At 37.7% G+C, this 144,179-nt stretch overlaps 6 protein-coding genes, 3 long non-coding RNA genes, 3 other non-coding genes and 2 pseudogenes across 21 annotated transcripts; 9 read left to right on the forward strand and 5 right to left on the reverse strand.

The window, feature by feature from the left end:
- Positions 1-14,467: 14,467 nt before the first annotated feature.
- LOC135637858 (uncharacterized) lies at positions 14,468-25,345 on the reverse strand. 2 transcript variants are annotated; one of them, XR_010496402.1, is made up of 5 exons: positions 23,516-25,345; positions 23,307-23,447; positions 15,199-15,542; positions 14,781-15,115; positions 14,468-14,695 (listed from the first exon to the last, which is right to left on the reverse strand). It is a non-coding gene; the product is annotated as an uncharacterized LOC135637858 (long non-coding RNA). The 2 variants fall into 2 exon arrangements; XR_010496401.1 differs by having other exon boundaries at positions 23,307-25,345.
- Positions 25,346-25,741: 396 nt separating this feature from the next.
- Positions 25,742-48,982, forward strand: LOC135638196 (callose synthase 5-like). Its single transcript, XM_065151212.1, has 42 exons — positions 25,742-25,970; positions 26,144-26,244; positions 27,150-27,271; positions 27,364-27,460; positions 27,552-27,662; positions 27,812-27,940; positions 28,034-28,126; positions 30,132-30,223; positions 30,300-30,432; positions 30,541-30,678; positions 30,760-30,836; positions 30,933-31,020; positions 31,102-31,230; positions 31,304-31,418; positions 33,290-33,624; positions 36,652-36,704; positions 36,793-36,853; positions 36,956-37,037; positions 37,121-37,170; positions 37,304-37,390; positions 39,299-39,421; positions 39,505-39,611; positions 39,696-39,780; positions 39,867-40,027; positions 40,987-41,110; positions 41,211-41,305; positions 41,413-41,536; positions 41,611-41,762; positions 42,731-42,840; positions 42,969-43,094; positions 43,176-43,244; positions 43,331-43,520; positions 44,537-44,648; positions 44,728-44,847; positions 44,927-45,042; positions 45,135-45,218; positions 46,438-46,550; positions 46,633-46,862; positions 47,137-47,934; positions 48,099-48,149; positions 48,226-48,411; positions 48,606-48,982. The coding sequence occupies exons 1-42, from the start codon at positions 25,742-25,744 to the stop codon at positions 48,834-48,836; spliced, it is 5,829 nt and encodes a 1,942-aa protein (XP_065007284.1). The 3' UTR covers positions 48,837-48,982.
- Positions 48,983-49,991: 1,009 nt separating this feature from the next.
- Positions 49,992-66,749, forward strand: LOC135638723 (aspartate aminotransferase P2, mitochondrial-like; annotated as a pseudogene).
- LOC135638678 (transmembrane 9 superfamily member 11-like) lies at positions 55,821-62,882 on the reverse strand (annotated as a pseudogene).
- Positions 66,750-67,376: 627 nt separating the features above from the next.
- Positions 67,377-68,598, forward strand: LOC103985167 (probable E3 ubiquitin-protein ligase RHY1A). Of its 2 annotated transcripts, none has more exons than XM_009402796.3 (3): positions 67,377-67,749; positions 67,823-67,920; positions 67,997-68,598. In XM_009402796.3, the coding sequence occupies exons 1-3, from the start codon at positions 67,591-67,593 to the stop codon at positions 68,295-68,297; spliced, it is 558 nt and encodes a 185-aa protein (XP_009401071.2). In that variant the 5' UTR covers positions 67,377-67,590; the 3' UTR covers positions 68,298-68,598. The 2 variants fall into 2 exon arrangements, with proteins under 2 accessions (XP_009401071.2, XP_009401072.2); XM_009402797.3 differs by having other exon boundaries at positions 67,387-67,749; positions 67,826-67,920.
- A 2,433-nt stretch (positions 68,599-71,031) lies between these two features.
- On the reverse strand, positions 71,032-76,279 carry LOC135638186 (uncharacterized). Of its 3 annotated transcripts, XM_065151183.1 has the most exons (7): positions 76,034-76,279; positions 74,132-74,678; positions 73,806-73,948; positions 73,249-73,419; positions 72,213-72,355; positions 71,351-71,461; positions 71,032-71,218 (listed from the first exon to the last, which is right to left on the reverse strand). In XM_065151183.1, exons 1-7 carry the CDS (start codon positions 76,175-76,177, stop codon positions 71,152-71,154), a joined length of 1,326 nt encoding a protein of 441 aa, XP_065007255.1. In that variant the 5' UTR covers positions 76,178-76,279; the 3' UTR covers positions 71,032-71,151. The 3 variants fall into 3 exon arrangements, with proteins under 3 accessions (XP_065007255.1, XP_065007253.1, XP_065007254.1); XM_065151181.1 differs by having other exon boundaries at positions 73,806-74,678; XM_065151182.1 differs by having other exon boundaries at positions 73,806-74,715; positions 76,034-76,172.
- An 8,331-nt stretch (positions 76,280-84,610) lies between these two features.
- On the forward strand, positions 84,611-84,682 carry TRNAW-CCA (transfer RNA tryptophan (anticodon CCA)). Its single transcript has one exon. It is a non-coding gene; the product is annotated as a tRNA-Trp (tRNA).
- Positions 84,683-84,788: 106 nt separating this feature from the next.
- Positions 84,789-84,860, forward strand: TRNAW-CCA (transfer RNA tryptophan (anticodon CCA)). The gene has a single exon. It is a non-coding gene; the product is annotated as a tRNA-Trp (tRNA).
- A 268-nt stretch (positions 84,861-85,128) lies between these two features.
- Positions 85,129-85,200, forward strand: TRNAW-CCA (transfer RNA tryptophan (anticodon CCA)). The gene has a single exon. It is a non-coding gene; the product is annotated as a tRNA-Trp (tRNA).
- Positions 85,201-85,351: 151 nt separating this feature from the next.
- LOC103985169 (uncharacterized) lies at positions 85,352-88,338 on the forward strand. 4 transcript variants are annotated; one of them, XR_010496589.1, is made up of 4 exons: positions 85,352-86,964; positions 87,516-87,607; positions 87,745-87,852; positions 87,961-88,338. It is a non-coding gene; the product is annotated as an uncharacterized LOC103985169 (long non-coding RNA). The 4 variants fall into 4 exon arrangements; XR_010496590.1 differs by having other exon boundaries at positions 85,352-86,003; positions 86,839-86,964; positions 87,516-87,852; XR_010496591.1 differs by having other exon boundaries at positions 85,352-85,796; positions 85,888-86,964; positions 87,516-87,852.
- Positions 88,339-97,746: 9,408 nt separating this feature from the next.
- On the forward strand, positions 97,747-111,084 carry LOC103985170 (glutathione hydrolase 1). The gene is made up of 7 exons (XM_009402799.3): positions 97,747-97,841; positions 97,914-98,245; positions 98,820-99,341; positions 100,340-100,575; positions 109,388-109,652; positions 110,187-110,324; positions 110,684-111,084. The coding sequence occupies exons 1-7, from the start codon at positions 97,835-97,837 to the stop codon at positions 110,921-110,923; spliced, it is 1,740 nt and encodes a 579-aa protein (XP_009401074.2). The 5' UTR covers positions 97,747-97,834; the 3' UTR covers positions 110,924-111,084.
- A 563-nt stretch (positions 111,085-111,647) lies between these two features.
- On the reverse strand, positions 111,648-117,886 carry LOC135638906 (transcription factor TGA1-like). Of its 2 annotated transcripts, XM_065152472.1 has the most exons (10): positions 117,670-117,886; positions 116,777-116,893; positions 115,334-115,502; positions 115,169-115,243; positions 114,450-114,509; positions 114,295-114,372; positions 114,156-114,219; positions 113,215-113,486; positions 112,757-112,993; positions 111,648-112,092 (listed from the first exon to the last, which is right to left on the reverse strand). In XM_065152472.1, exons 3-10 carry the CDS (start codon positions 115,490-115,492, stop codon positions 111,940-111,942), a joined length of 1,098 nt encoding a protein of 365 aa, XP_065008544.1. In that variant the 5' UTR covers positions 115,493-115,502; positions 116,777-116,893; positions 117,670-117,886; the 3' UTR covers positions 111,648-111,939. The 2 variants fall into 2 exon arrangements, with proteins under 2 accessions (XP_065008544.1, XP_065008543.1); XM_065152471.1 differs by lacking the exon at positions 116,777-116,893 and having other exon boundaries at positions 117,670-117,878.
- An 18,492-nt stretch (positions 117,887-136,378) lies between these two features.
- LOC135638148 (uncharacterized) lies at positions 136,379-139,022 on the forward strand. The gene is made up of 3 exons (XR_010496525.1): positions 136,379-136,581; positions 137,312-137,629; positions 138,885-139,022. It is a non-coding gene; the product is annotated as an uncharacterized LOC135638148 (long non-coding RNA).
- LOC135638147 (pentatricopeptide repeat-containing protein At2g22070-like) lies at positions 138,553-143,111 on the reverse strand. 2 transcript variants are annotated; one of them, XM_065151122.1, is made up of 3 exons: positions 140,444-143,111; positions 140,281-140,330; positions 138,553-139,434 (listed from the first exon to the last, which is right to left on the reverse strand). In XM_065151122.1, the coding sequence occupies exon 1, from the start codon at positions 143,101-143,103 to the stop codon at positions 140,737-140,739; it is 2,367 nt and encodes a 788-aa protein (XP_065007194.1). In that variant the 5' UTR covers positions 143,104-143,111; the 3' UTR covers positions 138,553-139,434; positions 140,281-140,330; positions 140,444-140,736. The 2 variants fall into 2 exon arrangements, with proteins under 2 accessions (XP_065007194.1, XP_065007193.1); XM_065151121.1 differs by having other exon boundaries at positions 140,271-140,330.
- Between the last annotated feature and the right edge of the window lie 1,068 nt (positions 143,112-144,179).

Below are 144,179 nucleotides of genomic sequence, written 5' to 3' on the forward strand. Positions count from 1 at the left end.
AGTACATGGTAACTAAGGATTGATAGGTCCAAAGGATTGGATTCCCTTGTATCGTTTGAGACTGCAGCGTAGTGGCCTAGTACGTCAATAGTCGATGATTCGAGTGAATTATTATAAAGATAATAATTCATTGAGTCAGAAGGAGTTTTGATAGACTTGACTCATGGTTAGCTCAATATTGAGTCTAGAGGGTCATATACATATGGTAGGTGTTATGACGAGTAGAGGTTCGAATATGAGATATCCATTAAGCCCATAAATTATTGGATGCCACAGATAAAATCCAATAAGAGTTAATAAGAGATTATTGGGTAGAGACCCACTAATCTAAGATACTTGGGTAATTAGATGGAGATCCAATACCCAATAGGGTATGATCTATTAAGGTTAAGTTGATAGGGGACCTTTATAAATAGGAGGGAACCAAAGGGCCATAGGTTAGGCTTTTTGGTTGCCACCTCTTATTCTCCTCTCCCCCTCTCCTTCTCAGCCAGCAACCCTTGTTTGGAGCGTGTGGACAACAAGAAGCGCCGACCTCTTCTTGATTACATGGTGCGTGCAACGAGGAGTTTTGAACATCGATTTGAGGAGCGTCTTTGTAGCCCTTGCCATGTGGATCATCGCTAGAGAGGAGAGCACTTGACCTCCTTCATCCTCTCCCATAGATATATAAAAATTCATGGATATACAATCTCCTTAGTGCTAGTCATAGGTGCCCAGCAAGCCAATCACGTGAGTGATGGCACGTGTGACTTGATACAGAATCTTTTTGCTTATTATATTTTGGCGTATATCACTTTATAACTATTGCATAAATGCATATATATATTGTGATGTCCTTGGATTTGTGCAATGGGAATCGGATCGTGATGAGATCACGATAATGAGATCGATTCACCTTTAAACACATATCCTAAATAATCCCGGTCATAGGTTACTCGAGAGGGACATCGTGATAACCGGATAGACTGGTGTGCTGTATACCCGTCCATATGATGGATGCAGCTGGTCTCATAGCTGCTCGTGTAGGGACACTAGGGATACAGTACAGGTGCTCATTGGAGAATGAGTTCACTGATTGATCCGCTTACGGAATGCTGGATGGTTGATGATGCCTTATTGTCAGACAGCGATTCCGTAGTCCTAGTGGTGTATCTGGTCCTTAGACTTGAGACACAAAGGATGTCCTGTATGAGTGCTCCACTCTTTGATACCATACTTATAGGTTTGGCTGTCCCCAAATCTAGTACAGCTGGTCATTGGGAGTGGTAGTCGACCTTACGAGGGCTATTGAGTGTCGACAGAGGATCATCCACTCTCGGCGTCATGAGAGGAATATCTCATGTGTTCTTGCTCAGACAAATCCCTGGCCAGGGTCATTCGGGTTGAGAGAGAAAGAGTTCTCCGGGAGAATCCGATTAGAGCGAGACTGAGTAGAAATCGTATGGGTCTGACAACACCATGCTCGATATACGGTCTTTGGGATATTAGATGGATGAGGGACTATAGGTACATGGTAACTGAGGACAGACAAGTCCAATGGATTGGATTCCCCTGTATCGTCTAGGGACTACGGCGTAGTGGCCTAGTACGTCCTTAGTCGATGAGTCGAGTGAATTATTACAGAGATAATAATTCACTGAGTTAGAATGAGTTCTGACAGGTATGACTCACGGCCAGCTCGATATTGGGCCTAGAGGGTCACACACATATGGTAGGCATTGCGATGAGTAGAGGTTCGGATATGAGATATCCGACGGAGCCCTTGTCTTATTGGATGCAGATCCAATACCCACTAGGGAAGGACCCATTAGGGTTTGACACGGGATCTCTATAAATAGGAGGGATTCACAGCCTCATAGGCTAGAGTCTTTGCTTGCCTTTCCTATTCTCCTCTCCCTCTCCACCTCAGAGTAGGCCTGGAGTTTTAAGGAGCGTCGTCGCAACTCTACTGTGTGGATCACCGCTAGAGAGGAGGACGCTTGACCTCCTTCACCCTCTCCTAAGGATCTGCAAGGAAACGGGGATATACGATCTCCCTAGGTAACACAATCTCTATACGCAGTTTTGTGTTTTGCGGATTTTTGCGCACCAATCTTCGCACGACGACGAACATCTTTTTGGGAATCGGGGATTTTTGTTTTCTTGATCTTCCGCTGCGCATATGATGTCGCCCCCAATGATTTCCCAACAGTGGTATCAGAGCCAGGTTGTTCGTGCGAATGATTGGTTTTAAACTGCGTGTATTGTGTTTAGGAAGAATTTTGACGTCAAAATCGTTGACGCAAAAGCGAGAAAGGGCAGCAACAGTTGTTGCCCTCGATCTGCGTGCGTGCAGCGCAGGGGCTGCGTCTGCAGCAGCCGGCCGGCGGCCTGCTTGCAGCAGGCTTGCTGCCGGTGGGGCTGGCAACCCACGGGCAGAGGCGCCGCAGGGCAGCGGCGCCTGTCGCCGAAAGGAAGCGGCGCCTGCTGTCGCAGGGCAGCGACGCGCGACGCCTGCCGCCGCTGCTCCCGCGGGCGAAATCCCCCCCACAGGGGCGGCCGCCCGACGGGACAGCACCGCCTGCGGAGGCAGCGACAGTGCCGCCAGCGAGCGTGCCGCCTGCAGGCGAAGGCAGCGCCCTCGCCCCGCCGCACAGGCCGCCGCCGGCAAGGGTGGCGGCGGCGGCAGCAGCGAAAAGGGGAAAGGGTATTAGAGTTTTCTGGGCAAAAGATAATTTTACCCCTCGGAATTTGAGAAATTCCAGTTTCTGTCTTTTATCCAAATTATGAAAATACCCTTAGGAATTGAGAAATTCCCTACATGTCCCTGATTTCAGAAAAATATTAATTAATTAAAAGGTTTAGTTGATTATTATTTTTATTATTATCTAGTAGTCCTACATGATGATGATTATTTATACATGTGATGTATGATGTGTGGACGGATGATCATGGACCGTGTGATGTGTGTACTTGTGATTATTATTATTGAGGTCTGTGAACCTCCATTATATTTCTCGTTTATTGTCGGGCCTGCGTACCCATGATTAAGTTGTAATCACATGAGGAGGCGCAGCGGGAGCGTGGATGCGATAGCGGGACCCACGAGACGGACGATCGTGATGCATGGAGATGCATCAAGATGTCGACGGAACCGACGAGGACGAGATGGACGATCACAGGGCATGGAGATGCACCGTTGCACACATAGATCTTGATGTGAGTGATTAGGCCTACTGGCTCGGGCCTAATCATATTAGGTTGTGGTCCATGATCATCTGATGTGATTGCTTATACACATACTAGATATGTATATATATTTGCATGCGATGTAGATATATATTAAATATGTATATGTGTGACATGTCATATTAGGAGACCAAATTATAGAAACATCTCTCGATAATATTAAGTCGGTAAACGTGAGGCAATTAGATTGACCCACGTGGCCTTCCATCGTTATGAGTAGGAACCAATTCCCGGTGTAGGTTGAGTTGGTCAAGTCCCTCGAGACTCACCTATATCGCGATTCGCTATCTTGCTTACGACATAGAGATGTCACCGGTGACCTGAGGGCATGATATGCTTGGTCGAGTCCCTCGAGGGTATATCATCAAATCAGACTCATCTTGTAACGAAGGTGTTGACTTAACCGAGCATCATGGTTGGTCGAGTCCCTCGAGGCCATGGTGATTCGGAGGCCGAACAAGACGGGAATCACAAGGAGTTGTGATCGGCAAGAGTTGCCTACCTTTTAGGCTTAGTGTGATTGGTCGAGTCCCTCGAGGTTACACTAAGACGCTGATTGGATCCTGATCCCCACTAGAAGTCTGCCGGAGACTTCTGTTTCACGTGCTGAGGGTGTCGCGTGACTCGTTAGTAAAATAGTGGGAGCATATTAAGATAGAAGTCCATATCTTGATAGTTTATTTCTTGCAAAATCTGCATGTTATTCATTTCTGCTACATCTTTATTTTCAGAAAATGTCGCTTTCAAATCCCTTACGTGACATACTTGATGTCAACCGCCTCACTAGTCCAAATTATACGGATTGGCTCCGTAACTTGAGAATTGTTCTCACAGCAGAGAAAATCGTGTACGTCCTTGATACAGTGATGCCTACGCCCGAAGAAGGGGCAAGCGAGGATGAGATCGCTCGCTACGTGAAGTACATTGATGACTCCACTCTTGCTCAGTGCTATATGTTGGGCTCTATGACTCCAGAGTTACAGAGACAACATGAAAAGATGGATGTCAGATCCATTCTCCTACATGTCCGCAAATTGTTTGAGGAACAGGGAAGGACTCAACGATATGAGATATCCAAGAGCCTTTTCCGCGCTAGGATGACTGAGGGGACACCGGTTCAGAACCATGTCCTAAAGATGATTGAGTGGATAGAGAAACTCACAGGTCTAGGAATGGTCCTATAGGATAACTTGTGTGTGGACATTGTGCTTCAGTCCATACCAGATTCCTTTTTACAGTTCATAATGAATTTTAATATGACCAAGCTTGAGGTGACTCTCCCAGAGCTCCTCAATATGTTGAGGGAGGCAGAGAGTACTATTAAGAAAGAGAAGCCAGTTCTCTACACTGGTGAGACCAGAAAGAAAAGGAAAGCAAAAAGGTCCCTTAAGAAGGGAAAGGGCAAGGGCAAACAAGGTAAAGCAAAGGTTGCTAAGAAAGACCCAGCAAAGGACAAAGGCCAGTGCTTCCACTGTGGTAAAGATGGGCATTGGAAGAGAAACTGCAAAGAGTACCTTGCAGAAAGGGCGAAACAAAAGCTTGATGAAGCTTCAGGTACATTTTCTGAAAATTTGGACCAGTGAGGCGGTTGACATCAAGTATGCCACGTAAAGGATTTGAAAGCGACATTTTCTGAAAATAAAGATGTAGCAGAAATGAATAACATGCAGATTTTGCAAGAAATAAACTATCAAGATATGGACTTCTATCTTAATATGCTCCCACTATTTTACTAACGAGTCACGCGACACCCTCAGCACGCGAAACGGAAGTCTCCGGCAGACTTCTAGTGGGGATCAGGATCCAATCAGCGTCTTAGTATAACCTCGAGGGACTCGACTAATCACACTAAGCCTAAAAGGTAGGCAACTCTTGCTGATCACAACTCCTTGTGATTCCCGTCCTGTTCGGCCTCCGAATCACCATGGCCTCGAGGGACTCGACCAACCATGATGCTCGGTTAAGTCAACACCTTCGTTACAAGATGAGTCTGATTTGATGATATACCCTCGAGGGACTCGACCAAGCATACCATGCCCTCAGGTCACCGGTGACATCTCTATGTCGTAAGCAAGATAGCGAATCGCGATATAGGTGAGTCTCGAGGGACTCGACCAACTCAACCTACATCGGGAATCAGTTCCTACTCATAACGATGGAAGGCCACGTGGGTCAATCTAATTGCCTCACGTTTACCGACTTAATATTATCGAGAGATGTTTCTATAATTTGGTCTCCTAATATGACATGTCACACATATACATATTTAATATATATCTACATCGCATGCAAATATATATACATATCTAGTATGTGTATAAGCAATCACATCAGATGATCATGGACCACAACCTAATATGATTAGGCCCGAGCCAGTAGGCCTAATCACTCACATCAAGATCTATGTGTGCAACGGTGCATCTCCGTGCCCTGTGATTGTCCATCTCGTCCTCGTCGGTTCCGTCGACATCTTGATGCATCTCCATGCATCACGATCGTCCGTCTCGTGGGTCCCGCTATCGCATCCACGCTCCCGCTGTGCCTCCTCATGTGATTACAACTTAATCATAGGCACGCAGGCCCGACAATAAACGAGAAATATAATGGAGGTTCGCAGACCTCAATAATAATAATCACAAGTACACACATCACACGGTCCATGATCATCCGTCCATACATCATACATCACATGTATAAATAATCATCATCATGTAGGACTACTAGATAATAATAAAAATAATAATCAACTAAACCTTTTAATTAATTAATATTTTTCTAAAATCAGGGACATGTAGGGAATTTCTCAATTCCTAAGGGTATTTTTGTAATTTGGACAAAAGACAGAAACTGGAATTTCTCAAATTTCGATGGGCAAAACTGTCTTTTACCCATAAAACCCTAATACCCTTTACCCTTTTCGCTGTTGCCGCCGCCGCCACCCTGCCGGCGGCGGCCTGTGCGGCGGGGCGAGGGCACTGCCCTCGCCTGCAGGCGGCACGCCCGCTGGCGGCGATGCCGCTGCGGGTGGGTGCCCCCTTCGGGCGTCGCTGCCTCCGCAGACGGTGCTGTACCGCCGGGCGACCGCCCCTGTGGGGGGGTTTCGCCCGCGGGAGCAGCGGCGACAAGCGCCGCTGCCCGTGGGCTACCAGCCCCGCCAGCAGCAAGCAGACCGCCGGCCGGCTACCGCAGGCACAGCGCTTGCGCATGCGCCGGCGCTGTGCTGCCTGGCTGCGGCTGCGACCGCCGTTGCAGTGGCTGCAGGCATGCAGATCGAGGGCAGCAACTGTTGCTGCCCTTCCTCGCTTTTGCGTCAACGATTTTGACGTCAATATTCTTCCTAAACACAACACACACAGTTCAAAACTAATCATTCGCACGAACAACCTGGCTCTGATACCACTGTTGGGAAATCATGGGTGGCGACATCATATGCGCAGCGGAAGAACAAGAAAACAAAAATCCCCGATTCCCAAAAAGATGTTCGTCGTCGTGCGAAGATTAGTGCGCAAAAATTCGTAAAACACAAAACTGCGTATAGAGATTGTGTTACCTAGGGAGATCGTATATCCCTGTTTCCTTGCAGATCCTTAGGAGAGGGTGAAGGAGGTCAAGCGTCCTCCTCTCTAGCGGTGATCCACACAGCAGGGTTGCGACGACCCTCCTCAAAACTCCAGGCCTACTCTGAGGTGGAGAGGGAGAGGAGAATAGGAAGGGCAAGCAAAGACTCTAGCCTATGAGGCTGTGAATCCCTCCTATTTATAGAGATCCCGTGTCAAACCCTAATGGGTCCTTCCCTAGTGGGTATTGGATCTGCATCCAATAAGACAAGGGCTCCGTCAGATATCTCATATCCGAACCTCTACTCATCGCAATGCCTACCATATGTGTGTGACCCTCTAGGCCCAATATCGAGCTGGCCGTGAGTCATACCTGTCAGAACTCCTTCTAACTTAGTGAATTATTATCTCTATAATAATTCACTCGACTCATCGACTACGGACGTATTAGGCCACTACGCCGTAGTCCCCAAACGATACAGGGGAATCCAATCCATTGGACCTGTCTGTCCTCAGTTACCATGTACCTATAGTCCCTCATCTATCTAATATCTCAGAGATCATATATCGAGAATGGTGCTGTCAGACCCATACGGTTTCTACTCAAGTCTCGCTCTAATCGGATTCTCCCGGAGAACTCTTTCTCTCTCAACCCGAATGACCCTGGCCAGGGATTTGTCTGAGCAAGAACACATGGGATATTCCTCTCATGACGCCGAGAGTGGATGATCCTCTATCGACACTCAATAGCCCTCGTAAGGTCGACTACCACTCCCAATGACCAGCTGTACTAGATCTGGGACAGCCAAACCTATAAGTCTGGTATTAAAGAGTGGAGCACTCATACAGGACATCCTTGGTGTCTCAAGTCTAAGGACCAGATACACCACTAGGACTACAGAATCGTTGTCTGACAATAAGGCATCATCAACCATCCAGCATTCCGTAAGCGGATCAATCAGTGAACTCATTCTCCAATGAGCACTTGTACTGTATCCCTAGTGTCCCTACACGAGCAGCTATGAGACCAGTTGCATCCATCATATGGACGGGTATACAGCACACCTGTCTATCCGGTTATCACGATGTCCCTCTCGAGTAACCTATGACCGGGATTATTTAGGATATGTGTTTAAAGGCGAATCGATCTCATTATCGTGATCTCATCACGATCCGATTCCCATTGCACAAATCCAAGGACATCACAATATATATATATATATATATATATATATATATATATATATATATATATATATATATATATATATATATATATATATATATATATGCATTTATGCAATAGTTATAAAGTGATATACGCCAAAATATAATAAGCAAAAAGATTCTGTATCAAGTCACACGTGCCATCACTCACGTGATTGGCTTACTGGGCTCCTATGACTAGCAGGTCGTGCACGGGTAGAACCCGCATCCACGCGGCGGCCGCGCGCGGGCACAAGTTGCTCCCAAGCGACGACCGCGCCAGGCTGCACCCAAGCGATAGCCGAGAAGGTGTTATAGGGGGTTCGCACTGTCGGCAGCCACCCACAAGCAGCGGTCGCATAGGCGGCAAGCGCGCACGAGCACAAGCAGCGCATGCAGTAGGGTTTTTGGCAAAATTATAGTTTTGCCCTGGGGCTTCCTTTTGGTTAAATTATAACTTTGCTCTTCTATATTTTATTAATACTCTTTAGTATTTTGATAGTTTTATCCTTTAAAAATGTCATAATTACACCTGATCTCGTTTCAATAAAATTATAGTTTTACCCTTAAATTGAGAAATTTTAATTTATATCCTCAATTATAAAATTGATAAAATTATGATTAAATTTGATCATAATTATTTTTTGATTATTTGATTAGATTTAATTTTGATTAAAAAAATATAAATTACGGTTTATTTTTATAGTTTTCTTATATGACTTATTGATTATATTTTTATATGAGGTAAATAAAATCCAATTATTATTCTTTAATATTTATTTAGTTATTCACATATATATATTTGAAATTATGAAATAATATTTATCTTTCACATGAAGGCATAATTTATATGTTATCATGATCATCATATCAATTTTTTCTTTTGCTATTAATATTCAATAATTATTATGGTTGTTATTCTATTATTTAAATACTTAACATAAATTAAATTAAAAAAATGATGAATATTATTTGTAACTCATCTCCCTAAAATTTATCTGACTTGTCGCTACCAAAATGTTCTAGGATGGTAAACTTTTGGGATGTGAATTATAATAAAAGTTTCATCATTTATAGAATATTTTAAATTATATTTTGTATTATTGTATTTGGTCTTGTAGTCACCAAAATGACCTAGACCAATAACTTATAAAATAAATTAAAGAATTAGTCCTAAATGATATTAAGAAAATAATATTCATAATGACATACATAATTAGGAGATTTAAATAATCCCAAAAGAGAATCTATTTCAAATAATTATGTGATGGGGGTAGGATGATACTATTTTGGATATCCTTGTAGTTTACGATTGTATACCCAAATGTAATAATACTATTCCACAAGGATGGTATCAGTCCTCCATCGATAATCTTGAGCAAACACTAAATATGTTAATATTTCACCCTAGGGTAAAATATAGATGGTATCAATAGTTCATCATATTTTGAAAAAACTCAAAGGATTAATGTTATTTTATATTTTACAATGGTGCTTCTATCCCTACATTCTTATGCTTCTAATGTCCTTGTACTCCCTAGTTCAAATTATTCAGAATGGTTAGAGCCTGTACAATTCACACTATGCATATTAGATCTTGACTTAGCATTGCTTGTTAAAAAGCCTACAGACTTGACTGTTGAAAGTACTATAAAACAAGTTAATGAAATGAAAACTTATGAAAGATCTGATAGGCTTAGTTTAATGTTCATAATGATGATGATTGCAAATAATATAAAGATTTCATTACTGATTGTAACTAATATATAAGAATATTTAAATATTATTAAAAATATATTTAAATCTGCTGATAAGTCATTGGTTGACACACTAATAAAAGAACTGACTACGACTCAGTATGATGACACTTGAGGAATTCAGGATCACTTCTTCAATTTGCCTAATAAAGTTGTAAAACTTAAAGCATTAGGTATGAATGTTGATGAGTCTTTCCTTATGTAGTTTATTCTCAATTCTCTTCCTTCTCATTCAAGATTTACTATAATACAAATAAGGATGAGACTTGAATGAGGTAACTAGTATGTATTGAGAAAGAATTGGAATTAACATACGAAAGCTCATGTAATATCATGACTATTACTTAAAGAGTTGGTAATAAGAAAATAAAATTGAAGCATTATCCATTAAAGAAATTTGTTGGGTCTTGAAATGTTAAACAAACTAATGAAAAGAAAACTTTTACAGTAAGTATTTCTTTTGTGGCAAGAAAGGATATGTGAAGAAGGATTTCATTAAATACAAGACTTAGTTCGAAAAGAAATGTACAAACTTGATATTTGTATGTTTCAAATCAAACATTATAGAAGTTCCTTCTAATACTTGGTGGATTGATTCTTGTGCTTCAACTCATGTTACCAATAATATTTAAGGATTTCTTTCAATCTGGAAACTAAAAGAATATAAAAGATTCATCATTATGGGAAATCATCTCAAAGCAAAAGTGATAAGTGAGGACTTATCGTCTACACCTAGAGGTGGGTCATATGATTGATCTTGTTGACACATGTTATATTTCTACTATTTCTAGAAATTTAATTTTTCTATCTAAAATTTATGAGTTAGGATATTATCTTTCTTTTAGTAATGGTAAACTCAATATATTTTATGATTTAATAAAAGTTAGTTTTAGAATTGTATGTGATGGTTAATACATAATTAATTTGAATCTTGAGTTTGCAATGACATTATTGACCTTGCAATCAAGTATTGGATTAGAACATAGTTTCAATAATGAAAGATCTTCTATACTGTGATATAGACGATTGGGCCATATCTCCAAGGAAAGAATTGAAAGATTATTTAGGGATAACATTTTGAAATATTTAGACTTCATTGATTTTGATGTTTGTATAGATTGCATTAAGGGAAAATAAACTAAACATACAAAGAAAAATGCTACAATAAGTAAATAACTCCTTGAGATTATTTATACTGATATTTACGGACCACTCAATATTCCTTATTTTAGTGGAGAAATATATTTTATTACATTATAGATGACTTGTCCAGATATGGTTATATTTATCTAATACATAAAAAGTTTCAGACCGTTAACACTCTTGAAGTGTACATAAATGAGGTCGAGAGACAATTAGATAGAAAAGTTTAAATTGTAAGATCTGACAAGGGTGGTGAATTTTATGGTAGATATGATGAATCCGATCAAAATCTTGGTTCTTTTGCTAGATTCTTAGAATAACAGAGTATTTGTGTTCAATATACATTACTAAGTGTGCCATAGCAGAATGATGTTGTTGAAAGATGAAATAGTACTCTTATGGATATGGTTAGGAGCATGATGAGTTATTCCCCTATACTTGAGTCAACGTGGGGTAAAGCTCTTAGGACGGCTATGTACATCTTGAATATGGTTCCTAGTAATTCGATTCCGTCAACTCCATTTGAGTTATGGATTGGTATGAAGCTCATTCTAATATGTTTACATATTTAAGGGTGTCATGATATTCAATCCACATGAAAAGAAATTAGATCCAAGAAGTATTTTTGAATATTTTATTGATTATTCAAAAAAAATCCAAAGGATACAGATTTTATTGCCCTAATCATAATATGAGGATAATAAAATCCAGTAATACAAGATTATTAGAAAATGACGAAATCAGTGGAAGTGAAAAATCTCGAAGGATTTATTTTTTATATTGAGGAGATTCAAGTTAATTCTCTCATATCATATCCTATTTGAGAAATTATTGTTCCTCAAATCAATGAGAGAATTGACGAGAGTAAACAATAAAATAACATCGATAAACTCTCACATAATATTGATGTCGTCATTAATAATCTTGAAGAACTATCATAATTGACAGCTTTGAGAAGATCTTAAAGGAAAAGAAAACATGTTATTTCTGATGATTATATGGTATATATATATATATATATAAGAATCATATTATAATATAGGAATAAAAAGAGATCCCTTATCGTTTTCACAAGCCATAAAAAGTAACGATTCTAAAAAATGATATGATATAATGAAAGAAGAGTTAAAATCAATGTACTAGAATGGTGTTTGGGAACTCATTGAATTGCCCAATAATTATAAAAAAGTTGGTTGTAAATGAGTCTTTAAGACAAAACGTAACTTAGTGAGCAATATCGAACGATATAAAGTCAGAGTTATGGCCAAAAGTTTTTCTTATAAAGAATGCATCAACTACAACGAGACTTTTTCTCTACTTTCTAGAAATGATTCGTTGAGAATCATCATGGCATTACTAGCTCATTATGATCTTAAGTTTCACCAGATGGATGTGAAAATAATATTTCTGAACAGGGATCTGGGCGAGGAAATCTATATGGAACAACTCGAAGGATTTATAAAAAAGGAAAAAGAAAGTTGGGCTTATAAATTTAAGAAATCCATTTATGACCTTAAACAAGATTACAGATAATGGTATCTAAAGTTTCATGATACTATTAGTTTATTTGGATTTAAGGAAAATACTATTGATCATTGTATATATTTGAAGGTAAGTGGGAACAAGTTTATTATATTGATCTTATATGTTGATAGTATTTTACTTACCAGTAGTGATCTTGGTTTATTGCACGAAATCAAGATATTTCTCAACAAGAACTTTAAGATGATTGATATAAATGAGATAGTCTATGTTATTGGCATTGAGATATTCATGGATAAATCGTAAGGATGATTAGGATTGTCTAAAAAAGAATATATTAATCGTATCACAAAGAGATTTAATATGCATTTTTGTTCAGCCAATGATATACCTATTATTAGAGGTGAAAAATTCAGCCAAAACCTGTATTTGAAAAATGACTTAGAAAAAAATCAAATGAAGAATATTTCTTATGAGTACGTAGTTGGAAGTCTATTATATGCTCAAATATGTATAATATCATATATAAATTTTGTAGTTGTAATATTGGGAAGATATTAGAGCAACCTAGGAATGAAATATTAGAAAGTTACAAAAAAAATAATAAGATATCTATAGGGGATAAAATATTATATGCTCACACATAGAAGATCATATCAGCTTGAAGTGACAGGATATTCAGATGTTAATTTTGTAAATTGTCTCGAAGTCTACTTCAGTATTTGTATTCATGTTAGCTGGTAGGGCAATTTCTTAAAAAAGTGTAAAGGAATCACTTATTGCATCAGCAACAATGAAAGCTAAATTTGTGGTATACTTTGAGGCCACAAATCAAGTTTTATAGTTGTGAAATTTCATTTCAGGATTTAGTGTGCTCGACTCAATTATCAGGTCGCTGAAGATATTTTATGATAATATTGTAACAAATTTCTTCTCTAAAAATGATAAATACTCTAATGGTTCAAAGCACATCAAGATAAAGTACTTGAGAAAGAGTCTAGAAACAACAAATGTTAATTCAGAACCTGAGCACTACTATGATGATTGTCGATCTATTTATTAAAGCTTTACAGTGTAAAATATTTAAAGGACATATTCTTAAAATGAGGCTTGTGAGCAAGTCATAAAAGATATGGTGATGCATATTTAAGTGGATGCTATTATTGATATTTTTCTTACTTAATTAAAATTATTTGTTTCTGCTATCCTATTTATATTTATATTTATGTATATTATAGTTAAATGTAATAACGAGATTATCTTAACAAGATAAATTACAAGGGTCATTATGGACTATATTAAGAAAGACTAATAATATTATGGTAATAGAAGAGAGTATAATATTGATGATATACAATCGTTATGACTCGTATTTATAATTGGACTTAATATACTATTATTATGTTTATTAGATTTTTTTAGCTTATTTTTAAAAATTGATAGTCATATATAAAATATTTTTTCAATTTTTTTTAAATCCAATTAGATAAAATTGTTTTCAAATAAATTTTATTTTGTTTAATTTAATTTTGAATATATTTTATATTTTATCAATTATTGAGTTAAATGAGAGAATGTTAGATTATGAAGCCCTTTATAATTGGATAAGATATATAATAGAATTAATTGGATTATGATGACAGGTATTGACCAATAGAAAAGAAGTCTATATTATAATAAGATTCCTTACGATGTTTTTGATGGAAGGAACTCTCATAATAATTTATTCTAGATCATCTGCTTTCGCCTATAAATAGACAGAATTTCTAAGGACTAAATAACGTATCTCACAAAGGATAGAAAGATTTTAATTTCTCTCTCAACTTTTCTTAATCATAAATCTAAATGATCTGATATAAAGAGAGGAGAACGAGAGTCTAACTCTTGTTGCAGATTGACAACGGTTTTGGATCTAAAGACGATACGATCACATAGAGATCCTGGTATCAAAATGTTAGTATCGTAAAATCGATCTAATGTTTTTTTTATTTCAATGCTAACATAAATTTTTTTCTTATTATATATAGTATATAACAATTTTTATGCTTACACCAAAATCAAGCAATTGGAAACAACTTGCAGCACGCAAACGAAAAGGATCTGAGCTTATGAATGTTGATCTACTTGAAAAGCAATCGATGAATGTGTCTGCTGCTGCTGTGTTTATGATATAAGAGCATTGCTAGTCGAATTGACAAAAGAGCTGCTGGGTCTGCAAGAAAAATGTCCACTGCTAGAAGAACCACCAGGCGAATGACTGTTCCATTCCTGAATTCTTTTTGGTTGAAGTTGCTCAAGCTCTGATGATGTAGGAATCCCCTGCAACAAGCTCCCATGTCGAGTGTCAGGAAGGTTTCCCTGTTGGGGTCTAACAAGGATCATTGGTAAGGCTACGTTGACCTACCAAGCACTTCACTTGGCTGGAGTGATGTAATGGCAGGTCGCTGAATGCATAAAAGCTCCCAAATCCATCCAATGAACCCATATGCAGATGGGAAGGCTCCCTACCTCCAAAAGCAGCAACCGTGTTAGCCTGTTGGCTTGCCACAGCACTGAAGTCTTTTCATGTAAAGCCGATACTTCTGCAAACACAACATGAGGTACTTCAACTTCGTAGCAAGCAACTAAACACATTATGACTGTAAATAATTGAACAGCATGCCTGTAAATGACTCGCAGCATTTCCTCTTGTAAGCTTCTCGACATTGATGAGCTCTAGTATCCTCTGAGGGACAGCCTCTGCACCAGAAAATGTATGTATGCATCAGAAAAACACACAAGGATCCTTAAAAAGCGGAATATTTTCTGTTAAAATCTCTTACTGTCAATCCCTAATTGATTATCAGCAGCTACAAACTTCTGGTGTCGGTCGATAGACGAAACAGCCCTCGAGTGGTTGGATCTTCATCCTGATGCATGTTCTCCTCAGAATCATTATCTTCTTCCTCTTTTTGATCCTTCCTCTTCATACCGAACAGTTCATTCTGATGGAGATTCCTCCCAATTATCAAACTTGCTATAATCCCTGTGATGGAGCTTCTTTCTCCTAAAAACATGCTGCCATATATTCCTGAGCTCCTCGATCCGAACAGGCTTTAGCAGGTAGTCAAATGCGCCATGGGTTATGCCTTTCATCACATTTTGATCTCACTGTTCACTGACAACACTGCATTGAAAAATATCATTCTTTAATCATTTAGCAAAAAAACTGACAAATTAGATGCTTAAACAATCAGCTGGTATTGTCCAATAACTTTTACTTTTCACCTTGATTCATTGTGAGTTTTGAAACTACAATGTGGGTGCTTGCTCACATATGTTATGAAAATTGATGAAAAATAATACTTCAATGATTAAAATGTTTTACTCTAATCAGATTGAGAGAACCGACACTGCACAATCAAATATACAGGTCAAATGTTCCCTGATCATGAAAACAATGCTATCATGGACATAATGTCAGTATCAAAGACAACAAATGAGGTGCCAAATTAAGATAGCATCCAAAGCTTACTCGGAAGGTCTTTAAACATAAAAACGGTTATATGCTATATGTAATGCGAAATTTTTTTTTATATTAGGATTGAAATCAAATAACATTAGATTGGTTTTATGATACGTATCTTTTTGATGTCATTTGAAAAATGATCTCGGTGTGATCTGTAAAACCATCGTCTTTAGATCCAAAACCGCTGTCAATTTGCAACGAAAATTAGACTCTCATTCGCCTCTCTTTCTATCCTTTCACAAGATAACTTAGATTGATAGTTCAAGGAGGTTGAGAGATAAACTGTAATATCTTAATTGCATTCTCTATGAGATGCATAACATACCTCATCCATTCTATAAAGGTCATGTCTATTTATAGGCAAGAGTAGAGGGTCTAAGATAAGTTATTAGGAGAGTTTCTCCCATCAAGGGTATTCCCTAAGGAATCATACTATAATATGAACTTCTTTTCTATTGATCAATATCTGTTATCAGAATTCAACTAGTTATATTATATATCTTATCAAATTATAAAAAGCCACATAATCTAACATTCTCTCGGTTGGCCCAATAATTGGTAAGATATAAAAGATATTCAAAATCAAAATAAACAAAACAAAATTTGTTTGAAAATAATGTTACCTAATTGGATTCCAAAAGAATTTTGAAAAATATTTTATACACGATCATGAATTTTAAAAACAAGCCAATAAGTTCAATAAACACAATAATACTATATTAAGTCAAACTATCAATGCGAGTCATAGTGGTTATATATCATCAATGTCATACTCCTTTCTTTGTACCACAATATTATTAGCCCTTCCTAATATAGTCCATAATGATCATTGTAATTTATTATTACATTCAATTATAATATGCATAATCATAAATGTAAACAAGATAACAGAAATAAGTAAATTTAATTATACAAAAAAAATGTCAATAATAGCATCCATCTAAATATGAATTACCATATCTTTTATGGCTTGCTCATAAGCCTCGTTCTAATAACATATTATTTAAATATTTTACATTGTAAAGCTTTAGTAAATGGATCAATGATCATCGTAGTGGTGCTTAAGTTATCAATTCACACTTATTGTTTTTGTACTCTTTCTCTAACCATCAAGTATTTTATCTCGATATGCTTGGAACCACCAAAGTACTTGTCATTCTTAGAGAAAAAAACTACTGTAATATTGTCAGAAAATATCTTCAGCGGCTTGGCAATTGAGTCGACCACACCAAGTCCTAAGATAAAATTTCATAACCATAAAGCTTGATTTGTGGCCTCAAAGTATTTCATAAATTCAGCTTTCATTGTTGATGATGCGATAAGCAATTGTTTTGCACTTTTCCAAGAAATTGCCCCACCAACTAACATGAATATAGACCCTGAAGTAGACTTTCTACTATCGAGGCAATTTACAAAATTAGCATATGAATATCCCGTCACTTCAAGCTGATTTGATCTCTTGTATATAAGCATATAATCTTTCATCCTCTACATATATCTCATTACTTTCTTTGCAGCTTTTCAATGTTCTATTCTTGAGTTGCTTTGGTATCTACCCAGCATTATAACTGCAAAACTAATATATGATCTTGTATACGTTTGAGCATATAATAGACTTCCAACTACGCACCCATAAGGAATATTCTTCATTTGATTCTTTTCTAAGTCATTTTTTGGGTACTAGTTTTGGTTAAATTTTTCACATATAGTAATAGATGTATCATTGGTTAAGCAAAGCTGCATATTAAATCTCTTCAAGATGCGATTAATATATCCTTTCCGATACAGTCCTAATAATCCTTGAGATTTGTCCATGAATATCTCAGTGCTAATAATATAGATCGCCTCATTCATATCAATCATCTTAAAGTTATTGCTGAGAAATATCTTGGTTTCGTGCAACAAACCAAGATCACTACTGGCAAGTAAAAATTCATCCACATATAAGACCAATATAATAAACTTGCTCCCACTTACATTCAAATATATACACTTATCAATAGTGTTTTCCTTAAATCCGAAGGAAGTAATGGTATCATGAAACTTTATATATCATTGTATGGAAGCTTGTTTAAGGTTATAAATGAATATATTAATTTTACAAGCCCAACTTTCCTTTTTCTTTTCTATGAATCATTCAGGTTGTTCCATATAGATTTCCTCATCCAAATCTTCATTTCCTCATCCAAATCTTCATTCAGAAATATTATTTTCACATCCATCTGATGTAACTCAAGATCATAATGAGCTACTAATGTCATAACAATTCTCAACGAGTCCTTTCTAGAAACTGGAAAAAAGTCTCATTATAGTTGATGCATTTTTTCTGAGAAAAACCTTTGACTATAAGTCTGGCTTTATATCGTTCGATATTGCACGCTGAGTCATGTTTTATCTTAAAGACCTATTTACAACCGACTCTTTTATAATTATTGAGCAATTCAACGAGTTCCTAGACACCATTCTAGTCCATTGATTTTAACTCTTCTTTCATTGTATCATACTATTTTTTAGAATCGTTACTTTCTATGGTTTGTGAAAATGATAATGGGTTTCTTTTTATTTCTATATTATAATATGATTCTTGTAGATATACCATAAATCATCAGAAATGACATATTTTCTTTTCCTTTGAAAGCTTCTCAAAGCTGTCAATCGTGATAGTTCTATAAGATCATCAGCGGCGACATCAACATCATGTGAGAGTTTATTGATGTTATTTTGTTGTTCACCCTCGTCAATTGTCTCATTGATTTGAGGAACAATAATTTCTCAAATAAGAGATGATATAGGAGAATTAATCTGAATCTCCTCAATATCAAAATTAATCCTTCGATATTTTTCACTTATACTGATTTTATCATTTTTTAGAAATCTTACATTACCAGATTCTATTATCCTCGTACTATGATTAGGGCAATAAATTCTATATTCCTTGGATTTTTCTGGATAACTACTAAAATATCCAAAAATAGTTCTTGGATCTAATTTCTTTTCATGTGGATTAAATACTCTTATCTCTGCAAGACACTCCCAAATATATAAATGTGTTATACTAGGCTTCTTACCAGTCCATAACTTATATAGAGTTGATGAAACCGACTTACTAGGAACTATATTCAAGACATACATAGCTGTCCTAAGAGCTTCACCCCATATTGACTCATAGAGGAATACCTCATAATGCTCCTAACCATATCCATAAGAGTACGATTTTACCTTTCGGCAACACCATTCTGTAGTGGTATACTTGATAATACATATTGAACATAAATACCCCGTTGTTCTAGGAATCTAGCAAAATGATCAATATTCTAACCAGATTCATCATATTTATCATAAAATTCACCAATCCTATCAGATCTAACAATTTTAACTTTTGTATCTAATTGTCTCTCAACCTTATTTATATACACTTTAAGAGTGTCAACGGCCTAAGACTTTTCATGTATTAGATAAACATAACAATATATGGACAGGTCATATATAAATGTGATGAAATACCTTTCTCCACTAAAATAAGGAATATGGAGTGGTTCGTAGATATCAGTATGAATAATCTTAAGGAGTTCTTTACTTCTCATGACATTTTTCTTTGTATATTTAGTTTGATTTCCCTTAATGCAATCTATACAAACATCAAAATCAATAAAGTTTAAATGTTCCAAAATATTATCCTTCACTAATATTTCAATTCTTTCCTTGGAGATATGCCTCAATCATCTATGCCACAATATACAAGATCTTTCATTATTGAAATTACGTTTCAATTAAACACTTGATTACAGGGTCAATAATATCTTTACAAACTTAAGATTCAAATTAATTCTATACAAACCATCACACAAAATTCTAGAACTAATTTTTATTGAATTATAAAATATATTGAGTTTACCAATATGAAAAGAAAGATAATATTCTAACTCATCAATTCTAGATAGAGAAACTAAATTTCTAGAAATAGTAAGAACATAACATATGTTAACAAGATCCATCACATGACCCATCTCTAAAAGTATACGATAAGTCTCCACTGATATCGCTTTCGCTTTGAGACAATTTCCCATAATGATGAATCTTTCATATTCTTTTGATTTTCGGATTGAAAGAAATCCCTGTATATTATTGGTAACATGAGTTGAAGCACCAAAATCAATCCACCAAGTATTAGAAGGAACTTCTGTAATATTTGATTCGAAACATACAAAGGTCGAGTTTATATCTTTCTTTTCGAATCAAGTCTTGTGTTTAATGTAGTCTTTATTCATATATCCTTTCTTGCCATAAAAGAAGCATTTTACTATAGAAGCTCTCTTTTCATTATTCTATTTAACATTTTCAGAGCTAATAAATTTCTTTGATGAATGATACTTTAATTTTGTTTTTTTGTTACCAACTCCTTGAGTAGTAGTCATGATATTATAAAAGCTTTCCTATTTTAATCTCAATTCTTCTTGAACACACATACTAGTTAACTCATTTTGGTCTCACTTATCCTTATTTGTATTATAGTGAATTTTGAATTAGCCAAACTAAGAAGGAAAAGAATTAAGAATGAACTATATGAGGAAAAACTCATCAACATTCATACCTAATGCTTTAAGTTTTGTAGCCTTATCAACCATATTGAGGATGTGATCCTGAATTCTTCAAGTGCCATCATATTGAGCCGTAATTAGTTCTTTTATTAATATGCTAGCCAATGACTTATCAACAGATTTAAATTTATCTTCAATAACCTTTAATATTCTCGTGTGCTAGTTGCAATCGGTAATAAAGTCTTTATGTTATTTACAATTGTCATTCTTATGAACATTAAACTAAGCCTATCAGATCTTTCTCAAGTCTTCATTTCATTAATTTATTCCACAGTACTGTTATCAGTCAAGTCTACAAGCTTTTCAACAGGTAATGCTAAGTCAAAATCTAATACATCTAGTGTAAATTATACATGCTCTAACCATTCTGAATAATTTGATCCAAAAAGTACAATGACACTAGAAGCATAAGAATGTATTGACGGAAGTACCACTGCAAAATATAAAATAACATTAACATTAATGCTTTGAGTTTTTCAAAATATGATGAACTATTGATATCATCCAGATTTTATCTTTGGGTGAAATATTAACATATCTAGTGTTCATTCAAGATCATCTATAAAGGACTGATACCATTCTTGTTGAATAGTATTATTATATTTGGATATATAATCCTAAACTACAAGAATATCCAAAACAGTATCATCCTACCCCATCATATAATTATTTGAAATATATTTTCTTTTGGGATTATCTAAATCTCCTAACTATGTATGTCATTGTGAATATTATTTCCTTAATATCATTTAGGACTAATTCCTTAATATAATTTTATAAGTTATTAGTCTAGGTCACTTTGGTGGCTTCAAGACCAATATAATAATATAAAATATAATTTAAAATGTCTTATAAATAATAAAATTTTATTATAATTTACATCCCAAAAGCTTATATCCCAAGCCACTTTGGTAGCTACAAGTCAGATAAAAATTAAGGAGATGAGTTACAAATAATATTCATCAAATTTCTTTAATTTAATTTATGCTAAATAGTTTAATAATAGAATAATAATCATAATAATTATTGAACATTAATCAGTAAAAAAAAACTCATATGATAATCATCATAACATATAAATCATGTCTTCATGTAAAAGATAAACATTATTTCATAATTTCAAATATATACATGTGAATAACTAAATAAATATCTAAAAGTAATAATTAGATTTTATTTATCATATATAAAAATATAATCAATAAGTCATATAAGAAAATTAAAAAAGTAAACCGTAATTTATATTTTTTTAATCAAAATTAAATCTAATCAAATAATCAAAATATAATCATGACCAAATTCAATCATAATTATAATAAATCATATTTATCAATTTTATAATTAAGGACAAAAATTTAAAATTCTCAATTTTATAAGGGTAAAACTGTAAATATGTTAATAGGACATAAATTGGAATTACGAGATTTGTAAAGGGCATAGTTGTAATTTGATAAAATTAGTCTCGAGGGCAAAACTATAATTTTATCTAAAAACCCCTTGAGTCACCGTCGCTTGTGCGGTTGTTGTTGGTGTGGCTTGCCCATCGGCGCGATTGCTGCCCTCGCATGGCCGCCGCCTGGATGCAGGTTCTGCCCGTGCACAACCGTTGCGTGTGCGCATTGTTGCCCATGCAGTTGCCTGCATGATCAGCCCAGCGCTCAACTTGTGCTTGCAGGTGGCTTTCGCGTAGGAGCGGCCTATGCCCATGAGTGGTTGTTACCTATGCGGTTGTTGTCGCCTACACATGGCTGGCTGCAACTTGCTGTGTGTGTGTGGCTATCAACTGTGCGCATGGCTGTTGCGACACACACATTGCCCGGCGCAACTACTGTCACCAGCAGATCCGTTGGCCGTACGCAACAAGTTCGATAACCTATATAGCAACAATTACTGTTTCGCAATTATTGAAGATCACCTTACAAGGAATCTAACATCGCCCGCAAGTAAGCGATAAAATATAATATATAGGAATATAGATCGACAAAATATGAATCATTCAAACATCTTAAATAGGAAAACAATAGATTTAAAGTATTTGATTTCAAGAACCTAAGCTCCATTACAAATTGTAAAAACTATTATATACTATATGTAATGTGGAAAAACTTTTATGCCAGGATTGAAATCAAATAATATTAGATCGATTTTATGATGCGCATATTTTGATGTCATCTGAAAAAGGATTTCTTTGTGATCTACAAAGACACCACCTTTAGATCTAAAACCGCTATCAATCTACATGGAGAACTAGACTGTCTTTCTCTCTTCATATCCTTTCACAGGACCACTTAGATTGATGTTTCAGGGAGATTGAGAAAGAAATTATAATCTCTCAACTGTATCCTCTATGAGATGCATAACATACCTCATCTAGTCCTTAAAGATCCTATCTATCTATAGACAAGAGCAGATGGTATAGGATAAGTTGAGAGTTCATTCAATCAACGATATCCCCCAAGAAATTCTACTATAATATAAATTTCTTTTCTATTGACCTTATCAAAATTCAATTAATTCTATTATATATCTTACCCGATAAAAACCACATAATCTAATGGGACCAACTCCGGGCTCACAATTTCCAGAATCTTGAAACCATCGATGTCTAGCATATGCACATCACTGATAACCAATCAAGTTTGTCGCTGCTCTCCCTCGGCAACTGATAGTCACAGTAGCATGATTCGTCGTAGCCACCGGCACAATTCACAACTTCATTCGCATTACTACCACACCCATAGAACTCTCTCTCACTGGGAAGAAAAATCATCACTTTACAGTAAAGAAAGAATAAACGTCAAGGAAAGTTGACAGAAATCCAAACCATGGTATCGGCACCGAAGCAGCAGAGCCTCCAACACCTTCAGGCAAGTCAGATCATCGTCGACGGCGAGAACACGCATGCCAACGGGGAACTCATCGGTCTGCCCACCCTCCCTTCCCATCAAGCCCTCCTTCCCAGCTTCTACTGCCACACTCCAAGAGTTCATCGACCGAGTAAACAAGACAAGAAAATAAGGAAAGATCACCAACCTGATTCAGCTTTCAAAAGCAGCAACCTTTGCACAGCCTCCTTTCAGAGAGATGGGGAGGAGAGCGAAGGGCGTGGCTTGGGGAGGAACCAAAGGAAAGATAGGTCGGCAAAGAACAGAGATTAGAAAAAGGTTGATGGAAAGGAATGTTTTGTGGCGATTGGGAGGGGAGCCAAGTGGGGAAACCACAAGTGAAAGCTGAGGGTGGATGGTGGCACTCCATCCCCATTTGTATCCTTCGGATGAATGCGCAATTTCATGACATGTTTGATTCATCAATTATTATGATACCTAAACATTATATAGGAAAAAACAAAAAATTTTTTGGTAGAAAATGGGCAAGATTTTCTTTAGGTGCCATTTACAAGGTTTCTTGAGAACAATATAGCTTCCATTTTCTTTAGGCGACAATGAAAAATATACTATAGTGGATTTGGTAAGGGCTTATACTCTCCTTTGAAATTTTATGAGGATAGATTTGTGAAGCACACAAATATGAGGAAATGATTCTTAAAACAGCAAGATACTTGTAGCCTAAAATGCCAGTGGGCCAGAAGAAGCTAATGTGCCTAATAATGTGGGGCAATGGGTAGTAAGCCTTTGGGACAAATTGCTCAATTTGTATGCTAACAATGAGAAATAAAGATTATTAACAAGTGGGAGCCAAACTTCATTTACAATCAAATTGTCAGATTTAAGCAGAATCAAGATGGTGATAAGAACTCCAGTAGCAAGGATGTATAGATATTGATATGTTTTGATACGAAAGAGGAAGATGTTTGATTGATAATGTGATCATTTTACTTAGGGCATAAAATATAAATACCCTGTATCTCATTTTAATCAAATCTTATTCTAATCTATTCTTGTAAAAATATGTGTAGGAGGTATAAATTAATTTTGATTTATTGATTATAGGTGAAAATTTTTCACAAAATGAAGACTATAAACTATTTTTTAATACCATGTTGGTCTTATAATAAAAAAAAAATTCAAACATTGGTTTATCCAACAAATATTGATTAAACTCGATATGTAATCTTCCAATTAGATAAAAATAATGACGATGTAAGATTATCATATCATGCACCAATTGATAAAGAGGAGGAGAAAAGAAAAATAGAAGAGAAAGAGGAGGAGAAGAATACTAAGATGGAGGAGGAGGAGAACTGTGTTAGAGGTTTAGAAAAATTGATCCGAATGGGACCAATTAATCTATTAACCATATCATTAGATAGAATGAATAGGGGTCTATCAGTTCATTCCTAAAAAAATATTATGAGTGTTATTAGGTAAAAAGTGATTACTAGTGATTTTTTAAAATAAATTATTCTAGTTTAATTTAGGAATCGAATACACCAATTTTTCTGTCATCCAACAGAGAGATGAGTACAAGGAAAAACAATTAATAACATTCTAAGGACAATAATGATGATCCAATGATGAGACCAGGCAATAATAATGGAGATAGAGAAGGAAAGGACAAACTAAGGTAAAAATAGCAGGGGCAAATATGAAACATCACTTTATGTTTCAGGCCAAAAAAAGTATAAAAGAAAGGATTTAATGAGACGGTCGCTGTTATGGAAGTCGTTTGAAGGGCCCGCGAAGCGGCGTCCTTGAACAAGAAGCCCCAACTGGCGGCCGTCCTCGTACGTCGGGCGCATCGACGCAGGCCGACCGCACGCATGCCAACCCGATCAACTCAAGCGCCAGCTGCGTCCCGACACGAGTCCCGGGCAGCACCCGATCGTTCCACGTTTCCCGACGGACGGACGCGACCCGGTCTTCCTAATCCGTTGCGAACGAAGAAACCTACGACTTGGGTCGACCATGCTCTTCGTTCCCTCCCCCACCCCCCCCCCCCCCCCCCTCTCTCTCTCTCACTGCTACTATTTCTCCCCCCCCCCCCCCGCGTCGCTCCGCGCCCTCTGAGCTCCCCCTCCGCCTCTCGTTCTCCCCCAGCGAAAGGTGACTCTCTCTTTCTCCTATGTTCTGATCGAAAGAGGTATAGTGAATCGATCTCTTTGTCGATAACGACCCCCCTCGCCTTTGATCTTGGATGGGTTTCTGCAGGCGGGCGGTCGTTCGGCAGGTGGAGCTCCGGCCATAGTTACCTTAAAATCCTAGGGATTCAATATTCCTAGGATCCACTACTGCCCTCCGATCGGCTCATATAGATGAGGCACTGAATAGGAGTGCTCCTTGGGGAGAGAGGATCGCGGAAATGGCGGGCGGGGAGAAGGCGCCTACCTCGGGAATGCCGGCGGTGGCGGGGCCGGCTTCGGGGCCGCAGGGGCTGTCGCGGCGGCCTTCGATGAGGAGCTCCGTGATGGCGACCTTCTCGATGGAGGTATTCGACAACGAGGTGGTGCCGTCGTCGCTCGCCAGCATCGCGCCCGTCCTCCGCGTGGCCTCCGAGATCGAGGCCGAGCGCCCCCGCGTGGCTTACCTGTGTACGTTCTTCCTCTCTCGCCATTCCATCCCCCTCTCTCGATCGAACCGCCACGGGAGAAGAAACCACACGGAGGGAAATAAAGACCGTCGACGGCTCTTCTCTAATGCTTATTTATGGAAGGAATCTGATATTTTTGACGCTGCTTGTGTTTGGGTTTGTGGTGTCCTGCAGGTCGCTTCTATGCGTTCGAGAAGGCCCACAGAGTCGATCCCAGCTCCAGCGGACGTGGCGTTCGCCAATTCAAGACAGCCCTCCTCCAGCGCCTCGAGCGGGTAAGATCACCGCTCCCTTCTGCCCTAAGATTCGTAATAAGTAACTGTACGAATCTCAAGCATTGGTGTTCGTGAATCTTAAAGTGATTACTGCTGAAAACTCCTTCCCTAGTTTGATTTCAATTTGGTCCGATCAAAGTTGTGTCGTCTCCGTTCCCAATGTTTGGGAGACTGGCGTTTCCGGATGAACGATCTTGTTTCTTGCTGTTGATTTCTTGTTTCTTTCCCCAGATGTGAATGCTTTTCTAACGAGTTTTCGATGTCGTCGGTGATCCCGTCTGCCCTAAGATTCGTAATGAATAATTGTGCGAATCTCAAGCATTGGTGTCGGTGAACCTTAAAGCAACAGCTCCTGCTTGCGCAACTGATTTCTGCTGAAAACTCCCTCCCTAATTTGATTTCAATTTAGTCCGATTAAAGTTGTGTCGTTCCCATCCCAATGTTTGGGAGACTGACGTTTCTTGCTGTTGATTTCTTGTTTCTTAACCCAAATGTGAAGGCTTTTGCAACGAGTTTTCAATGTCGCCGGTCATCCGCGCTTTTTGCTTGTGTTCTCGTTGTCAAAGCTCGCAGTTCGGAACTACTAATGGGAACCCGGATACGTTTTTTTGGATTCAAACCTGGGAAATTAAGTGCCTTTTGCTCAATATTCATCCCTTATCCGACCATCTATGCGAATCTGAAGATTGCAATCCTGGTATTAAGATTGGATTATGGGGTGTCTCACACTGAACTCTGTTTGCCAAGTTTTGCATACAATACATTGTCTCTTGGGTAATCTCGTCCTGAGAGCATGTTCTGAATGATGCATTTTTTCTCGATGATTCTTCTGTTTCCGATGACATATGTGCATCATTGGCTGTCGTGATGTTTTCTGAGAGCATAATCTGAGTTCAAAATTACAGGACAATACACCGAGTCTTGCTAAAAGGGTGAAGAAGAGTGATGCCCGAGAAATCGAGAGTTTCTATCAGCAGTACTACGAGAACTACGTCCGTGCTCTGGACCAGGGCGAGCAAGCAGATAGGTAATCGTGGCTTGAGTCCCCCACTATCTGTTCCTGATGCTCGTGACGTCCTCGGATCTTTATATGTAGATTTGTGTTCCTCCTGTTGACAGAGCTCAACTTGGGAAAGCTTATCAAACCGCCGGTGTCCTTTTTGAAGTCCTCTGTGCTGTTAACAAGACTGAAAAAGTCGAAGAAGTTGCTCCAGAGGTTCGTTTCGTCGAGATAATTGTTTTGATTGTTTTATTCCTGTGCTAGTTGAACTGTTCTTCCATCCGCCTCCTTGGTGCTTTTTGAACAGATTATCGCTGCTGCCAAAGATGTCCAAGAAAAGACGGAAATTTATGTCCCGTACAACATCCTTCCCTTGGATGCTGCTGGTGCTTCGCAGTGCATCATGCAGCTTGAAGAGGTATATGGGACTGCAAGGACTTTGCCTCTTGCAACTGTCTCTATCAGTCGTAACCTTCTTAGCTGGGAGCAGTGTCAGCGGCAAAGGGATATTTTGATGTGCTAGCTTAAAAGAATCAGTAATTTTAACATATCATCTACTTTTGACAGATTAAAGCGGCTGTGACAGCCTTGAGGAACACACGAAGTTTGAACTGGCCTTCTTCTTTTGATCAGCAAAGACAGAAAACAGGAGACTTGGATCTACTTGACTGGTTAAGAGTCATGTTTGGGTTTCAGGTAAACATCCACAACATAAGCAACTATATATTGCCTTTTGTCCTTGACAAAACTTGGTGCCATTTACCACTGCTAATGCTTCTTCATCTCCAGAGAGACAATGTAAGGAATCAAAGAGAACATTTGATCTTGCTCCTTGCCAATGTTCACATAAGGCTATCACCCAAGCCTGAACCTCTTAACAAGGCATGTACACATTGCTTCCTTCTAAATTACAGTACATGAGCTAAATGAACTCATTTTTACAAGTTGTGAGAGGTATATGGCGCTTGGAAAAGGTGGAAGAACTGCCTGGTTTATCAATGAATTTTGAATGTGAAATATGTTGAGTTAGATACCAAAAGTTTTGATATATTGTTGGTTTTATTTGCTCTTTTAAATAGCATTTGGAATCATAAATTGCACCATCCACCTTATTGAACCCGTAAGAGTCTCATTTGCTTTCCATATCATGGTTTTCCTTTACTTTCTTCTATATTGCAGTTGTAGAGTCCAACATATCTTACAACATTAGGATACTTTTTCAAAGAGCAATATGCATTTATCTTTTTTTCCATACAAAATTCTTTCTGGCTGGATTAGGAGAAAGTGAAGGAGAGGAGGATAAGGAGGGTTGTTGGTAGCTGTCAACAACTATCCAGATTATAAAAATAAAAAAAATTTGGACTAGACTGGATGATATTGTATAGTCCAGTTCCGGTTCCTGGTTGGATCAGTAAATACCAAATGGTACATAACTGGTCTGACTGGTTTTTTTGAAACATGATGTTGACAACAATTTGCTATGTTTATCTTTGCTGGTGGCACAAGTATTGAATATGTTGAGCAGGTTAAGGTAAACAATGGTGGAGAGGAGGATGAGGAGGGCTGTTGACAATTGTCAACAGCTTTCCAGATTTAAAAAAAATTTAAATAACTAAAAAAGTTCTGAACTAGACTGGATAAAATTGCTCAGTCCAGGTTCTGGTTCCTGGTTAGATCCGTAAATACCAATCTGTATGTACCAGTCTGACGAGTTTTTTATGACTTGAGTCTCTGTGAGTTGTTTTAGGTCCATAGTTGGTTCTTATATATGAATTGGACTCTTCAACTGCTTCTTATGGGTTTCCTCCATTGTTTTGCCAATTAGTTTTAAAATTAAGAGTTTCCCTTGTGAGCTAAATGCATGGTATCCTCCTGAGATAAGCATGGTACTAGTACTTATTGGCCATCTACATCATTCTTTGGTGCATCTAGCAAGTCTTTCTTAAGTCAGCATCCCAAGGATATTAATCTACAGGCCATTTTGAACATGGTTCTACGTTTCGCTCAGGCATACATGTCAGTAAGATGGTCTATCGAGTCGGCAGTACGGATCACAACATATACCTCCCAACACTGTCTAAACTCTCAACTCTTAAAAGAAGATCGATGACATGTGCCAGCGTACCATGTGTTGGTGTGTTCGCATGCATCAGACCCATACCAGTTTGGCTAGGAATCGACTTGGGTCTAGTACCCAAAACATCAAACCATGGTTTTGAATATACATCATCCATTTAGATAGCCCACACAGAGTTTGTTCTAGATTAATGTGCTGCATCCTTTTTTCTTTTTATCTGACTATTTTGTTGTATTTGCCACACAAACCATGCAGTTGAATCTACTCACATGTGCAAGTTTCTGATTCTTATATACATTCACCAGATGCAGCACATGCTCATGCGATCTATTGATCTATGCTGCCATGATATGTACCAATCTATGCCTATCACCTCAATCCTTGTGTTATTCATAAAACTGTGTGATTTACAAAATTTGTCTATGAAATTAGTTAAAGTAGAAGGATAAAAAATGCATGCTAACATTTGTTTATCATTGAAATCACTTATATGTGTAGCCTCTCATTTTATGCAAATTGTAATATGTGTTATACCAAAATCAAACTTGTGACGAGGACTAGGACTTTCTTAAATGACTTGTAAGTCTTATGGTGAGGTTCTGAGTCAGTAATTCACCATGTGTCACATCTGGCTTCTACTTTAATTATTGCTCAACATGCGGGTTCATGCATCTATTAGTATTAGAAATTACCAAAGGATGTCTTAACTGCACAAGTTAGAAACCTTCTCTTCATTTACTGCACATTTGATACAATTATTTTGTTTCATATAAAATTCTAGCCTTTTGCTAAATCAATTCCATGGCACAGCTGGATGATCGAGCTGTTGATGCAGTTATGAATAAAATATTCAAGAACTACAAGACATGGTGTAAATTCTTAGGACGGAAACATAGTTTACGGTATTGTTGTGTAAATATTTTGGTTCCTTTTTCTCAAATGTTTCAATACAATAGTTAATATTGTAAATTTTTTCAGGATAGCACAAGGTTTACAACCCCAAGAAATCCAGCAGAGAAAGATCCTGTACATGGGCCTCTTTCTTCTTATCTGGGGTGAAGCTGCCAATGTTCGCTTCATGCCAGAATGCCTGTCCTATATATTCCATAATGTGAGACTTCCATTCTGAAGATGCTATTGTTTTTGACTTCGATTGACATAATCTTGTTGTTTCTTAATTCATGTGTTCCTTTCTTAAATGATTCCTGATGAGTTTCAGATGGCATATGAGCTACAAGGTCTTTTAACTGGGAATGTAAGTGTTGTGACGGGGGAGAACATTAGGCCTTCATATGGGGGAGATGATGAAGCATTCTTGAAGAAAGTAATTAGTCCAATTTATCATGTGATTGAAAAGGTATGTTTCCTTGAAAAGTTCATAATGAAAGATAAACAATTACGCACAGTTGAATAACTAAGTGATGATGTTATTTTCCAGGAAGCTAAAAAAAGCAATAATGGAAAAGCCCCACATTCAGCTTGGTGCAATTATGATGATCTAAATGAATACTTCTGGTTTGTGAAGAAATTATTTATAAGAATATATCAGCACAATAGTTCAATATATTTTTTATTTTCTTTTGTTTCTGGTGTTAATTGCATGGCCATCAGGTCTGTTGATTGCTTTTCCTTGGGCTGGCCTATGAGGGATGATGGAGATTTCTTCAAATATATACGGGAATCAAGGCCCATAGTCCAGGTAGATCTAGAACTCCTCATGATTTGAACTGTTGAATCAATTTCTCCAATGAGACTGTTACCTTGCTAAATCTATTTGCAGGCAAGACGTTCATCTCATAAAGTTTCTAATAAAAGCACGGGGAAATCAAATTTTGTTGAGACCAGAACATTTTGGAACATTTTCCGAAGTTTTGATCGCATGTGGACCTTTTATGTATTGGCACTACAGGTATTACAAAGGTCACATATAATATTGTACATTTTAATCTCTGGTAACTAATCCAGTATTGGAACATATTTAGGCAATGATTATTATGGCCTGGAGTGATTATTCACTGACAAAGATATTTCAGAAAGATACACTATACTCGTTATCTAGCATTTTCATCACAGCAGCACTTCTACGCTTCCTCCAAAGTATGAACTCTTTATACTATGTAGATAGTCCTCTTAATCTTAAGAAGCTATAAGTATTGTTATGCAATTAATCCTATTTGTATGTGTGATATATTCCTGACATGAATTTTTTAAAAAAAGAAAATTATCAACCTTCAATTAAGTGGAGGGACAGCAGAGGTCCCCAAAATTACAAGAACTCCTCGGAGCCTGGAGGAGTGCAAAAAAGCCTTGCATGTTTGGCAAGATTGTGGGCAATAACACTGTTTTCCCTGTTTACAGGCTCAAAACAAGACACATCCACAGCCTCAGACAGTTTAAATATGTCAAGACATAAACTACGCAGATACCACTGTACAGGACTGATTTTGTTACAAATTTTCACAGCTTCTATGGAGTCACTCTTAACCACAATGTTGTGAAGATTCAGGTGAGCGGCTTTGTTTAGTGCATCCCAAATCGGCCAGCACTCGGCCTGCAGAGGGGTTGATGCTTGGTGGACATTGCTGCCTTCAAAGATGGTAGTGCCTAGCTGGTCCATAAAGCAGAATCCCGATCCTGCAATAGTGTGTAAGTTAGAATAGGAACCATCACAGTAGACAGTATAGTAAGCTTAAGAACTGTTGGTTGGCAGGAGATTAGAGGGGGAAGAGGAGGTGTCCTCAGGTAGCTGGGAATGGTAATCATTGCTTTTAAGGGAAGACAAAACTCTAAACCAGATGGAAAGAGGGTGGGAGAGGCGGTTCCTGAACTTGTAGTAGGTTTTGTTCTTCCAAAGGAACCAAAGGGAGGAAGCAATAACAGTGCTGATTCTAACATAGACAGAACTAGCCCAATCATCCCTTTACCTTAACAGGTCCCTATTAGGCCAATCCTGCATATAAGAGAATCTGTATCCTAATTTGGATTGAAGCAAGTCCCAATATGATCTAGCAAGGTTGCAGGAAAAGAAGATATGTTCAGTAGAGTCCATTCCACAGTGGCATACAGGACAATGATCGATATAACAATGAATGACACTGGACAGACATGAGGAGGTAGGCAACCGTCCTCATAGGAGTCTCCAAAGGAATATTTTGATTCTAAGGAGAATATTAAGATTCCAGACTGACTTTTAGCCTTCCCAATCTCTACCATGGTCAGTCAGTCAGTCCCTTAAGAACCTACAGATGCTCTTAGAAGTTGCTAATCTATAAATGACAATAATAATTTGTTATCACTGTTCCAGAGATTTGAGATTCATTTTCTGGGTCTTTCACATTACGAATTTTCTTTGTGTGATGTTATCTAGAAACATTGTAGCTATGGATTCTACTTGCTTTAGAGTAGTGTGCTATGCAATGAAGAATTTGGCTTTGTATATAACCTCCTTAATGATCCAGTAGTCCTAATCATGGATATATTGCCAAATTTTTACTTAATAACAAATTCATCCATGTCATAGATCAACCAAATTTTCAATTAATCAAAATGATGAAAAGAATATCTAGTTGCTTTGCCAGACAGACACCAGAGAACCTAAACAAATATTTACCTATCACTCTAAGACTCAAAGTTAAGCAAGATTTTTGATATAAATGTTTGCATAAATAGCACAAGAAATAGTAAAACAAACTGTGTGACTTTTATGAGAAAGCTCGTGTACATTGTCTGCCAGTAGTTTATATCAAACAATTTTCACTAATCATTTTATACTCCTTGATTCTTCTGTAATTTTTAATAATATTGTCTAATAATGCAATATATTCCTCCTGAACTTACATTTTTTGTCAAACTTTCAGGCTATCCGAGATGCTTAGCAATAAAAAAAATGTTTCCATTGCTGTGTTATTCTTCATCTGCAGCAATGATAGTTCGTTTTGCTGACCTTACTGTTCTTTTTCTCATTTTAGGTGTTCTTGACCTTGTACTAAATTTTCCTGGGTATCACAGATGGAAATTCACTGATGTTTTGAGAAATTTTCTCAAAATATTAGTTAGTCTTGCATGGGTTATAGTTCTTCCTCTTTTCTATATTGATTCAACATCACAGATAAGTTTGCCTTGGAAAGATCTGACACAATGGCTTCATCAATTAAAAGGAGTACCACCTTTATATATCATGGCTGTGGCATTATATTTGCTGCCAAATTTACTAACAGGAGTTATATTCATATTTCCTATGCTCCGAAGATGGATAGAGAATTCAGATTGGCATATAATCCGGTTTTTCTTGTGGTGGTCTCAGGTACATAAATATATTTGTTTCATTTTCTTCTCTACATTTTTGGTTGTTGATTCTTTTTCTTTTACTTTTTTTAAATTAAAGAGCTTGATGTTGATTTACTTAGAATTAATAATAAAATTATTTTGATGTAACAAACGTGTGATAATTTGTGTCCATTTATTTCTTGACTACCATGAGCATATGCAATTTACTTAAAAAATAAGGACAATGTAACAAGCTCTAGCTGCTGCAATTTCTTGGGAGTCATGTAGTCAAGACTTCATGCTATTTCTTTGTTATAAAGGTTTTGCTTTAAATATAATATGAATTTTAAAAATTTTAAAGATGATAATGTAAACACTTTTAAAAATAGGATGGAAAAGGAGGTAACTTGGAACTTAGATGAGAATAATATTAGTATTATTTGGACTATGTGGCTAATAAGATTAGGAGCTTAATAAAGAAAAATCTTTGTGAAACTAAAGATAGAGGTGTAATTTTAAGAGAGAGTTGGTGGTGGTGCGAGGAAATTAAAAAATAATTTTTACTGAAAGATCATGTTGTCAAGATTAACAAGATTTTAAGAATAAAAAAATTAAAAGATATAAAAAATCTAAAAAAGAGGTTAAAAAACAATTAGTATGACAATATATAAAGCTTATGATAATGTTTATAATAAATTAGGTATTAAAGATGGTGAAAAAGATATATATTGAATTGCTACAACTATGGAAGGAAAGTATAAGGATTTAGATAATATTATATGTATTAAAGACAAAGATTAAAGAATATTTGTTAATGATAATAAGATTAAGGAAAGATGAAAAATTATTTTTAAAAATTATTTAATGAATATTCTATACAGAACTTAGATTTGATGATAAATAATAATGGTAGATTTAATACTCATTGATTTGTTCATAAAATTAGATTTAGTGAAGTAAAAGATGTATTAAAGAAGATGAAAATAACTAAGAGTATGGGGCCTGATAATATCCTTATTGAGGTCTTGAAAAGTTTAGGGGACAAGGGAATAGCTTCATTAAGTGACTTATTTAATAAAATCATGAGATTTAGAAGGATGCCTAATGAATGAAGAAAGAGCTTTCTAGTGCTAACTTATAAAAATAAGGGCGACATAAAAAATAATTCAAATTATAAAAGAATTAAAATCATGAGTCATACTATGAAACTTTGGGAAAGAGTTATCGAAGGTAGGATAAGACTTGAAATAAATATCTCTGAAAATTAATTTGATTTTAAGCCTAGAAGATCAATCATACAAACTATTTATTTATTAAGACAATTAATGAAAAATAAAGAGAAAGAAATATTTGCATATGATTTTTATTGATGTAAAGAAAAAAATAGGATTCCTAGAGATTTATTATGGTGGGTTTTAGAAAAGAAAGGTTTATCTACTAATTATATTGATGTTATTAAAAATATGTATGAAAATGTAGCTATAAGTGTTAGAAGTTGGAACTATAGGGAGTGTGTCTAGTGAGTTTCCTATAAATATAGGATTACATTAAGATTTAGAAACTAACGGTTTCTAAATATATAAAATATAAAAATAAAATATAGTAAATATAATTTTAGTGTTTTTAGGAATAGACAGGAGAATATAGTTAAATTGGATAGACAAGGAAACCCTTTTAAGTAAAAGGTTTAAGTATATTGAATCAATTATTCAATAAAATGAAGAGATCGAAGAAGATATTATTCATAGAGTAAAAATAAGATGGTTAAAATGATGATGAGCGTTAGGAGTCTTGTATGATCATTAGATACCCTTAAGATTAAAAGAAAAATTATAAGGCAATTGTGAGACCAATAATATTTTATGAATCTAAATGTTGCTCAATTAAGAAACAATATATACAAAAAGTTTGTGTTGTCGAGATGAGAATGTTAAGATGGATGTGTGGAGTTACTAGGAAAGATAGAAAAAATAATATTTTTATTCGTGACCAATTAGGTATCGGTTCAATATAGGATAAGATAAGATAAAATCATTTCATATAGTATGGGCATATGTTTAAGAGGCTTCCAGATGCAGCATTTAGAAGAGGTGAAATAATTAATGTTAGTGGTACGAGGAGAGATAGAGGAAGACCTAAAAGACTTTAATAAAAATTATAAATAAAGATTTAAGTACTTTGAACTAAACTAAATATATAACATTTTATAGATCTCAATGGTGGCAAAAGATCCATATAGTCGACCCCAAATAGTTGGAACTTACGCCTTTGTTGTTGTATAATATGAATTTTGAGCATTAACATGGTAGAACCCAATATGGATTTTATGTTGATCCATCCCTCACTCATGGGCAGTTCTAGTGTCCACCATGCCACTGGTTTTCTCGTGGTTGAGCTATACATTTTTTACTAAATTGTATGATTTGTATTACCTAACAAGTATAATGTTCTTTGGCCCTTAAATCTAGCTTTTATACGTAGATAGCCTCTAATTGTGTTGTAAGTTATTACTATATCAATCTCCTAATTGTTCATTTCTTCTTGTGAAATCAAAAGAAACTTTCTAGATTACATGACTTGAATAATCTAGAATATTTATACAGGCATGAATAAGAATTCAGTTTCACTGGCATGGCTTGGCCAGTAATCTACTACCATATAAAGATGTAGGACTTGTGCTGATTGGCAGAAGTTCCATGCCTGACAAAGTGCTAGGATTTGGCACGTGGAGCCCCATTTTGGTGCCATCTTGGCAGTATATGTGCCACATGGCATAGACCAGCATGGATGTCATGCATTACTGGGTGTGTGCTAAGAATCTTTTGAAGATTCAATTGATGAAGACATACATTTTTTTAACTGCAACAGCTGTTGCTATAAGTCAATTTTGATTATGCTTTTTTTATAAGTGATGGTATCATTAGGTGTATATCATGTCAATTCTCCTTGCTATACGTACATCTATAGTAACATGATGTGGAACACCTAATAGAAGTGGATATAAAAGACTATACCATTTTTTTATGTGCTTATTCATCAACTAAAGTTGTCATTTGTCTCTCAGCCAAGAATTTATGTTGGGCGTGGCATGCATGAAAGTCAGTTTGCACTTTTCAAGTAAGTTTATCTGGAATAGCCAGTCTTTGGATACATGGGCTTTTTTGCTTGTGTGAAACTGCTATCTGAATTTCTTGTTTCTTTCAAGGTATACCTTGTTTTGGGTGTTGCTGTTATCTTCCAAGTTTGCCTTCAGTTATTATATGCAGGTAATATATGCCTTCTGTGTTCCCTCCCTAAGGATCATGATATCAAGCAAGAAGATGATTTGAGGACATACTTTTCTCCTAACATGTTTTACCATAAGGCAGATACAACCCCTTATGAAGCCAACAAAGGATATAATGAATGTTCACAATGTTCATTATGCTTGGCATGAATTTTTCCCTTATGGTAATGAAGCTCATCCTTTTTAAAGTTTACATCAAATCATTCAATTGAAAATTTTCAAGCTGTTGAGCTTCCGGTTCATGCAGCTTCTGGTAATTTTGGCGCCATTGTATCACTATGGGCTCCCGTGATTTTGGTATGTCTAGATACAATTTTCACTTTTCAGAGACATGGTCTATTGTGATCATCACTTCTCAATTTCGTATTCCATGAATCTATACGTTTAACCTAAACTAGAAATCATATATGACCTTTTACGTCTTTTGCAGGTGTACTTTATGGATACTCAAATATGGTATGCAATTTTCTCTACCTTATATGGAGGTGTTTCTGGAGCATTTGGTCGACTTGGAGAGGTGAGAAACTTGATATACAGATATTCTTGTTTGTTCTATATGCAACTTTTGTTGATCAATCAATCAAACTATTTGTTGAAACATTATCATTTTATTGCTTATTTATTTTATTTAATTAGTAGTTGTTCCTTCTGTAATCTTATAAAATATTTCTAAGAAGGTCTATCTTATGTAAGCAAATAAATATATATATTACTCTGGCAAGTAAAGCCTCATTACTTCTCACTAGCAGGTAATTTGCAGTTTGCATTTCTAGCTGCCATTTCATTCACCATTTTGACTGAACATTCTTTTTGTTTTTGTTTTCTTTGTCTTCAAAACCTTTCATTTTCTTTGCTTTTGGATTTGTGTTGTCCTAGATATTTGATGTCTATCTTATTTTGTTACTATATTTCTTAGCTGATTGACAAGCCTCAAAGACTGATCTTCTTGGTCTGATGGTTCTTCTCAAATGTTTGTTTCTTGTGTGCTTTAATTTGCTATTCTCAATTTCTCAACTTCTCAAGTTTCATTATACTTTGACTTATATATTCATTTGTAAAAATGAAAAGAAACTTAATCCTTTTCTTCATTTTAATTTTTGCCATTAAAGTTATCATTAGTCCCCATTTTTTGTTCCATGGAAGGCTATTCTAAGAAGAGGGAACAGACTTGAAAAGGTATCAAGTATTGGCTAGGAGATGGAAACAATACAAGCTTTTGGCATTCCCATGGACTGATAAAGGTAGACCTATAGAGTTCCTTGGATGATCTGATATGATGGACAGAAGCTGATCATTATTTTGATCCAGTCTAGTGGATCAAAACATGGCTGTACACCTTGGATTGAAATCAATGAATTTCATTTTTCATGATAGTAAAGAGAAATGAGAACCAATGTTTCTCTCTTAAACAACTCATCCATATCTAGCAAGAAATTTTTATTTTTTTTTCAAAGATAAGTACTGAAGACGAGATTTGATCCCGAGATCTTGGTATCAACAAACAAGGCTTTATCGGATAGCTGACATCTTTAAAGTATAATTCTTCAAGGACTAAAATTTCAGAAACTTATCAGTGTGGTTTAGAGGAATATGGCCCAATACATTACATGCATCTATGAGAAACTGAACATGGATGGTTGCCGTCTATGGAAAAAGAAGGGGCATCATAATCCGTTAAGGAAAAATAACTAGTTATCTTGTCTCCATCACATATCTAGGTTCTGTTTTGTGATACATGTTATTAGAGTCATTTGCAATCTTTTCTAGATGTTGATTGGCTATGATCTAATAATCTGGAGATGTTCAGAAGTTCTGAGTTGAGTATGTCCTTTGCTAGTTGCAGACATTTTGCACTGATACTGTATATGATGCATCATACTTGTCATCTTCTGGCACTTCCTCAAATATTCAACCTAAAGTAATTTATAGCTCTCATAAATGGTCATGGTTTATAATCATGTTCACCTTATAAAATCTTTGAAGAAGTTGTCTTTATAGGCATCTTATTTTTTTATTCATAGATTTATGCAGTTTAATAGCCAGGTAAATGATGTAACCTTTTTTAATGATTCATACTGAGGCACTTCAAAGTTCAAAGCTATTATCTATATGTTATCTGATTTCTTGTGATCAGGGTCTGTCGTACCGAGCTGTACCGTCCGGTACAGGCGGTACGTACCGGTCCGACAGGTTTTCTGTACGCGGACCGACTGTTACCGGTCCGATGTACCGTAGACTGTAGAAGTGTACTGTAGCACTGTAGCAATGCTACAGTACTCTGTACACCTGGGTGTACCGCTCGGTATACCGTACTGTACTGGTACCGAGCCCAGATCGAAATACCGGTACTGTACGGTATTGCGAACCTTGCTTGTGATACTAAATTATTTTTGACATCTGAAGCCTTATATTTATTTTCTTGTAGATACGGACACTGGGCATGCTGAGGTCACGTTTCCATTCGTTGCCTGGAGCTTTCAACACATGTCTTGTACCATCTGAGAAAGTTCGCAACAGGGGATTCTCTTTATCAAAGCGCTTTGCAGAGGTTCTCCTGCAACTATAGAGTACATTGCCTCAAAAGTATTGGCAGTTTTGATCCCATATATCTAACACCTAGCAAAACTTTAGGTCCCTCCAAGCAAGAGAACTGAGGCAGCAAAATTTGCTCAGCTATGGAATGAAGTAATATGTAGCTTCCGAGAAGAGGACCTTATAAGTGACCGGAAAGGCCTTAAGCTGACATATATTCCTTTGTTTTCAAACAATACATGTTAATTGGTTTTCTGGAAGACTCAGACTGCTTTGTTTCTGTAATTCAGGGAGATGGATCTTTTGCTAGTTCCTTACTCATCGGATCCCAGCCTGAAAGTAATTCAATGGCCACCATTCCTACTTGCTACCAAGGTCTTAGTCAACACTCAGCTAGTGCTTCTTGAATTCTTGTTAATTTTGAGGTTTCCTATTTGTTAATTTATCAAATTATGAGACAGATCCCAGTGGCATTGGATATGGCTGCCCAATTTCAATCAAAGGACTCTGATCTCTGGAAACGTATCTGTGTGGATGAGTATATGAAATGTGTTGTTATTGAATGTTATGAGTCCTTTAAACTTATTCTGAACCTTCTGGTAGTTGGGGAAAATGAGAAAAGGTTTGAATCATACCTTTATCTGTTTTCTTTTTTATTTTCAAGATTCAAGAATGCATCCTGGTTCTGATCATAGACTGTGTTCAGTCATTGCATGCTAGGAGTCTTTAGCTTTTGCTGATGTTCTTTTTTGAGTGTTTAGATGATAGACATATTAGAAAACTGTGGAGGATAGATTATTTTATATGTTACCAGATCTTAGACAGCCAAGAAGTCACATATTATGCTGTTAAATGTTGACATATCCTGACAGGATCATAATCTATTATAAGATGAAATCACATTTTTGAAATATACCACTTTTACATCCACAAACATAGTGGACTGATGGCAGTGACAAGAAGATCAGAGGCACTGTTCCATTATTGTCATAAGTCATAACATATAGAATATGTGCAACATTTCTTTTTCACCATACAGGACCAGGACTTTCAGAAATCAAGGATCAATATCAGATTAACATATATGATAGGATGTTTTATTTAAGAATATCATAGGAGATTTGATGGATGTGGAATGGAAGATATACATCTATGAATAAAAGCTTATGGCTGGCATAATTGTCGCATAGATTAATTTGAGGCAGCAATATGTCTGATATTTGCTGAATTCTGAATGTCTGATTGAATTTGTTCATGTTACATTTCTATATATATATTTAGAAATCTCTCTTACTATATCCCTTTTGTGAAGAAAGATGTCTTAGATGGTAAGCCAGTTTATGCCTACACAATGGATATCACTTGTATTCTTGCAAAAATGATGATCCTTGCATGTTATCTAACAGGAAAATTGGCATGCTAGTTATAGAAATTGAAGCTAACTATATCCCTTATGTGAAGAATTATGTCTTAGATGATAAGCTGGTTTTTGCCTACACAATGGGTATCACATGTATTCTTGCAAAAATGATAATCTGGTGTCATGATCTAATGAAATGTATCTTGGACATTATGTAACAGGATAATTGGCATAATTATTAAGGAAATTGAAGCCAACATTGCAAAGAACACATTTCTCAGCAAATTTAGAATGAGTGCAGTACCAATACTATGTAATAAGTTTGTGGAGCTTTTAGCTATCTTGGTAAGTCGTATTTTCAAGTAAATTATGGTAATTGCTATCTCTATGCTTCCAAGTTGTTAAGTTGAATGGAATGACAGATACTTTTCTTTCCATATTGCAGAAAGAGGGTGATGCATCTAAGCGTGATACGGTCGTGTTGTTGCTGCAAGACTTGCTAGAAGTAGTTACCCGTGATATGATGGTTAATGAGATCCAGTTAGTGTTTTTATATAAAACTATGTCCTAATGAGTATATTAGTCAAATCTTTTGGAAAAAAAAAATAATAAAGGCTGATATTAGCTTTTGACCTTTCTGCTGTCAGCGAGTTAGCTGAGCTTGGACATGGTAACAAAGATTCAGTGCCTCGAAGACAATTATTTGCTGGTACAGGTTCAAAACCTGCAATATTATTTCCACCTGTAATTACTGCACACTGGGAAGAACAGGTAGATATCAATATAATGAGTCATCTGATTTTCTTCAGTTGAAGACAAGCTACTGATATTCTATATTGTTGCAGATTAAAAGGTTGTATCTTCTATTGACAGTAAAAGAATCTGCAGTAGATGTGCCAACAAACCTTGAAGCTCGTAGAAGAATAGCATTCTTCACAAATTCTTTATTTATGGAGATGCCACGTGCACCCCGAGTTCGCAAAATGCTGTCATTCAGGTTTGATACATAATTATCAATAATCATCCAGAGCTTCTCTTGTCTACATTTTGTTACTTATGGTTTTATGTGATATCTTATTTGATAGTCGGATAAACTATCATGGATGGCTGCTTATCTTTTTTTGGGAAATGAGAAATGAGAAAATTCACCTGCTATGATTTTGTTATTTATATCAAGGATTGCAATCTTGTACCAGGGTACTGTGCTAATCTGGTATGCACCTGACTGTAATGTATGGTACCCAGTGTGGAATTCAACAACAGCAAAAGTCAACTACAGCATAGAACTTACACCTACACCATTCTCCGGATAGGTCTAGAGATTTCTTGTTTGTATGAAAGCCAAAAAAAGACACAGGATCATGGACCTGGAAAATTCTCATATCTAATCATTATCCATCTATAGCAGAAACAACTTTTATGGTATTTGAATTTTCATTAGTACTTTGTAAAAACTTATGGGTTTAAGTAGTTTTTCCTTTAGAAGAGTTATCATCTGAAAATTTTCGGATGGATACTCATTAAAAGGCTACATTAAAGATTGATGCTAATCCACTTAAACGTTTTCACAGATAAGAGTCTCCTGTCATATCCTAAAATCTAAATATTGTGGTGCATTATTGCAGTCACTTGATTGTCATTTAATAAGCTGATGAGTGAAATTTGAAAGATGGTGAAACAGTGACTAATTTACTTTGACATTTTTGGGCAACCATGCACAATAATACTGATTAGTGGAAACTGCCTGATGCAATTGGCATTCTTATTTAAATTCAGATTATTTCAGTGAGAAAACTAACTTGCTGAAATATATACTTGAACCATTCCATAATTTGTCTTGGGAAGCATTGCTGAGTTTTTGTGGAGCTATAATCTTTTGTGCATGTTGAAATCATCATAGTTGTGTAATTATGTCAAATTTCCAATGTATTTAACTATGTTCATGGATTTCACGTGGGTTGGCAGTGTAATGACTCCATACTACAGTGAGGAGACTGTTTTTTCCAAAAATGACCTTGATTTAGAGAATGAGGATGGTGTCTCTATCATATTTTACCTGCAAAAGATTTTTCCAGGTTTTAATCTTTGCTACTTTCCTGGATATACTGAAATATAACCTTTTGGTTTCATAACTTATGAACTGATCCCTCATTGTTTTTCTTGATTCCCTTGTTAAATTAATGCAATTGATGATTTGTAATAGATGAATGGAACAACTTTATGGAACGTATCAATTGCAACCGAGAAAGTGAGGTTTGGTCAAATGAGGAGAATGTTCTACAACTTCGCCATTGGGCCTCTCTTAGGGGTCAAACACTTTGTAGAACTGGTAATTATCTTGTTATATACTTCAAAATTGTTATGATTAAGTAGCACTTTGGATCTGTTTCATATGATGCATGTGATACAGTTAGGGGTATGATGTACTACCGGAGAGCTTTGAAACTTCAAGCCTTTCTTGACATGGCTCAAGAATGTGGTTAGTACCTTTTTCTTGTAAAGATGAAGGATCTTTCATGTGGTATTCCTTCATGATAATCTCTGATTTTCATCATTCTTTTGCAGAAATACTAGAAGGATACAAAGCAGTTGCTGATCCAACAGAGGAAGAAAAGAAGAGCCAAAGGTCATTATCTGCTCAACTTGAGGCTATAGCGGACATGAAATTCACATATGTTGCTACTTGCCAAATTTATGGAAACCAGAAACAGTCAGGAGATCGCCGTGCAACAGACATTTTGAACTTGATGGTTAAGTATGTCATTTTTTCCATCGAAGCTGACATACTGTTTGGATTTTCTTGTTGTGTTTAGTGTTCATATTCTGCCATCAAGATCAACATTTCATATGGAAATAGTTACATTAGTTTCAAACTTGCAATTAGTATGTCTCCTGAGAATTCAAATTGAACCTCACTGATAAATGTCATTCAAATGGTCATCAGGATGATATATCTGAAACTAGAAGATAATTTCATATAGAATTTTTTACATCAAGACCTACAATGGTAACATAATCCACTTGATTTTGACTCAAGCTGGTACCCATTTAATCCAGTCCCGATTATAAATCTGGTTTCTCTGGGATTCTTTATCAGGAAGCATCTCAAAGAAATTGCATGTAGAAATATCTTTAAAATTAGAATAAAAAATAAATCCTTGTTGACTAGACAAATGAATGAATGCAGGTTTTACATGTTCCAACAGGTATTTTATTGCATGTATTATATGAGAAGCTGATACATTTTAGCTAAAATCAGCTCATATGATGGTTCAACTTTTCTGACGTGTAGATCAAAAGTATAACTGATTAAAATCTCCTCTGTTCCTCTGAGCCAAAAACATAATAGCAACCTTATTCCCACTGAGCTACTGGTTATTATACATTGCTGGTCGGTAATAATTTAGGCTTTTCATGGAAGTGCCTAAAACACCATAATGCTAAAGGTATATATACTATGAATAAGATATCTTCAAAACAGAGATGGCTGAGATTGGAGATATTTCCTCATGCGATCTCACTGGTTGCATTATATGCTGTCAAAATTCAGTGGTCACAGAGTATATTTTACTGATGGGTCAATTAATCTAGAGAATGGTGTAGTTAGAGCCTAGAGGGCATTTTCAACTTATGTTGTCCAAAGTTCAAATCAATGGACTTGTCCAGAAATGTGAAACTTATAAAGTTCCAACAGTCATCTCACTTTCACGTATGCATATATCTATGTATCTGTACTGTAATAAAAGTTAAATGATTATTTCATGAATGCAGCTACCCTTCCCTTCGTGTTGCTTATATTGATGAAGCTGAAGAAAGAGATGGTGACAAGGTTCAGAAGGTTTATTACTCTGTGCTGGTAAAAGCTGTTGACAACCGTGACCAGGTAACAGCATTTCAAGTTCAATTCATCTATTTTAGGAACAGAATCATGAAAGATTAACATATTATCTTTCTGCTTCAAGGAAATATACCGAATAAAATTACCAGGATCAGCAAAAATTGGTGAAGGAAAACCAGAAAATCAAAACCATGCAATAATCTTCACTCGTGGCGAAGCTCTTCAGACTATTGATATGAATCAAGTAATAATGAATCTCTGGAATGACAGCTGATCCATATAGCATTTAACTAATATTGAGTTACAATTTACAAATTTTTCAGGACAATTATTTGGAAGAGGCACTTAAAATGCGCAACCTTCTGGAAGAATTTAATGAAGACCATGGACTGCATCAACCTACCATTCTTGGTGTTCGTGAGCACATCTTTACAGGAAGGTAAAGTCACATGAGTAGTTATAGCATGTTCTCTATTTTTCCAATGCATCGATATATCAGCTAATAAATTAATAATAAAATTTCAATTGTAGTGTGTCCTCTTTGGCATGGTTTATGTCAAACCAGGAAACCAGTTTTGTAACAATTGGACAGAGGGTCCTTGCCAGTCCATTAAAGTATGCTCATTACCTTTCTTTTTAAATTATTTATTTTTCTGCATTATCCTGCAGCCTTTTAGTTCTTATCTGAGATTTTCTGTTTAAGCATGCAATATGCTGCTGGACCTGTATGCTTATATAGGTTTATGGATTTTGTGCACACCATTTTTCACATGGTGCATGTAATTAGAACCTGACTTTCTAATTTGTTAGTTGTTTAATCAATGTATCCTTGACAACTACATTTTTGCATGTAACTTCAATTTTCATCACAATCAGCTCATGCCTGAAGTTGAAGTTTTTCCTTCTAACAGAAATTGCATTGCATTCTTCTTTTACTCTCTTAACTATTCTGCTTAAATTCAAATTAGTAAATAGTTTATTTGTTTCCCATTGTATTCCCTGCACTCATCCATTTCCCCACCCATCACATCCATTAAGTAGAGATATTTTGCATTTATTCAATTCATCTGAGGTATTTGATATGCCACAAAGCCATGTTCTGGAATCTGGATTATAGAAAGTAACATTAACATACATATATATATATATATAATTATATATATATATATATATACATATAGTGATACAGTTTTTCTGAAAAACATAACATCATATCCATTCATGGTTCTTTATTATGATATCTGTTTATTATTAATCTTGATGAGTGATGTTGCAATGAGGAAACCTTTTTACTGGTTAAATCTTAAAACAGCAAGATTATATCTTAACTACTTGAGTTTGGCTACATAATCTTTTTCTCACCATTGAGCTTTGTGTAACACAATATCTCTGGTTAAATCTCTTTAAAAGTAGAATTTTCTTTAAATCGGCTCTACAATCTCTCTGGTAATGTCTGATCAATATGTTTCTTTGATCTTATATATTTGCAACTTGCTTCTCGTCCAGTCACTAGAAAGGTGGGTTCTGGTTTATGAGATATGCAGCCAAAATGATCTTTGTTGTGCTCTGAGCAGCTTTTGGAGGCTGAATAAGATCCATGAGTAGGTAAAGGATCTATATGTACCGGTGTCTTGGCCTAATACACACCACTGGTTACATTTAGATTAAGCCGATGAATTTAACTTTGTGATCACTTGATATCAAAAATCTTGACCTCTTTTTTACCAAAATGGTTACTTTGTCAAAATTTTTAACTGAACCTCAATTATTCCTGCTAGCTGTTTGTCCAGCAGAAACTTATTTTGCTGACTTTGCATTTTGGCTACTTGGTCAGAGTGCGGTTTCATTATGGTCATCCAGATGTATTTGATAGGATTTTTCATATTACAAGAGGTGGTATTAGTAAGGCATCTCGTGGGATCAATTTAAGCGAGGACATATTTGCTGGTAATGTTCCTCTCAAGTCGTTTCTATTAGCTCCAATAAATTTCATCTGTTCATCCTACTTAACTTTTTCTTTGAATCTTAGGCTTTAACTCAACATTAAGGCGTGGAAATATCACACATCATGAATACATCCAGGTTGGAAAAGGCCGTGATGTCGGACTTAACCAAATCTCATTGTTTGAAGCAAAAGTGGCCTGTGGCAATGGAGAGCAAATACTTAGCAGAGACATCTATCGCTTGGGACATCGTTTTGACTTCTTCAGAATGCTGTCATGCTACTTCACAACTGTTGGATTTTACATCAGTTCAATGGTAACCTCTATTTCATTTCTTACAAGTCAGATTTCTATTAGTGCCTATCATTATATGACAAATCTTCTGTAAACTCGAAAAAGAAAGAAAGAAAGAAATTGGATTTCTTTTGAAAAAAAAAAACCTATTTCTTCATCAAGTTATCATAAAAGGAGTCTCTTTCATCAGAGCTCAACAAAAAGAGGAGTGAGTAATTTTTTTACTTTCTAGAAGCTTTTTTCAGCTTCATTATTGTGAACATCTATTTCTCATTATTTTCTTGTGCAATATTCAGGTGGTTGTAATTATAGTCTATGCCTATTTGTATGGAAGGCTTTACTTGTCATTGAGTGGGCTGGAGAGTGCAATTGTGACCCAGGCAAGAAAGAGAGGGAACGAAGCTCTAGAGTCAGCAATGGCATCTCAGTCCGTAGTTCAATTAGGTTTACTAATGGCTTTACCAATGGTCATGGAGATTGGACTTGAAAGAGGATTCAGAACTGCCCTTGGTGACTTCATCATCATGCAGCTTCAGCTTTGTTCAGTTTTCTTCACTTTCTCCCTTGGAACAAAGTCGCACTATTTTGGACGCACTGTCTTGCATGGTGGAGCAAAATACAGAGCAACCGGACGTGGTTTCGTTGTCCGGCATGTGAAGTTTGCCGAGAACTACAGAATGTACTCCAGGAGCCACTTCGTCAAAGGGTTGGAGCTGATGTTACTACTGATAGCTTATCAGATCTATGGATCCGCGGTGACAGATTCGGTTGCTTACTTTCTTCTGACCTCATCCATGTGGTTTCTAGTGGCTACTTGGCTATTTGCACCGTTCCTTTTCAACCCATCAGGCTTTGAATGGCAGAAGATAGTGGAAGACTGGGATGATTGGATCAAATGGATAAACAGCTGGGGAGGAATTGGTGTGCCGGCAAACAAGAGTTGGGAATCATGGTGGGATGAAGAGCAAGAACATTTGCAGTCCACAGGGTTCTTAGGCCGGTTCTGGGAGATCGTTCTCTCTCTACGCTTCTTCCTTTTCCAATATGGGATCGTGTATCACCTGAATGTTGTCAATGCCAACAAAAGCATCATCGTAAGTGTTTCAGACACCTTAAGCTTACTGTTCTATGTTATCTATGCTTAGTCTAAAGACCCAACTGGAAGACCAGAATTAACAAGTATTATGGCACTTCATGCGGTGGAAGTGCTCTTAATCGGCTGATATGCATCTCCTAATGTTCTTCTTGCATTAATCAGGTGTATGGCCTGTCCTGGCTGGTCATCGTAGCAGTGATGTTGATTCTAAAGGTAAGCTATTCCCCACTCAGAAGCCGATATTTGTAGCCTTTCTTTGTTTGTGCTGAGCAAGATCTCCTCTGTGCAGGTGATGTCGATGGGCAGGAAACAATTTAGCGCCGATTTCCAGCTCATGTTCCGGCTTCTCAAGCTGCTCCTGTTCATGGGATTCATCGGAACTCTAGTCATCCTCTTCACCCTTCTCAATCTGACCGTCGGTGACATCTTCGCCAGCCTCCTCGCTTTCATGCCAACAGGATGGGCGCTACTGCAGGTGAAAGCATCATCCTCTCTCGATCAATACGTATCTCTAGTCTATTTCTAGAACTACTTAGCCAACTGCTGCTGCTGCTACAAACCTGTTAATCCAAGACCTGCATTATTTGTTTATACTTGTTAACGCTCTTAGACCTATAGATGAGACATGATCAAGGATTTGAGTCGCCTCCTGTGGCCGTCATGTTGCAGATATCACAGGCACTGAGGCCACTGGTGAAGGGGCTGGGCTTGTGGGGTTCCGTCAAGGCCTTGGCGAGGGGGTACGAGTACGTGATGGGGCTGACGATATTTTCTCCGGTGGCCGTCCTCGCCTGGTTCCCCTTCGTCTCCGAGTTCCAGACGAGGCTGCTCTTCAACCAGGCCTTCAGCCGAGGGCTGCAGATATCACGTATCCTCACCGGTGGGAAGAAACAAAACTGAGCTAAGATACGTAGCCTCTTCGCCGCCCATTCTTTCGTCCCATTGAATTCATCTTGTTCCCATAATTTGCTTTCATTGTACTGCAATATAATGCCTGATAATGATCCAGCAAAGAAATGAATGAATAGAATTCTTGCCTTCTTTCATATTTGCTGAGAGATCTTGACGACGTATTCTTTGGAGGACAAACATGATACATATAACGTGACGAGCCATTTGTCCAGTAAGAAGACAGGTAGATAATCCGGGTCCCGTGCATGCATTAACAAAATTACATGTTTCATTTCTTTACCCTTCGGGTTGGTCCCACGTGGGCTCTCATTGGGTCATCGGTCCAGGGTACGGGAATGGGTTCGTTTCTTATTGTGTTGCAGAATACGAAAAAATAGTCTAGAGAAATCACAGCCGTCCATATAATAAAATAAATGCTAGACATTGACGGATATCTTAAAGCTACTGCGAGTCACGGGATTCGTAGCCTTAGGGAGGGAAAAACATAATTACGGATTAATTATAGATTATCTCATGTAATTAATTATCATCTCGATCCGTATATATATTTAAAGATTACTTTTAGATCTATATATATACATACGTAAGTGAAATATTTAATTTCATTGTTCTAACAAAATTCATCTTTCTTGATTTTTAACCTCATGAAATTATTAATAAAATCTATCTTTCTTAATTTTTAATCTCGTAAAATTATCTATCTTAATTTTCACTAGAGATATCAATATAATTTTTAAAAATATAAAGATCAAAATATTAAAGATAACTAATTATATTAGATAATCTATAATTAATATGTACAATTATACTTTCATGGAAGGAGTGAAAACAAAATTCAATACATTTTTAAACAGATCCGAAGTTTATTGAATACATATAAATATAAAATTTTTTATGGGAATTGATATAATAAGTTTGAAAAAAATACAAATAGGTATTTATTTTCATCATAACGGATGAAAATAACGTCTAATAATCTTAATTACGTAGTTCAACGAATAAGCTCATTTACTAATAAAAGTAATTTGGCCCAAATCTAGATCCGAAAACCTGAACCCGGCCGCTGGCTTCGGATTCGGATGGATGTTACCCGATCCGCTTTCACCCCCTTCTTCCCACCTGTTCGCTCCTGCAACACTACTGTATGAGTGTCGAGAGAGATCGATCGACGGTGATCTCGTCACATCGCGTCTTCCCTCTTCGCCCGCTGTCTTCGGTTCGATTAGGTTTGTGGAATCAGATCTCCTCTCTTGGTTTATTCTTTGTGTTACTCTTTTTCTTCTCGATTGGGAATGGTTGATTGTATCGTTTATCAGTCGTGCTATCCACGTCCTCGGCTACGGCGGCGTTCATTCGAGATAACTCCAAGGCTCGGGTTCTTCATTATTGGCCTCGTCGTCCGATTCCAGATCAGAGTTTTCTTTTTGTAGACTAAGAAGTCTTACATGGTTAATTTGTTGTTCTTACTCAAGTAGAGGATTGGATTCGAAAAGAAACATGACGATCTTATTTTCAAGGGGAAGGTATGATGGTTCTGTTCCTTTCTTCTCTTCTGGATCTTTGTCACTGTGAGATTTAACTCTGCTATGAGTGATGTCTTGATGATTTTGGATTAATCCTTTGGCAACTGAGATGTGATATTACAAAGATTTGGACTTGATAGTGAATAATAGGGTAAGGATCTTGTAATCGTTAGACAGTAGCAGTGAAAGGCAACATGCCTGGATTGCATGCCTACTAATGGATTCGGGTCAAGTAAATGGAGCCTTCTTTCCTGCATCTGTTATAGCTACACCATTCCTCAACATGATGCTAGCATTTTTGTTGTCATTGTTTCGGTCAAAGGCTTCCAATAATCTTGCTTCATATTCAATTTGAATTGACTTGATCCCCCTCGGTGATGCGGTCCATGACTTTATTGGATTCTGTAGAAAAAATCTTAATGGACTAGACTAACAAATGGGACATTTTTGTTCAAGATGTTAGGATTTCCATGTTAATCTTTTTTGTTTGGTGATCTTAGCAAAAGTTGCTTTTTGAGTAAAATTTTCCATTTTATGGTTTAGGGTTTAGATTTTTTTTTTTTTTCAATTCCAAAACCAAGTAATTAGGTTATATGTATATATATCAAATATTGTTCTCAGATGATCAACATATGCAACATCAATAAGCAAAGGGTAAAAACATACAAAGTCTCAAACTCTCAAGACCAGCATTTACTAGAATCATATATGCTTAGGTCCATCTGTGTTGCTTGTGTTGGTGCCTAGGAATGTAGTTGTCCCCATGAATGTATAATGCTACATATACAAGTCACCTTACTTTTATAAGATGATTTCATATGGAGTCATATAGAAGCTTTTCAGTTGACTGAAAGCATGCAGTAGATGCAAATATGAACCTTGGGAAACCAAGAGAACATAAATTCTTGTCAAAGAAATTGTACACATAAATAGTTCAAGAGCACCATTGAATTTTAGTTGCAGGAAACTTGCATACTTAACTATCACTATAGGTGGTGAAGGACAGATAATGTCTTATGTCCTTTGCGAGTGTTCATTGGTCTGTGTAAGATTTTAGAAGGACATTGAATCAGATCGTGTGACTAGGTTCGGAGATAAGGGGTTGTACTTATTGATACAGTCAGGTAGATGTGTTTCTCTGTTTTAAGCATCACAGACAGCAGTTAAGTAAATGATTATTTGTCTGTATACTTTCGTTATATCTGTCAACTTGTTTCAGTTATAAACATGCGATCTGTGTTTAGCAATATATATTTTTTAAATATTATGTAAGTTTGTGCTAAGATAATCTAGCCCGAAAAGCATCATTTAAATTGATGTTTCCTACATAGGAAAAATCATGCTGAAACTAGGTATTAGCTTATTTGGTTAACTGGAGTAGCTAAACTAAACAAATAATGGTCTGAGTTCTTGTGATCTCTTGTTTATGCCAACTAGAGGATCCACTGATAAATGGAGGATTTCAACTTGGAAATTCTGCATTAGATATGAAAAAAGAAACAATGATTATATATAATGTGGAGAAATCTTTTAAATCTTCATTAGAAATGAAAAAAGAAATGACGCTTATTTATAAGGTGAAGAAATCTTCATTTTTATTAGGGTTTCTTGATCTTTTCATCAGCGTTAAAATAAGTTCAAAATGTTGGTTAAGTTATGATTTGCTTGTGGTCTATTTAATGCTCTTCAAGTGGAAACTCTCCATATGAACAACCGAGTGACTATTTGGCTCTTTTTTTTTTTCTTTGTACTTCTGTATTTAAAAGCAAAAATTAGAAACGTAGGATGTTATGTTGTTTCTGGGAACATCCTTCTGTTATTATTTTCTACTGGACTTTCAATAGCTATGCTCACTATTATTTTCTACTGGACTTTCCACAGAGAGCCTATCTCTCGAAGTTTACAAAATAATCTTTTGTTAATATATTTTGTTTTTAGTTAGCCATCACATACAATCTCACAAGCCAGAGGGCTTTTTATGATTTAGTTTCCCACTTTCTCTGTTTTTTAAAACTTCCCTTTTTTGGTGCAAACATATGTGACCTCATGTTCTAAAAATTTGTGTCAAGAGCACATCCATTGACTGGCAAAGGTGTGTGTCACAACTGAATCCATGTCTTTGTAATTTCTGAAAGGAAACTATCAACCTCATAGAAACTTTAGAAACAGAACTGGAGAATTGGTGACCATCAGTTTTGGTTGCTTTATGGTCAATTTATTCTTATGCAATTTTAAAAATGATATTAATTTGTGACAGACAAACTCAAATATCTCTTAAACATGTACTTGGAACTCGATTGTACTTTGATTGCAAAATTTCAGTCTTTTGGTGTCGGACCTGAAACTTAACCTTGGTGTCGGAGCTTACAGGCTTAATGTAGTTAAAAAAGGTACAAGATGATGCCGGACATTTGTTCTGTAAGTTTCTTTCTATATGTGGCGAGGCATGTCACATTAGCTTGCTTTTCTACTTATTTATTATGAAGTTATAAACCATGAACCAAAACAGATCCTTTGCCCATTTATATAGTATTTGCTTAAAATAATTCATTGCTATTTTATCATGTAGGGGAAAAGCAAGCTTATGCTGGAAAGAGGAGAAAACAAAGAGGTATTTCATTGTTCGATTCATTTAAACTTACGAGTCATAGCTCTAAGTGATTAATCTGTGACCTCTATATCACATTTGATCTTGCAGTATCTTCCTGTTGAAGGTTTAGTTGCATTTAATAAGGTCACTGCAGACCTATTGTTTGGAGTAGATAATCGTGTAATCCAGGAAGGAAGGGTATGCCCTCTTATCCTTTTGTTGCTTTATGTTGGAATTTTTTAGCCTTCAATACCGATGCAGAAAATGGTAACTCTTTGCATTGTTTACTAAGGTGTCCGGCCAGGTCTTTTACTTGGTCCAAGCTGTGTCTAACATGTAGGTGTACTATGATAGAGGGCAGGTTTTCAAACAGTGACCTTTTTATTATTTATTTTGTGTTTCTAGCAACTCTTGTGGTGCGGTACTGACCACCATCTACTGGTTTGAGTCAGGTTCTTAATTTGTTGGCCTTGATGATTTAGGTTGCTACTGTTCAAGGCCTTTCAGGGACAGGTTCTCTTCATCTTGCAGCGGCATTTATTCAGACATATTTTCCCGATGCAAAATCTTTGATATCGTCTCCAACTTGGGGTGTGCAATGACCTCAGCCTGAATATTTGTGGGGATGGCAATGAACATATGTTGAATCTGAAGGTTTCTGTATTCTATTTAACTAACAGGTAATCACAAGAATATCTTCAATGATGCTAGGGTACCATGGTCCGAATATCACTATTTTGATCCTAGGACAGTTGTGTTGGACTTTGATGGAATGATAGCCGATATAAAAAGTAATACTGGATCTTGCTTTATGACACTGGAATTGCATCTCAACTTTATGCCCGGTCTGAATTCCTGGATCATGAGACAGGTGCAGGAACAAGCTACACTTGTAATTGTGGGGCATAAAGTTGGCTCACTCTTTTGGGTAGTGATAGACAATGAATTGCTAACTTGGGCTGCTTATTGCATTACATTTGATATGTTGGACTTGATAGTTATTGGTTTTGTGATTAATTAGGTTGAAGAAATGATGATGACTAGAAAACTCAGAAAATAATGATGCTTTCAAAGTTTCAATTGTATTGCTATATTATTTGATCTTTTCTTAGTGAAATGTATTGGTTTCTGTAACTAAAAAACTTAACAATATTGCATAAAATTTGTTATTAAATTATAACTGGATCATGAATCAATATGATTTATGATGAAAAGATCACCTGTGATGCCATCTCAGATCATGGTTTCCAAAGGGGTATGGTGACTCCAGTAATTGTATTTTATTTGTTTAGTCAGGTGCTCCTCTTGCTTAGTCACAATGGTAAGAGACACAATGGTAAGAGATTTGAGATATGATCCATATATGTGCAGTTCTTTGTTCCTAAATATAAGATAGATTTTGCTTATTTTATGCCTTATGTTAGTTTCCTTTTTGCTTTAGGCAGCACCAAATGGATATTTCATCCTATTACATGGATGTGCACACAATCCGACAGGAATTGATCCAACTCCTCAGCAAAGGGAAAAGATTCGCTGATGCTATTCAAGAGAAGAAGAACATCCCTTTCTTTGACATTGCCTACCAGGTTATCTAGCTTCTAATATAAATGTTGTTCTCTTTGGCTCTTTGCAATATGATTTGTGCCCTAATCTGGATACAACCTATTAGGGTTTTGCTAGTGGAAGCCTCGATGCAGATGCATATTCTATTAGCCTGTTTGTGGATCGTGGTTTGGAGCTTCTGGTTGCTCAGTCTTACAGTAAAAAATTAGGTTTGTCTGCAGAAAGAATTGGAGATATAAATGTTGTTTGCTTATCTTCAGATGCAGCAGCAAGGTATAATGTGAAATCTACATTGAAAACATTGCATATCTTGATTCCTATTTTACTTATGATCTCTTCCTCTTGTAATCAGGGTAAAAATCCAGCTGAAAAGATTAGCCCGGCCAATGTATTCAAATCCTCCTGTTCATGGTGCTCGGATTGTTGCCAACATTGTCCGAGATCCAAATCTTTTCGATGGAAACAAGAGATGGAACTAATGGCTGGACGAATAAAGAATGTTAGGCGGAGACTCCATGAGAATCTCTCTCAAAAAGATAAGCGCAGGAGTGATTGGTCTTATATCCTCAAGCAGATTGGCATGTCCTCATATACTGGTTTGAACGAAGCACAGGTATAACAAAAGCTAATATCTCAATTTTAACCCAGAATTAAATTTTAGCTTTGCTTGATGTTCTTGCTAAGGTCAGCCTGGTAGAATCTAAAATTTTAATCCGAAATCAAAGCTTAGCAGTATGCATGTGAGTGAACTCATCACTAAGGCTCGACATCCTCATCGAGACTGGAAAATAACCATGATCAAACTATAATATGGTTAGAATCAGCTCATCCAACCAGGGTGGGGTTCCAGGTAGACATTTCCTGAACCATATGCCACAAAATATTTACACCTAAATTACTGACAGTAGACCCATTTAACCTTATAAACTGACTCAATTTTCTCTCGCACTGATTCATGTAAACAATCAAGCTGCAGTGCGAGTGGCTGCAGATTTGAGGAAGACATCCAACAGTAATTACATGTCTACCTGTGAGAATAACAACAATTCATATTCTTTTGATAAATACTAACAATTCTATTTGATATTTGCAAAACATGATCAAAACTTGTTAGGTAACTTTGGTTAGCATTGTAGAATAGGTTATTTAATTGTTTAAGGATACCTTCACCTTGCAACTATGAAAAGGTTGTGAAAGGGGATGTGGCCCTCAAGTTAGGATAATACTATAACAAGAAGAAGAAGAAGAATGTCTAACCCTATTCTCTCTCTATACAAAACAACATTTCTTGTTAAATCAAAAGTGTTTAATTTTCTTGTTGAAGGCAAAAGAACTGAGAGATTCAATTAAGCTCTTAAGATCAAAGACCAGATAGTTCACGGAGTGTAAGAAGAATATGCAGATAGCCACTGATCCTGATGAGAAGAAGGAATTCCACCACCACCACCACCTCCTCCAATCTTGGACACACAAGTGCAGGACCAAAGATACCTCGGTGCAAACAACAAGAAGCAGAATCAATACGATGAAGAGAAAGCCGAAGACATAGTAGACACGCCTCGTCCAAATGCTTGACATTATGAAGAAGAGCTCGATGACAATGGTGCCAAACGGTAGCCGTGCCAGCTCCAAGAACCAACAACCATGACGGGTATCTCTGCGGAGGTACTATCACGGGGAATCTGATTAGTCTTGACTGGTAACTCAATGTGGGGTGCCTTGGCACCAAGGAAACCTCCAACAAGGGTGAGGGGGGCTGAGATGCAAAACCAGAGCAAGAGTGCTAATGGCTGCTCCACGACAGGAAGTTCAATGTTGTCAAGATCAAGAAGGCGATACAGGGGAAGAAGAACAGAGTGATGAGAGTTCCCCTAGATGCAAGGGACATGAACCCAAAGTGCAGCAAACAAGATGGTTACAGTCTAACTTCCATCACCGGCCATTACACAGAGAAGAAAAGGGTGGCTCGGTGCCCTGAAGACATCCCCGACTACAAGCTTCCATCCCGAGAGCTCTTCGTTCATCTGAGCCTGTGCCTCCTTGTCGAGCTCCTCATACCGAGTTAGATCCCTTCGAACGGTCCTCAACAGGATCACGAGACCGATACCAGTGAGGAAAAGCGATCACCATTAGCGAATTGAGGATCGAGAACCAGTGAGTGAACCTTGGCCCCCTCCATCTTCAAGTAGGCGTCCTTGCGAGAGGGCCACTCGATGTCGCTCTCCACAAATGCAACCTCATAGGTGAAGACGATGGGCTGGTTCTCCTCCGCCGTCATCGCCACCGTCGTGGGATCGCACTGGATCTTCGCCGGGTACTTGTCGTACATCTTGAGATTCTTGACCGACTCAGCACCGTGCTTGAAGCTACAAGGCACGACGACCTCAAAGCTGACCACCATCCATCCGGGCAACTCAGATTCCGCCTTCTCCAGGATCGCCTCAGATGCAACCCCCGTGGTCGTCACCTTCGCCACATGGGCATCCTCGAACTTGTGCACCAAAACTGTGAACTTTAGGTGGTTGAACACCTAGTTGGCGTCGCCGATCCAGAACCCCAGCGGGTACCCTGTCCGCAGGAGGTGGAGATGGCCCTTCTTGGTGTACCGAAATCGGATGGCGGTGAGGTTCTCGAGGATCAGGTTAACCGTCGATCCTCTTCTTGAGGAGGCCCAAGTCGTGGGCGGAGAGTGGGTCGGACTGGCAGCGGAAGACATCGAATTCGTTTGTGAACATCTTGAAGCGGTACAGGGAGTTGTCAGTGCAGTCGCCCATAAGAAGCTCCCTGAGGTTCTCGGCGCTGTCTTTGATCCCCTCCACCGGGCGGCAGAACGGGAGGCTGTAGTAGCTGAAGGATATCTCGGTGTCGATGGAGATGAGGGAGTTTACCTAGCCCGGGATGGCGCCGCCGACGGGGTACTGGTGCAGGTAGCTACCGATGATGGGGATATAAACAGGAATAACCTTTGTATATGAATAAATACTAGAAGACCATAATACGCAGCGGAATTAAATGAAAGCACAATCAAACAGAACACCAAGATATACGTGGAAAACCCTTCCAATGTGAAGGGTAAAAACCACGGGGCAAACTAGAGATAATCCATTATGAGAATAATGAATATACAAATCTCAATCTCTTGCCCTAAACCCTAGCAACAATCACAAGAGAACAATTGGGATACAAGGATCACATCACTGCCCACAATATCTAAAACCTCCCCAAGTAATCACAGCAAGAGTCTACTATAGATTTGATCTAACCTGAGAGGAGAACACTGCTAGATGATTGAGAACAGTCTCTCTGCGTTATCCTTGTCATCTTTCCTTTCTTTCTCTTCCTTTTCTGCCTTGTTTTCTTTCTTTTCTTTGGAATCTCGTGGCTGTATCCTTCTCCCACGTTGCTGCCCTATTTAAGCCTTTTTCTGCCTCTAAAACGCAGCCACCACACCTCCCTAATGTTAATTAGGGTTAGGTTAAGAGGGGGTGTGGGCTGTGGGCTGCCCAAGCCCACTATGAGCTGAATCTGTGGGCTGTCAGCCCAACAACCTCCCCCTTCAGCCCATAAAGGAGGCTATCCCATGACTCCTCAGTGTGAAGCCATGCCGACCAATTGTCGGCATATCTCCTGTCTTTCTTTTGGTAAAGTTTTTGTCAACATGTCTGCTCCGTTGTCATCTGTGTGAATTTTCTGAAGCTACAATGCTTCTCTTCAAATACATTTCGAATCCAGTAGTATCTGACATCTATATGCTTTGACTTGGAATGAAACATTGGGTTCTTACACAAATGGATGGCACTTTGGTTGTCACAATGCACCACATAATTTTTCTATTTCAGCCCCAATTCTTGTAAGAATTCTTTCATCCATAACATTTCTTTGCATACCTCTATAGCAGCAATATATTCTACTTTTGTGGTGGATAGAGCAATACACCTTTGCAACCTGGATTGCCATGACACAGCTCCCCCTTGCAAAAGTAAGTACATAACCTGAAGTAGACTTTCTCGTATCTATATCTCTTGCCATATCTGCATCTGTGTAACCTGTCAACACATGTGGTCCATTTCCAAAGCTTAAACAAACCTTAGAGCTCCCTCTGAGATATCTAAAAATCAACTTCACTGCTGCCCAATGCTCTTTGCTTGGATTTGCAAGAAATCTGCTAGTAACACCAACTGCATATGCGATGTCTAGCCTCGTACATACCATTGCATACATTAAACTTCCAACTGTTGAAGCATAAGGAACCTTTTGCATTTTCTCCTTCTCCTCATCACTTGACGGACTCTGTTCTGAGCATAACTTGAAGTGACCTGCAAGAGGAGAACCAACTGGTTTTGCATTGCTCATACTAAATCTTTCCAATATCTTCTCGATGTATTTCTCCTATGACAACCAAATCTTCTTATTTTTCTTGTCATGGGAAATCTGCATACCTAGTATTTGCTTTGCTGGCCCCATGTCTTTTATTGTAAAAGACTCACTCAGTTCCTTCTTCAACCTGTCAATTTTAGACATATCTTTTCCAAGAATAAGTATGTCATCAACATAAAGTAAGAGAATAATAAAATCCTCACCAAACCATTTGATGTACACACAATGATCTGAAGCCGTTCTTTTGTATTCATTTTCTATCATAAATGAATCAAACTTTCTGTACCACTATCTTGGAGCTTGCTTTAGCCCATACAAGCTCTTCTTCAATTTGCAGACAAAGTTTTCTTTACCTTTAACTTTGAACCCTTCTGGTTGCTCCATATAAATTTCCTCCTCTAAATCCCCATGAAGGAAAGTTGTCTTCACATCTAATTGCTCAACCTCCAAGTCCTGGCTAACAACAATACCAAGAGCAACACGAATAGAAGACATTTTAACAACAGGAGAAAAAATCTCTTCAAAGTCAATACCTTTCTTTTGACCAAAGCCTTTCACAACCAATCTAGCTTTGTACTTTGGTTGAGAACAATATTCTTGAGTCTTCAACCTGAAAACCCACTTATTCTTCAAGGCCTTCATTCCATTTGGTAGCAGCACCAAATCATAAGTGTGGTTCTTCTGAAGAGCATCCATCTCTTCCTGCATAGCAATTAACTACTTCTCTTTCTGCTCACTTTCAACTGCTTCCTAGTAACTCTCTAGTTCACCTGCATCAGTAAGCATCATATACTCATCTGTAGAGTATCTTCTGGAAGGTTGACGTTGTCTAGAAGATCTTCTCAACTGAGGTTCTGCAGGAAGTTGCTCTCCAACTTCTTCTTGCTCAACATGTCCTGCAGGTAGATCAACGTCAAGCTCTACACCATCTTCCTGCGCATCTCCTCCATCACCCTGATATACTAGAGGAATAACTGGGTCACAATATGCTAATCCTTCTGCAGAAGTATTGGCTGGCGCCTTCTTCTTCAAATCTTCAAAAGTTTGATCCTCAAAGAAGACTACATCTCTGTTTCTAAACACCTTCTGCTTTTCTAGATCACAAAGCCTGTAACCAAAATGATCATGTGAGTAACCAAGAAAAATACATACTTTAGTCTTACCATCCAGCTTGGATCTCTCATTATCTGGAACATGTGCAAACGCACGACAACCAAACACTCTCGAATGCTTGTAGGAAACATCTTTCCCTGACCATACATGCTCTGTAACATTACCATCTAGGGTTGTACATTGTGATAAGTTGATCACATCAACTGCAGTCCTCAAAGCTTCATCTCAAAACCTTTTGGGTAGCTTGGCCTGTGAAAGCATAAATCTGATCTTTTCCATAATGGTGTGGTTCATCCTCTCTGCAATTACATTATGCTGAGGTGTACCAGGAACTGTCATCTCATGTTGGATCTCATGTGACCTGCAATAGTCATTAAACAATCCTGTATACTCACCACCATTATTTGATCTTATGCATTTCAATTTCCTTTCTGTCTCCCTTTCAACCCTGGCATGAAACTCTTTGAAGATATTAATCACCTGATCTTTAGTCTTCAAAGCATAGACCCAAACTTTCCTGGAAAAATCATCTATAAAAGTGACAAAATAAAGTGCACCACTTATACCAAGAACATCAATAGATCCACCAGGAGTTTTTGTCGTTAAAGGACCACATACATCTGCATAAACACGGTCTAAGGCATGCATTTTTCTAGACAAAGCAGGACTAGCAAATGAAACTCTATGTTGTTTACCTGCCAAACGATCAATACAAGGGTTCAGATGTATACCTCTGAGGTCGGGTAATACCTCTCTCTTGGAAAGAGCTAGCAGCCCCTTCTCGCTCATGTGTCTCAGTCGCCTATGCCACAACTCCATGCTGAAGTCTTTTTCTGTAGCATTTAACTGCTCACCATAAGCTTTAGCCTACAACCTATACAAAGTATGACATTTCTTTCCATTAGTTATAACAAGAGAACCCTTACTGAGCTTTCATTGCTCTTTGTGAAATTTGCTATCATAGTCTTCATCATCTAGCCTTCCAATTGAAATTAAATTCAGCCTCAAGTCAACCACATGCCTCACATCCTTAAGCACCAACTTGCAGCCTAGGTTAGTCTTTAAATGAATATCACTCATGCCTATGATGTCTGCTGTGTCATAGTTGCCCATCTTGACAATACCAAAATTTCCAGACCTATATGTAGCAAAAAACTCCCACCGTGGTGTAGCATGATAAGAAGCACCTGTGTCAATCACCCACTCAAGATCCTGATACACACAAGAAAAAATATCATCAGAAGGAGACAAAATCAAATAATCACCACCCTGCATTGTAGTTGTAGTATTATCCTTTGACTTTGTAGACTCCACTTCTTTTCCCTTTTTCTTGTTCTTCTTAGGTTGCTTACATTGGTTCTTGTAATGTCCTTTCTCACCACAATTATAGCAAACAATATCTTTTCTTGATCTTGACTTGCTTCTACCCATGCGTGAACTGCTTCTAGACTTTGACCTTCCTTTGTTCTCTGAGATAAGTGTTTGTGAATCATTCTGAGATGTTGCCGAACTCTTTCTTCTCAACTCCTCATTCAACAAACTACTTGTTACTTGACTCATAATGACAACACCATCTGGCGCAGAATTACTGAGGGAAATCACTAGTGTCTCCCAACTTTCTGGTAATGAACTGAGAAGTAACAATGCCTGCAACTCATCATCAAGAGACATTTTCATAGAGGATAACTAGTTAGTAATACTTTGCATTTCATTCAAATGTTCAGCAATAGAAGCACCCTCTCTATATTTTAGGTTCACAAGTTTTCTAATAAAAAAAGCTTTGTTGCCAGCTGTTTTTCTTTCATAGAGACTTTCCAACTTTTTCCAAAGAGAATATGCAGAAATTTCAGTAGAAACATGGTGAAAGACACTATCATCAAGCCACTGTCGAATAAATCCAATTGTTTTTCGATCTAACCTCTTCCACTCATCATCTGTCATAGTTGTAGGTTTTGCACTATCCCCCTGCAAAGGTCCATACAAATCTTTGCAATACAAGAGATCTTCCATTCTTGGTTTTCATATCATCCAATTGTTTTCATTTAAACTAATCATGCGAGAAACATTACTGGCCTCCATGTTCAAATATAAAAATTAAATCACCAAAATCCCTTGCTCTGATACCAGTTGATGGGGATATAAACAAGAATAACCTTTGTATATGAACAAATACTAGAAGACCATAATACGTAGCGGAATTAAATGAAAGCACAATCAAACAGAACACCAAGATATACATGGAAAATCCCTCTAATGTGAAGGGTAAAAACCACGGGGCAAACTAGAGATAATCCATTATGAGAATAATGAATATACAAATCTAAATCTCTTGCCCTAAACCCTAGCAACAATCACAAGAGAACAACTGGGATACAAGGATCACGTCACTGCCCACAATATCTAAAACCTCCCCAAGTAATCACAGCAAGAGTCTACTGTAGATTTGACCTCTTGATCTAACCTGATTTAACCTGAGAGGAGAACACTACTAGATGATTGAGAACAGTTTCTCTACGTTATCCTTGTCTTCTTCCATTTCTTTCTCTTCTTTTTCTGCCTTGTTTTCTTCCTTTTCTTTGGAATCCCGTGGTTGTATCCTTCTCCCACGTTGCTGCCCTATTTAAGCCTTTTTCTGCCTCTAAAACGCAACCACCACACCTCCCTAATGTTAATTAGGGTTAGGTTAAGAGGGGGTGTGGGCTGTGGGCTGCCCAAGCCCACTATGGGCTGAATCTGTGGGCTGCCAGCCCAACAACCGGGAAGGTAGAACCCGTCGCCGGAATGTATCGTCAGGTAAGAGATCAAAATCCAGAGGCCGAGGCCACCGAAAAATCCCATCTTAGCGTCGGATCCAGTCGCGAAACCCATCTCTCATAGATCTGGAGGGAAAAAAAAGAAAGGATATCTTGGGATTTACGGGGGATGGAACAGTAAATCTATACATTAAAATATGGCAAAAAAGAAGAAAAATTGGGAAAAAAGAAACATTAGATCGAATCGATCGATCAAACAAACAAGACAAAGGAAACCCAATGGCAGACAATTTATATTTTGTGCATTGTTCTTTAACATCATCGAATGTTGGTTTTTGTGGCTGGTGGTGGAAATATGATGATGCAAATGAATCAAACATCCTAATAGCTTCATCAAATGAATTATCTTTTAAACCCAGTAGAGTTATTATTATTATTTTGATTTAGTTTTCTTGCTTTGTGAGAACTTATTGATACTATTCCAAACGCTCACTTCCATCATATGTTTATTGCTCTTGCCACAGATCTCACAGACATCAATTGATTCGCTGCACGCATCTAGAAGCAATACGATTTGACATAATCTGCGGTCGAAGGATCTAACCGTCATTTGGGGCGTGAACGGTCGGATCTTAATTGTACACTGAGAGAATCGCAAACCGCCGCATGAAATCCCCATCGCCCCCCAGTGTGATGGCAGCGCCTCTTGCAACGCCGTTGCCACCACCTCTGATCTCCACATGGCAACTGAGTCGAAGGCGAGATACGAATCTATCGCCGCCCCCTCATCCCACGAATTACCGGAGCAGCAGCCACCCCCGCATGAAATCCCCATCGCCCCCCAGTGTGATGGCAACGCCTCTTGCAACGCTGCCGCCACCACTTCTGATCTCCACATGGCAACTGAGCTGAAGGCGAGACACGAATCTATCGCCGCCCCCTCATCCCACGAACTACCGGAGTAGCAGCCACCCTCGCCCGATCCGACCCGCCCCACTGTCGCCCCTACATCGACATCCACAAGGTACTGCTTATTCTTCTCCTTCCGTCCTAAGATTTTCTCGCGTTCGCTGATATATGGGATACGAAAGCGATAGGGGAAAGTCGGCGCCACGGCGGCTCCCGTTACCGATAAGCTTCCGGCGGAGTTCGCGAATCCCTACAGGCAGGATGGGCTCACCGGTGGCCGTGTCATAATGCTCGACGGCGACACCTCGAGCCCGTCTACGTCCTTTTCTTGGTAACTTCGTGATCTATGCATAGCTATTCTTATATTTTGTTTTGTAAACAAACACTTTGTTGTGCGATCGCATTGTATTGATTCATTATGGTAGTACACTAATATGTTTAATTTAGAGTTGTGGTCTTCATTTGTTCATTTTCGTCAAAATTCATCTTGTTGAAATGGAGTCCATGTGAAAAGGATAGATTTTGCCGCATTATGATTTGTAGCTATATATGCCTGGAATTGCGATTTTGCTTTAATGTATCCTTGTGGTTGTTGATTTGTAACTACAGATGGTATGCAAGTTGAAGGTGGAGTCAATGCGGATGAATTATCTTGAAAGGGCCAGTCATATGTATCCATATATTTGTGTGATTCGTAAGTGTTTGAAATTGAGGAATTTTCTTTAGATTTTGAAGTCTTTGCTGCTTACATCAAACTCTACCATTATCACTATCATATGTTCCTGACATACTGGCAGTTAACTTGGTCAGTAGAACTTTATTTACTTACCTATCGTAATGACGAGGAGTCAAAACTTCAGATTATAAAGTTGGAGCAACCTTAATTTTCTGAGTCTCCAATGAACATTTTTGAAATAAGAAGCAGATGTACAAGGAGTTGTTAATTAAGGATATTTGAGAGCCTTCAGACTGTTCATGGGGCCTGAAACAAAAGTCTGAAGCTAAAAGGAGAGCTTGTGGGATATTTGGTTTTAGTCAGGCAGTGGTTCTTCTATCTTCTTCCGTTATGACAATTGGCTTCCTCAAGGCTTTACTGAGAGATTTTAGTTATGCTAGCAGAAAATTCTGGCATAAATATACAGGTAAAGGCCTCTGATCTAATTGTAAATAACCAATTGTCCCTGCCTCTTGCAAATAATTCGCTACCATACTTTGGGAGGTGGTAGAGAAATGCATATTAGTGAACAATCTGATATTGCTATTTGCTTTCTTACAAGGTATTCAAACTATCAGTCTTGCAGTTGGTATAAGTTTCTCTGGCACAGTCAAAGAAGAAGTCCAAGGCATGCAATAATTCATTGATCAGCCTTGAAACATTTCAACTCAGGATTGCTTTGTGAAATGCAATGTGTTGCAGCAATCCTTGTGTGTTCTATCCCATGATAATTCTGAATCTATTGAGCATGTTCTTTCAGCCTGCCCTTTTCTGAGTAATAATAAGATTAACTGGCGTGTTCTCATATTGAACCAGGAATTGCAGTGACTAGCCACTAATGGATTAATGATGGTATTACAAATTCCATGTGGAGATATTTTTGCTGCTATTGTTTGTATAAAGTTCTCTGAAAGTAATGGCAACACATTCACAAGAAAGTTTGTATAAACTTGTCTGTTATTGTTTGCTGGTATAGTTTGTTTCGGTAACAACTTAGGTTCTTGTTCAATGTCATTCCATCCAAAAGTTTAAGCCAGTAGACAAGGCATGATCTGATATATATTCTGAACATTATGTTATTATATTTCATCTATGTTCTTTCCAAGAATTTTGGTCCAATTTTTATTTATGAACCTTTTAGGGTGAAGTCATTTCTAAGGCCTTCAAATTCTTTTTTTTTTTTAGTGGGATAGAATTTGGCTTGAGACATAGTTCATGATTCTTTTGTATGCTTTGAAAATTGTAACATCATGCCAAGTTTGCAAAGTGATGTGATTGAGAGAAGTCGGTCAATGTGCTTGTTAGCCAATAGCCTGGTAGTTCTGATTACTGTAACAAGAAACTAGCATGAATGGAGTAATGCTTGTACCTTTTAGCGTGTGCATAAGTTCATACTAGTATCATCATGAAGAACTATCACATCTTAGAAGTACTTAGTGTTCATATAAAGTCGCTTTTCTCTTGTTGTCCCTCATGCTGATATTACTATGGACATTTAGGCTTCAACATGGACAGCTATGCTGGCACCCATGTCTTATGTTTACATTATGTAGTGATCCAAATGTGAGGATGTTTTAGTGTTTCTGATTTGCTTGCTGAGGTCTATCGTTAGGGCTCTTTTAACAATGGATATCATGTTATTGATTATCGTAAGGTTTCGGGTTCGAATCTCGTCTTTTGCCTTTTACCTTTTGCAAGCAAGGAAAAAGAAAATGATTTTTGATAATTACCAGTGTCATTTAGGTCTGAGCTGCATAAGTTCTAAGTTTTAGAAAGCCACATGAGGGGGAGGAATACCATGGAAATTTATGGGAAGCAATCATGCGTCGAGATTCAAGATGCAGTGATCCCAAGTTCTTATTGTTTCATTGTAATTCCAGTGTGTCGTCGTTGATAGTCAGTGTGGCACTATGTCAGAAATAAATCATTTTGTTGTACTCCACTGGGTGGGAAAAGATCATGATATTCGCATCCTTTCTGCAATGCAATGCAATGCATCTATATCTTTATGAAGCATAAATGCTCTTGGGAACATTTGGGAAATGGATTCCAGAAGCAGATTTGGGAACAACAGGAATCCAAGAAAGAGGAAAGTTGACATTAGATTTGTGAGATGAAGACAGCAGCGAAGCATTTCTCGGCACTCAGCCATTTCTCTTTTTTGTTCTTCTGAAGACCTTGTACTTCCGTTCCTTTTGTCCATCATCATTTTTGTAGACATTGTTAGGCAATTATGGAACTGTATGATTCTTTAAGCGTTAAAGATTTTGTCAGAGTCATATGGAAGGTTGTATCAAATTGATAAGAGTGGATGTGCACTATCTGGAGACATAAATTTATTCCCTGTTTTTAACTATATTCACAAGGGTGATTTGTAGGATTTGATGCTTGATATGAGGACCTTTGTATAGGTTCAAACTTGGTGATATTACCAAAGAGAAGTTGATTGATGGCTTGTTGAACTGTTGTTCTTTGTGATTTCTATTGAGGCAGTGGAAACTGGTGTGGTTGCCAACAGCATGGATCCAAAGCCAGGCTATCAAAGGACAATGATAGCCATTAGTATATGAAGGTGTGAATCTTTTGTGATTTGGATGATCAAAGACTTTGAGTTTCTCTATGAGTTGATCTTCTCCATGTGTTTTTTTCTTATTTAAATATTACATAACACTCATAAGATAGACTTGTTAGATATTTCTCTCGGCGATACGCTTGACGATTTTTATGTAAGATGATATTGTTTGTGTAAAATGTGATAAATAAAATATTAATTAGAACATTAAAGAAAAGAAATACACTATAAGTATTGGTTGAATTCCTACTTAAAAGGATACAATCATATGATCTTTCCTTGCCTTGTAACAAATTTTGATTAGGGGAATCTTGGGCATGTAATAAACTCTGTTATGGGTACCGACCACAAATAATAGTAGAGATGTGTTACTCGTGGCTTCTTGTCTGCCATCACAACCAGAATCTCTCTCTCTCTCTCTCTCTCTCTCTCTCTCTCTCTCTCTATCTCTCTCTCCCCTGCTGACCCCATAAGCCACATGAACACCATGCTATTTACAAGCTTCTGTGGTGGCTGGAAAGCAGCTCAGCGTCCGAGGGAAGGCTGTGAGACATGTACTGATTGGAAGAGCGAGCTTTTTTCTTCTTCTTTCCTTATTTGCTCAAGTCCTACTTGTTGAGGGGTGTAATGATCATGGCCGGCATGCTCCCCGGCGTGGAGTGCGCCCGGCGGCGGCGATTCCAGAACGGTGGCTCCGTCGACTCCCTAACCAGCTGCTCAAGGAGATCAGCCTTTCCCCTTTGCACAACCGGGCATGACATGCATCCCAGCAGTAGCATCTCCATGGTATCAGAGACCTTCTCAAGTCTATACTTGCTCATCTTCCTTCCTTGGGCTAACACAGATGCAAAGTCGTCAGCAGAGATCCATCATGAACAAGGAGATCCACGAAGAGGCACTTGGACATGCTGCTAGGGAAGCCAGGGAGAGGTTGGATGCAAGACTGAGGATCAAAAGGTACGTATACAACATGAGCTTTGTTCATGCCATTTGCATCTGCTTTCTTCTCTCATGTACCGTCGATGAGTTGCAGGCACAACAGCTTGGGATGCATGAAGCTGGGCAAGAGCGAAGGGTGCAGCCATGGACGGCTGCACAGGATCCTTGGCAGCGTGCAGAGGCAGGTGTTCTCTTCCAAGAAGTTTAGCTGGAGCAAGTTGAGGTGGAAGGCATCAGAGCAAGCAGATTGTGCAGTGTGCTTGGAGGATTTCCAGGAAGGAGACATGTTGGTTCACCTGCCATGCGCTCACAGGTTCCACTGGAATTGTGTGCTGCCATGGCTGGAAAGCAGCTCCCATTGCCCATGCTGCAGAATGACAATCTTTCTTGGATAGCTGATCAATTCTGCAAGTAGCATTTAAAGATGGAAAGATCTTAATCAGTGTTCTACAGTAAATTAGTGGACCAATCTACTATTCTATAACTTAGACCGAGCATTGTATTGGAGATTAAGATTGCTGCAAAAGTTACAGGAGTTTTTGCTACTCTTGTGCAAATTTGATGGAACAACTAAGCAAGTAAAAAAGAGAGGTTGATATGTCTAAATTGATTCTGATGAAGGATGAGGAAAGAATGATAACACATGTAAATCCATTAAGACCTTTTGGATGTGAGAATATTCACTATTTCACTTTATCTTGTTACTCATACTGAGAGAAGTTTTAGGCACTGAGTTATGAAGTGGGAGTAAAGATTTGCTTGGCCACTATGTTAGTCTGATCAACTGTGAGAGCAAAGGCTATCTCTTCCTTGGGATTTAAATTGGGATGTGTGATTTCACACCTTAAATTCAAGCATATTTACTAACAATTAAGGTCAATTTTATGTAGTTCTGCATGATTATTAATCTGATATAGGTCTTTTGTAAGCTATTAGGCACAAAGAATCAGATGAAAACCACTAATCCAATCAGTAGACAAGTGTTGCAGAATGGATATAATTCCTCAGGTAATGTTCATTCTGCATTACTGATTCATATTTCCAGTATGATATATGGACACAAAAAAAGAAGTGAAGTGGTCTGCTCCTCTTTGTTGGATGTAAACCAGTCTGCATTTGTCAACATCAAATATGAAACTTTAGTTTTCTTCTCCACCTTTATTTGTCCACGAGTCAGGTGAAATAGACTGATACAAAAATCAATTTTGTATCTCATGAGTGCTCACAGATGATCAGATTTTTTAATTTTTAATTTTTTTTTTGGAGGAAAATGGGCTTAGTTTCATTCAAAGCACATTGAGCAAAGATGATTTATTTTGTGATCAGCTGGTGTGTCTCCATAATCTCAGGAATTATCTTCTTTATATTATGAAGAAAAAGGAGGAGAGAGAGAGAGAGAAAGGTAGTTCATACACAAAACCAAATATTCTGAGGAATTGATCTCTGTGATTAAGGATAAGACCAAATTGCCAACATATGCTGCATATAATATTCTTATCAGTGCAGATGACCATCTAATATTCTGACATTAATCGAAAGGAATCACAACCACAATCTTCTATTTACACATTCTTCATACAAACCATGTCGTCACCGTCACCATTTTCTAGCCACAAGGGGATCAAAAAGATCTACTTTGATCGCCTATGTGATATGGAAAGATCTCTCCTGCTGCTTTAAATACTATTAGTTTCTTAGCTTCTCGGATTACCACTAACCATAATCAGTAATTTTATATCTTTTACTCAACCGATAAACATTTACACTTAGCAAGAGTTGATTTGATGATTCGATGGAGGTTGTGCAACGGGTTTAGTTTTACATCCACTAAGATTTAGAAAGATGTATAAAGGTTTGTTTAGTGTATTATCCTCTATTTTAGTCTTAGTATTATGTATCAGTAGCTTAGCTCAATGAATCGACTTAATTATATCAAATTAGATTGTGATAATTAGTGTTAGATTCGACTTAATATTGAGACATAATAAAAGGGATTGAGTAGGAAAGTTTACTTATGGACGGAGCTATATGATAGGCACATCATGGAGTTACATTGAGATCTAATTCTAAACTATTTTAAGCTTTATGACACTAACTCAGATATTATATTAAGATCTAATTCTAGACTATATTAAGCTTTCAAGAGAGCCCAAGCCATTAGGTGAGGAAGATTATAAAACTTTAATTTAGTCTTATAGTTAAGATTTAGAATAATTTATAATGGTTTGATGTATTTCCGTAACTTTAGTTAAGCATTTTAGACTAATTATTCAAATTTAATGAGATTAATAGAGCAATTATCCTATGAAAGAAAGATGTAAAAGGTTGATAATTTCAAATCTTTTCTAATAAATCAGATGACAACGACAGTTGATATATATATATATATATATATATATATATATATATATATATATATATATATAGAAAAAAGATATAATGACTGGTTGTTATGTGATGAGAGATAAATGAGGAACATGAAGAAATAATGGAGACATTGGTACCATCTCGATAATGGAAGCGTGTCCCTATTATGAAACGACGACAGCCATTAACAGACACCAAAGGAGAATTATTGTGGTTTTGGCAGAGTGCGTCTAAAGCTGATTGATAGAGAATTGTGTGAATGATGAGACCCACCCCATGTAATAATGGTAGCTGTCCCAATAATAGCATCAAAAGCTGATCGGATGATGATCATACTTTGGTAGGTAATCCAGTGAGCCGAGCCAAATGGGAAGAAGCATGCATCGAATGCAAATCTAAAAATTTACCTACGAAGAATAAATACTATCTTCAAAGGGAAAAAAATAATAAAAATAAAAGGAAAATAGGACAATGTCATGATAGAAGAAGGTCCATTTCCTAATAATTATAATAATAATAATAATAATTATTATTATTATTATTATTATTATTTAAAAAACAAAAAAAGTTAAATAAGACTAACTGATTAATCATCCACCTGATCTAATCATCAATGGTTGAACCGATAGATCATTTGTTCAGCCAAGAAGCTAGCTCGAAAAGGTAAAAATACAAAAGCTATAACGTGGGGGGGGAGGCACTCAGGCCCCACTGCTCGCAGCCTATCCCCGTGAGAAAATTCTAAGGTTTAGTTTGAGATCATACAACAACAACATCTGACATTTAGGATTATCAAGGAAATAATGTGAACCAATAGAACCATTTAGGATTTGCTACAAGATCAGCATATTCACAGTATCATAATTATACAGAGGATCTTTTTTATGAGTTGGAGATAAAACTCTCTGTAACAGCTTCCGTAACATCGCCGCGGCACAGAGGGCATACACTGTAAGCACCAGTAGTAGCAGAGAAAGAGAAAATCAAGTTCGAGGAGCCATGTTAAAACACTTTATATATATATATATATATATATATATATAAAGAACAGGAGGGCTACAGAGAATATGAAGTAAAATACCCATGAATTTCTTTGAGCCATTTATCGACACAGGCCATGTGATATTCATGGTGGCAGGGAAGTATTCGCACCACGTCTCCATCCTCATAATCAGCCAGGCAGATGTAACATCTGTAAAACAACAGTATGTACAGAATCAGGGAGTGAGCATATAAGTGTGAAAGAGACACTACATAGAAACCCCTTTCCCATTTCATCAGCAGCATGTTTCAGTGCATAATTAGTTGAAGTGAGAAATCTGTTCGATGACAAATTGAAAATTAGAGGATAGATCAACCAGCCATGTAAAAATTGCAGATGAACATCCTAAACATGTTTCACATTGTGAATTAGCAATCTTTTGTAACAGCTCAAAGTTTCTCTCGTACTAAATATCTACAGTGAAAGAGAGATCACCGATTGCTCTTGCCTGCATGGCAGTCGAACATACATAGCAATCTCAAATTTAATAAACATGTAGTGATCAAAGGTAAATACCAACATTATATTCATGGGATAGATAAAATTTCAGTGAAGCCAAAATATTGGATACTAGCAGTTGGAATCAGCTGCTTGATTAAATATTCATAATTCCCCACATGAAGCAAGAGACAGGATCATCTGTGTTGACGGAATGCAAGCCCAAATATATTGTGGATCTGATCGTCGATAGATCTTGGAGATACTGGAACATGTTTCGAGAACTAGAATGAAAACTATAATATTAGTCCTAATTTAGTTTCACAGACTGCATCTCGTGCATAATCAGCACAGGGATCTGAAAATAGTAGCATAGAGCATCGTACACATTTAATGCTAAATATGGTAGTGTAATGGTTCTAATTTTCCAGGGACAACAATATGAACAGATGAAAATGCTTACTGTTCCACATCATTTTTGCTCAAAGCAGTGTCGAGTTTTTTGTGAATCTTTGATGGCAAGGAGTTGACAACTGATTCCAGTGCTGGGACTGAGACCACAGAAAGTGACAGTGATCCAGGCTGGCGATGAATTTCATCCAAAACCTGCAGAGTAATCATGTCAATGTAAGGAACAAAGCCGATAAAAGACCATGAACTGTAATACTTAGCAATAAGTTTCTCCATTGCATTTAGATATTTCTTGGCATCATCACCTACATACTATAAAGAACTTTAGCACCAGTGATAAGCTTAGTTTCATAACCCGTTCAGTTTCTTCATCCATAAATATTCTTCTGAGGGCAATGAAGAATCAGCAATACTAAACAAACAATACAAAAATAAATGATATCAGATATAGTAGCCTAAACTCAATAAACATTTCAAGCAAGAAGGCAGCAAGTAAAACTAGGGGCACATAGTCCGTTCATCGTACTACATCGATTAGGATGAACATGTTACAGAAGTAGTACCATGTGCACCATAACAATAGATAAAACTGTCAATTGCAGGCAGATTCTTTTTTCTATAATAGAAAAGAAGAAAGGAGATGACTCTGCCCCCTCTCCAATTTTCTAAAAATAGGAAACATACAACCGTCTAATTCACTTGAAGTGCGAACCTCAATCTTGAACTACATCTGCAGTGATTTCCTTCAAAAATAAATATAGGCATCTTTGACATTAAAAAATAACTTTTAATATTGTCCATCATGATTTTTTTTTTTTTTTTTTTTGAACTGGAGATGGAAAATATCAGCTCCATTTTAAATACAAAAGCTTATATACTCAAAATTTGGTAACATCTCTCAACCATGGCTAAAATCCAAATTAATGTTGAAGCCTATATCGGAGTACAAGCTTGAAAGTGAAGTTAGTTAATGGAATAAATACATGAGTGATCATGAGCATTCAAACTTCAAGAAGTTTAGAGAATGTGCTTAACAAAAAGCTAACCACTTGAATATATAGGAGGAGAGCTGAAACAAAAATACCCACCTCAAATAAAGCTTCAGCTAACACAAAAATTCGTGCAATACTGGCTCGGGTGCTCGACACTTCAGTCATTAACAATGTGCAAGAGCATGTGCCATCTTGGTGGAGACCTGATGGACAGGAAGATGCTTGTCCATCATTATTATTAGATCCAGAATGAAGACGCTCCCTTATCTGCACTGAGGAAATTTTTAAGTCCAAATAACTTAAGATATGTACTTGATTGAAAACTTCAGATGCATGCATTAATGATAAGGAAAGGGTTGAAGCTTTGTACCTAGAACCATAGTATCTAAAAATATTGCCAAACAAATAAAAAGGCAAATATTGAACAACTACAAGAAAAGATATTCTGCAAATAAAAGAAACAACATCAACAAAAGTATTAAATCACATCATTAATTCCATAATGTCCTCAAAGTTGGTGACCCATGAAGTTATTGAAAAAAGAACCTTGATAATGTCGAGAAGCATGCTGTTAAGTGTAAAGGATAGAAACTTACCTTAAGCAAAGGAAACTAACATGTGACAACTTGAAATAGAACTTAATAAAAGATCACCTCAGATCTCGTATGCCAACTGACTCCATTTAGTCCATGGTGTCTCTGCCGTAAGTATAATGAATCATCTTCAACCCCATCTCTAAAAGCATGACCATCAATGTCTAGTAGCCACCTGTCCTGATATCCTAGACCATTATTCTCTGAAATTGAAGATAGTGTTGCCGAGTCAACAGTCATGGAACTGTGTCTAGAAAAGGCATCCCAGAAATGTCTTCTAGTATTCCTCCGTGACTCGCTACTAATTTCCTCCCCAGAGCCACTGGGAACATCAGAAGAGACACTGACCAAATCAACATGAAGTAGACTTCCATTTCTCTGCTCACCTGATCCAGTTGATGTTTGGGCATCTGAACCAGAAGAGGTTGCACCTAGATGATCTTCACTTGAAAAATGCAAAGTTGAGGATAACCTTGGAATAACAGAAACGTAATCCGTATTGGTACCGTGGTTTCCCACAACATCATCTGAGGGGTTAACAATCTCATTTGCATGTAAATCTCCAAGCTCAGGTTGATGTATGCTACGTGAGAAACTTGGCGAGCTATGGGAACTACCATTTGCACAATTAGCAACCTCTGATACCGTTGCTAAAGCGGCATCAACATTATCAACTGGTTTCCTCGAGGTACTTGGTAGACCATAAGTCCTCTCAGGTTGGAACATCTCCAGGCAAGAGGTTTCCGAGCCGTCCCAATTGATGCCATTATTGCTTTGATTATTTCTCATGTTTTCATTGGTGGAGCTAGAAGGCCTATGGTCTTGTGAAAAGTTTAATGAAGACTCCTTGACTGAGATCTGGATATTAGAATTTAATACAGAACCATCCAGTCTTGCTTGACTGACTGATTTCTCCGTTGGCATATCTTCAATCTGCTAACAAGAATGCCATCAAGAAAACCTTTATAGCCTGTTAACATCAACCTATTTAAACCATAGGCTAGAAATGTAGAAAACATATGAGTAATGCCCTTATGAATGGATATAAGTTTTGAATAACCACAAAAAGCAAAACAATAGAGACACAAAAAGATATTACAACAGACACAAAAATGCACCAACGGCATTCATTGTCAAATATACTGGATAGGAAATGTATGCTCAAATGATGTCAATACTCTTAAAAGTAACAGTAAGGTTTTCTGGATTGAGAAATAATTTCTTTTCTTATAGCTTCCACCACATTTTGGTGAAAGTGCAGAACTTCTTTTACTAAAAAAACAATCCAATTTGTTGTTTGGCAAGTTAAAGATATCATAATTTTGACTTTGAATGGAAACTCTCATGTGATTCAATGTCATGTTTAGGAGTCAAGGAACCAAGAATCTTGTCTTCAGATAGATCTTCTAGAAGTTAAAAGACTGTTGTCTCTCAGAAAAAAAAAAAAAAAAAAAGGGTGTAACCAGTGCACGAGGCTCCCGCCAATGTGGGGCCTCAGAAAATCAACAAACTTAAATTTAACTAAAAATGTTTACCTCATCCAAATTTACCACTTACATAATTACCACCCTGACCATTTGGAATCACAAATTTTGTACCTTGGAGGATGACATAATATGCCTCCTTGGTCCAATATACAGAATTACACGAGCAGGGTGCTTCTTTCTATAAGAAAATGCCCAACCTCAAAAGTCTTGTTATTATCTCTAAGCAGAGGCACAAAGCATTTTTGAGCACATATCAACTTGTCTATCCAATATTCGAAGGGTGCTCATTCTCATCATGAGTCACCATGTTTGTGTAACCACCTTAGGTCACCATCCCATCCATCCTCTTAGAAGTCATTAACCATGAGGATTTCCAGATTACTAGAATATGCTGACTCAGCAAACCGAGCAAAAAAAGATTAGAGCTTAATAAGAGACAAGGACTGCAGACCAATAAGACTCCTTGAAAGATATCACAACACCAATCATTTCAGGCCTCAATGAATCAAAGATCCACTTTCCCGGAGATAATCCTAATCTTTCATATCTAAAAAACTTGCATTATTACACTATCAACATCGTATCATTATGCTAATCGAACGAGACAGAAAAGCATAAATAAATAAACACATACATACATACATACATACATATAATAACCATCGTGGGAAAAAAAAACGACAACAAAACGAATACCTAACCATCTCCCCAACCAAGAAACCAAGAAATCCAGTACGGCTAATGGCTATCGAGACAAGCAATCAACCCCAAAGAACTAAATCGTGATCGTTGAATTAGGACCTGAGAGGAGCCGGAGGAGGAGGTGGAGGCGGCAGAGACGGCCGCGGCTCCGCCGCAGAGGAAGGCGGCGAGCCCGAGCCTCGGCCGGCGTCGCGGCCGGTGGCGCGGCAACCGCGGGGCCATGCGACTGCTTCCTGAACCCATCGCTTGATTCAGAGCGAAAGGAGGAGGCCGAGGAGAAGCGGAGGGAAGGAAGAAGAAGGCCAGTTATGGACGCGGCCTTCAAATAGTTTCGCCCCCTTCTTATTGTCCACAAACAACAAAAAGAGAAATGGAAATAAATAATAATAACAACAACATATATTTGTTCAAAAAAAAAAAGGAGCCAATTTGGGGATTACATTACCCTCCAATAAGAGGTGACATCACCCCTGATACTTTTCGAGGATGATTCAACCCATGCACGTTTATACAATAATGATTTGAACTCTCATAATTGCTATATTATATTTTATTATATTTAAGTTTAATTTAGTACATTTAAGTTTAATATAGTCATTATAAATTTTTTTCCCTAAAATAATGTAATTTGTGTTTTTGCCCAAAAATATATTCAAAGAACTTCCTTATGGCTATTAATCACCTTATAAAAATTAAGAAAATTAAATTTGATTTAGTCAAGTTTAGATCAATTTTTATGAATAAAAACTTAATTCACAATTTAAATTTACTCAATTTTCTCGAAATGAGTCAAGGAAAAAAAGGTGGCAATAAATTCAAACGGGATATAATTTCAGAAGATTAAAAAAAGTAGAGGCTGAGAATTAGTCCATACAAAAAAAAAAAAAAATCATACTTATATACAAATATATTAAACATATAGAATATGACATCTTTTCATGATAATTATGATGAAAATAGGAAAAGAAAATGATGATAATAAATAATGTAAGATGATAACAGAATAATTGGGATGAATTTTTTAAAAAAATTATATTTGAGATTTTTTTTACAACATCTCAACTTTTAAGAATTCTCGCCAAACATTTCTTATAGAGTAAAAATATAATTTTACCCCAAGCTCTCATCCTATCTATCTCCACCTCTATCCTTGCGCATTCTTTCTTTATCCCATCAAATTTATTGTTATCTTTCCAAATCTCGTTTACCCCTATCAAATTTTGCTAGTTTTGTTCTTACTTGTCTTCTTCTCTGTGCTCCTCGTACGAGGAAGGAGGTTTGATAAAAAAATCAATAATTTTAAAAAAATATATATCTAAAAATAAACTAGAACAATAATTATAATAAAAACATTTAACTATGGTAAATAGTTTGTTGCCACCTGTGTAAACAATGATAATCTCCTCATATCCTAATCTTAATTTACGCATAAAATTCTTTCTCTCAATCATTTAGCCTCTCCAAGTCACACATCTCACCTATTATGTAGTCATAAATTTTAGTTAATATGACTCCTGATTTAACATCTACAAACATGGAGTTGATCGGAAAGATTCAAGGCAAAGTAAAAGCCAGCAGAGCTGTGACTGCTAGGTTTGACCTTCAGATACCAACCCAGTACAAAAGCTCATCGGCAGAGCTATGACTCTGGGGAGAAGAAGATGCATCCTCCCCAGCCTTCACCACACGGCGGTCCTCCCCCCACTGGGGGTCCTCCACCTCCGGGGCCAGGCGGGCCTCCGCCTCAGCCACCACACGCACCGCCGCCGCCCGGCCCTCCGGCTCCGCCTCGTGGTCCACCGCACCCTTGAACAGTCACCTACATCACGTGATGCCACGTCGATGCACGTACTCTGCCATGCATGAATGGAGTAGGTTGATATATACATAAATAAGTGCACTGCGGACTTGCTTATGAAATAAATATATTGTATATGTTTATGTAATTAGTGTCTTCATTACAATCTTTGTTTTATATGATGGAATGAGTTGATGTGATTTAAGATGTCTTGGATGAATTAAAATGTTTGTGTCTATAAAAAACCTACACAGATTAATTTTTGAAGGAATAATCTTTTCTTTTTATCAAATAATAATTAAATATTAATCACAATTAGAAGAGATTAATCTGAGTTTTCTTTGTTGGGATTAATATTAATCGAGGAATATTCGTGGAAGTATTTGAATTTTGAATGAGTTCGGTTCGGCACTTCAGACCTGTGAGGGTTACAACCACTCTCCTAACTGAGATGCTCCCCTTCGTCCATCGTTATGGTCTTTCTAGATTCTTCCATTGTCGCTGCCTCGTAGACCTTCTCTTCTCCTCCTCCTACTCTACCGCTGTGGACCTTGTCCCATCCCCCAACCCTCACCCCTTGGTCGAGTACCTCGTGAACGGTGCTCTACCGTCGAGGCATCCAAGGCCATCGAGGCCGTTGCGCGCCTCACATCCACGGAGAAGTTTGACGTCGTCCTTAGTTTCCTGAGATCCCATGGCTCCGTTGACTCTTATGTTGGGAATGGAGGAGCAAGGAAAAAACAGAATACTACGATACGGGTAAAAAAAATCCTTTCGACTCAAGAAAACTGATGTAGTATTTAAAAAATAGGAGGATTGATAAGAACACTTACAAGATACCAAATGCACACCCTCTCTATATCCCTTGGTTCATAAACTACGATCCTATTTATAGGACCTAGTGACAACTACCCTATAACTACTAGATTGAGGTAGTTATTGAAACCACCTTATAACTACTAGATTATGACTGAGGTGATTATTGAAATCGTCCTGTAACCACTAGATCATGATTGAGGTAGTTATTGAAATCACTTTGTAACTACCTAGATAACTATGAATCAAATCTCAACACTCCCCCTTGATTCATAGTTGCATATACCGATTTGCAACATGAAATAAACATGCTTTTGAACCGGAAGCGATTTGATAAGGATATCTGCAACTTATTCATTCGTTCCACAATACTTCGTTGTTATAGCTCTACTTGCCTGAAGTACTCTTTCGATCATCTAAAACTCCTGCACAATCACTATTAGTGAAACTAAATAATTTGCATTTAAACTTTGTTTTGAATACCCATTTTAATCCAATAGATTTCTTTTCTTTCGATAGATCCATTAGCTCCCAAGTTTCGTTCTTCTCAATTGACTTGATTTCCTCTCTTTTAATTGCTTCCTCAAAAGTTATTGGATTTGAAATAAATAAAGCAAATGTTGAGTTATAAATTTCTATCAGTGATCTGAAATTTCTTGGAGGGGTTTCATCTGAGGAATCAGAATTTGAACTGCTATTGGGTGAGGTTGACGATGAACTTGTTGGAGCAGGATCTGTCATTTGATTCTGCGGAATGTCTAGTTCTACCGGAATCTACATTTGTGTTCCACCTTTATTGATCTCCCAATTCTAACTTGTCCTTTCATCAAACATAACATTTCTGTTAATAATAACTTTGCCACTAACAGGATTATATAATCTATATGCTTTCGATTGTAAGGAATAACCAATTAAGATGCATTTTTCAAATTTTTCATCAAGAATTCACCAAAGCATAAGCAATACAACCAAAAATTCTTAGATGTCTAACACTTGGTTTCATACCATACCAAGCCTCAAAAGGAGTTCGATTTATAATAGCCTTTGTTGGTGAAATATTCAACAAATAAACTGCTGTTGCAACTGCTTCTGCCCAAAACTCATTTGGAAGATATTTTCCTTTAAGCAAACTTCTTGTCATTTCACATTCTTATGTTTAGCTATAGCTCTAGTGTATATGGTGTTGTCAATTTTCTGTGAATACCATTTTCTTCACAAAAAAAATTAAACTCATTAGATAAAAATTCACCACCTCTATCTGTCCGAAGTGTCTTTATATATCTACCACTTTGCCTTTCAACAAGTGCCTTAAACTTTCGAAAATTATCAAATGTTTCAGATTTCAATTTCAAAAAATATACCCACTCATGAGACTATAATCATCCGTAAATAATAAAAAATATTAACTTCCACCAAATGATTTTGTATTCATAAGTCCACATAAATCAGCATGAATTAATTCAAGACAATTAGATGCTCTCCGTGTTTTTATCAATAGAAAATAGTTTTTTACTTTGTTTGCCATAAATGCATCATTCACATACATCAAGTGTATTAATCTTGGGTAATCCAAAAATCATTCATTTTTGACTTAATAACCTTAAACCCTTAATGTTAAGATGTCCATATCTTAAATGTCATAAACTAAACTCATTCTTTTTAGTTGCGGCAAGTGCATGCCTCTCAATATTTAACACATCAAGTGGAAACATCTTGTTTTGTGTCATGCAAATATTTACTATAATCAAACCAGATTTTTTATCATTAATAGTACATGAACCATCATTAAATATTACTGAATATCCATCATCTACTAATTGTCTAACACTCAACAAGTTATATGATAAAGTAGGAATAAAGAAAACATTATCAAGGTATTTTACCTTCCCTTGATTTGTCTTCACCTCAATTGTTCCTTTGTCTTCCACTTGGATTTGCTTGTTATCTCCAAGTTTAACATTCAACTTGTGAGTTTCATTAATAACTATAAATATTGATTTTATGATTGACATATGATTAGAGCATCCACTATCCAGAAACCAAATATCATTTGAGATATTATGAACTTGTGAATGAGTAATAAATAACATACTATTTTCTTCATTTTTCTCTACATAGCTTTGCTTTTCTCTTTTCCAACAATCTGCCCTTCATGTGATCAAATTTGTTATAATAGTGACATTGAATTATACTCTTGTAATTTCTTTGATCATAATTTGATTGTCTTTGTTCATCATGCCCATCAAAGTGTCCTCTTCCTCTTCCATTTCCTCTACCACAAAATTCTTGTCTGTCACATCCTCTTCCTGCTGATTTTTTGTCTTCTTTTGAAATAGAAGACTTCCCCTTAACCTGAAATATTTTTTCTTCACTTTTTTCAAGTGACCTGTTCAACCTTACTTCATGTGCTTGCAAGGAACCCATTAGTTCATCAAATGAACATGTAGATAAATCTTTTGATTCCTCAATTGCGGCAATAACATGATCAAATTTCGGAGTTAAACTTCTCAAAGCTTTTGCAACAATTATATTATCAGAAAGATATTCACCATAAGATTTCATTTGACTAACAATTTCAATCATTCGAGAAAGAAAATCTTATACCGATTCATTGCTTTTCATGAATAAAATTTCAAACTCACGACGGAGGGTTTGAAGTTTTACCATAATCACCCTTGATAAGCCTTGAAATTTATTTTGAAGTATCAACCAAGCTTGCTTTGAGGTTATCACTACCGCAATTCTTGAGAAAATCGTCTCATGTACAGCTTGTTGAATGAAGAACAATACCTTTGAGTCCTTTCTATTCTCCCTCAGCCTGATTTCATTATCTGATTCTGCATATTCATTCTCTATTAAGTCCCAAAGATCTTGAGACTTGAATAGAGTCTTAATCTTGATGCTCCAAAATTCATAGCTTTTGCCCGAGAAGTGAGTCCTTTGTATTCTCTCTCAGCCTGATTTCATTATCTGAATCTGTATATTCATTCTCTATTAAGTCCCAAAGATCTTGAGACTTGAATAGAGTCTTAATCTTGATGCTCCAAATTCATAGCTTTTGCTCGAGAAGTGAGTCCTTTGTATTCTCTCTCAGCCTGATTTCATTATCTGAATCTGCATATTCATTCTCTATTAAGTCCCAAAGATCTTGAGATTTGAATAGAGTCTTAATCTTGATGCTCCAAGATTCATAACTTTTGCCCGAGAAGATGGGGATAAGGGGTTGAGATATGGAATTGACATTGGAAGCCATAATAGAATCATTTCGACTCAAGAAAACTGATATAGTATTTAAAAAATCCTTTCGACTCGAGAAAACTGATATAGGATAAGAACACTTACAAGATACCAAATGCACACACTCTCTATATCCCTTGCTTCATAAACTACGATCTTATTTATAGGGCCTAATGACAACCACTAGATCATGATTAAGATTGTTATTAAAATCATTCTGTAACTACCTAGATAACTATGAATCAAATCTAAACGTTTACCTCATAAATATCTTTTCACTTAAACCCACGTACTCTGCGACGTGAAGAAGAATCTGGCCCAAAGTTCCGGTCCTCAGCGATATGGGCTCTTCGGACCCCGAACTTATCCGGATCGTCATGACTCACCCCTGCCGCATGGTCAAGCTAAGCATCGGTTCACTCCTTTCCATATTGGAGATGTGGGGAAAACTCATTGGATGAAGGAAGCTCCTCCTCAAGCAAATGAAGACGAAAGCATTGTTTCTGAGCTGCGGCATCGAGAAGATGTGTTACTTCCTAATCCGTCGTTCACAAGGGAGGAGTGCGGCATCACCGACGATAGGACATCGCTCACAGTGAAAAGGCGCCCACTTTTCGTCCTCCAACCTCGGGAATCGCCCCGGAGTGCCCCGACAGTCCAGGATGTTCCTGTGGACCCTTGTCGTTCTCCACAAAAAAGAAATCGGAGGCTGTAATCAGGCTCATGACAAGCGTCGGATAGTCGGAGTCGGAGTTCTCGTATGCATTCAGAAGGGTGCCGACCATGTGGTGTTTATCCAAAAACGAGTTGCAGAGAAAGATGGAATTTTTGGTCAAGAAAGTTGAATATACAGCATCCCACATTGCCCGCCATCCAATACTGTTATTTAGTTTGAAGAACAGGATGATACCTCGGTATCGTGTGATGGAAAATTGCAAGTCTAAAGGATTGCATAGGGGACACTGCAAGCACTATACCATCTTTAGTTTATCGGAAAATGTATTTATGCAGAAGATTGTTCTCATCGACAAAGAAAAAGGACCTGAGCTGCTTGACATCTATGTAAGTACCTGAGATGATCCCACCACATTGGTATTCTGAAGATATCATGGATGGGGCTCATTTGAAGTCCTTTTCAGGTATGAGATATTTCTTATCTTCAACAGCTAGATAAGCAGTGATTCTGAACATTCTAATTGGTTGCTCCGAAGTTTATCGCTTATATGTATACATATAAGTAGAAGAGAGATTGCTTCCCTAATCCAATCCATGCTCCTTATTAGGGGGTTGTACCAAGACATACATTCTGATCAACTGTTTGTGATGTTAATTAATTGATCATCTTTCTTGCATGAACGTTTTTTAGACCATTGATTTGTTATCATTATGATAAATGCTAAAGAATTGTCCAAATCATATGAATTTTGATATCTACATATTTGGATATAATAATCATGCACACCAGAGTGGATCTTGGGTTAGAGTATAAATGATTGATTCTGAAATGATAGGAAGTTGAATGACCTTTGAGTGATAAAATTATGTTTGACTAATCTGAATTATTAAAGCCACACTTCTCAGTTTCTGAAATATACTGTCATCGAACTCGATCATACTCACTAACATGAAGAAGCAAATAATTCAAATCAAAGCTAACCATGAAAAGCGGCAAATCGATATGTAAAACATTTATTTTTGTTGTTGTTGTTAACTTTAGCTCTTATTGTCGTCCTAGTTTCTTACACTATTTGCATCACTAGTATTTAAGTCATGGTATTTGTGCATTTCTTTAGAAAGTTAATTCTATGAGAATTACAAATCACAAGGCTAACCTTTTTAGCACTGAAGTGACAATTATCACTGTGCTCAGTAATTGACATGAAATTATCTTTAATATCACTGTTCAGATAAGTATTCCCTAATTATCTTATCAATGTATGACTTGTCATGTGGAATTTGGATCCAATTCTAATGGTGGCACAATAGGAACTCATTCTTGCAACTGAAGTTCCTTGTTTTGTGCATGAGTAGAATTTCCAGGGAAATTTTCCTTTGGTTTCAAACTCAGAGGCTTCGTTTTATAATTTTTTGAACCCCCTAAGGACTAGATTATTAAATTTGCTTTCTAAGCTTAATTACATGAAGTTCTTCCTCTTGTCCAGGGTTATGAAATTGCTGCAGTCTTACATCAATTAATTGTTGCTACAACAATGCTGAAAGAAGCTAAGCGATGTGAGTTGCAACGACACTTAGAGAGAGGAAAGATTTGTACATTCTTCAATTGTTGCCCCAGATTTTGCACAAAGATAATTTCATCCTCATCCAATTACTAGGTGTGGAGATGGCCGGACTTGTTCGATTTGTAATAGGTACTTCCGAAGCTAAAGGCAGAGTATATGTCGTGCTGTCTGCAAATTCATCAGGTATACTATGAGACTGTGATGTCCAACTTGACAACAACTGTTTGCTGCCATGTTTTTGTAGGATTGTATGAATGATTTTATTCTGTGAGCTTCTTTTTGGATTGGAAAACCCTGTCTGAGATGGATACATAGTCTTTCTCACCAGCAGTACGCCAGTGGTCATATATCGTTTCACCAAAAACACGAACGAGCATTTGCTGTTCTACTTTGGGTTTTCATCGACATCATCTGATAGCAATCCTTGCACAAAACATGTGATGATAGGTGGTTCTACGACACATGGACGCTCAATGTTGTGGTCATCGCCGTTCGTGTTTGATTTCAACACAAATTTATTTAACCGAACTGTACTGTTATACTGAAATAATATATTAAAACTTTATGTGGGCATTTAACATCAAGGGATCCGTGGCGCAATGGTAGCGCGTCTGACTCCAGATCAGAAGGTTGCGTGTTCGATTCACGTCGGGTTCAAGTCTCAACAAAAGTCAATTGATTTCTTTTTTTTTTCCAGGATAATTTGTTTTTAACGTTCGATCTTTTGGTTTGATAATTTTTGTGTTGCCATTGTAACATCACTGGATCCGTGGCGCAATGGTAGCGCGTCTGACTCCAGATCAGAAGGTTGCGTGTTCGATTCACGTCGGGTTCAAGTCTCAACAAAAGTCAATTGATTTCTTTTTTTTTTCCAGGATAATTTGTTTTTAACATTCGATCTTTTGGTTTGATAATTTTTGTGTTGCCATTGTAACATCGCTGGATCCTTGGCGCAATGGTAGCGCGTCTGACTCTAGATCAGAAGGTTACGTGTTCGATTTATGTTGGGTTCAAATCTCACCAAAATCAATTGATTTCTGATTTTTTCCAGGACAGTTCAATCTTTTGGTTTGATAAGTTTTATGTTGGCATGAAACATTACCGGATCCGTGGCGCAATGGTAGCGCGTCTGACTCCAGATCAGAAGGTTGCGTGTTCGATTCACGTCGGGTTCAAAAGTCAATCATTTTTCGTTTTTTCCACGACAATTTGTTTTTAACGTTCGATCATCGAGTCTAAAAGGCTCAATCTTCGTGGCGGATTGAATTCATGAAGAACACATATAAATGTGTCGTGGAAAAGGTTGGATGAGGCGCTGTTTTGGTTGTTTGTTTTTAACCTTTCTATAGTTTCCTTTCTGCTTCGTTCGCGATGTCATAGTGATGCCATTACTTATCTATAGCGTCAAAGACTTTGGTATTTGGTCAAATATGCTATTGTGTTTTGCTTTCAGAATTATGTGTTGCTATCAGTGGTTATGCTTTTATTTTGGTTTTTGGATTTGGGATTTGCTTAGTATATTTATGAAGAAGAGGAACACGACGGGTTCGTGTTGGAATATCAATGTTGTTTCTTCTTGGAATTTGGTTGGTTTCTCGTAGATTGTTGCTAAAAGATTCGAGTTTGATGTTTCTTTGTTTCTGTCGCGCCTTAGTCGGGGCAGAGAGTGAATCCTTAGGAGGATGAAAATATGTTTGTTCATCGTTGCTGAAGATTCGATTATGGTGTTCTTTGATTTGATCTGCCTGTTGGAATTAGTTATGTAATCAAGGTTCTGCTCTACTCGTCCTTTCTGAACCCTATTCCTGCTTTTTCTTTCCTAATGCCTCAATGATGTGGTCTAATTCCTTAATCGAAATTAGGGTTCTTGGCATTCGGTGCGATGTTCTAGTGTCTAGTTTTGGAAGCTTTGTGATGCCAGTTTTAGGGTTTCCGAAGAATATGTGAAGTGTTTATCTACATTGGTTTAATTGAAAAGGTGCGTTGGAATTTAACATTGGTTGCATGCTTGAATCAGAGTTTTTGTCCTTTAATGTGAGCGACAAAGACTCGGGTTTTTCCTTGCTTTTCGTTTTCTTCCCCCCTTTCCTTTGCTTGTTGGTATTAGACGGATAATCAAAATTTTGCTTGAGTTGTACTTTTGATGTTTTGTTCTGCTTCATTAGTTGTATGATTAAAGTGCTGCTCTACTTGTCCTCTCTGTAGTCCATTTCTGCTTGTTCTTTCCTGATGCCTCAACCATGTGGTCTAATTCCTGCATCAAAATTAGGGTTCTTAGCGTTTGGTGCAATATTCAAGTATCTAGTTTTGTAAGGTTTGTGATGCCAAATTTTACTTGTCAAGTGAGAATGAAGAATTTCCAAAGTGTTGTCTACATTTGATTAATGCAAAAGGTGCATTGGATTTCACTCTTAGTTTGCATGCTTGAATCAGAGTTCTGTCCTCAACTTGACTGGCAAAGATTTAGGTTGTTTTTGCTTGTTGGCATTAGTTGTTTAATCAAAGTTCTCTGAGCTGTACTTACAATGTTTTTTGGTGTCTCCCGATGATGGTGTCTTGTTCATTATAATGTCAAATTAAGACTTTGGTTTTTTTGTGAGATATGCTAATTTATTACCATCTGGACATATGCAATGCTACTTTTTGATGCTTCTAAAGCTTGTTTCATCTTCAGCTCAGCATCTTAGATAAAAAGATTCCGATATGTCTTAACTTGATGGTTGGGAAGGGTGGCACTAAAATATACTTTTATAGTTGTGGAACTGATCATAATTCCATCTTCTTTGCATGTCTCTACCAATATTTTTCTACAGGTAAGGTGAATGTCATTCCATGAAGGGTGCTGGCTCTGCTGTTGACGGTGGCTTCTAAATGAACTTTGGTGAAATTGTCCTGAAGCCCAAAGCATTAGCAGATCTTGATATTTGTGTTTTTATGAGGTACGTTACAGATTCATGAAATCTATACTTTTGTTTTGTTTACAGAAGTTTGCGTAAGGTTTGGTGTATGATTATCCTCGATGAATGTCCTTTCAGGTTCTCACATCTGTGTAGCTTATGTTGGTTGAGATTCTTAATGAGAATTTATTGTATCGGTGAAGTCTAGAAAACGAGTTATGACAGAAAATGATGGTTATTTAGGGATGAATCTTCCAGACTAATCTACTGATCGGTAAAACCCAATATTTACATGCTTGCAACACTTCAAAAACTTTTTTATGTGGCATTATGTGATAAATCCACCTGTGAAACTTGTGGAGATTGGAATTTCCATAATGTTTATATATTTTTTGGTTGCTGATGAACCCCAGAAGAAAGATTTATTCCCATGAATGAAATGCTACTAGTTTACCTTCTAGGTTAAAAGTGAGTAAGTTTATTGTCAAAAGAAATCATATTGCTCAATCCATAGGCATGCTCATATTCGATATCCCTGTCAAGCACAGACTTTTTTCTTTAGTTTTTTTAACTGTTAAGGTGTGATATTTCAGCAATCCTTGGTGGTGGTGGTGGTGGTGGCGGCGGTCAAAGTTGAGAACATGGCCAATTTGGACAGTGGTCCATCTGATTCATCTCTATCCTGGTGGCTATATTCATCAAGCAATCTGTGACTTTTTGCAAATCTACTTTTTTCTAAAAGTTGAAAATAAGCTCCAATTGGACCAGCATCCTTTGACTTTTTGGGAGAGACGTTTTCTGAATTCTACACTTCTTTTTCAGTGATGAAGATGATGGCGCATGATGATGTATGTGCAGGAGAAGCTGCAGGAAGCATGTGATATGAACTAACAGAAGAAGACAATCTATCCATCCACCCTCATGAAGCAGGTGACGATCATCCCTTTCTTCTCATCTCTTGTTTTGGATCAACTTGCAGGTGCAAAAGCCATCTCAACCTACTGATACTGTGAACTTGTGTATAATTCCACTTCTCAGAAACGGAAAGAAGCAATGAACAAATCCAAGACAAGTCGATGCTGATGATCAAACGATCTCAATGTGTATATGGAAGATTCCACTGGCTTTGGTCAATCAAAATTCAAAGGTCCAGTGGAGCATTCAGAGCCCTTGATGGACAACTACTACAATAATGCATAGGAGATCACAAAAACAAGTTGAAACACTTGTCACCTCCAAGAAATCTCGGACAAGTGGATGCTGGTGACCAATCCAGTTTGTGCATCTCGGTGGCCAAAGCATATTTGCTGATGACAGTGTAAGCATACAAATCTGTAATTATGCTAAGTCAATAATGCGGAATTAACCTATATGCCAGGATTTGAAATCAATACATAGATCAAATTATACGATGCGTACCTTTTGAAGCCATCCGTTCAGAGATCTTGTTTGATCTGCTCAGCACCGTGATCCAAGATTGCTGCAGGCTCCGTCTTTAATCCGATCGCGCTGCGGAATCTGCAGGGAGTGCGAAGAGTAGACCCTTTCTCCTCTCTTCCTATCCTTTCACAGGATCACTCAGAGTGATGGATTTGGGGAGAGGGTTTTGGGGAGAGAGTCGAGGAGAATAACTGAATTCCTCAACGGAGAGATGCGACGTTATAACGCTCTAACACACTTAGAGATCCTGTCCGGCGAGAGCAGAGGGTCTACGATATCTCCGAGGAATCGTTTCGTAGTGGACTTAGTCTTGGCTAAAATATCGCAACGGAACCCAATTCTATTATATATCTTATTCAATAAAAGGGTCACATATTCTAACATTCTCCCACTTGGCCCATTAATTGATTGATAAGATATAAAAGAGATACAAAATCAAAACAAACAAAACAAAATTTGTTTGAAAACAATTTTACCTAATTGGATTCCAAAAATTTTGAAAAGCATTTTATACATGGCCATGTTTTAAAAATAAGCCAATAAGTCCAATAATCATAATAATACTATATTAAGTCCAACTATCAATGCGAGTCATAGCGGTTGTATTTCATCAATGTCATACTCCCTTCTATGTACCACAACATTGTTAGTCTTTCCTAACATAGTCCATAATGACCCCTGTAATTTGTCTTGTCAAGACAATCCTGTTAGTACATTCAACCATAATATGCATAAACATAAATGTAAATAGGATAGCAGAAACAGATAACTTTAATTAAGTTAAAATGTCAATAATAGCATCCACATAAACATTCATCACCATATCCTTTATGACTTGCTCACAAGCCCCATTCTAAGAACATGTTCTTTGAATATTTTGCACTGTAAGGCTTTTGTCAATGGATCAACAATCATCATAGTGGTGCTCAAGTTCTCAACTGACACTTGCTGTTTCTGGACTCTTTCTCTAACCACCAAGTACTTTAACTCAATGTGCTTGGAACCACTAGAGTACTTGCCATTCTTAGAGAAGAAAACTGCTGCGGTGTTATCACAAAATATCTTCAGCGGCTTGGCAATTGAGTCGACCACACCAAGTCCTGAGATAAAATTTCGCAGCCATAAAGCTTGATTTGTAGCCTCAAAGCATGCCACAAATTCAGCTTCCATTGTTGATGATGCAATAAGCGATTGCTTTGCACTTTTCCAAGAGATTGCCCCACCAGCTAACATAAATACAAATCCTGAAGTGGACTTCCTACTGTCGAGGCAATTTACAAAATCAGCATCTGAATATCCAGTTACTTCAAGCTGATCAGATCTCCTGTATGTGAGCATATAATCTTTTGTCCCTTGTAGATATCTCATTACTTTCTTTGCAGCTTTCCAATGTTCCATTCCTGGGTTGCTTTGATATCTTCCCAGCATTGCAACTGCAAAACTGATATCTGGTCTTGTACAGGTTTGAGCATATAGTAGACTTCCAACTGCGCATCCATAAGAAATATTCTTCATTTGATTCTTTTCTAAGTCATTTCTAGGACACTGGTTTTGACTGAATTTTTCACCTTTAGTAATAGGCACATCATTGGTTGAGCAAAGCTGCATATTAAATCTCTCCAAGATACGATCAATATATCCTTTCTGAGACAATCCTAATAATCCTTGAGATCTATCCCTGAATATCTCAATGCCAATGACATAGGATGCCTCATTCATATCAACCATCTTAAAGTTCTTGTTGAGAAATATCTTGGTTTCGTGCAATAAACCAAGATCACTACTGGCAAGTAAAATATCATCCACATATAAGACCAATATAATAAACTTGCTCCCACTTACCTTCAGGTATATACACTGATCAACAGTGTTTTCCTTAAATCCGAAGGAAGTAATGGTATTATGAAACTTTATATACCATTGTCTGGAAGCTTGTTTAAGGCCATAAATGGATTTCTTAAGTTTACAAGTCAAACTTTCTTTACCCTTTTCTATGAATCCTTCAGGTTGTTCCATATAGATTTCCTCATCCAGATCCCCGTTCAGAAATGCTGTTTTTACATCCATCTGATGCAACTCAAGATCATAATAAGCTACTAATGCCATAACGATTCTTAATGAGTCCTTTTTAGAAACAGGAGAAAAAGTCTCATTATAGTCGATGCCTTCCTTCTGAGAAAAACCTTTGGCCACAAGTCTGGCTTTATATCGTTCGATATTGCCCGTTGAGTCGCGTTTTGTCTTAAAGACCCATTTACAACCGACTCTTTTACAATCATTGGGCAATTCAACGAGATCCCAGACATCAATCTGTACCATTGATTTTAACTCTTCTTTCATTGCATCATACCATTTTTCAGAATCGTTACTTTCTATGGCTTGTGAAAACGATAAGGGGTCTCTTTTTATTCCTATATCATAATCTTATTCTTGTAGATATACAACATAATCATCAGAAATGGCATGTTTCCTTTTCCTTTGAGATCTTCTCAAATCTGCCAATTGTGATTGTTCTACAAGATCATCAACGGCGACATCAACATCATGTGAGAGTTCTTGGATGTTATTTTGTTGTTCACCCTCATCAATACTCTCATTTATTTGAGGAACAACAATCTCTCGGACAGGAGATGATATGGGAGAATTAACCTGAATCTCCTCAATATCAAAATTAATCCTTCGAGATTTTTCACTCCCACTAATTTCGCCATTTTCTAGGAATTTTGCATTACCAGATTCTACTATTCTCATACTATGATTAGGGCAATAAAATCTGTATCCCTTGGATTTTTCTGGATAACCAATAAAATATCCTGAAATAGTTCTTGGCTCTAATTTCTTTTCATGTGGATTGAATAGTCTTATCTCTGCAGGACACCCCCATATATGTAGATGTCTCAGACTGGGTTTCCTACCAGTCCATAACTCAAAAGGAGTCGATGAAACTGACTTGCTAGGAACCCTGTTCAAGATATACATAGCTGTCCTAAGAGCTTCACCCCACATCGACTCAGGTACAGAGGAGTAACTCATCATGCTCCTAACCATATCCATCAGAGTACGATTTCGCCTTTCAGCAACACCGTTCTGCTGTGGCACACTTGGTAATGCATATTGAGCACAAATACCCCGTTGTTCTAGGAATCTAGCAAAAGGACCAATATTCTGACTAGATCCATCATATCTGCCATAAAATTCACCACCTCTGTCAGATCTGACAATTTTAACTTTTCTATCTAATTGTCTCTCAACCTCATTTATGTATACTTCAAGAGTATCAACGACTTGAGACTTTTCATGTATTAGATAAACTTTGCCATATCTGGACAGATCATCTATAAATGTGATGAAATATTTTTCTCCACTAAAACAAGGAATATGGAGTGGTCCGCAGATATCAGTATGAATAATCTCAAGGAGTTCTTTACTTCTTGTGGCATTTTTCTTTATTTGTTTAGTTTGCTTTCCCTTAATGCAATCTATACAAATATCAAAATCAGTGAAGTCTAAATGTTCCAAAATATTATCCTTCACTAATCTTTCAATTCTTTCCTTGGAGATATGCCCCAATCGTCTATGCCATAATATGGAAGATCTTTCATTATTGAAACTACGTTTCAATCCAACATTTGATTACAGGGTCATTAGTGTCTTTGCAAACTCAAGATCCAAATTAATTCTGTACAAACCATCATACAGAATTCCAGAACCAACTTTTATTGAATCGTAAAATATGCTGAGTTTGCCACTACCAAAAGAAATACAATATCCCAACTCATCAATTCTAGAAAGAGAAATCAAATTTCTAGAAATTGTAGGGACATAACATGTGTCAACAAGATCCATCAAGTGACCCGTCTCTAAGCGTAGACGATAAGTTCCCATTGATATCACTTTCGCTTTAAGACGATTTCCCATAATAATGAATCTTTCATGTTCTTTTGGTTTCCGAATTGAAAGGAATCCCTGCATATTATTTGTAACATGAGTTGAAGCACCGGAATCTATCCACCAAGTGTTAGAAGGAACTTCTGTAATGTTTGATTCGAAACATACAAAGGTCGAGTTAATACCTTTCTTTTCGAACCAAGTCTTGCGTTTAATGCAATACTTCTTCACATGTCCTTTCTTGCCACAAAAGAAGCACTTTACAGTAAAGGCTTTCTTTTCTTTAGTCTGTTTAACATTTCCAGACTTAGCAAATCTCTTTGATGGATGATGCTTCAACTTTCTTTTCTTATTACCTCCTCCTTGAGTAGTCGTCATAACATTATATGAATTTTCCTGCCTTAATCTCAATTCTTCCTGAACACACATGCTAGTCAACTCATTCAAGTCCCACTTATCCTTATTTGTATTATAGTGAATCTTGAATGGGCCAAACTGAGAAGGAAGAGAATTAAGAATAAATTGCACGAGGAAAGATTCATCAACATTCATGCCTAATGTTTTAAGTTTTGCAGCTTTGTCGGCCATATTGAGGATATGATCCTGAATTCCTCGAGTACCATCATACTGAGTCATAGTCAGTTCTTTCATCAATGTGCCAGCCAATGACTTATCAGCAGATTTAAATCTGTCTTCAATAACCTTTAAATATTCCTTTGCGCTAGTTGCAATCGGTAATGAAGTCTTTATGTTATTTGCAATTGTCATTCTTATGAACATTAAACTAAGCCTATCAGATCTTTCCCAAGCCTTCATTTCATTAATTTGTTCTGCAGTACTTTCATCAGTCAAGTCTGCAGGCTTTTTAACAAGTAATGCTAGATCAAGATCTAATACACCCAGTGTGAATTGCACATGCTCTAACCATTCTGAATAATTTGATCCAGAAAGTACAGGGACACTTGAAGCATATGAGTGTATATGCGGAAGTACCACTGCAAAAAGATATATAACAACATTAATGCTTTGAGTTTGTCAAAAATTGATGAACTATTGATATCATCTATATTACACCTTTGGGTGAAATATTGACATATCTAGTGTTCACTCAAGAATATTTTGGAGGACTGATACCATCCTTGAGGAATAGGTATTGTTACCTTTGGGTATACAACCCTAAACTGCAAGGATATCTAAAATAGTATCATCCTACCCCATCACATAATTATTTGAATTAGATTCTCCTTTGGGATTATCTAAATCTCATAATTATATGTGTCATTATGAATATTATTTCTTTAATATCATTTAGGACTAATTCTTTAATATTATTTTATAAGTCATTAGTCCAGGTCACTTTGGTGGCTTCAAGACTAATGCCATGATATAAAATAAAAAATATCCTATAAATGATAATGCTTTTATTGTAATTCATATCACAAAAGTCTATCATCCTAGGCCACTTTGGCAGCTACTAGTCAGATAGAACTTAGGGAAATGAATTACAAATAATATTCATCAATTTATTTAATTTTTTTTTTTGCTAAGCAATTCAATAATAAAATGACCATAATAATTATTGAATACTAATGCAAAACAGTTCAATAATAAAGAACAATAATAATTATTGAATATTAATACAAAACAATTCAATAATAAATAACCATAATAATTATTGAACAATAATGTAAAACAATTCAATAATAAAATAACAACAATAATTATTGAACATTTATATAAAGCAGTTCAATAATCAATTACCATAATAATTATTGAACTTTAATACAAAGCAATTCAATAATAAATAACAATAATAATTATTGAAATTTAATGCTAAGAAGTTCAATAATAAATAACCATAATAATTATTGAACATTTATGTAAAGCAGTTCAATAATAAAATAACCATAATAATTATTGAACTTTAATAAAACTCATATGATAATTTCAAACATATACATGTGAATAAATAAAAAAAATTCCAAAAATAATAATTGGATTTTAATTTTATTTACCACATATATAATGAATAATTCATATGAGAAAACCATAAAATAAACCATAATTTATAGTTTTTTTTTTAATCAAAATTAAATCCAATCAAATAATCAAAAAATATAATCATGATTAAAATTAATCATAATTATAATAAATGATATTTATCAATTTTATAATTGAGAATATAACCTAAATTTCTCAATTTCATAATGATAAAAACCGAAAATATTTGATAGGATATAAATCGAAAAATATGCGAATGGCAGAACTGTAATTTGGCAGAAATTAGACCCGAGGGCAAAACCGTAAATATGTTGACAGAACATAAACTGTAATTACGATATTTGCAAAGGGTAAAACTGTAAATTTTCAAAAACCCTATCCTCGAGGACAAAAACGTAAATATGCCAAAACCCTAATCTGCCATCGCCGTCGCCGCCTGCGCGAGCGGCGCTGCCGCTGCTGCCTGCGGCTTGGCCGCCAGTACGCGGCTGCGGGCTTGGCCGCCAGTACGCGGCTGCGGGCTGCCGCCTGTGCGCGGCTGCGGGCTGCCGCCTGTGCGCGGCTGCGGGCTGCCGCCTGTGCGCGGCTGCCAGCGACCGCCTGTGCGCGGCTGCCAGCGACCGCCTGTGCGCGGCCACTGCCGCCACGGCGCTGCCGCCGCGGGGCTGCTACTGCTCACGCGCGGCCGCTGCCGCTGCGGCGGTTCCTGCCCGCGGGTGGCAGCTGCCAGCACGCGGCCGCCGCCTGTGCACGGCCAACTCACGCATGGCCGCCACCGCCTGGGCTATCTGCCTGCGTGCGACCGACCGTCGCATGGACGGATTCTGGCCGTGTGCGACCGGGGTTCTGTGATGCCGTCGCACGGACGGAGTTCGGTGATGCCGTCGCACGGACGGAGTTCGGTGATGCCGTCGCACGAACGGAGTTCTGTGATGCCGTCGCACGGACGGAGTTCTGTGATGCCGTCACGTGGACGAGTTCTGTGATGCCGTCACGTGGACGAGTTCTGTGATGCCGTCACGTGGACGAGTTCTGTGATGTCGTCACGTGGACGAGTTCTGTAATTATGCTAAGTCAATAATGCGGAATTAATCTATATGCCAGGATTTGAAATCAATACATAGATCAAATTATACGATGCGTACCTTTTGAAGCCATCCGTTCAGAGATCTTGTTTGATCTGCTCAGCACCGTGATCCAAGATTGCTGCAGGATCCGTCTTTAATCCGATCGCGCTGCGGAATCTGCAGGGAGTGCGAAGAGTAGACCCATGGATTTGGGGAGAGGGTTTTGGGGAGAAAGTCGAGGAGAATAACTGAATTCCTCAATGGAGAGATGCGACGTTATAACGCTCTAACACACTTAGAGATCCTGTCATTTAATAGGCGAGAGCAGAGGGTCTACGATGAGATGAGATCTCAGAAGATTTCCTCCCATCAAGGATATCTCCGAGGAATCGTTTCATAGTGGACTTAGTCTAAAAGGCCACATATTCTGACAGACAGTCATGATCTTAATCCGGGCATTGAGGATGAAGATTCAACTGGCTTTGGTCAAGGAAGTCGACCCTGAAACCTTGAGCCAGCAGTGTCTTGTCTTGGCTGGATGTTGGAGGTGGACTAATCTACTTAAGGCATGCAATTGTCAGCTAGTGCGGCATGATCCAATGGAGCATTTAAAACCATTGATGGACAACAACTGCAATGCGCGGAGGTCTTTGGATTCTGGTCCTGAAGCAGTAGAACCCAATGCTTCACGCTTTTCCTCAATCAATCAATCTTACTTTGCATGAAGAGAAACAACAAGTACCTGAAGTTGCTCCGAAAGTTGAACCAGGACTAAGCGTGCAGCAGTTTTGTCACTCATGATTTAAACCTGTCTCGATCAATCTAATAGAAATTACTTCACCGATGACAATGGATTGAGATTTTAGATGAGGAAGCAAATTGAAGTTTGGGTTAAGATTTATTTTAGTTTTAGTAATAAGTTTGTATGGTCATTCGTTTCTAAAATAATTTTAATATTTTTAAAAACATAACATATAAGTCTTTCATCGAGTTAGTTTATATGATATATAGATTCATAATAAATTATTAATATAATTATATATATAATTTAAGTTTTAAAAAAATTAAATTTTATTTTAACTCTTGTGATCTTAATTATGGATCACTTAAGTTTTTATGATTTAATTATATTTAAAATAATTTTTATATTTTTTAAAATATAGGATATAAGTTTATTTCGTGAGTTAATAGATGTTAGAATCTACTTACGTGACATGTAGACTCACAATAAATTATTAATATAATGATATATAATTTAAATTTTAAGAAGGATTAAGATTACTCTTGTCGAGGAAGAGAAAGCGATGAAGGTCGTAACGACGAACAAAGACGGAGAAACAAAAGGCTAGATGAGGCATTGGTGAGGGAGAGCTAGACTGTCATATTGTAGGCATGGCATGTGGAGGCATAGGAGAGGACGAAGTGGGAGACGGTAGGGATAAAGATGCGGAGGAGGATGAAGAGAAACCGGGGAAACTATTGCATGCATAGTATCAAATTGGTCGATGCACATCCATCTAAAGTAGGATCAAAAGCTCATGAGCTTATTTTCAATGCGAGAGAGGTTGTGTGTATATGACGCCTTGCTAGGTAGTAGTGGCTCAGTGTTGTTACTGCTGATCGCTTCCATGATGATGCATTTTCCTATCATTGATGGTGGTCTTATTTTTTTTATTTAAACTTAAATTATATGTGTCACTATATTAATGATATATTATGAGTCAATATATCACTTAAGTAGACTCTATTGCCTATTAACTCAGGCTTGACAGAAAGAACTTATATGTTATGTTTTGAAAATATAAAAGTTATTTTAGACACAAATAAACCATAACAACTTAAGTGATCCATGACTAAAATCACATGAGTTAAAATATATCTTAATCCTTTTTTAATTTTAAAATATATATTATTATATTAATAATTTATTATGAATCAACATGTCATATTATAACATATATTAACAAAGAAGAAACTTAAATGTTATATTTTAAAATATAAAAATTATTTTAGACGTGAGTAAATCAATCAAAATCATAAGAATTAAAATGGACCTTAAACCTAAAAAATTTGATCCAAGTATATAACAGTAAATAAGATTTGGATATGGCAGGATGGTTTTTTTTTTAATATCCTTTAATGGGGTAAGAGATTAAGAAGCATTCTAGTTGAGTTTGGATACCTTTAAATATTTCACATATTTGAAGTATTTTATGTGATATTTATTTATTATGATGGATGATAAATCTTAACATCCGGAGATAGGTGATCACGTTGGTCTTTATGTTATTATTATTATTATTATTATTATTATTATTATTATTATTATTATTATTATATATGATACATATAATGTGGTAGTAACACATTGATCAATGTCCTCTACAATAATTAATGAAAAAGATGTCCATTGGGCTCCACCAAGGTGGCGGGGGGAATAAACAATCTCGAATGGCAATTCAATATTGTTATCTCACGGCTGCCGCCGCTCTCTTCCAGTTCACGTCGACGACTCCATGGCTCGTAACTCTCTCTCTCTCTCTCTCTCCTCTCTCTCTTCGAATCTGATACATTCCGTTCCTTGATGCGGCGCAGTTGGGCGGATCCTGCGGCCGGTCATCGCCGTCGCGCTGTTCCTCCTCTTCCTCCGGTTGCCGCCGCGGGCGACGGGGCAGAGGCCGGAGGTCGTTACCGCGAGGCACGGCGCCGTGGCCACCGATGACCGACGCTGCTCCAGGGTCGGGAGGGACGTCCTCCGAGAGGGCGGCCACGCAGTGGACGCCGCCGTCGCCGCTGGCCTCTGCCTGGGCGTCGTCAGCCCCGCGTCCAGCGGCGTTGGCGGGGGCGCCTTCATGCTCGTGAGGGCGGCCAGCGGGAGAGCGCAAGCCTTCGATTCGAGGGAGACTGCTCCCTTGGCGGCCTCCGAGGTACGACATACCCATCCGCTCGGCTTCTTATTTGCTTTTGGGTATATTCCTTTTAATCGATAGAGTTACTTGTAGATGATCGAGCTACTAATTCTTGGGGCAACTTCACATGAGAGTCAAAAGAACAACTGTCATCAACTTAGGATTTAATTTCTGAACTTTAAGGTTATTTAAGATACCCAGCCAGCAAACCATCTCAAAGATGCACTTTCTTAGTAAAGTGTATGCTGTCAAAACTATTTATCTTTGTAAGTTTTCTGTCAAAAAAGTGCCTTGCTAATTGATATTGGATTTTTTGGCCTTTTTAAATCGCCATATAAGTTTTTCTTTTCCTTTGATGCTTATGTTTGAATGCTTAGCCGAGTATTGGTATTTGATTTGAGACTGCCTGTTTTCCTCTTCTTTTCTCTCCTTCACAATTACTTTGACAGACCCTCCATGTTCATCAACTTAAATGGAAAATTAAAGGAATCTAATTGTAAAATTTGTTGGCACAAAAAATATCTATTTATTTGTCTGTCATGTTCCTAGAGCAAGTTCTTCAAAATTTTCAATGTATTGATGATTCCTGCAGAACATGTATGCTGGCAATGCTGCAGCAAAAGCAAGTGGTGCCCTTTCGGTAGCTGTTCCCGGAGAAATTGCAGGATTTTATGAGGCTTGGAAACAATATGGAAAGCTTCCGTGGAAGAGGCTGGTAATGCCAGCAGCAAATATTGCTGAAAAAGGATTCAGAATATCTCCTTACTTATATATGCAGATGAATAGAACAAAATTAGGCATTTTTACTGATAAAGGACTGCGTGATATTTTCACATTAAATGGAAGAAGCCTTTTGCAGCAAGGAGATATGTGTCATAACAAAAGACTTGCACATACTCTGAAAGCTATTTCAGACCACGGGCCAGATGTGCTTTATAACGGTCCCATCGGACTTAAACTAATTAGAGATATTAAGAAGTCTGGAGGCATATTAACGATTAAAGATTTACAGAGATATCAAGTAAAAGTGAAGGAGCCAATCTCTTCTGAAATCCTGGGGTTAAACATCTTGGGCGTGCCACCCCCTTCATCTGGTGGTGCTGGACTGATACTTGTAAGTCTTTATTGATTTTATCTCCTCATGTCTAACAAAGATATCAATGTCTAATCCATGAATGCTACTAGTATGAGTGAGGTTCCTGTTTTAAGTGCCATTTGGAAAAGAATTGAGAGTCTTGTTTACCAATTAGTTGACATGTATTATTAAAAAGGTTAGGAAATTAGCTGACCAACCATTCTGTTGTTTCACTTACCTGCTTATAAACTAACCATTTTGCCCTTTCCTGTTTCCATTCATTTAATGACAATCACTATGTAGAAATTATAAATGGACATTAATTAGGAAGACATTTTCTTTCTTGTAATTTTGCACTTCCTGTTTGATAAAAGTACTGAAAATTGGTAAAATGTACCAAGTTTTCTGTAGTCTGACTGTTTAGGTTACATCTTTGTCATTAATTCTGAAACTAGTTGGCATAACTAACAACCAACAAGTGAACTATTTTGTGCTTCTAGAATTGAGAAATATGCAAGCCACTTTTCCATATGACCTGCCTTTCTTTTATACTTGAGTTATCAGTTACCATGCATAAGATTTCAAAGATCAAGTGGACATTTGCTGATACGTTAAAATATTTATCATCCATAGATTTTTCTGTACTTGTATATAATAGAATAATACAAAAAATGCTCAATATACCTTATCAAAAATTGGCCTTTCATTGATACGGAATCAGGCTAAGCCTCTATATTGATGACATGACAGAAAAAAAAATAATAACAAAAAAGTATACTTCAGTTAAATGCGCTGATTCCAAAAATGTTTGTAACATGTAATTCTGCCTAGGATTTCTGCAAATTGATTGATATTATTTAGTAGTAGTTCTTGAACATATGAACTCACAGGTTATTATTAAAATGTAACAAGAATTATAAAGCATCTAAATCCAACTCTTTTTAATTGCATTATTGTTCATAAGACACCCAGTATGGATCTTAAATTCTTTTATGTAACAGAAATTTCTCCTTTCTTTTCTTTTCTTGATGGCACAGATATTAAATATTCTTGCTCAATATGGAATTCCATCAGGTGTTTCTGGCTCTCTTGGACTTCATCGGTTTATTGAATCACTGAAGCACATGTTTGCGGTGAGAATGAACCTTGGGGATCCTGACTTTTACAATGTTACGGCAGTTCTTTCCGATATGCTCTCTCCAAAGTTTGCAGAAGATTTAAAGAAAACCATCAATGACAACAAGACATTTCCTCCTAACTATTATGGAGGAAGGTAAGTAAAGTACTATATCTAGATCTTATCCTACTCTTATGATTACATTCTCAAATTTAAAATACAGATTACAGCTGTATTTAGAACTGTAGAAGTTCTTATGACATGCTATTGTAGTTTATATCTACTTCAACATCTTTCCCTGCAAAAACAATTAAAGACTTGAACTATTGAATGATCAACACATAGATTTAGGTTATTGGTGTCACATCACAGATTTATAAAAAAAATAATAAATCAGTAATTTATTATCCATAATTTACAAAATAAACTCTCTTTCTTTTTTTTCGTCCTTGAATTCAAATCATTGTCTTTACAATAGTAAATATTTTATTAACTAGAAAAAAAGAATCACATCTTCTTGGTAGGGTCACAAATATTTTCCACCCAAGCTTCAGATCTATTACAAAGTAATAGATTACTTTAAAATTAAATATAAGATAAAAACATATCAGCAATCATACATGCTAGTAGGAACCTCGAAAAAATCATAAAAATAATTTTTAATATTCGTGAAATATAAATAAATATTAATAATTTAATAAGAAATGATAATATATTGATTCATCATAAAACTTATGCATCAGAAAAATGATGATAATTTCTTACATAATAAGCAAAATCATGCATCAACCACATGCAACACATACATAATAACTAGATAACAAAGGCATACATCACACCCGATGGTGCACTCTCTCAATACCGGATAGAGAGGCATATTCCACGGGATGGATTTCTCCCAATAGATTGACATTAAACACCCGAGTCTTGGACGGGTCACATGCGCTGCACATACCTATTCTAAGTAATAGATTGAGTTGAGGTATAACGGGCTAGATAGAGGAGCAACGATGTGTTTAATGTCAATCGCATAGTTGGGCAGGCTTAACTTCATAGACTAGGTTGAGCCTCGCTTTTAAGTTGGGCTGAGCCTTACCGCTAAACTAGGCCATGCTTGGCTCGCGAGTTGATCATATATAGACACATGAGTTGGGGTCGTATCTGACCATATGGACTGGGTCATATCTAGCCGCATGAGCTAGCTTATGCTTAGCCACATGGTTGGGTCGTATCTTGCCACATAGGCTGGGTCATACATGGTCATATGGACTAGATCATATCTAGCCATATGGGCAGGGTCATGCTTGGCCATATTGTCACGACCTTAGCTGGTTTTGCCTAAGGCGTGCGGCACCCTCGCGCGTCCGTCCGCAAAGGTCAGCCTCCCCGAAGCCTCCCATTGTCCCTTAGGACCAACAAAAGAGAGAACGGGTTAAAGAGAACGCCTCAATCGGGATCCACAAGCAAACATGTCCGAAAAACACTTCATAGACAATGCAAATTACAAACAGACTTTACAAGCTCTGAATAGTTGCACAACAAAGGGTAAAATGGTCCATTACAGACCGAGAAGCTCTCGAACGTGTCCACATGACACAACCTTTATTTACAAGCCTAAAGAGACCACCAACCCAACTAAAATGGGACTTATAAGCCTTCGGCCGCCCCTCTACCTGCTATACAAGGCATGAACATGCCAAAAGACAACGGACAGACATAAGCATTACATCCGACATCTTGTTTAGAAGTTTGTCCGTTACATTCTCCCCCACTTATCCCTTCGACGTCCTCGTCGAAGCCTTTGTGAACACTGCAACTCTTCACCTTTGCTGAGTCTTCAATCTTCTGCTCCAGCTGCAATGCGCCTCCTGGCTCCCAGCTGCTCTCCGCTGCTGTTTCTGAGTAGTCGAACCTTTGATCCGCCATGCTGCTTCAACTCGCCAATGACTCTGACTCTGGTGTGGGGTTGGCTGAGTTGTGTTGATCCTTGTCGATTCTTGCGGATCCACCAAATGAAGGAAAAGACCATCTTTTCTGCGCCAGTCTCTCAAAATTTCCACATGCTGCTTGAACTGGGTGGATGCTTGTTGGAGCTTTAACGAGCATCGCCTCGCAAACTTCTGAAGTTTTGGGTTCTTCCTCCACAAAATTTGCTCATTGACTCTTCTTTCAGTTAGTTGTCACATCCAAGTAGGTTCGCATCACTTCCGCTTTCGATTGGCATTTCGTTGGGAAATGAAGCGGACGATCTACTCTCAGTAGCACTGATCACCGTTGGTGAGGATTTGACAACTATTGTCTTCCATTATCTTCGAAGGGTCTTTGAACTTGTGCAGAGCTCCTCTGCTGGATAGATAAGAGAACTGGGGTACTCGGTTTCGCCCATTCTCTTAAGAGTTGAGAAGGCAAAGGTTACTTTGACTTCGCCCGCCTCCTCGAGGTTGTACTTCATGCATCGAGCTGGTTACTAGTCTTCGCCTGCTCTTTGCTCACACTTCTGAGGCACTTGAAGTGTTTGCACTCCTTGCGTTGAGTTGGCTACTGTGATTCACCTTCTCAATGCCATCGAACTTCTGGAATGCGGGAAGTTTTCACCCCAACTTGGAGTAATTCTCTGATAGATGAGGTCGCCTCTGGGATTGTACCGTCTTCTCCATCAACCCTGCCGCCTACTCCACTGAGTAGCAAAGGTACAACACCGTGTACTGCCTGCTTCGTTCCTTGGTCGTGCACTCTTGCGTGACCCGAAGTCCTTCACTTACGGCTATCTTGATGAGAAACTTGTTGACACCGGTCTTACGAAGTTTCTTGGCCTCTGCCCTTCAGCCTTGTCTCGGTACTTGGAGATTGCCTCTGCATGCTCCACCTCCTCGGCCCCTTTCACGACCAAGCGCTCTCCCTCCATGAGAGCAAGGGATCAATGACTTGCACGGAAGTCCCGCCTCTGCGGTACCATGGCGCTGCCATGCCCATGGCCCTACTATCCGTCGCCTCACCTCTGTATCCCTTTTCTTCACAATCAGTAGAGATGTCTCCGTGGCACTCCTCTGAGTCCACCTCCATTCTAACTGATGCTTGATTTTGGGTAGCTAAGTCCCTCTGGACTCGTCGTCGCTTCCTCGCCCCTTTCGACCCCCTGCTTCAACACCTCTGTGTTCTCCAAGCAGTCTGTTTGGTCGATGGAAAGACAGACTGCAACTCCCATGCATGGCCTCTGCCATCACGTTGTAGAGTTTGCACCGATTCTGTTCTCCTTAGCTTCCTTGGTAGCAACGTTCGCTTACTCGACCTTGTCCTCTGACTTGTCGGGCTCCCTTAAGCGAATATGAGCTCTGGAGCAGTCCAACTCTCCAGCTGCTTCGATCATACCTCTGAATGATCAAGTCCCTCCCATGGAACTCACTGGTACTTGCATTCGAACTTTTCCCTTGGTGGAACACAGCCCCCATATGCTGATGACCAAGGCTTTCATCTGATGCAAAATTCGATGCACGCCCGGAAGACCCTCCTCTGCGGTACCATGGCCTTCACTCCTTGAATCCATAGCCCTTCTTGCCGTCGTGTTGTTCATCGAAGTGGAGCTTCCAGTAACTCCCGATCATACCTCCATATGATCTCATCCCTCACGGGACAGATTGTGTGTATCGCATTGCCACGAACTGTTCCACCACGATCCGCTGCACCATGTCGCCTCCTGGTGACATCTCCATTGCATTCTGATCTTTGTGGAATAAACTCAAATTGTGAACCCTCCATGTGTGGCCTCTGCCAATACATCGCAGGGTCTCCTCCACCTTCGATTTTGTTCGTTCCTTTGGCAATCGACCTTCATCCACCCACTCTTGGGTCACACCTAGATGAAGCACCGCTCTAGGACAGTCCGTCGCCTAGTAGCTCCCAAAGTCCACCGACTTCACTGTAATTTGTGCACCATCGTCTGGATCCTGGGCCTCTGCCCCTACCAGCACAATCTCCGCTGCGCACTGCTTCATTCATAGCAACTCAAATGGCAACACTGTGGCATATTCTTCAAGAGTACCCGCCTCTGCGTCCTCTTGCCCCGTGCTAAGGCCCTTCTGAACCCAACTTCGCCTCCGCAAATTGAGTCGCCTTAGTTCCTCCATCAAATGCTTCTCCGAGTTAAGGTGCATGTGCCGCAAAGCTCCCTTCGTCTTTTGGCACCATGCAAGATGAGTCCGCTCCGTCAAAAAGAAGGACCCATGGAACAACATGATCCTACCCTTGCCTCTGCAAGAGTTCATGTCTTTGACCTCTGTCTAAGGAAAGCACTGTACTTCTGCTCCATGTTCTAACTTCACTGCTGGCTCCCTTCATGCGGCTTGGGTACTTCGCCAAGTTACACCCAAGTTGCTCCGCTCCTCGTTCTTGCATTGAGTCGATGGTGGCCCTCGCGCCCACCATTCCACGGGTCAGCCCTCCCTTGAGTCCGATCTCCATATCGACTCTAAGTGTGCCTTCATTTAAGTTGCTTCAGGTCGCTCCCCCACTTGATCTCGCAATGCATCCACCAATGCATTCTCTCGAGCGAGATCATGCGGCAACTCCTCGCTGCTTGCTCGGTCCATTGAGCTTCGTGGGGTTGTTGTTTGTGAGGTTCTCCTCCTCAACATGTGAAGTCCGTCTCACATGATTCTCCCTCTGGAGTGCTAAGACTTATCCCTCCTGGATAATTATCCCGTTGGAGCAACATCTCTCTTCGTTACGGAGACCACCATCCCCTTGGACTACTCCGATCTGCTGAACAAATTGTGCATTGTTCTGCCTCCTGCAGACACACTTGCTAGATTGCGCCTCCACGTCAATACAGCCACCGCTGCACTCCTCAAGGCCTAGCAACATGCTGAACTCATTGCACACTTCAGCCTCCTACGGTCGTATCCTTCACATGCCGAAGAGAAAGTTTCAATGCTCCATGGCGCCGAGTCTCGGTCGCCTTGGGATGGCCACGAACATTCCATCGTCCGCATACAAGCCCATGCATGAGTACCAAATTCTTCGAGTTAGCAATTCCCCTCACCTCTGTGAGCTTTGCATTACTCTTTTGGTCGTTGAGCAACTCATTCCACCTTGGATGGTCTCATTCTTGACAAGCGCCTCGCTTGCCTAGAGCACCATCAAGTATAGTTGTCAACGTTGAGCCGTAGCTCAAACTCAGCCATCCCAACCTTTGTGCGCTCCAAATTCTTCCAAGCTTGCCTGTTCTCGTGGTGCCTCTCGCGCGAAGGGTTGGCCATTCCACTGAATGCCAATGTTAGATGCCCGCTCCTCTGAGCGACTCTTTTCCCTCCATCTCCATGCCCGTTTTCCCTCAAACGGTCGCGCGTGTGCTGACTGCCCTCAACGCAGCCCCGCTAGGTCCCCCACGTTTGCATGTCAAGTGTTTCTATGAGTGCTTGTCCCGCTCTGATACCATAATTGTCACGACCTTAGCTGGTTTTGCCTAAGGCGTGCGGCACCCTCGCGCGTCCGTCCGCAAAGGTCAGCCTCCCCGAAGCCTCCCATTGTCCCTTAGGACCAACAAAAGAGAGAACGGGTTAAAGAGAACGCCTCAATCGGGATCCACAAGCAAACATGTCCGAAAAACACTTCATAGACAATGCAAATTACAAACAGACTTTACAAGCTCTGAATAGTTGCACAACAAAGGGTAAAATGGTCCATTACAGACCGAGAAGCTCTCGAACGTGTCCACATGACACAACCTTTATTTACAAGCCTAAAGAGGCCACCAACCCAACTAAAATGGGACTTATAAGCCTTCGGCCGCCCCTCTACCTGCTATACAAGGCATGAACATGCCAAAAGACAACGGACAGACATAAGCATTACATCCAACATCTTGTTTAGAAGTTTGTCCGTTACAATATGGGTTAGGTCGTACCTTGTCATATAGGCTGAGATATACATGACCACATGGATTGGATCGTACCTGACCACATGGGTTGGGTCATGCCTGGCCATATGGATTGTGTTGTATCTTGTCACATGGACTGACTCCTACATGGTCACATGGGCTGGGTCATGCCTAGTCACATATGCTAGGCTGTACTTGGCCACATAGGCTAGGTCGTACATGACCACATTGCCTGAGTCGATTTAGTTTGACAGATCAACCTGACTCAAGTAAGATCCCAATTAAACTCCTCTTATTAAATTATATTTCGATATTTAAAATTATTAAAGAATAACTTAAATCCATTAAATAAAAAAATGATATTCATGACCTTAAATTTAAAACTAATTACTTCATAAAAATTTATGCATAATTCTTGAAATATAGATATATCTAATTAAATAAATTAGAACTACTATGTTAATCTAAAAATAATAAATTTAATAATTAAATTAATATTAAAATTCACTTAAGCTTAGGAGATCAATATAAATCAAATAATCATTCTAATATCACAAATCAATTATCATTATGATGAATAATGATGTTTTAATTTTAAAATTTCATGATTAGTAAATAATGATAATTGATTTGTGATATTAGAATGATTATTTGATTTATATTGATCTCCTAAGCTTAAATGAATTTTAATATTGATTTAATTATCAAAAATTGGATTAACATAGTAGTTCTAATTTATTTAATTAGATATATCGATGTTTCAAGAATTATGTATAAATTTTTATAATGTAATTAATTTTAAATTTAAGATCATAAATTTAATTTTTTTTTATTTAATAGATTTGAGTTATTCTTTAATAATTTTAAATATCGAAATCTAATTTAATAAGAGAAGTTTAATTGGGGTCTTACTTGAGTCAGGTTGATCTGTCAGACCAGGTGGATAAGTTAAGGAAATAGTTAAATTTGGTTTCCTTAACCATGTAGATAAGTTAAGAATTCTATTATTCAACTAAATTATTAATTGATTTATTTCCTAATGAGTGATTTGATATTTAAGAAATATATAGTTTACATTCTATTTTTGGTGTGTGAACTATAAGAAATGAATATTATATTACTTTCTTTGTGTGTGAAAGTAAAATATAATATTCACACACAAAGAGAGTAATATAATATTCATTTCTTATAGTTCACACACCAAAAATAAAATGTAAATTATATACTTCTTAAATATCAAATCACTCATTAGGAAATAAATCAATTAATAATTTAGTTGAATAGTAGAATTCCTAATTTATCTACATGGTTAAGGAAACCAAATTTAACTATTTCCTTAACTTATCTACCTGGTCGGACAGATCAACCTGACTCAAGTAAGACCCAAATTAAACTTCTCTTATTAAATTAGATTTCGATATTTAAAATTATTAAAGAATAACTCAAATCTATTAAATAAAAAAAATTAAATTTATGATCTTAAATTTAAAATTAATTACATCATAGAAATTTATACATAATTCTTGAAACATCGATATATCTAATTAAATAAATTAGAACTACTATGTTAATCTAAAAATAAGAATTTTAATAATTAAATCAATATTAAAATTCATTTAAGCTTAGGAGATCAATATAAATCAAATAATCATTCTAATATCACAAATCAATTATTATTATTTACTAATCATGAAATTTCAAAATTAAAACATCATTATGCATCATAAAATTGTAACAATCTCAACATCAATATTTCAAAACATAAATCAATGCTAATTAAAAAAAAAGGATCCTACCTCTCATCGACTATTCTTTCCTTGATATCATCTTCTCGGGAAGTCCCCTCCTCACTCATCTCATTATTAGGTTTAGTGAGGAATGAGGGAGGAGTAGCCCCCTTTATATAGAAAAAGATGAGATCTTCCCGAAAGGTAAATAATAATTTAATTTTTATTTTTAATTTATTTTTTATTTTGTTTTCACACATAAAGGGAGTAATATAATATTCATTTCTTATAGTTCATACACAAAAAATAGAATGTAAATTATTTACTTCCTAAATATCAAATCACTCGTTAGGAAATAAATCAATTAATAATTTAATTGATTAGTAGAATTCCTAACTTATCCACATGATTAAAAAAACCAAATTTAATTATTTCCTTAATTATAGTACATAAATATAGAAGTTAATAATAAGGTAATACATTATTTATAGTAATTAATTTATGTTAAGGGAGAAATTATCGGTGATTACAATTGATCATTGTAGATGGACTGAAGGTGAAATACTAAGATGTTGAGAGCCACAACCCTTGTTAGATTTTCTATATGTGGTTTAAACTTTAGGTCAACAAAGCAATCTTGGCTGCTTTATGATATGTTTTGATGCAAGAGAAATGTTGCAAGTTCTAATCTTATAGTAGTAAATATAATTGGTCCTTGTATATGATGATCTGACTTATGAACTGCTATGTTGGGTGCTCGTGTTTGTGGGTTGACAATATATTATGTCTGTAATTTCAGTTGGTTGCTTCATGTTTTCACATAAGGAATAATATTAGTTGAATTTGGAAGCTTATTGGTCTGTCCTACTACTACACTACTAGGGGTTGCAATGGCCATATTTGCACTGAAGTTCTATCCTGACACAGTCAGCAAAACTGATCTTTCTTTTATTTACTGAATGAGTGTGAAAGAGAGGAAGACAGAAAAGAATCAAAGAGAGAGTAAATAAGGTTAGGGAAGACATATTCCTTATGGTTAGCCATTAAGTTGGGCCTTGAAATAGTTGGTGCTATTGCTTAGAAGGTAGGACATGGAACATGAGTAATTAGCAATGCCGATATTGGGATGATTTTAAGAAACATGATCATGGATACAGTGACAAGATTTATCGCAGTAGATGCTCATGCAAAGATGCATGTGCATGTTATTTGTTTTATGCCATCAGTGTGGCAGGTGCATAAATTTCTCTGCGTTTTTGTCAAATGGTGATCTCTTGGATTGTTTAAATAATCTTGGCTGATCTCTTAGATTGATTATTGGTGTTTACATGTTCTCTCAGTCTATTACTGTGTGTGACATATGCAGGTGGAATCTGATCAATGATCATGGAACCAGTCACTTGAGCATTGTTGATAGTGACCGAAATGCTGTTTCAATGACCAGTACTGTCAACTCATACTTTGGGTCACAGATTTTATCACCTAGTACAGGAATATTGCTTAACAACGAGATGGATGATTTTTCCATCCCCAATAGTTCTTCTGCTAATATTCCACCACCAGCTCCCGCAAACTTTATTAGACCATTGAAAAGACCATTATCTTCCATGAGCCCTACAATTGTTGTCAAGGTATGCTATTTACTTCAGGAATATCCTCTGTTTATACCATGTATATATATTCTGCAATGAGAGCGAAATACTGATTTGTAAGTAAATCTAGGTCACCTTGATTTACTATATTATGTTCCTGAAGACTGATTGTCTTTGTACACTAAGACACATCCACTAGAAACAAAGTGCATCATCTTTCACAAAGAGCATCCTTAACAAGCTTGCCTAAAATCCACAAGATGATGTCCAAGATTATTTCTTACAGAATATTGTAAGTCCATTTGAAATGTTCCCTGAAGAGAGTGGGTAATGATTGATTTAATTTCTCCATTTACAAGCTTTTTTTATATTTTGATTGAAATTAGCTTCTAAATTGCTTTCTATTAACTCTCTCAAGCGCATCATGTATCATGAGAGAGTTGATGCCTTTATGTATAACTTGAGTGGGGCTAATCTACCTATTAAAGTAGGATGCCATGGCAAAAAGTGTCGGGACATTCCAAGCATTGTAAACCACTATTCTTCTGTTATCTTCTTTTTCTTGCTTTACAGGATGGGCAATTGAAGGCTGTGGTGGGTGCGAGCGGAGGAGCCATGATCATTGCTGCGACTGCTGAAATATTGCTGAACCATTTCGCACGGAGGATGGATCCATTATCTTCGGTCTTAGCTCCACGATCTTATCACCAGGTTCTGCTACTTCCTCCTTTTCTTTCATTTCCTATCCTTGCATATTCCAATATTATCCCTAAATTGAGTTCCAGTAGATTGAAAACGCATGCTGCTGAAGGTTAACGTAGAGGTTCTTTACATATCCAAAATGACATGAACAATGACTTTAGCTCCCATATAATGCTCCATTTCTTATATCTCACTGGAACATGAAACTTGGCTCAGTTCCAAAGTTGAGAATGTTTGGAACTCTTGTTTTTATTGTATCACCAAATCCCAGTAGCAGAGTTATGGAGTCTTTGAGTTGTTTTCAGTAAGAATTGTTTTAAATATGCTTCAACCAATTATAGAGTTTTTGCTTTCTGTTTCTTCTGCAGCTGATACCAAATGTGGTTCAGTACGAGAACTGGACGACGGTAACAGGCGACCACTTTGAAGTTCCTGCTGCAACAAGAGCAGCCCTGCAGAAGAAGGGCCATGTCCTACAAGCCCTTTCTGGAGGGACGATTTGCCAGTTTATCGTTGTGTGCAGCAGCCTAGAGAAGTCGGCAACAGTCGGAAGTGAGCTCACTGCTGTTAGTGACCCAAGAAAAGGTGGTTTGCCGGCTGGTTATTAAATGATGATGCATATGATGATTCCTCAAGCAAGCAAAGAAGTGCTAATCTTCGTTACCAATTTACAGCTTAGTAGGAGAGTTGTGATTGCTTGATTCTCAATTATAGACATTTTCTTAGTTACCTTATTTGAATAATAGAAAATTTGCACCATATGCATAATCCCTTCAGAGCTTAAAAAAATTTGCAGATCTGATTGTGTAGTTAATAATGTTCACAGGTTTGGTAAAGGTTACCGCAAGCCAAATTCTTATTTGAAATTCTAATTCACATTAATATTCTTAAAAGTTATTATGATGCTAATAATATTAGGGATATTTTAGCTATATTATTATTATTATTATTATTCACGTATGCATCTTTTAACTCAAATAAACTAATGTTAGCCATGGTTTTGACTAATTTGAAACCTTTTGGGTCAGTGCTAACAGCAGTATCATAATGAGGGATGTATACTATGCAATGTAAACAAAACATATATGTACACATACACACACACTACAAACGATAAAAGCTGAGATTTTGTGCAAAGTGGAAGCAATCAATCAATCGTAACCCTTTTTTTATTTTTATTTTTATACAGTACCTAATGATGTGATACTCAAAGTTCATATCCTGTTGAGTAAAACAATATGCAGAAGCCACGAACTCTCCATAATAAACACTCAGCTTTATGTCGCTAAAGTTGGATTTGTGAACCTAAAAATCTTTAATTCATCAGGCAGATGAACCCGGATAAATCCACAGATGTTCTTAAAGGAAAGATAGAATTTGTTACAACATAATTTACAACATAAGACATCATATACGGCTTCACAACCAGAGGTCATGGAGCTGTCATAAATATTTACAGATTATCTCCATTTCAGTTCCCTGCTTTCAATTTGGGTGACTATTTTATTGATAAAATTACTCCAGAATCTGGATGATAGCAGCTACCTTCCTACCATCTCGTTCCCCTAGTAGCTTCTTGGTCACAGACGACATTGCATGTTGCAAGGTACAGGTTCTGAAGTTTCTAAGCTGGTTCACGAGGTCGGGCAGCCCACAAGGAGCTAAGGGCACGAAGGCGTTGGAAGTAATCGCCCAATGCAAGAAGGCCTCGTGCTGCTTGGCGGACTGTGAGAATCTTGTACATCTGCTGCAAGGTTTGCTGCCGAAGGTGGTCAGCCTGTAGTAACAACATTAGCATTAGGAAAGGATAGTTTCGTTCCGAGGTGGGTGAACATTCATTCCGACTGAACATTCTCAAACAAACTATTCATGATTGCTGGTAATAGGTAGCCCACTTTTCAACCCAAGCATGTGTCATTATGAAAAATCAATATTGGTCGGACCGACTGGTATTATCGGCTTGACCAAGGATCGGTATTGGCCGATATCTAATTAACTATCATTTTCTTCCAGTGATACCGGATGGTGTACCATCTGATATAGTCATATGATAGATATCAGTTTGATCAGTTGCTAAAACTTGTATTAGACCAAGATCTAAAACCTTGTCTTGAGTAACCTAGTGTACGTTTTGAAAATATTTCCATGAACGAAATGTTATTGCTTTATCACTTTTGCCCAATTGAGTCATCAAATACAGAGGAGAAAATTTATCCCAAAAAGAAATACAGAGGTGAAATAGGAAAAGAAAGGGAAAATGCAGACCTTGAACAAGCCAGCATATGCAAATTTGGGTCCGAAATATAATCTTAAAACAAGGGACTCCAGTTCAAATCTAATCTAAGCCAGCGTATGCAAACTTTATAAAGGATCTAGAAAAGGAAGAACTGAGAACGAGAAAATAACATGCAGTGGTTCATTGTAAGAAGACTGGTAATTACCTGGTTTACGAAGCTTACAAGAGCCTCCAGTTTCCCCATTGCATTCACCATCTGTCCCATGTAATCCGAAACACCAGAGGTTCCTGAGGAATCAGATGTTAGAGTCTCAGCAAGATTTTGTTGAAGCTTATCCATTCCTTGGGAAAGTGCATCTTCAGCTTGCTGCGAAGATTGTTGCAGGTTACAGACAGAAATAACTTGTTGCTCGGTCAAAGGATCAAGCTGTGGTGAGAGAACCTATAACCAAGAAAGTAAATACATGTTAACTGCACTCCAAATAGAGGGATCATATAGTCCAATAGTCTGAATGCTGCAACATTTACAAAATGGCCCTTTCAACTGATGCTTTAAGATGTTATGCTGTGCTAATAATATCTGAACTAAGTACCAAAATATTAGGACCTTTTACTCCACAAAAACCAATAAAATCACGAGATTGATGTAACTCATTAAATCACCTTTAAAAGTTCTGAAGGCCGAAAACCCCCAATCCAAAGAAAAAATCGTTCTGCAGCTGTCTTCCACATGCCAGACATAAGATAGAAGACATCAGATTTCGCAGCAATTGCTTTGATATGAAAAAGATTGTCATAGTGGCTCAATGCACTCTCTACAAGCATGCGAAGCTCTATATCAGATACATGTGCTTGCAAAGCAGCTCTAAGTTCACTAGTCTGTCGGTTTTGTTCTTCAACCCAGTGCCCATATTCCATCTCAAAAGCAGTAACACCTGAAAGATGTCAAGAAGGAATCCTTTAGGTACTTCAGCAGGTGAAGTGGTAAATTCATTCTCCAATAAAAATTCCAGGATGAGGATAATAAGGAAAAAGGCATGTCCAAAAACCCTAAAGCACAAAGCTCCCAGCATGTTTTAAAAATTATAACAGTTAATAATCATAAAAGAAAGCAACTAACATCCGTCTTTCGAGTTAATATTCATGCAAGGTAGTAATATGGTTCAGCAACTAACTCATACATTCTTTAATGATAGTTACTGCAGTAACTGTTTTGACTCTACTTATATGGTTTACTTAGGCCAAGGATAAACCACACACGTAAAGCAGAAATGAGACCAGAACAATGCTTTTGAACAAAAAATGTGAAGTTAGATTAAGAAAAGAGACAGAGGAAGATATTACTGCTCCTTGACGTGCACAAGCATGATATACAATATTAAACATTATGAGCATTCTAGTCTGACATAATTAAATGTTACAAACAATGAATACCAAAGTAAAAAAGAATGACACTAGGGCAAACCCAGTGAGGGTTCCCACCAGTTCAGGGTCATAGCCATACCCTGGTATTTTGAGTGGCTATTTATGTGGCTCAATCATTTTGATGTTGCATGGTCTAAAAAGGTACTGTGCCTCCAAAAGTGAGGGAACAAATATTTCACCTGAATTGACACTTCCTGATAGTCCAAGAGTTGACTCTCCTAAATTCCCACCAATGTAGACACCCTGCAGCTCAGCAGTAACTCAATCAGCTTAGGAACTGACAACTTGTATGTTTATTATATAAAATATTCCCTATACCTGCTGCTTAGCGTGGTCAAGCTGCTGTTCTATCTGCGCTAGTTTTAGACGGCTCGATTCTAATTGTTGAACATAAGCCTATCAAAGAAAGCAACAGAAGATAAGAATATTGTGTGCAACTTTCATCCATTTGCAGAATTTCCATGTAAATATACCTTCTTTCTCAGACGACTTTTTCGAGCAGCCTCTCTGTTCTGTGCAAGGCGTCTTAATACCTATAGAGAAAGTAATCATATGCACTGACATCACTATTATATAAAAATATAATGTCATTCATGTTCACATGGAGCGTTTACAGCATATGGAATTTTCTTTAAATTAACTACCTAATTGTCCATACATAATCTAAGTTCATATATCTATAGTCAGAGGTTTGGACCTAACAAAAATTACTGACAAATTTGATTTCACAAAATGAGGTATGAGTTCACCACAATCTACCTTGACAAGAAAGAACATGCATTTTCATCCCTTATTTTGAAACATCTTAGAAGCTTGAACACAGCCAAGAAATTTTATCATTGGCATTAGGATGGCTTACAATGCTTCTAATGTCATATCAAAACATTCTTGCACAAGTTAGTTCATGGCTCAAGTCTAAATCCTAAGCATCCTACATTATCTAGTAATAACTTTAGCAAAAGTGACTTGTTGCTTTTTGGCGAGTAAGGTCCATTGATGATGTGATTTTCTTGAGCTTTTTTATAATATTTTATTGATACAAGAAGAAAACCAACGATAATCCAAACTACTGAATCAACAAAATATCCTTTTCTACTTAAAGGCAATGCATGAAACCACAGAGCTGATTAATCACCATCCATAATATATTAAATTTTATCAGTGACAAAGATGGTACAAGCAGTTTGGTTACCTTATCTGTAGGCTTGTTTGCTTCTTGGTCGTATTTTTTTGATGGCCCTAGCATGGTATGAGGACTATCTTCTAACTGCAAAACCATTACAATGTAAAGATCTAATGTCGCCTATTTCAGCATTTAACCAAAAAAGAGAAAAGAGAAATATTTCAAATAGCCTACCCTATTGTCGAGTTTTATCTCTGCCTCTACGATTGATGATGCCCCTGTATTTTGACTGCTGTCAGCTTTAAAGGAATCTCCCCACATGCCTATCTGGTGGTTTGGTTCAAATATACCCATCTTTCTGGGGGATGCAAATTGAGTCGATGCAGAGCTCATGTTATTTGAACTGCACAGGAAAAAGAATGACATTACTCGATTAAAAAGGTGAATGGCATCAGCTGCATAAAAATAGAAAAATAATGGCCAAAGCAGCATAAACTAAACATATAACATTTGAAAAATTGCTGATTCAGGCAAGGAAATGAAAAAACACTGAACTTTTCAGTATGATTATGAGAGATCTGTTGTATTTTGTAATGATCTCCAGACCATTAGAATATCTAGAAGTTTAGGCCAAATACATTTATAATTGCTATTAGAAGCCTTTTTGTTGACATCATACTTTACTTCGTCTTTCTGGCTTGTCATCGAGCAGCAAACCACCATAAATATATTTCCTTCCAAGATTTTAGCACCAATATCATAAGAGACCTTTGTAAGTCCAGATATTAAGTTTAGTTGTACAAGAAAATAAAGCTCCAGGAGACTATATTACCATATCATATAAAGATCGGATGAACCATTAGATTCATTCTCATAATAAATCAGTGAAATGACCAAACTAGAGATGCCATTGAACTGACACTCGACCATGAGCATTAGACCAGTCTGAATACAGCCTTTGAAACAGAGGTGCACAACATAATAATCCCAGATGCCAAGTGTTATCATCTGGAGCAGCACTGCCCTTATCAGCTACTAGCACTATCTTATATTGAGGTAATCCTAGAACGATATAACTATACCTACACAGAACAACACATGCACCAATAGACAATCAAGTAGTCACTTCTGTCGGGACATTCCAAGATAGAATACAGAGGTAAAGACCAATCATCAGGGAAAAGCAAAACATTGTTGCAAAAATGAAGAAAGTATTATTGGCAGATCCACATGTTGGCCAACCTAACAATGGTAACCTATTCGATCTTGTTTAATATCTGCTCTAACTAACAAGACATGTAGAAAAAAAAATAAACTATAACTCAGGAAAGAATCATCATAAAGCAAAACATGAAAAAATTATGAACTTTCCAAAGATCATCCTCTCATTTAACATTTGAACTCCAACAGCAACAAGAAGTAAAACAGCAGCCTATTGCACTTAACAAATAGCAATCCATCTTCTACTTACTATATGACTAGATCAAATTAACCACAAAGACCATCCAACTGGTTTAGTAAATTTGCTGTATTTGTAAGATTGTTTTCCTTAAAGAGACTTTTGTCCCAGAGTGTTATACACTCATTCACTTCCAAAGAAACTTCACTGCAATTTTATGCTCAAATGATGAGTCTACTCATGTTATCAAACATAAAAAGGAGAAAGAAATTAATTGCCTGAGATAGATATTTTCTTTATCAGAGGTTGACTAGTTTGTCCATCTCTTTCGAGTTATACAAAATTTTCACTACCTCCCGAAGCAAGGGGTGGTCGATCATTGTTCCAAAATGTCCCTGCTCGGCAAAAAAATTACAGTAAGCAAGATCGGTTTATCTTCTGCCCTGGTTCTTCCCACTGATGAGAGGATAATCTACCAAGTAGCCAGCAACAACAACAATAACGACTCATCAATTTTCTTTCGTTCTAAAACGAAAGCGCATAGATTAAAGAATTCATCCCATTTGCATAAGACCATCTTGTAGTAGCCAAAAAAAAGCTCAATCTTGAGCCCGAGATAATACTTGACCTGCTTTCAGAATAAAGACCTGCCACAGGTGAAAGCAGCCTGTCAAGATTCGAAATCCCATCCGAGTCTCATCACAAGAAGGACTCAAATAAAGATCCTTTGGAAGATCCTACAACCCCTCCCTCAAAACAGTATTCCAATGTGCAGGAAGCTTAACAAAGTGGGATTTCTCTTTCGGTTTCGAAGCCTTCTCCCCTGACACAAAGCCACTTAGAAACTTAAACCCTCGCTTCTTGTCTTCACTGGATAGTCTGAGGAAGGGCCAACTGATGGTAAAAGCAAACCGACCCCAACAATTTCCGGAAGTAGATAGGAGGTGCCAAGCCCAGAGTTGACAGCTTCGGTTGCCTCCCCAATCCAAGAACAACAAAGAGGAAGCAAAAGAAAAGCAAGTTCCTTTCGGAATCAAGCTCCTACCAAACATCCACCCAGAAACATAGAAAAGAGGCTTCTTTCCAACGAAAAGGACGATCTTCAGATCCGAGGGCAGCAAACAACACGCATCAAATCAAATACGAAAAAGGGGGAAGGGAGCTTCAGAACCTCGAGATCCTGCGAGATGCTCCCGGCAGGCCTAGCGGCATCGGGGTCGGAATCGCCGGTTCCTCAGAGCCTCCATCGCCGTCCCTTTCGCCTCTCTCACCTCCCCACTGCCCTCCCTCCTCGGTGGCTTGCTTGCGCGAGCAAGAGAGCGAAGTTAAAAAAACAGGAAGGAAGCGGACGGCGAAGCAAACACGCACCCAGCGGAGGTCGGTATCCCGGAAAACGACCTCCGACTCTTTTTCTTCCTCGCCCGCCCATTTATTCTATTCGTTCTAATAATGACACGATAATTAACCCCCCTCCCCGTCAACGTACGGGACGCCGTCAGTCGCCGTTCTGCGCTGACTGCAACGCCGTCAAGACTCCGCCACGCCACGCCACGCAACGCCGGAGGGCGACCGCGCGCCACAGGCCGGACATCGACGCCTCCGTTAGTTAGCCTTCTCCGTCGGCGCATGATAGCCTTCCGTGCGCCTACTGACGTCACCACCCGTCACGTTTATTAGGTAGGCGTGGATCCACCCCGGTCCACTTACCCATCCATCCCCACTTGCCCTGCATATGCTCAGTATTTCTACATTCATAATATATATATATATATATAATTACATATATATATTTGGATGATGTCATAATATTGTGTAATAAAAAAAAAAGATACATCATGACCATTTTATTTATTTATTTATTGGAAAAAAGAGAAAATGTATAATACTAGGATTGTAGCAAATGAGAAAATAGAACAGTATCTGTGAGAGAAAAATGAATGAATACAACTGTTGCTATCCTTTTGCATCTTTCTGATCTTTCAAAAACGATTATAATAATTGTAAATGGCTATTGAAATATGCGTGCCTACGCAATAAGCAAAGAACTTGTATGGCGGTGAGCGTAACGTTACCGGCGGTCATTATTAGTGGAGAAACAACAATAATAGAATAATAATATAGTAATTGTGGGGGTAATAAAAGGGGGATTAGATTAAAGGGATGCGATGATGTTATGTGGGTGGTGGAACACGTCAGGTGGGACGTCACCGTCACCAACCCACCCCAACCGAGTCCAACGCGCTCCGTGGGCAGGTAACCGCACCGAGGGCGTCGCCCGTGTCGCCTCTTTCCGGTGCTGGGCCCACTGGATTTGGGCCCCACCAGGGACCTACTCTGGCCTCGCGCCCCCGAGTCAGCTTACGAATGACCTACAATGACGGCGCGCACATCGAATGATTCGAGCGACGACTTAAGTCACGAATCAGTCCCTTTCTTTCTCTTTCTTTCTTTCCCCTCTTTTATTCTTTCCCTTCTTTACTAAGTTATTTCCTTTCTCTTGCGATTTCTTTGGCAAAACATAGCTGTTTAAATGATTGGAAAGGTTAAATTGTTTGAGCATATTTAGTCTGCAATGAACAAGAATTTTCTAGATTTTTTTTACTAATTTTTATGAGAATTAGATTCTTGTTTACCTCATGAATGATTCTTGTTTCTCTCATTAATTTCTCTCCCTTTTCTTGAGACTTCTTTGGCAAGACATGACTCTCATCATTAAAAACCTTGTTTGAGCAAATTGAGTTTAGAATTCCTGGTCTCATTTCATCATCACCAGCTATGATCATGAGCAAGTTTACTGTTGCAGTCATGTATCAGTATGAGAATCAATGAAGAGATAAATTTAAATCTTAACTTTTGTGTCATAAAAGTGTTGCATTATGAAAGCATATCACCAAAGAAAATTTCTCAGCATCATAAATCTCCATCATGTAGTGATGTGATCGATCCATGCATCCTTAGGTTCCTTCACATGTAGTGTTGGTGATTTCCATATGTCTCCTCTAACCCAATGAGTCGCCCTAACTTTTCCAAGTTCTAGAACACCAAGAACAAGTGTGGAATGCGTGTGGTTTTGATCGTTGACGAAGAGAACAATTATACTCGAATAGACTTGAGAAAAGGATATTTGTCGATCGATTGGTTCGATAAGGATTAATTTGTTAGAATCAATACAAGTGTTTTTTATGATCATGGATGAAAGGTTCCAAGCTGAAGTCACCATTAAGGTTATTTAATTTGGGATATGACAATTCAACTCATACCATCGTATGGTTGTAATTGAGGTCTTGGATATGGATCAGTTTTTGTGATTGCAAGTCAACTCCACTGCCCATTTATTTCTATATCTAATTTGAACGAATGTGATGGAGTGCAAGACATGTTTTGGATCAGATAAGTCATGGATTTTCTTGTTTTATTTCGTAATGGCTGTCGTGCTCTCGTCATTTATTGACTATCTCAAGGTTCGCAACATCGTCTAATATACACAGTATTTATTTCTCGATACATAGGCCAAAATAGATGATAGATCTGATATAAGATTTACTCTAAAATCATCCGTCGTATAGAATCAATACTACTTGATACAAGACTAGTTTTGATTTTTTAATCTTTTTTTAAGGATCTTATCGAAACTAGATAAATTCAAATTGTGAACTTGGCACTATGTATGCTCTCTTATCCAAATCTAAAGATCAAACTCTCTTGGATGTGCCTTTCTTTCTAGTTTCTTGTATTTTAGGATTAACAAAGCTTTGAAAATTAGAGTTTACTCAAATTTCTTCGGCTTTTACTGTTCTTGCGACGGGAAGCATAGTGTTTAGATATAGAATTAGACCCAAGTAAATCATAGCTAGAAACCTAATGCATTGTTTTTCTTCTATCAGCAAGAAAAAGAAAACCGATACATCCGAAACATGAAAGCTAGGATTCATGACAAAATGCAAAGACAGAGAGCAGAAGAAAGGCATGCACAGATGAAGAAGATTACCAGTTTGGCTTGTAATCTTGGTTCAATGTCCGATCATAAATGAGGTGGAGGAGAAGAGCACTTCCATGAAGTTGAGAGGGGAGGAGATAAATGGAGATACCCACATGCACTGAACCTTATAATAAGAAGCTAACCTCTTTGAGAATTGCCAGCTGACCAGCCACTGTTCTTTAAATTAACAAGCATAAACTGAGAAGAGTTTGGGGGCATTAAGGAAAGGAGAGACTTTAATGAAGGTATAAAGGCAGAGGCAAAGTTGGGTGCTTTGGATCCATATGATTTGTCAAGCAGCAGTCTGTGGCTCAGATTCAGATACAGTAAAAATGCATTTATTATGATTCATTAGGATCAATTTATAAAGCAGCTGTATAAGTTATATGGCATAAATAGCTTAAAGTGATGCATCTGATAAGGCTTCACTGTAGATTCATGGACCTGTTCAGAAACTTTCCATGCAAGTGCCATCCATGATCCTGTAAAAGCTACAAGGAAAGCTCCCTCTTTCCCTTCAGAACCCAATTGTCTTCATCATCTTTGCCTTCTCTTGAGTGCCATGTCATTTGCTCTATCTTCTCCAACTCTCTATCAAATTGCTTATCAAAGAAGTATGTTTGCTTTATTAACAAGGTTGGTCAGCCTTTAAAAAGACTCTCATGCAATTATTTTATGCAGTGTTAGTGGACTTGTTTCAACAAAAAAAAAAAAGGCATACTTCTCTCCCACCCACTGTTTGATGAAACCCAACAATCATGGTGGTCACTTTGATTGGATGATTCCCTGATAGTGTTCTCTCCTTGGCTACAGACAATAATTGAGGCACCTTTTCCTATCATGTGTGTCCTTTTACATGTAGATAGGAGTGGATTTACTTGATGGAGGGAAGGAGCATAGGTGGATGGGACCAAATAGACATGCAAAAGAACTCCTGAAAGCAGGCAAGCCAGGGATAAGGGTGAGTAATGGAGAATGAGTAAGATTCTTACAGAAGTGGTGTTTTGACCACTGCATTCATGTTCTTTGTGATGATTCCTAGTAGATCTACAGGGATAAGAGATGCCAATAGCTCAAAAACATAAATCTGAGGCTTCAACTAAGTTCTAAGGTATCAGATCCATGAGACATTACGCAGTGTAAAGTCCTATTTATTTTGATTCAGATAAAAACACAAGACCATCAAGTTATTTTCCGATTTGTGGCTCGATGATCTGAGACATCCAACAAGTAAGCTTAACAAAATCTTAGTTACTCTGTCTTTAGATGAACCAAAAGGCCATCAGTTTGTTCTTAACTTCATCAGATTTTAGATTAATTATGACTAAGGCTAAATATATGGCATAATAATGATAATATGAAGCAACCTTAGCAAAACCCTGCTTACTTTATATTTAGATCAACCACAAAGGCCATCAATTTATTTGTTCATCGATATATGGCTCAATCGATCTTAGTTAAATCTCCGAACTTCATCGGGTTTAATTCTTTGGTAAATTGAACATCTTTATCAACTAGTAATGGACCAATCTATATAGTTCTTATTACACCTGCAAGCAAAATCCTCCTTCATCAACTCTGTAAACATGGAAGAACATGGATGCTGAAATTTATATGGTGATCAATGTAAACCCCATTCCATCATTAGAACATAAGAAGAGCTCTTCAAAAGCCTAAGTTGAAACCCCCAATATCTGATGATCTCAAGATTTTTCTACTGACATAATCATGCCAAGCAGTTCAAGGAAGTGCTATTGCACCTTGTTGAAGTCAAACATTCTTATAACCATCCAAAAGCATGATGCAGGTTGTATGATGAACAATAACTGGAATCTGAATATGAAAGTGAGAGGATATGCTATGATAGCAAATTCCTGATACTTTTAATGTTGCTATTCTTATCTTCTCATCTTTTTCCTTGAGGAAAAGTTGCTTTCCTACTAAATAAATTCCTCTGCAGCATTCAGGTTCATGGCATGCTCCTCCAGTGCACAACAATCATTGGGTGATGGGTTGGTATCATCTCTCCATTTCTGGACAATCAGGGGTACATTGGCTAATGGATTCTGTTGAGCTTTCCTCCTGCTGTCCATCATCTCCATTACTGTCAGAACTTTCTGGGTGCAATATGAGGCAAACATTCTCCATACAATGTCTTCCCTTCTAGTTTATTATGGTTGTAGAGTAGGGACAATGAGAGCAGCAATGTCTTGCACTGTCTCTTTGCCTTTTGTAGACCATGGAAGCCACCAACCACTGTTGGAAGGATGTAGTGGTAAAGTGCACTGCAAAGTGGCAAGACATTCTTAAACAGTGCTCACCACATTAGAGAAGACTTGATATTGTGATGCAAAGAATTAAAGATACCTAAAATCTATTTTAGTGGTATCAATTGCAGTCCTTTAAAAGTACAGCCAAACCTTTCAGACATTGAGCTAAAGCACTGTGCTGTTAAGCCATCTCCATGGACAACTCAAGTCATTAGTGTACTAAGTGAATATTTCAGATGAATGAAATGTACAATGATTTAGCTAACATAGGAGTTCCAGTACAACTTGGTAGATGATAAAGTGAATATTTCAGATGAATGAAATGTACAATGATTTAGCTAACAAGTCATTAGTGTACTAAGTGAATATTTCAGATGAATGAAATGTACAATGATTTAGCTAACATAGGAGTTCCAGTACAACTTGGTAGATGATAAAATGGATATCTTCTCTATGGCATATCAACCAAAATCTCAAGGTTTCTTGGAATTCCTTGGCCTCAATCACATCTTATCCTGGTTGACTTAGCAATGCAGCTGGGAAAGTACTGACCTTTTCTGCTAGAACAGGAATACAGGTCACAAGGAAGATTCAAAGGTTGCATCATTATTTAGACTGATCTTTTTCTGGTCTGACTCCTCACTCTCAAGTGCTCTCCAAGTCCACAACCCTCAAGCATGAAGTCTCCAACTTGCAATTTGGACAGAATCATGGGAAACTTACATGTCAGTCATCATCATCATCATCATCTTCTTGACAAAGTGCAGAAATTTCTACAACTTGATATAATTGGATGCCAAAAATAAAATCATTAGATGGCTATTGCCCTCTCCAAAAAGCTCTGTTAAACATCTCAGACATTATGTTAGACTAAATATGTTGCCCATTGGCCCAAAACCTACTAGCTTAAACTTTTAATTTAGAGTCATGTCCAACTATCATATTCATGGTCAGATACATTGTGTTAACCAATAACCTATACATTATGATACATTTATTAAAGATGTAGCAGTCCATCCTTTGCTCTATTGATTATATGCATAACACAGCTATTGCACCTAAGAGAGCCGGTGACTCCAGCGACTTGCAATTTCTTTAAATATTTACCTAATTTCGGTCTAGAGGAATTACTTGATGTTTAGAAAGATACAGAGGAGCCTCTCAGTTTCAAGAAAAATAGAAGAGATAAAATCGCTTGTGTATCGTATCGTTGCGATAACTAGTGTATACATGATCATACCATCTAAATGAAATACTGATCATTCATCAACAATTTCAAGTACAAGACCTGATCACTTAGATAATTCTTATTAATAAATGAATTATCAGAGTTCAAATCTGATGATAGGGCTGTTTTGCAATGACTAAATGGAGAAAATTCAACTTGTCCTGGAAGCTGGAATCCATGGTTCTGTTGAATCTCGGATTTTGATGATGAAGTCAATTGTCATTTGTTATCTAATCTATATGTTGAGATAAGTGTGCAGGATTAACTACGATGAGATTAAGACAAGCAGCAGGAGTTGCCCCGGAGTCAAGATCAGGATCACGTTGGGAGTTCGAGAGTTCGACGGAAGTTCGGACGGTCGTCGGAGGTTCAGAGAGAACAGATCCGAGAAGTCCAGAAGCTTGCCAAGCGAAGCTCGTCGGAACTCGCCAAGTGGATCGTCGCAAAGTCCAGGAGTATGCCGGATGTCCGCAGAAGGATCACCGAAGGTTGTCGGTTGATCGACGGAAGTTGGCCGGAAACTCGCCGGAAGAAGCGATTGACGCATCGGAGCAAGCTGCAGAAGTTGTCTTAGAGATAATCGTAGTTAGCACGATGATTAAGCAGGAAAATGGGAGGTGATCCCATTAGCTTAATCTTGGGGCAATTGGGCCCCTGAAAAGATACAAGTGGGTCGAATGGAGTGAACCATTCGGACCCTGATTGCACCAGGAGGTGCAACCGCCCCAGCCAGGAGGTGCAACCGCCAGGGGTGCACGGCTGGGAGGTGCAACCGCCCCAGCCAGGAGGTGCAACCGCCAGGGCTGCACGGCTGGGAGGTGCAACCGCCCCAGCCAGGAGGTGCAACCGCCAGGGGTGCACGGCTGGGAGGTGCAACCGCTCCAGCCAAGAGGTTGCACCGCCAGAGCTCAAGTTCCGAGCTCTGCCAGGCGATGCAACCACCAAGCTCAGTCTTCGAGCTTTGGCAGTGTGGTGCATCAGCCTGAGCTCAGTCTCGAGCTTGGCCAGGTGATGAATTCACCAAGCTCGGTCTTCGAGCTATGGCAGAATGGTGCATCAGCTTGAGCTCAGTTTGGAGCTCTGCCAAGTGATGCAACCACCAAGCTCAGATTTCGAGCTCTGCCAGGTGATGCAACCACCAAGCTCAGTCTTCGAGCTCTGCCAGGTGATGCAACCATCGAGCTCAGTCTTCGAGCTCTGGCAGAGAAGAAGCAATCGGCAGAGCTCAGTCTTCGAGCTCTGCCAGGCGGTGCCACCTCTCCAGTCGAGAGGTGCAACCGCCTGATCCCAGAAATTCTGGGATTGGATCGATTTGATCGATTTGAGCTCGAAATTTGAATTGGGTTGGGGCCTATAAATACCCCACCCATTCAGCACTGAAAAGATACAGACACATACCAAAATTGTGATCTTTTCTGTGATTCTAAAGAGCTCAAACGTGTTGTAAATCCTTGAGTCTCCTCCTTCTGTTCTTCAAGTTTCCAACTGTAAAGTGAGGAGAGAAAGGTCTGTAAAGGTTGTCTCCTAAGCCTGTCAAAAGGAGAGAAACTGTAAGAGGGAGGTTTGGCCTTCGCCCATTGAAGGAAGGCAGCTAGTTGACGTCGGCAACCTCATCGGTAGAGGAAGCCAAAAGTGGAGTAGGTCAAGGCTGACCGAACCACTATAAATCTCTGGTTTGCGTTTAATTTCGAGCACTTTATCATTACTGCAAACCTCCCTCATCTCTACTGCTCTCTGCGCTTTCACGAACAAGTTCTAAGTGCTGTTCTTCCAAATCTGGATTCAGACGTAAACTCGTATTTTCGTACATTACAGTTTACGTTTACGTTTGATTCTGCAGAACTGTTTTCTGCGCTTTTACGAACAAGCTTCCTTGCAGTTTACGCTTGCATTTTAATCCTATTTATAACTGCAATCTGTCCTCTACGATTTTACGAACGAGTTTCAACATTTAGACGTAAAACTGCATTCGGACGTAAATCGGCTTTCTTCGCTCAATCATCAGATTTCAGTTTACGTTTACGTCTTGATTTTAACTGCATACTGCCTTCTGCGAATATACAAACGAGTTTCAGAGTTTAGACGTAAATCTGCGTCTAACTGCGTTTAGACGTAAATCTGCGTCTTGACGTAAAACTGCGTTTAGACGTAGAACTGCGTTTAGACGTAACACTGCGTTTAAACGTAAAACTGCGTTTAGACGTAAAACTGCGTTTAGACGTAAAACTGCGTTTAGACGTAAAACTGCGTTTAGACGTAAATCTGCGTTTAGACGTAAATCTGCACTTAGACGCAATCTGCGCTTAGACGCAAACTGCACTTAGATACAAACTGAAAATTTGCTTTTGCATCATAATCGTTTTTGAACGAACGCAGCTTTTTGTTTTTAAATTATTATAAGATTTCCGCTGCACTAATTCACCCCCCCCCCTCTTAGTGCTCTTGATCCTAACAATTGGTATCAGAGCTCGGTTAACTCTCTAAAGGATTAAAACCCAAGAGAGATGGCATACGCCGGAAACCAAGAGGGGCATTCGATTACACGTCCACCCATGTTCAGTGGAACGGACTACACTTACTGGAAGACCCGAATGAGGATCTTTCTTATTTCTATGGATTTTGAACTATGGAACCTTGTTGAAAATGGATTTTCAAAATCTTCTCTTCCAATGATCGAATGGAACGATTTGGAAAAGAAGGCTTTCGCTCTTAATGCAAAGGCTATGAATGCCTTATTTTGCGCACTAGATAAAAACGAATTTAATCGTGTTTCAACTTGCGAAACTGCTTTTGATATTTGGCACACACTTGAAGTGACCCACGAGGGCACAAGTAGAGTGAAAGAGTCAAAAATCAATTTGTTGCTACATTCTTTTGAACTTTTTCGAATGAAACCGAGTGAAACCATTGGCGACATGTTTACCCGTTTCACGGATGTCGTCAACGGTTTAAAAGGTCTCGGAAAAAGCTTTTCGGATTTTGAGCTTGTTAATAAGATACTAAGATCCCTTCCTAAGAGTTGGGATCCTAAAGTTACCGCCATTCAAGAGGCAAAAGATCTGCAAAATTTCCCTCTTGAAGAACTAATCGGGTCATTAATGACCTACGAAATGACATGCAAAGCTCATGAAGAGCAAGAAGACATCCTTCCAAAGAACAGGAAGGATATGGCACTTAAAACTTCTGAATGCCACTTGAGAGAAAACTCAAGTGATGAGGATTGTGACGATGACTTGGCACTTTTGACAAGAAAGTTTAAAAAATTCTTCAAAAGAAACAAGTTTAAAAATGATGTGAAAAATAAACTTGAACCTAAGAAGGACCAGGTGATCTGCTATGAATGTAAAAAGCCGGGACATTACAAAAGTGATTGTCCCCAAGTCAAGAAAAGAACAACAAAGAAGAAGGCGCTCCAAGCAATATGGGATGATTCGAGCGCATCCGAGGAAGAAGAATCCAACACCGAGCAAGTTGCTCATTACGCCTTTATGGCCATCGAAGGGGAGGTAACGGATTTATTAGATGCTGATTTATCCTTCGATGAATTACTAAATGCCTTCCATGATTTATTTGATGAATGCAAAGTTATAAATAAGAAATACAAGTTGCTAAAAAAGCTACATGATAATCTCACTTGTGAGTTTGATAAGTTAAAAGTCGAACATCATGATAGTTTAAACTCATGTATCAAATGTCATGATTTAGAAACTATACAAAAAGAAAACTTGCTGCTTAAGGACACCTTGAAGAAATTCGAGGTTGGTAGCAAGTCATTAAACATGATCCTTACAAACAAGGGTCATGCTCCCAAAAGAAGTGGGATTGGATTTGTGAGGAGTCCTCACCAAAATCCAACTACCTTTGTAAAAGGCCCCATCTTACACGTTCAACACCAAACCAAGTGCAACTTTTGTTGCAAATCTGGACACAAGACACATTGTTGTCCATTCAAGAAAATAAGTCCAAACAAATTAATTTGGGTTCCTAAAGGAACCATGATAAACTCTATACAACATGATAGAAAATGTAGATCTATTTATGAGGCACCCAAAAGCAAATGGGTACCTAAACATCATCCTTTCTTGTAGAAAACTAAACAATTGCAAGCTAGGAGCAAGAAATGGTACCTTGATAGTGGATGCTCAAGGCATATGACCGGAGATCCATCTCAATTCTCTAAGCTCTCTAGCATAGACGAAGGATATGTCACCTTCGGAGACAACAACAAGGGTAAAATCATTGGCAAAGGAACCATTGGTAACAAATCCAACCTCTCTATTGAAGATGTTTTACTAGTTGATGGTTTAAAACATAACCTCTTGAGCATTAGTCAATTATGTGATAAAGGATATATTATAAGATTTGAATCTAATGCCTGCATCATTGAAAAACCACACAAAAATATATCTATGATTGCATTAAAACAAAACAACGTATACACTATTGACATCAATAACTTATGTGATGAAATGTGCTTTGCCGTTATGAATGAGGATGCTTGGCTATGGCATAGAAGATTAGGTCATGCTAGCATGAAACTAATCAATCAAGTATCATCCAGAGAACTTGTAAGAGGAATTCCTCATATCAAGTTCATCAAAGATAATGTATGTGATGCTTGCCAATTAGGTAAGCAAATTAGGGGTAGCTTCAAAGCTAAGAATCAAATAAGCACCTCTAGGCCCTTACAATTGATCCATATGGACTTGTTCGGACCAATCTCTACATCGAGTCTAGGAGGTAGCAAATACGCCTTTGTCATTGTTGATGACTACAGCAGATATACATGGACCTACTTCTTAAAACAAAAAAATGAATGCTTTAGACATTTTACCAAGTTTTGTAAACTTGTTCAAAATGAGAAGGAATCTATGATTTCGTCAATTAGAAGTGATCACGGTGGAGAATTTCAAAACCATGACTTCCAAGAATTCTGTGAACTCAACGGATACAACCATAACTTCTCTACTCCAAGAAATCCTCAACAAAATGGGGTAGTAGAAAGAAAAAATCGAAATTTGCAAGAAATGGCTAGAACCATGTTGAATGAACATAGCCTACCCAAATATTTTTGGGCCGAAGCCGTAAACACTGCATGTTATATTTTAAATAGAGTCCTAGTAAGACCCTTACTCACCAAAACTCCTTATGAGTTATGGAATAACAAAAAACCCAATGTCTCATATTTTAAAGTCTTTGGGTGTAAGTGTTTTATCTTGAATGAAAAGGATAACTTAGGAAAATTCGATGCTAAATCTGATGAAGGAATTTTTCTTGGTTATTCTTCGGTTTCTAAAGCTTTTCGCATCTTCAATAAAAGAACCTTAATTATTGAAGAATCCATCCATGTTGTTTTCAATGAGATTTCAGAAATTAAGAAAAATGATCTTGATGATGATATTAATTTTGATTCCTTGAACTTAAACGAAACCCCGTCTCCAACTAGCAACTTGGTTGCATCTACTTCCAAAACATCCTTACCCAAGGATTGGAAGTATATAGATGCTCATCCTAAGGAACTAATCCTAGGAGACACATCAAAGGGGGTTCAAACACGATCTTCTTTTAAAAACTTTTGTGCCAACGCCGCTTTTCTCTCCCAAATTGAACCCAAATGTGTTGATGAAGCCATGAAAGATGATTCATGGATTTTCGCAATGCAAGATGAATTAAATCAATTTGAGAGAAATGAGGTGTGGACGCTTGTTCCTAGACCAAATGACCATTTAGTAATTGGTACTAAATGGGTCTTTAGAAACAAGCAAGATGAAAATGGTATCGTAGTTAGAAACAAGGCTAGATTAGTGGCCAAAGGTTTCAACCAAGAAGAAGGTATCGATTACGAAGAAACCTTCGCACCTGTGGCTCGATTGGAAGCCATAAGGATGCTCCTTGCCTATGCTAGTTGCAATAATTTTAAATTATTTCAAATGGATGTTAAAAGCGCTTTTCTAAATGGTTTCATTTCTGAAGAAGTTTATGTTGAACAACCTCCTGGATTTGAAAATAATGGCTACCCTAATCATGTGTTTAGATTAACTAAAGCTCTCTATGGTTTAAAGCAAGCCCCAAGGGCTTGGTATGAGAGACTTAGCTCTTTTCTCATTGAAAATAATTTCGTAAAAGGCAAGGTTGATACTACATTGTTTATCAAGAATTTTGAAAATGATTTTCTCATTGTTCAGATTTATGTTGATGACATTATCTTTGGTTCTACAAATGAATCTCTTTGTAAATCCTTTTCGAAAACTATGAGTCATGAATTCGAAATGAGTCTAATGGGAGAATTAACATTCTTCTTAGGCCTACAAATCAAACAACTAAGCAATGGCATCTTTATTAGTCAAACCAAATATGCTGTAAGTTTGCTAAAGAAGTTCAAAATGAATAATTCAAAAGCCATTGACACTCCTATGAGCACCTCCACTAAGTTAGAAATTGATGAGAATGGAGAAAGCTTCGATCAAAAAACCTATAGGGGTATGATAGGAAGTTTACTTTACCTCACTGCCACAAGACCAGACATTATGTTCAGTGTAGGACTTTGTGCTAGATTTCAATCAGACCCTAAGATATCTCATCTCAAAGCTGTCAAAAGAATACTCAGATATCTTAATGGAACTACAAATCTAGGATTATGGTACCCAAAATCAGAAAATTTTGAACTAACAGCTTATGCTGATGCGGACTTCGCTGGCTGTAAACTAGACAGAAAAAGCACATCAGGATCATGTCAATTTTTAGGACATGCCCTTGTATCCTGGTCATCTAAGAAACAAAACTCAGTTGCCCTATCAACAACCGAAGCTGAATACATTGCAGCAAGTGCATGCTGTGCACAAGTTGTATGGATGAAAAACACTTTAGAAGATTACAAAGTGAATCTTAAAGATATTCCCATTAAATGTGATAACACGAGTGCAATATGCTTAACTAAAAATCCTATACAACACTCAAGAACAAAACACATTGATATTAGACATCACTTTATACGTGATCATGTCACTAATCATGACGTGACCATAGAATTTATTGATACCAAACATCAACTGGCTGATATCTTCACAAAACCCCTATGTGAAGAACAATTTGATTACATAAGAAGAGAATTAGGAATGTTGATGTGTCCGAATAATTAAACTAGTTAAAATTATCTTTCGGATGTTATTACTATTACATGCCTTGAAAATATGAAGCAACATACCAATGTAAGTTGATAAGTTAGCAGTATGACATTGATATGGTAGCTATTGCTAATATGTTTGCTATCATGCCATGTATCAAACAAAAATTTGCATCATACAAGCTGATATCTTACCATGTGATACAATGCTACACTTGCTAAAAATCCTGCTATGCAATATGATATAATGCTGTACTTAAAATAATTGTGTTACTACATCAAAATTATTCGAATACTATTACATGCCTTGACAACGCTTAACATGTCGCAAATTATGTGACAAATATTTTTAACCAAATGCATGTAAGAAGTTCATTTTTCAGGATGTATGCTAAAAATGGGATGTTCCCATACACTCTTATTAAAACTCCTTGGAAAATGACTTTCCTCCGTCAAGCAAAAACAATACAGTGATATATGTGTCATGACTTCTTTTATATGCTTGATAATGCTATCATGCTTTTTGTTGATGACAAAGGGGGAGAAAAATATGAATTGATAAATACTATGTCATAGCTAAACTGCCATAATCATATCTATGTCATAGGTGCAAATACTTGAGTGATGCTATAAACAATGTTATGCCATCCTTGCATCACCAAGAGATATGTGAACATGTACTATGTCATAGCTAAACTGCCATAATCATATCTATGTCATAGTTGCAAATACTTGAGTGATGCTATAAACAATGTTATGCCATCCTTGCATCACCAAGAGATATGTGAACATGTACTATAGTTTGCATCATATCTTGATATTGTAAAGAAAATGCAAACTTACTAGAATATATCAAATGTAAGCATCATGTAAAAAGTCCTTCGTTGCTTTATATGATTACATGATGAATGGTTACAAACACAATCATACAAACTTGTTGATGTATGTCATGCATTGACATAATTCTTGAAGAGATACATCATGATAGGCATCATGATGGGAGCATTGATAAGTTTAACTGATCTAACTTATCAATGCGTCACTTGAATTCTTAGGTCTTGAATTCAAGGTTGAATTATCTCAACTATGGCATATAGATAGGGGGAGTTAAGGATAACTCCTTTATCAATTGATTGTCATCATCAAAAAGGGGGAGATTGTTGAATCTCGGATTTTGATGATGAAGTCAATTGTCATTTGTTATCTAATCTATATGTTGAGATAAGTGTGCAGGATTAACTACGATGAGATTAAGACAAGCAGCAGGAGTTGCCCCGGAGTCAAGATCAGGATCACGTTGGGAGTTCGAGAGTTCGACGGAAGTTCGGACGGTCGTCGGAGGTTCAGAGAGAACAGATCCGAGAAGTCCAGAAGCTTGCCAAGCGAAGCTCGTCGGAACTCGCCAAGTGGATCGTCGCAAAGTCCAGGAGTATGCCGGATGTCCGCAGAAGGATCACCGAAGGTTGTCGGTTGATCGACGGAAGTTGGCCGGAAACTCGCCGGAAGAAGCGATTGACGCATCGGAGCAAGCTGCAGAAGTTGTCTTAGAGATAATCGTAGTTAGCACGATGATTAAGCAGGAAAATGGGAGGTGATCCCATTAGCTTAATCTTGGGGCAATTGGGCCCCTGAAAAGATACAAGTGGGTCGAATGGAGTGAACCATTCGGACCCTGATTGCACCAGGAGGTGCAACCGCCCCAGCCAGGAGGTGCAACCGCCAGGGGTGCACGGCTGGGAGGTGCAACCGCCCCAGCCAGGAGGTGCAACCGCCAGGGCTGCACGGCTGGGAGGTGCAACCGCCCCAGCCAGGAGGTGCAACCGCCAGGGGTGCACGGCTGGGAGGTGCAACCGCTCCAGCCAAGAGGTTGCACCGCCAGAGCTCAAGTTCCGAGCTCTGCCAGGCGATGCAACCACCAAGCTCAGTCTTCGAGCTTTGGCAGTGTGGTGCATCAGCCTGAGCTCAGTCTCGAGCTTGGCCAGGTGATGAATTCACCAAGCTCGGTCTTCGAGCTATGGCAGAATGGTGCATCAGCTTGAGCTCAGTTTGGAGCTCTGCCAAGTGATGCAACCACCAAGCTCAGATTTCGAGCTCTGCCAGGTGATGCAACCACCAAGCTCAGTCTTCGAGCTCTGCCAGGTGATGCAACCATCGAGCTCAGTCTTCGAGCTCTGGCAGAGAAGAAGCAATCGGCAGAGCTCAGTCTTCGAGCTCTGCCAGGCGGTGCCACCTCTCCAGTCGAGAGGTGCAACCGCCTGATCCCAGAAATTCTGGGATTGGATCGATTTGATCGATTTGAGCTCGAAATTTGAATTGGGTTGGGGCCTATAAATACCCCACCCATTCAGCACTGAAAAGATACAGACACATACCAAAATTGTGATCTTTTCTGTGATTCTAAAGAGCTCAAACGTGTTGTAAATCCTTGAGTCTCCTCCTTCTGTTCTTCAAGTTTCCAACTGTAAAGTGAGGAGAGAAAGGTCTGTAAAGGTTGTCTCCTAAGCCTGTCAAAAGGAGAGAAACTGTAAGAGGGAGGTTTGGCCTTCGCCCATTGAAGGAAGGCAGCTAGTTGACGTCGGCAACCTCATCGGTAGAGGAAGCCAAAAGTGGAGTAGGTCAAGGCTGACCGAACCACTATAAATCTCTGGTTTGCGTTTAATTTCGAGCACTTTATCATTACTGCAAACCTCCCTCATCTCTACTGCTCTCTGCGCTTTCACGAACAAGTTCTAAGTGCTGTTCTTCCAAATCTGGATTCAGACGTAAACTCGTATTTTCGTACATTACAGTTTACGTTTACGTTTGATTCTGCAGAACTGTTTTCTGCGCTTTTACGAACAAGCTTCCTTGCAGTTTACGCTTGCATTTTAATCCTATTTATAACTGCAATCTGTCCTCTACGATTTTACGAACGAGTTTCAACATTTAGACGTAAAACTGCATTCGGACGTAAATCGGCTTTCTTCGCTCAATCATCAGATTTCAGTTTACGTTTACGTCTTGATTTTAACTGCATACTGCCTTCTGCGAATATACAAACGAGTTTCAGAGTTTAGACGTAAATCTGCGTCTAACTGCGTTTAGACGTAAATCTGCGTCTTGACGTAAAACTGCGTTTAGACGTAGAACTGCGTTTAGACGTAACACTGCGTTTAAACGTAAAACTGCGTTTAGACGTAAAACTGCGTTTAGACGTAAAACTGCGTTTAGACGTAAAACTGCGTTTAGACGTAAATCTGCGTTTAGACGTAAATCTGCACTTAGACGCAATCTGCGCTTAGACGCAAACTGCACTTAGATACAAACTGAAAATTTGCTTTTGCATCATAATCGTTTTTGAACGAACGCAGCTTTTTGTTTTTAAATTATTATAAGATTTCCGCTGCACTAATTCACCCCCCCCCCTCTTAGTGCTCTTGATCCTAACAGGTTCAAAGTTCCTTGAATGCTGATGAACATATCTACCATTATGTTTTGTCTTCTGAGATTGTTTCGATATGTACAAAGTAGATGCATGTCTATAGGGACTCCAATCAAGTAGCTAAATGAATAGCTTCAGATTTTAAATGTAGTCAGAGCTTCATCATCCACATTTTTATGCATCTGAAGCTAAAGAAGAGCCAAGATCTTCACCAGAGAAAACCTGAGTTAGCATATGCAGAGACAGTCAACATGTAACTGTAAGCCAGGGTATATCCTAAAAGGGTGCCATGTCTACTTCTTGATGATGATAACAATTGCAACTCTTAATATTCTAAGTCTCATATTCTGTGATCTTTCAAGTTTTTTCTGGCTTTTGCTAATCAACTTTACCACTTGTCTACATGATCATTTATCAAGACAATTAGTGATTTGCAGTTATGACCAGTTAGAGTGACTACTGGTTGATGCCAATGATCTTTCTTGATTATGAGGTGAAGACTGGGGAAGTACATGATCTTTCAACATCAAAGTTCAGTGAGTGAATTCACTTGAAAGCTCTGTGGTAATGAGATTATTTTTTTGCTGATATTAGTAAAATAGAGAATATATTTGAAGGTTTTTTTTTATTCCTTGATTTAAAGAGACTCTATGTTTCACTGAACTGATATATGAAAATGTTTCACTAAAGTAAATGAAAAATACTTTTACCTTTTCTTTGTAACTGCAGTTCACTAACATCAGTTAAATATGATCAATCTGTGGTTCTTTGGATGGCTGTTAAATGGAAATAAGATATATGGGTGAATATATATATCTATATATAACTATGCATATTATTTTTAGATGTTGAAAGGGTAAGTATATAGAACTCCTTGATCTCTACCTTATTATTAATAACTTCCTTTTTTTCTAAGGAAAAAAACTTCAGCTATTGGACTTCATAAGGCACTAAAGCTACACAAAGTCTTGCCAATCAAAATCATCACCCCATATGATTCTTGTATCACATCTACAGCCTGTACTGGAAACATTATATGCTCTTTTTCTTTATATTTGTAGTAATATGTGTAAAGCAAACCACATTGACCTTCCTGTCCAACTGCAAAATATCATAAAAAAACCTTGCCTTTAGGTGAAATTTATATATTTTAGGAAGTCAGAAACCCTCAACTTTGGTTCTTTTAAACCTTCAAGAATTGCCATTCCTTCTGCTTGAATTGGGCTTCAAGCATAGATTGGAGAACTACCTGCAGCCATCAGCCTTCCATGCCAATGTCTCAGTGTATATCCTACTCCACTAGTCCCTATATTAGGAAGGAAATACCCATTGTCTTCCAAAGCATTCTTCTTTAGTACTCCACAGTGCAATCTCTAATGTTCCCCAACCCCCATATATATATATATATATAGTTTTGTCATCTAGATTTTAACCTATATATTTATAAGTTATCCCTAACACTATTAATTTTATCAATACAAACATGAAACTAAAAGGTAAAATAATAATTATATCATCTTGATTGATGATAACGGATAACGATGTTTTTGGGGGACACGATGAATATTGTAGATGAGGAGAGTGATGACGTCTCTTGGTAGTACTATCATCCATTATCATCAATTCATATGTTAAAATTATTTTTATATTTATATATATATATAATCATGGTGTTAAAGTGACGTAAATATTTTATTTTCCTAATTATAAAAATATTAATATAATTTTTAAAATATAAAGATTAAAATATTAAAAAAATTAATTATAAAAAGAATAATCTATAATTAACCATCCCACAGGATTTAATGCCGAGGTCTTGAAGGCTAATTAAGAGGCCAAAACCAGGGTTTACCCGATAACTAAGGGATTTAATGTAATGACCGATTAAGTCCTCCGCGCCACTATTTCTGCACGGGCGGCTCCCCGCGTCCGCCTCTTCCTCCTCCTCGGCTCCGGCGGTCGGTAGTGTCGCTGCCCTGCGGTTCTCTTGGCCATGAGCGGTGCCTCTTCCAGCTCGTTTTAGTTCGGACTCGTCCTTCTCCTACCCCGATCTGTCTCCTGGGTACTCTCCTCTGAAGTAAAAATCGGATTTTTCGCGGGGTTTTGCCCTCTTTTCCCGCTGCTCGATCTCTTTAACAAAACGTTATGGGGGTTTCACTGGCTTTCATGGTTTCGAGGGGTTTTGGCTGCGATTCCTCGTAAAATGTTAGTCCAATTCGGCTTTTTAGGAAAGATATAGTCTTTCTGCCAAAAAATGTCAAAAGAACTTTCTGTTCTATCCAAAAACTCTACCCTAATGCGATTGCTTTCTGGACATGGAAAAGAGATATTTTCGATTCATTTATTGATTTTGCTGTAATAAATTCTGAAGTTTATGGGAAGAAAGCGTCAAAAGATCCCTTTTAATGGATTAAAGTTTATGCTCCAAGTGATTCATTAAGTGGGTTAACATTTGTTTTGTACATTTATCACTGATTTAAACAGACTTAATGCTAATATGCAATCCTCGGTGTAAGAAGTAAGATGGTCGAAATATACGTCGAGGCCAATAATAATTAGATGCAAATGATCCAACCACATCATTAGATTGGATGAGTTGCTGCAGTGTTTGACAAGGATTTAGCTGCAATCCGATTAATAATTCTTTTATCAGCTATTTACATAGTTATGGTTTATTTTGCTTAAGTTAGCCTGTGTGTCTAATGTGGAAGCCATCTCTCACATACATAGAATGGATCAGGATATCTCCGTTTAGTTTCTTTTGTTTCTCATGTTGAATGTGCATTGATCAGGATACAAGTTTCTTCGACTTGGCCGAAATGCTGGTGATCAGAGAGAAAAATGAAGTGAAGAATGGAAATAATGAGCCTGTTGATGCTGATGATGATGAAGATGGTGATGTTGGGGAGGGTGAAGATGAGTTGTCTGATGACAATGGGGAGGAATATGAGAACCCCGATACCGATAATGGCAAGAAAAATCCGGGTGGAGACGAACAGAATGGAGAGGGAGAGGAGGAGGAGGAGGACGACGAAGATGGTGTAGAGGAGGATCGGGAGGACAAGGATAAAAGAGGAAGAGGCGCTTCAACCTCCAAAGAAAAAGAAGAAGTAAGACATGGTTTTAGTTGTAGTTTGTTTTGTTCTTTCAAGATCAGAGCAGACTTCAAGCACAGCCATTAGGAAATAAAACAAGAAAACTCATGCGTGCAGCTCTATTTTAGTATCAGAATTAGAGCCAAATGCAGCTCAATTATTCCTCATCTAACATAGCTTGAATACTTTTTCTTTCTGCTCATCTTTGCTGCTCTAATTTAGTATCAGAATTTTCAAAACATAGACTCAAATGCAGCTCAATTATTCCTCATTCAACATAGCTTGGATAAGTTCTTTGTGGAAAAATGTAGAATATAGCTTGAAAATGAGACAGAAGCTGGTTTTGTGGGGTAGAATTAAGTCATGCAAGTGCTTCTACTGCTGCTTCTCTCTACAGAATCAAATCATAGCTTGAAGTTTTCTGATGATGGGTTAAGTGAAATGGATTGAATAGAAGATAAACAAGGAATACAGATATCACCAATGTCAAATCTAATTTACAAATGTTTGTGTGAATTTTTAGTACATATTTCCACACTTTTTTAAATTTTCCTTGCTCTACATTTCATTTTTTTTCAGTCTTGAAACTAATTCTAACTTGGTAATAAAAACATAGCTATAGATTGACACAATCAAGTAAATAAATTACATACATATTATTTACCTAGATATTCCTTTCATTAATTAGTCTGCTGTTTCAAGTTGATTCTCAAAATATTTTTTATGTCAAATTATTTGGTGAATTATTGGGTCTGAGTTAACCAAATCAGCTGAACTGAAATATGAGACAATCACAGTCAGTTAAAATTTTTTTTGCTTACAAGACTTTGGCATCGACTGTGATACCATTAACAATGATTAAGAATGGATTTGATTCACAGAATCAATAGTTCGAATACTAATTGGACACAAGAAATAAATTGAGAACTAACTTGAAATAGCACCCAAAGTCAAAAAGCTACCTAAGAAGTTTAGCCTTTGTGTATTTACATTCACATACATACATACATACATTCATGCATAGCATATCTGTGTCTGAAGTCAGCAATATTAAGAAGAAGACTAGACATTTAGGCTGTCCATGATAGAGGTGTAAAGCACAGAGTGTTGTGAAGTCTATCCATTATAAAATTGACCCTACTGTGCCTACCACCAACATCTCCATGTTAATAGCCTTATCTGATTTCAGCATCACAAATTAGATAGATTTACTTTACATAATGGCAACAAAATCTTTTGGATTTGTGACGTACCCTCTTTCTTCTTCCAGTCCAAATCCATTTTCAAAAAATGACAATCAAGCAGATTCTCTTCTGAAGAAACTGAGTCTAGTATAAATAGAGATCCTACCCTTCACAACTTTCCTTTCATGAAGAAACTTTGAATCAGAAAGCTGAAATTCTGTAAGATCTCCACCCAACAACTGTCTCTATTGGAAGTCTCACCTCCCTCTCCTCCCACTGGCACAAGATCAGCACTTGAAAATAACGGCAGTTCAGAGCTTAAAGATGATGGTAGATTTTCAATTCTTCTCCAACATCATCATGTCTTCTCGGTCCAACAGTAAGCAATGGCAGATAAGTTTCCACTTCGACTTGCCCTGTTTCCTCTTCTATCGGTTGAGTTTTATCTCATGGTTTGATCAGTTTCAGATGACCGGCTGGGAATCAGTGCAAGATGGCAGCAGCCACTGCGATTACATTGATAGATGCTACACAAAAGTAGACTGCATGGTCCCATGCGAAGCATCTGGCCACTCACCAGGCACGGTGCTGCGTGTCCCTGATTCCACGTCCATGGCCTAGTAGACTGCTGCCTCCCTGCATGATTTTAGGGAGAATTCAAGCAGTGTTATCTTCTAACTCAAACTTATATCTACATTGCACACAGTTTGAGTTGATGTCTCATGTATTAAAAGCAGGAGCAACAAGGTCTCAACTGTAACTTCAATCTATCAATTATAAGAAGGTTTTTGGTATAAGAAAGGAATTCAAGTCAATGGAAAACTACTGAAATGTGTCTGAAAATGGATACCAATTTCAACTGTAACTTCAATACATTGATTTGGCTTAAGAAATTGAATCGAGTCAATGGAAAACTACTAAAATGTGTCTGAAAATGGAAACCAATTTCAATTATAACTTCAATCCATTGAGTTGTTTTAAGAAGGTTTTCGGCACTGGAAATGGAATCGAGTTAATCGGAAACTACTGAAATGTGTCTGAAATCAGGAATAAATATTCACATCTGACTCTAGTCCATGATCAATGACGTGAAGCCTTAATGAAAAATGCATGCTCATGATGTATGTGCAGGTACGGTCACATAGTGTGTTCAGGCTGTAGTCTTGCATTAGCAGAAGGGATGAAGAGACATGCATTAGCAACATGCTAAGCTCATTATTCCTCGAACTAAAGAGAATGATGTAAAGAACAAAACCAAAGAAAATCTAGGATGTTCCTTTGACTTCTTCCTTTACAGCCGAGAAAATTTCTTCAACAGAACAACTCGATATATGGAATTATCCTGGGGTACATGAATTTCTCTATATAAGGAGCAATTGTGGCAGGGAATATGCTGCCTGATTATATATAAGTGATGGTATAGATACTTTATTTGCGTTAATGAAAAATAAAGGTAATTTTTTGCTCATTACCTATATATACCTGAAGAAGTTCATTTTGCTTCAGTCCTATGCCAGCAAGTTACAGATTTCCTAGACACAAGAAAAAGAAAAGGGTTACGGCAACAAGGACTTTCATATATAGATTTGGTTTTTATGTAAATAAAGGGATAGGTGCTGAATTCTGGGAATATAAAATTTCTAACCTGTAAAAAGTAAATTTATGGTTGTGCTAAGATAAAAGGTCATCACATTTGAGGTGGGACTATCCTCTTTCCCAATATTTCCTTCTCCAGATAACATTGTTCTTTTGGGTCTCAGCCTTAGAATCGGATCTCATGTATCCTAATTCTTCCCTGTTGATAGCATATATCAAAATTTACAGCATCCAGACTTGTCTTTTGCTAGGCCTGGATCTCCTGAATAAGATCGTTCATCTGTATGGTTCCAGAGTTTATCATTGAATAAGCAAAACAATTCTCGATATGCTAGATGGATTCTACCAAAAATCTTTGCATGAGCAGAAGCCATATCTGAAGTGATGAAAGCGAGTAGCATCTCGCACGATGATTTCCCGTCCTACGATTTTGGATATAAACTTTATTGCAGAGTGACAGTCCTTGCAGACTCTTAGGTTCTTCATAATCCTCAAAGTTGTGTTCTCAGGAGTACTGATCAACCCAAAAGCAATAGCAAGCTTTTCGCTGTGATGACTAAGTAATTGCTCCTTCAACTCCTCATCAATGTCGTGCAAGACAGATTGGGTATCAGGAACAAAACCTGCTTTCTTAATCTCCTTCCAGAGCTTTGCAGCCATCTGATATATTGCATCCCTCTGTGGGTGCAATCCATCATCAACTCCGAAGACATGAACCTTGTTCTTTATGTGTGTCCAGCTAAACCCTTGCTCTTTCTTCACTCTTTTATCCTTCATTAGCTTCCAAATCTTAGCAGCATCATCCCATCTCCCACATGCAGAATATACATTAGCAAGTGCAGAATAAGCACCACTGTTAACAGGATCGATAGCCAGCAATCTTTCTGCCGCAACCTTTGCCAAGTCAGCATCTTTCTGAACTTTGCAAGCAGCCAGAAGGGACCCCCATGCTATGGCATCTGGTTCTACTGGCATCGTTTTTATGAACTCTTGGGCATCCTGAGTTAAACCAGCACGCGCAAACAGATCAATCATGCATGAATAATGGCTTTGTGCGGGTTGGATCATATACTTAGTCTGCATCTGTTGAAAATAATGCCTCCCTTTCTCAACTAGTCCTGCATGTGTACACGCTGAAATCACACCAACATATGTTATATGGTCGGGCCTCACGCCTGTGCTAATCATATTTTCAAACAAGACTATAGCTTCTTCTCCTAGGCCATGTTGAGCCAAAGCTATGATCATTGAGGTCCATGAGACAGTTTCTTTACTCTGACATATCTGATCGAACACTGTCTTTGCTCCTGCAATGCTTCCAGATCTAGCATACATGGTGATAAGGGCATTGCTCACAGAAACTGACAGTCCTGTTGATCTGATAGCTCTGCAGTGAATCTGCTTGCCATGATCCAAGGATGCCAAGCTCGAACAAACACTCAGTATTGCAGCCAGCGTGTAATGGTTTGGCTTAGGACCATTGTCAACCATCAACCTAAAGAGATCCATGGCTTCACTATTGAAACCATTTTGAACATACCCAACAATCATAGCTGTCCAAGCAACAACATCCCGATAATTCATCAAGTCAAAGATTTCTCTAGCTGGTTGTAAGTCTCCGAGCTTAACATAACCCTCGAGGAGTGCAGTAAAGGATACGACACTAAGATCAGAAGCCATTGTTTGTTCAAGAACCCTTCGAGCAATTGCTACCCCACCAGACTTGGAGTACATTGAGATCAAAGCATTCCCAACCTGCCTATGACATGGCATTTCAGTTCTGACTATACGGGAATGGATCTGCTTTCCCACTCTCAACAGTCCTAGGAAAGCACAAGCAGAAAGAGCACTGGTTAACGTGAAATTATCAGGGACCACAGACTGTTCTTTTAGCATACGCGAGAAGAACTCCAATGCCTCCTGATTCAGGTTATTCTGATTGTATCCTGCAATGATCGCATTCCAAGTGACAATGTTACGATCAGTCATCTCGTCGAATTGGTCCTGAGCAAGATCCATTCTTCCAGACTGAGAATACATAGAAATCATAGAATTCCAACTCGATACACTCCTCAATCTCATCATATCAAAAACAGCCTTTGCAGTCTCTACGTCCCCCGACTTTCCATACATGTTGATCAGGGAATTAGCTACGACAACAACACCACTCAGCCCAAGCTTAGCCACAAAAGAATGCACCTTTCTACCCACGTCCAACGCCTCGAGGGCTGCACAGGATGAGAGCACATTAGTAAATGTGAACTGTGACGGTGGCACTCCAGACCGAACCATCTCCAAGAACACAACAACCGCCCGTTCAAATTCTCCCATCAGATTCAATCCCACAATCATCGTGGTCCAAGAAACAGAGTCCCTCTGGGGCATTTCAACAAACACCTTATTCGCCCTTCCAATCATACCACCTTTTGCATACATGGCCAGCAAGGTATTCCACGAGAACGCATTCTTGAGATGCATCCCGTCGAAAACATTGTGGGCATCGGTAAAATATCCAAACTTAGCGTAGAGATTGATGATATTGTTGACGAGGTAGACGCCGAGGTGGAGGCCGGCCTTGACGACATGTGCGTGGATGGATCGGCCGGCGGCGACGTTCTCGGTCCGCAGGCACGTCTGAAGGAGAAAAGCATAAAAGTCTGCAGGAGGAGATGGCCGGGAATGGATCGACCGAAGCCGAGTGAGAGACATAGAAGAAGAAGAACCACATCAAGGCAGAGTGCTTCAGTTATATATATATATATATATATATATATATATATATTTATATAAAATAAATTTGAAGTTCAATCATATTAAATGTCTAAAAAATGATTTCTATATAAAGATAATTATGAAAATTTAAGATCGATTTTTCCAAAAAAAAAAACAAAGAATCCTTAATGGATCTTCTTATTAGGAATAAAAAAAAGACATTAATAAAATAGAGAATTCAAGAGGATAATTAATTAGGTATAGCTTTATATTTTGAAATCATAAATCAAATTGTACAACCTCAAAACCAACCAAACTAAACAATTTACTTAATTTTTTTATTTTCATATTTATTAACACAGAGTTGGCAATTGATTGGTTAATCAAAAGACGATTTTGGTACTCATTTAACTTAATAATATATTTTTATTTAACAAAAAATATTTTAAAATCATATGTTAGCTCAAACTCCAATTGAACAGATAATTAAGATTAAAATCCATCTTTGACTTCATATTTAATTTGATTTATTCTCTAACCTTTAAATTTACAGAAAAGAAATGAAAAGATAATACCTCTTTATTTCACATGCAGGCAGGAAAACCTTTCTTGGCACAGTAGCCAGGAAGATTCTTCCACATGCAGATTTGAAGAACATGTACACAGTTTCCTTGTCAAACTTCCTTTTGACTAGTGTTGACTATTCCAATACAGCTTCCTTGTCAACCAAGCCACCATCCATCCTTCATCTCCTATAAATCCTCATTCATTCATTCATGACTCCAGTACTACAAAACTATTCCACAAAGAGAGAGAGAGAGGAATCCATTTGGAATCTCTCATTGTTTTGGTCCTGGTCATGGCTTTTGTAGGGTATGATGTTGCTGAAATATATGTAGAGAGGAAACTCTTCAAGGAGAAGATGGAAAGAAGGGAGAAAGCGTTGGAGGGAGAAGACCTCAATGGCAGAAGAGACCAACAGAAAGGAGGTAGGGAAAAGAAGAGAGGAGGAAACTTCAAATGGAGGATCTTTAGCCTAGTCAAGAAAATACACCCCAAGCTCAGTGAAGAAG

The sequence above is a fragment of the Musa acuminata genome, chromosome BXJ3-5, assembly GCF_036884655.1.
Source record: "Musa acuminata AAA Group cultivar baxijiao chromosome BXJ3-5, Cavendish_Baxijiao_AAA, whole genome shotgun sequence".
Lineage (NCBI taxonomy): Eukaryota > Viridiplantae > Streptophyta > Magnoliopsida > Zingiberales > Musaceae > Musa > Musa acuminata.

Coding starts and splice junctions, on each gene's coding strand:
- LOC135638196 (XM_065151212.1), top strand. CDS start 25,742: ATGGCGGGCGGGGAGAAGGCGCCTACCTCGGGAATGCCGGCGGTGGCG. Junction 28,127..30,131: donor AGCCTGAACCTCTTAACAAG/GCATGTACACAT, acceptor TCCATGGCACAG/CTGGATGATCGAGCTGTTGA. Junction 43,245..43,330: donor TGACATGGCTCAAGAATGTG/GTTAGTACCTTT, acceptor ATTCTTTTGCAG/AAATACTAGAAGGATACAAA.
- LOC103985167 (XM_009402796.3), top strand. CDS start 67,591: ATGATCATGGCCGGCATGCTCCCCGGCGTGGAGTGCGCCCGGCGGCGG. Junction 67,750..67,822: donor CCAGCAGTAGCATCTCCATG/GTATCAGAGACC, acceptor CAAAGTCGTCAG/CAGAGATCCATCATGAACAA. Junction 67,921..67,996: donor GCAAGACTGAGGATCAAAAG/GTACGTATACAA, acceptor GATGAGTTGCAG/GCACAACAGCTTGGGATGCA.
- LOC135638186 (XM_065151181.1), bottom strand. CDS start 76,177: ATGGGTTCAGGAAGCAGTCGCATGGCCCCGCGGTTGCCGCGCCACCGG. Junction 73,420..73,805: donor GTTGGCATACGAGATCTGAG/GTGATCTTTTAT, acceptor TCCTCAGTGCAG/ATAAGGGAGCGTCTTCATTC. Junction 71,219..71,350: donor TGGCTCAAAGAAATTCATGG/GTATTTTACTTC, acceptor TGGTGCTTACAG/TGTATGCCCTCTGTGCCGCG.
- LOC103985170 (XM_009402799.3), top strand. Junction 100,576..109,387: donor CCTAACTATTATGGAGGAAG/GTAAGTAAAGTA, acceptor TGACATATGCAG/GTGGAATCTGATCAATGATC. Junction 109,653..110,186: donor GCCCTACAATTGTTGTCAAG/GTATGCTATTTA, acceptor CTTGCTTTACAG/GATGGGCAATTGAAGGCTGT.
- LOC135638906 (XM_065152471.1), bottom strand. CDS start 117,710: ATGCCGCTAGGCCTGCCGGGAGCATCTCGCAGGATCTCGAG. Junction 115,244..115,333: donor AGATAAAACTCGACAATAGG/GTAGGCTATTTG, acceptor ATGGTTTTGCAG/TTAGAAGATAGTCCTCATAC. Junction 114,510..115,168: donor CAAACAAGCCTACAGATAAG/GTAACCAAACTG, acceptor CTTTCTCTATAG/GTATTAAGACGCCTTGCACA.
- LOC135638147 (XM_065151122.1), bottom strand. CDS start 143,103: ATGTCTCTCACTCGGCTTCGGTCGATCCATTCCCGGCCATCTCCTCCT.